We start from the raw sequence: 144,179 nt of genomic DNA, 5'->3' as shown, positions 1-144,179 counted from the left end.
TGAGTATAAAAGGTGAGCCCGAGCGTGGGTAGGCCTCAGTGCGGCAACGGCGGGAACACGAGCGGCAGCGACCTATAAAAGGTGAGCCCGAGCGCGGGTAGGCCTCGCCAATCTCAGAGGGAGAGAAGTAAAAAGTAATCGAGGTGTGACGTCACCACAAAGCAGGTAAGTGATTGGTTGGGAGTATATCTCTCTTTAAAAACTTTAACTCTGTGGTTTATAGTTGTTAAGATCTCTGTGGTGTAGCGGGACAGTTTGTAAACCAGGACCCTTAAATATATCATTTAAAAATAATAAATTTAGTTAATTACATAGAATGGCAGAGCAGGTGATGTGTTGCTGCTGCAATATGTGGGAGCTGGTGGACACCATTGATGTTCACAGTGATTACATTTGCAGTAAGTGTTGGCTGCTCGAGGAACTCCGGCTCTGTGTTGATGAGCTGGAGTCCGAGCTTCAAACACTGCGACACATCAGGGAGGGGGAGAGTTACCTAGACTCTGTTCCAGGAAGTAGTCACACCAATTAGATTAACTAATTCAGATGTAGTCCGTGGTCAGGGACAGGAGGGTGTGACTGAGTGAGGCAGGTACAGGGATCCAGGAGGTAGTGTTGGAGGAGCCGCAGCCCTTGCTCTTGTCCAACAGGTTCGAAGCTCTTACTCCCTGTGGGGACGGGAACAGGGACTGCAGGGAGGATGAGCAACCTGGCCACAGCACCGTGGAACGGGGGGCCATTGAAGTGTGGGGAGTAAAAAGAAATGTTGTAGGGGATAGTATCATTAGGGGGATAGATAGGGTTCTTTGCAGCCGAGAGCGAGAGTCCCGAAGGCTGTGTTGCCTGCCCGGTGCCAGGGTTAAGGACATCTCCTCTGGGCTGGAGAGAAACTTGGAGTGGGAGGGGGAGGCTCCAGTTGTCGTGGTCCATGTTGGTAGTAACAACATAGATAGGACAAGGAAAGAGGTTCTGTTGAGGGAGTATGAGCAGCTAGGGGCCAAATTAAAAAAACAGAACCACTAGGGTAATAATCTACCTGAGCCACGAGCAAATTTGACTTGGGTAAATAAAATCAGTTAAATGCGTGGCTCAAAGACTGGTGTGGGAGACATGGGTTTTGCTTCTTTGGGTACTGGGACAGGAGAGAGCTGTTCCGTTGGGACGGGCTTCACTTGGCCAGTGCTGGGACTAGAATCCTGGCGAATCGAATAACTAGGGCTGTAGAGAGGGCTTTAAACTAATTAGTGGGGGGGAGGTTTCAAGAGAGCAAAAAATAAAAATGTCAGCGGAGAAGGCAATAGAGCAAGGTAGCAGTGGGGTAATTAAAAACCAGAGCGTGTCAGGAAGGGACAGAATGTATAAAGATAAAGGTAAAGTAGTAAAGGGGGTAAAAGCAGGAATAAATTGTCACAAAACATATTTAAAAGTTCTTTATCTGAATGCACGCAGCATTCGTAACAAAATAGACGAGTTGACGGTACAAATAACTACACATGGGTATGATCTGGTGGCCATTACAGAAACATGGCTGTAAGGTGACCATGACTGGGAACTAAACATCCAGGGGTATTTGACAATTGGGAAGGACAGACAGAAAGGAAAGGGAGGTGGGGTGGCTATGTTAATAAAGGATGGAATCACTGCAATAGTGAGAAATGCTATTGGGTCAAAGGATCAGGATAGTGAAACAGTTTGGGTGGAGATAAGGAATAATAAGGGGAAAAAGTCACTAGTGGGCGTAGTCTATAGGCCTCAACAGTTGCAACTCTATTGGTCGGAGTATAAATCAGGAAATAGTTGGGGCTTGTAATAAGGGAACAGCTATAATCATGGGGGATTTTAACTTTCATATTGGCTGGACAAATCAAATTGGGCAGGGCAGCCTTGAGGAAGAGTTCATAGATGCATTAGGGACGGGTTCCTTGAGCAGTATGGTACTGAACCAACCAGGGGGCAGGCAATCTTAGATCTGGTCCTGTGTAATGAGACAGGATTAATAAAAAATGTCCTAGTAAAGGATCCCCTTGGAATGAGTGACCAAACATGGTTGAATTCCAAATTCAGTTGGAGGGTGAGAGAGTTGGATCTCAAACCAGTGTACTAAGCTTAAATAAAGGAGACTATGAAGGTATGAGAGCAGAGTTGACTAAAGTGGACTGGGAAAATAGATTAAAGTGTAAGACGGTACATGAGCAGTGGTGTACATTCAAGGAGATATGTCACAACTTTCAAGAAAAATATATTCCACTGAGGAAAAAGGGGCATAAAAGAAAAGACAGCCATCCATGGCTAAAGTAATTAAGGATAGTATCCGACTGAAAACAATGGCATATAAAGTAGCCAAATCTAGTGGGAGGATCGAAGATTGGGAAGCATTTAAAAGCCAGCAAAGAATTACTAAAAGATTAATTAAGGGAAGATAGATTATGAAAGTAAACTAGCAAAAAATATAAAAACAGATAGCAAGAGTTTCTACAGTTATATGAAAGAAAAAGGGTGGCTAAAGTGAACGTTGGTCCCTTAGAGGACGAGACCGGGAAATTAGTGGTGGGGAACATGGAGATGGCAAAAACGCTGAACAAATATTTTGTATCAGTCTTTACAGTAGAGGACACTAAAAATATCCCAACACTGGACAAACAGGGGGCTATAGGGGGAGAGGAGTTAAAACACAATTAAAATCACTAAGGAGGTAGTACTCGGTAAGATAATGGGACTAAAGGCGGATAAATCCCCTGGACCTGATGGCTTACATCCTAGGGTCTTGAGAGAAGTAGCGGTAGGGATTGTGGATGCATTAGTGTTAATTTTCCAAAACTCCCTGGATTCAGGAAAGGTCCCAGCAGATTGGAAAACTGCTAATGTAACGCCCTTACTTAAAAAGGGAAGTAGACAAAAGGCTGGAAACTATAGACCAGTTAGCCTAACCTCTCTGGTTAGTAAAATGTTGGAGTCCATTATTAAGGAAGCAGTAACAGGACATTTGGATAAACATAATTTAATCGGACAGAGTCAGCATGGTTTTATGAAGGGGAAGTCATGTTTGACAAATTTGCTCGATTTCTTTGAGACGTAACAAACAGGGTGGATAAAGGGGAACCAGTGGATGTGGTGTATTGGACTTCCAAAAGGCATTTGACAAGGTGCCACACAAGATTATTGCACAAGATTAAAAAATCACGGGATTGGGTGTAATATACTGGCATGGGTGGAAGATTGGCTATCTAACAGAAAACAGAGTTGGGATAAATGGTTCATTCTCGGGTTGGCAATCAGTGACTAGTGGTGTTCCGCAGGGGTCAGTGCTGGGACCCCCAACTCTTTACAAACGATATTAACGATTTGGAGGAAGGGACCGAGTGCAACGTATCCAAGTTTGCCGACAATACAAAGACTGGAGGGAAAGCAGTGAGTGAGGAGGACATAAAAAGCCTGCAAAAGGACATAGACAGGCTAAGTGAGTGGGCAGAAATTTGGCAGATGGAATATAATGTTGGAAAGTGTGAGGTTATGCACTTTGGCAGAAAAAATCAAAGAGCAAGTTATTATCTAAATGGAAAGAAACTGCAAAGTGCTACAGTACAAAGGGATCTGGGGGTCCTGGTGCATGAAACACAGAAGGTTAGTATGCAGGTGATCAGGAAGGCCAATGGAATTTTGGCTTTTATTGTAAGGGGGATGGAGTATAAAAGCAGGGAAGTCTTGCTTCAGTTATACAGGGTACTGGTGAGGCCACACCTGGAATACTGCATGCAGTTTTGGTTTCCATATTTAAGAAAAGATATACTTGCTCTCGAGGCGGTTCAGAGAAGGTTCACTCGGTTGATTCCGGAGATGAGGGGGCTGACTTATGAGGAAAGGTTGAGTAGGTTGGGCCTCTACTCATTGGAATTCAGAAGAATGATAGGCGATCTTATTGAAACATATAAGATTGTGAAGGGGTTTGATTGGGTGGATGCGGTGAGGATGTTTCCACTGATAGGCGAGACTAGAACTAGGGGGCATAATCTTAGAATAAGGGGCTGCCCTTTCAAAACTGAGATGAGGAGAAACTTCTTCATTCAGAGGGTAGTAAATCTATGGAATTTGCTACCTCAGCGAGCTGTGGAAGCTGCGACATTAAATAAATTTAAAACGGAGATAGACAGTTTCCTAGCTGATAAGGGAATTAAAGGTTATGGGGAGCGGGCAGGGAAGTGGACGTGAGTCTAGGTTCGGATCAGCCATGATCCTATTGAATGGCGGAGCAGGCCCGAGGGGCCGTATGGCCTGCTCCTGCTCCTACTACTTATGTTCTTATTGTAAAGGAGGGCGGAACGTTCTAGTGCGACGCCATTTTGATTCATTGTGTAATGGTGCATGCGCGGCCATCTTAGTACAGGAACATAGAGTGGGCGGGGCTTCAGTGTCTGCTTCCATCCGGGTCCCAGTGCCCGGGAGAGCCAATCAATGTCTGTTATTTTATCCTCGCTCTCCACACACGGCATTTCTCACCATCTCTCCTGAAGGTGTTGGTAAGTGCCAAGCTTAGAATTTACATGCCACAGAATTGTAAAAGAGGCCCAGAAGGTTTTGGGTTCAAAGCCCACTCCAGAGACTTGAGCACAAAAATCTATACTGACTCTCCAGTGCGGTGCTGAGGGAGTGCTGCACTGTCAGAGGTGCCGGTTTATCAGATGCGACGTTAAACCGAGGCCCTGTCTGCCCTCTCAGGTGGGCGTAAAAGATCCCAGGACATTATTTCAAAGAAGAGCAGGGGCGTTATCCCCGGTATCCTGGCCAATATTTATCCCTCAATCAACATCATTAAAAAACCCAGATTATCTGGTCATTATCACATTGCTGTTTGCAGGAGCTTGCTTTGCACAAACTGGCTGTCACCTGCCCTACACTGAACAGTGACTACACTTCAAAAAGTACTTCATTGGCTATAAATCGCTTTGGGACGACCAAGGTTGTGAAAGGCGCCATAGAAATGCAAATCTTTCATTCGTTCAGAGCTGCGTCCCCATGTACAGACCCAGGGTTGGAATCCCCATCTGCAGTCCCAGGGTCGGAATCCCCATCTGCAGTCCCAGGGTCGGAATCCCCATCTGCAGTCCCAGGGTTGGAATCCCCGTGTACAGTCCCAGGGCCGGAATCCCTGTGTAGAGTCCCGGGGTCGGAATCCGGCACCCGGAAGTGGAATTTCAGCCTCAGTATTACAAGTTTCGTTGGTTACAGGCTGGAGAGAGGAATAATTCAAACTGACCCAGAGCTGTGTGATTGTCTGTATATCACGGGCCCTTTTAAATTTGAGTGGTCAGGTATTTAAATTCCCGGTTATCTAATCCTGGATATAAAAGAGGGGAGAGCTGTGTTTAAATCAGAGTCTCCTTGGAGATTCTCTGAGTGAAGGACCTGGTCAGCTTGAAACAGCTGAAAAATCAGTTAAAAATGTCCAATTAGCAGTTTTTGACCAATGTCGACCCCCACAAGGCTGGGGATTTCTAGAATAAGGAAGGAACCGGTCAGGATTTGAAAGGTCTTTTCAAAGGATTCGAGGGACTCTTACATTTGGGATCTTTCTTTATTGTGTCCATTCGTGGAGTTAGATAACAGACTTCCTCCTGTGAATGTAGCACTGGATTAGTGGGCTGTGATGTGTTTACTTGTTCATCTTTTGTTAAATACATTTGGTGAGGGAATTTAAATTTCAAACCAGGTTTGCAGGCATGATGCTCTATTCACACGTTAAAAGTGAGAGAGATGCTGTGGGACACACACTAAGTCCAGCAGCTGAAAATGATTAACAGCCTGGGTTTTGTGTTTAGTGATCACCATGTACAGTCCCAGGGTTAGAATCCCCACGTGTGAAGGAACGTTGTACAGAAACTAGAATTGTCTGTTCTGAATTTCTATCCTATACTTAGTGATGATTTTTGTAAACTACTTTTACAGGGTATCAGAAGGGGAGGATTTGCAGACGTGAAACTCAAACCAAACATCACATCAAGATCTGACAGTCACTCAATTCATCAGGACCCGAATATCATCGGCCTTTGAATGTGGAAGGAGAAATGTTTGTCTGTTCTGTCCGTGTGAAAAGATTTCAAACATCAGTGTGACTGGAAAAGCACCGAGACACACACACACACGAGTGAGAGTGTTCCAGTGCACTGACTGTGGAAAGAGCTTTAACCAGTTACACAGCCTGAAAAAACATCGCACCATTCACAGTGGAGAGAAATCGTACACGTGTTGTGTGTGGACGAGGCTTCAACTGATCGTCCAACCTGGAGAGACACAAAGGCACCCGCGCCATGGAGAAACCGTGGAAATGTGGGGACTGTGGGAAGGGATTCATTTCCCCGTCCAAGCTGGAAATTCATAAACGCAGTCACACTGGGGAGAGGCCGTTCACCTGCTCAGAGTGTGGGAAGGGATTCACTTGTTCATCCACCCTGCACATACACCAGCAAGTTCACACTGACGAGAGACCTTTTAAATGCTCCGACTGTGCGAACTGCTTTAAAAGCTCTGCAGGACTAATTCAACACCAGCGAATTCACACTGACGAGAGACCTTTTAAATGCTCCGACTGTGCAAAATGCTTTAAAAGCTCTGCGGGACTAATTCAACACCAGCGAATTCACACTGACGAGAGACCTTTTAAATGCTCCGACTGTGCGAACTGCTTTAAAAGCTCTGCGGGACTAATTCAACACCAGCGAATTCACACTGACGATAAACCATTCGGTTGCTCTCACTGTGGGAAGAGGTTCAGGCTGTCATCTGAACTCAAGATACACCAGCGAGTTCACACTAAGGAGAGGCCGTTCACCTGCTCTGTGTGTGGGAAGGGATTCACTCATTTATCCATTCTTCTGACACACCAGCAACTTCACACTGGGGAGAGGCCAGTGATCTGCTCTGTGTGTGGGAAGGGATTCACCAGTTCATCCTACCTACTGATACACCAGCGAGTTCACACTGGGGAGAGGCCGTTTACCTGCTACGTGTGTGGGCAGGGATTCACTCAGTCATCCCACTTGCTGAGACACCAGCGAGTTCACACTGGGGAGAGGCCGTTCACCTGCTCAGAGTGTGGGAAGGGATTCACTTGTTCATCCACCCTGCTGCAACACCAGCGAGTTCACACTGGGGAGAGGCCGTTTAGCTGCTCCGTGTGTGGGAAGCGATTCGCTCTGTCATCTCACGTGCGGAGCCACAAGTCTGTTCACACTGGGGAGAGGCCGTTCACCTGCTCCGTGTGTGGGAAGGGATTCACTCTGTCATTCAACCTGCTGAGACACCAGCGAGCTCACAAGTGACTGCAGAAGTTACATTCTGATGTTATTGCGGCTATTCATCACATCCAGGACTGAAATCATCCTGACAGTTGAGGTTTATTTCTGCTGATGTTAATAAACTCCAGCCCAGTTATAGGGTTATTAATATTCTGGATATATAGCTGATTGACTTGTTGGGGCTGTAGTGTCCCTTTTAAGAACCGCTGTCTGATCTTTCCCCTTTAATTTAGGACTTTCATAAGAAATTATTTGACAATTATGAATTTTATTTTAACCCTAAATTGATCTTTGGTACAAAATCTACAATTTATTGTCTGAAAAGTTCCACTGATTAACATTTCCAATTAAACACCGCTGATTAATCCTCGCTGACCATTCTTACTGACTTGCACATTACACACAGTGGCATCTCCATTATCCACCAGAAAGAAGGGGAATGGGAATTGGTGGAGAATCGAGAGTCCCCAAATGTTGCCCCTCCGGTCTGGTACAGCAATCTCCTCGGCATAGGAACGGAGACAAATCCAATCCAAGTAACGGGTTGAGTTTAATCTTTCTGGGCCTGTAGGGTTGGTTTATATCAGACAGGAGGAGATTGGTGTCAGTGACTGCATCAAACCCGTACTGTACCTGCCCTGGGAGTGTTTGATGGGACAGTGTAGAGGGAGCTTTACTCTGTATCTAACCCGTGCTGTACCTGCTCTGGGAGTGTTTGATGGGACAGTGCAGAGGGAGCTTTAGTATGTATTTAACCCGTGTTGTACCTGCCTTGGGAATGTTAGATGGGCCCGTGTAGAGGGAGCTTTGCTCTGTATCTAACTCGAAGGGGAGGGTGAACAGTCAGGTGTCGTGGTGCATATAGGCACTAACGATATAGGTAAAAAACGGGATGAACATAAGAAATAGGAGCAGGAGTAGGCCAATCGGCCCCTCGAGCCTGCTCCGCCATTCAATAAGATCATGGCTGATCTGATCCTAACTGCCAATCCACTATCACAGAACCATCTCCTGCATCTAACAGAATTAGACACACAAAATAGGAGCAGGATCAGGCTACACAGCCCCTGGGCCCGCTCCGCTACCCACAGGGCCATGTCCGATCCGAACATAGACTCAAGTCCAAATTCCTGCCCGCTCCCCGTAACCCTTAATTCCCTTTACTTCTAGAAAACTGTCTATTTCTGTTTTAAATTTATGTAATGATGTAGCTTCTACAGCTTTTTGGGCAGCATATTCCATGGACCTACCACCCTCTGAAGTAGTTCTTCCTCATCTCAGTTTTGAAAGAGCAGCCCCTTATTCTAAGACTATGCCCCCTAGTTCTAGTTTCACCCATCATCGGGACCATCTTCCCCGCATCCACCCGATCCAACCCCTTCACAATCTTATATGTTTCAATAAGATCGCCTCTCATTCTTCTGAACTCCAATGAGTAGAGTCCCAATCTACTCAACCTCTCCTCATATATCCATCCCCTCATCCCCGGGATTAACCGAGTGAACCTTCTTTGTACTGACTCGAGAGCAAGTATGGACACCAAAACTGTATGCAGTATTCCAGGTGCGGTCTCACCAATACCTTGTACAACTGAAGCAATACCTCCCTATTTTTATATTCTATCCCCCTAGCAATGAAAGCCAACATTCCATTGGCCTTCTTAATCACTTGCTGCACCTGCATACTAACCTTTTGAGTTTCGTGCACCAGGACCCCCAGATCCCTTTGTACTTCAGTACTTTCCAGTTTCTTGCCATTAAGATAATAACTTGCTCTACGATTTTTCCTGCCAAAGTGCATAACCTCACACTTTCCAGTATTGTATTCCATCTGCCAAATCTCTGCCCACTTACTTAGCCTGTCTATGTCCCCTTGAAGGTTTTTTATGTCCTCACTCACTACTTTCCCTCCCATCTTAGTATCATCTGCAAACTTTGATATGTTACACTCGGTCCCCTCCTCCAAATCTTTAATATAGATTGTAAAGAGTTGGGGAACCAGCACTGACCCCTGCGGAACACCACTCGTTACTGATTGCCAGTCTGAGAATGAACCATTTATCCCAACTCTCTGCCTTCTGTTAGATAGCCAATCCTCTATCCATGCCAGAATATTACCCCCAATCCTGTGATTTTTTATCTTAAGCAATAATCTTTTGTGTGGCACCTTGTCAAATGCCTTTTGGAAGTCTAAATACACTACGTCCACTGGTTCCCCTTTATCCACCCTATATGTTACTTCCTCAAAGAACTCCAGCAAATTTGTCAAACATGACTTCCCCTTCATAAAACCATGCTGACTTTGTCCTATTAAATGATGATTATCCAAATGTCCTGTTACTGTCTCCTTTAATAATGGACTCCAAAATTTTACCTACCACAGATGTTCGGCTAACCGGTCTATAGTTTCCAGCCTTCTGTCTACTGCCCTTTTTAAATGAGGGCGTTACATTAGCAGTTTTCCAGTCGGCCGGGACCATTGCCGAGTCCAGGGAGTTTTGGAAAATTATTACCAATGCATCCACAATCCCTACCGCCACTTCCCTCAAGACCCTAGGATGTAAGCCATCAGGTCCAGGTGATTTATCTGCCTTGAGTCCCATTATTTTACCGAGTACCACTTCCTTAGTGATTTTGATCGTGTTTAGCTCCTCCCCCCCCCCCCCCCCCCCCCCCCCCTTTAGCCCCCTGTTTGTCCAATGTTGGGATATTCTTAGTGTCTTCTACTGTAAAGACTGATACAAAATATTCATTCAGTGTTTTTGCCATCTCCATATTTCCCACCATTAATTTCCCGGTCTCATCCTCTAAGGGACCAACATTTACTTTAGCCACCCTTTTTTCTTTTTATATAACTATAAAAACTCTTACTATCTGTTTTTATATTTTTTGCTAATTTACTTTCATAATCTATCTTCCCTTTCTTAATCAATCTTTTTGTTATTTTTTGCTGTCTTTTAAAGTTTTCCCAATCCTCTATCCTTCCACTAGATTTGGCTACCTTATATGCCCTTGTTTTTAGTCGAATACTATCCTTAATTTCTTTACTTAGCCACGGATGGCTGTCTTTTCTTTTACACCCTTTTCTTCTCAGTGGAATATATATTTTTTGGAAGTTGTAAAATAACTCCTTAAATGTACACCACTGATCATGTATCGTCTTACCCTTTAATCTATTTTCCCAATCCACTCTACTCAATTCCGCTCTCATACCTTCATAGTCTCCTTTATTCAAGCTTAGCACGCTTGTTTGAGATCCAACCTTCTCACTCTCTAATTGAATATGGAATTCAACCATGTTATGGTCACTCATTCCAAGGGGATCCTTTACTAGGACATTTTTAATTAATCCTGTCTCGTTACACAGGACCAGATCTAAGGTTGCTTGCCCCCTGGTCGGTTCAGTTACATACTGCTCAAGAAACCCATCCCTAATACACTCAATTAACTCCTCCTCAAGGCAGACCTGCCCAATTTGATTTGTCCAATTAATATGATAGTTAAAATCCCCCACAATTATAGATGTTCCCTTATTACAAGCCTCAACTATTTCCTGATTGATACTCCGTCCAACAGAGTTGCCGCTGTTCGGAGAACTATAGACTACGCCCACTAGTGTTTTTTTCCCCTTATTATTCCTTGCCTCCACCCAAACTGTTTCATTGACCTGATCTTTTGACCCAATATCATTTCTCTGTATTACAGTGAGTCCTTTATTAACATTGCCACCCCACCTCCCCTTCCTTCCTGCCTGTCCTTCCTGATCGTTAAATAACCTGGTATGTTTAATTCCCAGGCATTGTCACCCTGCAGCCATGTTTCTGTAATGGCCACAAGATCATACCCATATGCTGTTATTTGTGCCATTAACTCGTCTATTTTGTTACGAATGCTACGTGCATTCAGATAGAGAACTTTCAAAGATGATTTGTGACACTTCGTTCCTGCTTTTGCCCTTTTTATTACTTTACCTTCTGCCCCTTCCTGACATGCTCTGGTTTTTAATTTTCCCACTGCGACCTAAGTCTATGACCTTCTCTGTTGTCATTTGTATTATTTGCTCTCTAGGAACCTCCCCCCCCCCCCCCCCACCACTATTTACTTTAAAGCCCTCTCCACAGCCCTAGTTATATGATCTGCCAGGACTCTAGTCCCAGCACTGGCTAAGTGAAGCCCGTCCCAACGGAACAGCTCCCTCCTGCCCCAGTACTGGTGTCAGTGTCCCAGGAAGCAAAACCCATTTCTCCCACACCAGTCTTTGAGCCACGCATTTAACTCTCTAATTTTATTTGTCCTAGCCAAATTCGCTCGTGGCTCAGGTAATAATCCAGAAATTATTATCCTTGTGGTCCTGCTTTTTAATTTGGCCCCTAGCTGCTCAAACTCCCTCAGCAGAACCTCCTTCCTTGTCCTATCTATGTCGTTGGTACCAACATGGAGCACGACAACTTGATCCTCCCCCTCCCACTTCAAGTTTCTCTCCAGTCCAGAGGAGATGTCCTTAACCCTGGCACCGGGCAGGCAACACAGCCTTCGGGACTCTCGCTCTCGGCTGCAGAGAACTCTATCTATCCCCCTAACGATACTATCCCCTACTGCTACAACATTTCTTTTAACTCCCCCCACTTGAATGGCCCCCCGCTCCATGGTGCTGTGGCCAGGTTGCTCATCCTCCCCGCAGTCCCTGTTCCCATCCTCACAGGGAGCAAGAGCCTCGAACCTGTTGGACAAGTGCAAGGGCTGCGGCTCCTCCAACACTACCTGCCTCACTTCTAGTCACACCATCCTGACCCTGGCCACGGACTGCATCTGAATTAATTAATCTAATTGGTGTGACTACCTCCTGATACAGAGTCCAGGTAACTCTCCCCCTCCCTGATGTGTCTCAGTGTTTGAAGCTCGGACTCCAGCTCTTCAACACGGAGCCGGAATTCCTCGAGCAGCCAACACTTACTGCAAATGTGATCACCGTGAGCATCGATGGTGTCCACCAGCTCCCACATATTGCAGCAGCAACACATCGCCTGATCTCCCATTCTATGTAATTAATTAAATTTATTAATATTATTCTTAAATACCCTCTGCCTTGATTCTAGATGGTGAATATCACACCTTAGATACTATAAACCAAAGAGATTTAAGCTTAAAAAGGGAGAAATACTTACCAACCAATCACTTACCCGCTTTGTGGTGGCGTCACACCTTGAATACTTTTTACCTCTCTCCTTGCCTGAGATTGGAGATTGGTACACCTACCTGAGTCTCTGGGACCTCTTGTAGTCGCTCTGCCGCTCAGCTCCGCCTCCACCCACTGCCGATGCCGCACTGAGGCCTACCTGAGCCTCTGGGGCGTCTTGTGGTCGCTCTGCCGCTCAGCTCCGCCTCCACCCACTGCCGATGCCGCACTGAGGCCTACCTGAGCCTCTGGGGCGTCTTGTGGTCGCTCTGCCGCTCAGCTCCGCCTCCACCGGCTGCTGCTGCCGGTCCTAAAAGCTGAATATAGGGAGTTAGGAGGTAAATTAAAAATTAGGACCTCCAAAGGTAGTAATCTCAGGATTGCTACCAGTGCCACGTGCTAGTCAGAGTAGAAATAGAAGGATATTTCAGATGAATACGTGGCTAGAGGAATGATGCAGGCGGGAGGGATTCAAATTCCTGGGACATTGGAACCGGTTCTGGGGGAGGTGGGATCAGTTCAAACCGGACGGTTTGCACCTGGGCAGGGCCGGGACCGATGTCCTACGGGGAGTGTTTGCTAGTGTTCTGGAGGAGAGTTTAAACTAAAATGGCAGGGGTTTGGGAACCTGAACAGGGGGACAGAGGAAAGGGAAACAAGGATAAAAGTAAAAGATAGGAAGGAGAAAAACAAAAGTGGCAGTCAGAGAAATCAACGGTTTAAATCAAATATGGCCACAGTAAATAATAATTCTAATAGGTCTAAGAGCGTTAAAAAAACAAGCCTGAAGACTTTGTGTCTTAATGCGAGGAGCATTCGTAATAAGGTGGATGAATTAGCTGCACAAATAGAGGTAAACGAATATGATTTGATTGGGATTACGGAAACGTGGCTCCAGGGTGGCCAAGGCTGGGAACTCAACATCCAGGGGTATTCAATATTCAGGAAAGCTAGCAAAAAGGAAAGGGAGGTGGGGTAGCATTACTGGTTAAAGAAGGGATTAACACAATTGTAAGGAAGGATATCAGCTCTGATGATGTGGAATCTGTATGGGTAGAATTGAGAAATACTAAGGGGCAGAAAATGTTAGTGGGAGTGGTATATAGACTTCCAAACAGTAATGCAGAGGTTGGGGATGGCATTAAAAGGGAAATTAGAGAAGCATGCAATAAGGACATAGCAGTCATCATGGGTGACTTTAATCTACATATAGATTGGGCTAACCAAATTAGTAACAATACTGTGGAGGAGGAATTCCTGGAATGTTTACGGGATGGTTTCCTGGACCAATATGTCGAGGAACCAACCAGAGATCAGGCCATCTTAGACTGGGTATTATGTAATGAGAAAGAATTAATTAGCCATCTTGTTGTACAAAGCCCCTTGTGTCAGAGCGATCATAATATGACAGAATTCTTCATTAAGATGGAGAATGAAGCAGTTGACTCAGAGACTAGGGTCCTGAATTTAAATAAAGGAAACTATGATGGTCTGAGGTACGAGTTGGGTAGGATTGATTGGGGAATGTCACTCAAAGGGTTGACGGTGGATAGGCAATGGCAAGCATTCAAAGACCGCATGGATGATCTACAGAATTTGTTCATCCCAGTTTAGCATAAAAATAAAACAAAAAAGGTGACTCAACCGTGGCTAACAAGGGAAATTAGGGATAGCATAAGATCCAAGGAGAGGACATATAAATTGGCCAGAAAAAGCAGTAAACCTGAGGATTGGGAGCAGTTTAGGATTCAACAAAGGAGGGCAAAGGGATTAATTAAGAAGGGGAAAATAGAATATGAGAGTAAGCTTGCAGGGAACATAAAAACTGACTGTAGAAGCTTTTATGGATATGCGAAGAGAAAAAGATTGGTGAAGTCAAGTGTAGGTCCCTTGCAGTCAGAGTCAGTGGAATTTATAATGGGGAACAAAGAAATGACAGACCAATTAAATACATATTTTGGTCTGTCTTCACAAAGGAGGACACAAATAACCTCCTAGAGATGTCGGCGAACATAGGGTCTGATGAAGGGGAGGAATTGAAAGAAATCAGTATTTCTAAGGAAATGGTGTTAAGGAAATTGATGGGGCTGGAGGCCGATAAATCCCCAGGGCCTGATAATCTACATCCTAGGGTAAATAAGGAAGTGGCCCCAGAAACAGTAGATGCATTGCTGATCATCTTCCAACATTCGATGGAATCTGGAACAGTGCCCATGGATTGGAGGGTAGCTAATGTTGCCCCACTATTCAAAAAAGGTGGTAGCGAGAAAACAGGGAGTTACAGACCGGTAAGTGTGACATCAGTAGTGGGGGAAAATGCTAGCGTCCATTATTATAAAAGATGTAATAGCTGAGCACTTGGAAAACAGTGACAGGATCGGATAAAGTCAACATGCATTTACAAAAGGTAAATCGTGCTTGACTAATCTATTGGAACTTTTTGAGGACGTAACTGGTAAAATAGATAAGGGAGAACTAGTGGATGTGGTACATTTGGACTTTCAGAAGACTTTCGATAAAGTCCCGTATAAGAGATTAGCGTGTAAAGTTAAGGCACATGGGATTGGGGGCAAGGTATTGACTTGGATAGAAAACTGGGTGGCAGACAGAAAGCAAAGAGTTGGAATAAACGGGTCATTTTCCGAGTGGCAGGCAGTGACTAGTGGGGTACCGCAGGGATCAGTCCTTGGACCCCAGCTATTCGCAATATATGGTGGCATAGTGGTTAGCACTGTTGCCTCACAGCGCCAGGGACCCGGGTTCAAATCTGGCCTCGGGCGACTGTCTGTGTGGAGTTTGCACATTCTCCCTGTGTCTGCGTGGGTTTCCTCCGGGTGCTCCGGTTTCCTCCCACAGTCCAAAGATGTGCAGGTTAGGTTGATTTGGCTATGATAAATTGACCCTTAGTGTTAGGGGATTAAATACGTGGGGTTACGGGATAGGGTGGGATATGTGTCGGTGCAGGCTCGATGGGCCGAAATGGCCTCTATCTGCACTGTAGATTTTGTGATTCTGTGATATATTAATGATCTAGACAAGGGAACTAGATGCAATATCTTCAAATTTGCAGACGACACAAAGCTGGGTGGGCGTGTGTGCTGTGAGGAGGATGCCGAGAAACTCCAGGATGATTTAAACAGGTTGGGTGATTGGGCAGAAGCATGGCAGATGCAGTATAACGTGGATAAATGTGAGGTGGCAAAAACAGGAAGGCAGATTATTATCTGAATGGCAATAGATTGGGCGAAGGGGAAGTGCAACGAGACCTGGGTGTCCTTGTGCACCAGTCGCTGAAAGTAAGCATGCAGGTCACAGTCTAAGGATAAAGGGTAAGCAATTTAGGACAGAAATGAGGAGGAATTTCTTCACCCAGAGAGTGGTGAACTTGTGGAATTCTCTGCCACATAGAAACATAGAAGATAGGAGCAGGAGTAGGCCATCCAGCCCTTCGAGCCTGCTCCGCCATTCAATGAGATCATGGCTGATCATCCAAATTCAGTACCCTGTCCCTGCCTTCTCCCCATATCCCTTGATCCCTTTAGCCTTAAGAAATATATCCAACTCTTTCTTGAATATATTTAATGAACTGGCCTCCATCGCCCTCTGTGGCAGAGAATTCCACAAGTTCACCACTCTCTGGGTGAAGAAATTCCTCCTCATTTCAGTCCTAAATGGCTTACCCCTTATCCTTAGACTATGACCCCTGGTTCTGGACTCCCCGGCCATCAGAAACATTCTTCCTGCATCTAGTCTGTCCAGGCCTGACAGAAATTTATAGGTTTCGATGAGATCCCCTCTCAGTCTTCTAAACTCCAGTGAGTATAAGCCTAATTGACACAATCTCTCCCCATATGTCATTCCTGCCATCCCAAGTATCAGCCTGGTGAAGCTTCGCTGCACTCCTTCCATGGCAAGTACGTCCTTCCTCAGGTAAGGCAACCAAAACTGCACACAATACTCAAGGTGCGGTCTCACCAAGGCCCTGTGCAACTGCAGCAAGACATCCTTGTTCTTGTACTCAAACCCTCTTGCTACGAAAGCCAACATACCATTTGTCTTCTTAACCGCCTGCTGCACCTGCATGCTTACCTTCAGCGACTGGTGCACAAGAACACCCAGGCTTCTCTGCACCTCCCCTTCTCCCAATCTATTGCCATTCAAATAATAATCTGCCTTCCTGTTTTTGCCACCAAAGTGGATAACCTCACATTTATACACATTATAGTGCATTTGCCATGTTTCTGCCCATTAGACCTATTAGAATTATTATTTACTGTGGCCATGTTTGATTTAAACCGTTGATTTCTCTGACTGCCACTTTTGTTTTTCTCCTTCCTATCTTTTGCTTTTATCCTGGTTTCCCTGTCCTCTGTCTCCCTGCTCAGGTTCCCAACCCCCTGCCATTTTAGTTTAAACCCTCCCCCACAGCACTAGCAAACACTCCCCCTAGGACATCGGTTCCAGCCCTGCCCAGGTGCTAACCGTCCGGTTTGAACTGGTCCCACCTCCCCCAGAACCGGTTCCAATGTCCCAGGAACTTGAATCCCTCCCCCTGGCACCATTCCTCTAGCCACGTATTCATCTGAAGTATCCTTCTATTTCTACTCTGACTAGCACGTGGCACTGGTAGCAATCCTGAGATTACTACCTTTGAGGTCCTGTTTTTAAATTTATCTCCTAACTCCCTATATTCCACTTTTAGGACCTCATCCCGCTTTTTACCTATATCATTGGTGCCTATATGCGCCACGACAACTGGCTGTTCACCCTCCCCTTCCAAGATATTCTGCAGCCGCTCGGAGACATCCTTGACCCTTGCACCAGGGAGGCAACACACCATCCTGGAGTCTCGTTTGCGGCTGCAGAAATGCCTATCTATTCCCCTTACAATTGAATCCCCTATTACTATAGCTCTACCCCACTTTTTCCTCCCATTCTGTGCAGCAGAGCCACCCCTGGTGCCAGGAAGTTGGCAGCTGCTGCTGCCTTCCTCTGTTAAGCCATCCCCCCCAACAGTACCCTAAGTGGCGTATCTGTCGGAGAGGGGGATGGCCACAGGGGACCCCTGCACTACCTGCCTGCGCCTAGTACTCTGCCTGTTGGTCACCTGTTCGCTTTCTTCCTGTCCAACCTCTACCTGCGGTGTGTCCAACTCCATAAATGTGCTATTCACGATGTCGTGAGCATCGTGAACACTCCAGTATGTATCCAATCGCAGCTCCAGCGCCGCAATGCGGTCTGTCAGTAGCTGCAGCTGGATGCACTTCCTGCACATGTAGTTGTCAGGGACACAGGAAGTGTCCCTGAGTTCCCACATATCGCAGGTGGAGCAGATCACAGGGCCCGGCTGTCCTGCCATGACTTACCCTTTAATTAATTGAATTTAAATTAAATCAATCAATCCCACTAATTACACTACAGTTAACTGGTTTACCAACAGTCCCTGCTACACTAGAGAGACCTTAGAAACTATAAACCAGAGTTAAAGTTTAAAAAAAGAGTGAAATACTCACCAACCAATCACTTACCTGCTTCCTGGTGATGTCACACTTTGATTACTTTTTACCTCTCTCCCCTGCTGTTGAATTGGTCGGGCCTTGCCTCGCCCCTCCTTTTAAAGTTGCCGCGCTGCTTGTACCTCACGCAGGTCCGCTCTGGTCAGGCGTCGCTGCTCACTCCACTCCCAGGTCAGCCGCTGTGGTCGGGCCTCGCCTCGCCCCTCCTTTTAAAGTTGCCGCGCTGCTTGTACCTCACGCAGGTCCGCTCTGGTCAGGCATCGCTTCTCACTCCACTCCCAGGCAGTAGAAGCCAATTCATTAAATATATTCAAAAAGGAGTTGGGTATATTTCTTAAGGCTAAAGGGATCAAGGGGTATGGGGAGAGAGCAGGGACTGGGTACGTAATTTGGATGATCAGCCATGATCACATTGAATGGCGGAGCAGGCTCGAGGGGCCGAATGGCCTACTCCTGCTCCTATCTTCTATGTTTCTATGGGACATTGTAGAGGGTGCTTTGAGCTTTATTCTGTATCTAACACGTGCTGTACCTGCCCTGGGAGTGTTTGATGGGACAGTGTAGAGGGGAGACATGGTGTTCACGTCGATGACAACAATGGTGGTGCATTAACCCAGAATCCCCCACGTGGCGGAAGGTGCCCTATCAATGATGACAGGAGCCGAGTGCGCCAGCGCAGTAAGTATTTGCTCTGGGCATGCGCAGTGCGAGTGGTGGCGTTGATCTGAACAGAACAGGCGGGTCAGTGGCCAGGATCCGGAAGGAGATTGTTGTCGCAGGGAATCGTTTGGACCCACGGGTGGGTTTAAAAGCTTTATAAATACCTGGTGTAGGCCTAAGGCTGCGAATAAGAGCCACAAGCCCCGTGTTTCCCCGGTTACAGGCCCGGTCAGTAACTGCCCGGGTGATCCGGGTCACTGGCCGCCATCTTGGACATGTGGGTCTCACGGCGCATGCGTGGTACTTTGGGCCGGAACAAAGAGTGGGCGGGGCTTCAGGGTCTCTGTCAGTTTGATTGGTCCACATGTTTCTCCCATATTAGTGGCCCCTGAATTAGGCTGATTCTTGTTTTTTTTAAATAATCTTTTTTTAATTTAAGATTGAACATTTTATTTACAGTTAATGACATTACAGAGCTCAGGTCTCGGCTCTTTGTACAAAGTCACAAGCCATCATTCCCTGCAAGGCAGGGGTCCCAGTCTCTTTAAGTTGGTGATGTGATCTCCAAGCTTGTTGATCATCTTCACTTGTTCATCCAGATAGCGGGTCTCCAGGAATTCACACAGATGAGGGTCGGCGCTCCCAGTGGACAGTTTGTGCAGATCCGGCAGACTCTGGTTGACATTCTTCTCCATCCACAGAGCTCTCTGCATCGCCGAGCGGAGCCTCCCGCTCTCCCAGCCGAACACATGTGATCCTGGGCCAACCCAGTCTCACCCTATTGGTCCATCCAAAAAGGCCCAGTGACCCGCAGAGAAAATCAGCAGTTCATTGATTTTATTCTCACTCTGCACACAGCGGGTGTAGAATTGAATCCAACCAGAGTAGAGGGAGGGTGGAAACTGGGAGTGGAGGAAATAAATATTGGAGACGGTGCGATGCGTTTGGATTTCAGCACAGGGAGGAGGGAGAGTGTGAGGGAGGAGGGAGAGTGTGTGGGACGGGGATTTACAGCTTTGGGGGAGCAAGAGAGGAAAGAATGTTCTATAGAAACTAGAATTGTCTGTTCTGAGTTTCTATCCTGTACTTACAGTGATGACTTTTGTAAATTCCTTTTACAGGGTATTAGAAGGGGAAAATATGCAAACGAGAAACTCAAACCAAACATCATGTGAAGAGCTTACAGATTCACTCGATTCATCAAGACCTGAATATCATCGTGCTTTGAATGTGGAAGGAGAAATGTTTGCTCTGTCTGTGGGAAAAGATTTCAAACATCAGTGTGACTGGAAAAGCACCGAGACACACACACCCGAGTGAGAGTGTTCCAGTGCACTGACTGTGGAAAGAGCTTTAACCAGTTACACAGCCTGATAAAACATCGCACCATTCACAGCGGGGAGAAACTGTACACGTGTTCGATGTGTGGACGAGGCTTCAACTGATCGTCCAACCTGGAGAGACACAAGGACACCCGCACCACGGAGAAACCATGGAAATGTGGGGACTGTGGGAAGGGATTCAATTAACTGTCCCAGCTGGAGACTGGGGAGGGTCTGTTCACCTGCTCTCTATCGGAAGGTATTTAATCAATTGTCTAGCATGCTGACACGCCAGCGAGCTCGCAATAGGGAGAGGCCATTCTGCTCCTTGTGTGGGAAGGGATTCATTTGTTCATCCCACCTCACTGCACACCAACTTGATCACGCTGATGAGAGACCTTTTAAATGCTCTGATTGTGGGAACAGCTTTAAAACCTCTGAGGAGCTGATTGAACACCAGCGAGTTCACACTGACGAGAGACTGTTCTGTTGCTCTCACTGAGGGAAGAGGTTCCAGCAGTCATTCCGTCTGGCTGAACACCAGCTCCTCCACACTCTGAGAGTCCACTCAGTTGCTCGCACTGTGGGCAGAGGTTCAGCCAGTCACTGCAACTCGCTGAACACCAGCAAGTTCACACCAAGGAGAGACCGTTCAACTGCTCCGAGTGTGGGAAGGGATTCACTCGTTTAGCCCACCTTAAGTCACATGATGACATTCACACTAGGGAATGGCTGTTCTACTGCTCCGTGTGTGGGAAGTGATTCACTCGCTCAGTCCAACTTTTGACACACAAGCAAGTTCACACAGGGGAGAGGCCATTCATCTGTTCAATGTGTGGGAAGAGATTTACTCGTTCAAGCCACCTTTTGGCGCACAAGCGAGTTCACACCGGGGAGAGGCCGTTCACCTGCTCCGTCTGTGGGAAGAGTTTCCCTCGTTCATCCCACCTTTTGATGCACCAGCGAATTCACACAGGGGAGAGGCCATTTACCTGTTCCGTGTGTGGGAAGAGATTGGCTCAGTCATCAACCCTGATGACACACCAGCAAGTTCACTCTGATAAGAGACCTTTTAAATGTTCTGACTGTGAGAAGAGCTTTAAAATAAGAAATGGTCTGCTGACACACCAACGCACTCACACTGGGGAGAATCTGTTCACCTGCTCCATGTGTTAGAGGGGATTCACTAATTCATTCTACCTGCTGAGACACCAGCGAGTTCACACCGGGGAGAGGCCATTTATCTGCTCCGTGTGTGGGAAGAGATTCACTGAATCATTCCACTGACTGAGACACCAGTGCCCTCACACTGGGGAGAGGCCATTCACCTGCTCCGAGTGCGGGAAGGGATTCACTGAGTCATCCCACCTCACTACGCACCAGCGAGTTCATACTGGGGAGAGGCCATTCACCTGCTCCGAGTGTGGGAAGGGATTCATTTGTTCATCCAACCTCACTACGCACCAGCAAGTTCATACTGGGGAGAGGCCGTTCACCTGCTCAGAGTGTGGGAAGGGATACACTCAGTCATCCGGCCTCACTAAACACCAGCGAGTTCACACTGGGGAGAGGCCGTTCACCTGCAATGTGTGTGGGAAGAGTTTATTTCATTCATCCCAACTTTTGGTACACCAGCAAGTTCACACCGGTGAGAAGCCGTTCACCTGCTCCGTCTGTGGGAAGCGATTCACTTGTTTACCCTACCTTTTGAAACACCAGCGAGTTCACACTGCAGAGAGGCCGTTCACCTGCTCCGTGTGTGGGAAGGGATTCACTTGTTCATTCAACCTCACTATGCACCAGCAAGTTCACACTGGTGAGAGAATGTTCACCTGCTCCGTGTGTGGGAAGAGATTCGCTCTGTCATCAACCCTGCTGAGACACCAGCACGTTCACTCTGATAAGAGACCTTTTAAATGTTCTGACTGTTAGAAGACCTTTAAAAGCAGCAATGATCTGCTGAGACACCAAACCACTCACACGGCGGAGAATCCATTCACCTGCTCCGTGTATCAGAATGGATTCACTTGTTCATCCTACCTACTGAGACACCAGTGAGTTCACACTGGGGCGAGGCCATTCACCTGCTCTGTGTGTCGGAAGAGATTCAGTGATTCATCCAACCTAAAGAGACACCAGCGAGTTCACACTGGGGAGATGCCGTTCACCTGCTCCGTGTGTCGGAAGGGATTCATTCAGGCATCCAACCTGTGGACACACCAGCGAGTTCACACGTTACTGTCAAAATTGGATTCTGCTGTTACTGCTGCTGATAATCACATCCAGGACTGAACCCTGTTCATTCTGACAGTTGGGGTTTATTTCTGTTGATGTAAATGACCCCTATAACTGGGCTGGAGATTAATATTCTGGAACAATGCCAAATAAGTTGGCTTTGTTTCAAACACACAGTGTGTCGAGTATTTGTTTCCTCCAAGATAAGAGATTAATTGATGTCCTGTTACAGACTGCTCCATTTTTCGGCCTTTTCTCCTGTCTAAATAAAGATTATGTCAGTTCTCATACCTTCGGTTACTCTCATGGACAAGTCCCAGCTCCCCATACCTTCCAGAGTGCCTCTCCTAGCCTTGGTATCCAGGGAAGGTATCGGTAACACGCCCGGGATCACTAAACACAAAACCCAGTCTGTTAATCACTTTCAGCTACTGGACTTAGCGTGTGCCCCACAGCATCTCTCTCACCTTCGATGTGTGAATAGAGCATCACGCCTCAGAACCTGGTTTTCAATTTAAATGCACTCAGCAAATGTATTGAACAAGAGATGAACAAGTAAACAGATTACGGCCCAATCCTCCTGCTCTATATTGTAGGCCAATGAGACTCTGTTAAGGTGCCATGTGCTGCTGGACCGCTCTGCATTTTGCCTGTAATGGAAAATAACTGAAGATTTGTCCCAGTGTAACCTTTGCTGTCATGAAATGAGTGTGACATTTAATGAGCCTCACGTCCTTGCTCATGTCGGCTGCAATTGTGTAGAAAGGGGATGTGTAAAGAGATGGTCTGAGTATGGAGATGTGAAAGAAGGAAACGGTGTGTGTGTGTGATAGTGACACAGCCTTGTGGTCACAGTCAGAACAATGACAGATATCCTTGTGGTTATGGTTTGGGCAGGGCCAGGTCAATAATGTAGTAAACAAGTTAAATATAAATATCGCCAGTTTAGTCGCAGCTTGTTAGAACAGACCATGGGAGAAGAGAGCTCTGAATCCACTATATTATCTCTGTTCTCTGGATCGGGTAACTATACTCTGTCTGTATTTTTGCAGTGCTGTTAATAAAGTCAGTAAAACACAATCTGTTGTTGTGAGCTTGATTATCTGGTGTCTGAAATCACAAGACTCAATTTTTAGAGTCAACAAGATGAATAAGTAAACATATCACTGCCCAATACTCCAGCTCTATATTCACAGGAGAAAGTCTGTTATCACTCTCCTCAAGTGGACTGAATAAAGAAAGCCTCTAGAATCATTGTAAATATCTGTCAAATTCTGACATATCAGTTCTCATTGTACGTTCCATTGATGTCAATGGAAGATGAGACAGGGGCTGGAGAGCAGGGGTGAAAGGAGTTGGGGTGAGGGGGTTGGAGAGTAGGGGTGAAAGAGGAGTTGGAATCAGGGAGTTGGAGAGCAGGGGTGAAAGCGGAGTTGGGGCGAGTGGGCTGGAGAGTAGGGGTGAAAGAGGAGTAGTGGTGAGGGGGGTTGGAGAGTAGGGGTGAAAGATGAGTTGGGGTGAGGAGGTTTGGAGAGTAGGGTGAAAGAGGAATTGGGGTGAGGGGATTGGAGAGTAGGTGTGAAAGAGGAGTTGGGATCAGGGGGTTGGAGAGTAGGGGTGAAAGAGGAGTTGGGGTGAGGGGGTTGGAGAGTAGGGGTGAAAGAGGAGTTGGGGTGAGGGGAGTTGGAGAGTAGGGGTGAAAGAGGAGTTGTGGTGAGGGAGTTGGAGAGTGGGGGTGAAAGAGGAGTTGTGGTGAGGGAGTTGGAGAGTAGAAGTGAAAGAGGAGTTGGGGTGAGGGGGTTGGAGAGTAGGGGTGAAAGAGGAGTTGGGGTGAGGGGGTTGGAGAGTAGGGGTGAAAGAGGAGTTGGGGTGAGGGGGTTGGAGAGTAGGGGTGAAAGAGGAGTTGGGATCAGGGGGTTGGAGAATAGGAGTGAAAGAGGAGTTGGTGTGAGGGGGTTGGAGAGTAGGGGTGAAAGAGGAATTGGCGTGAGGGGGTTGGAGAGTAGGGGTGAAAGAGGAGTTGGGGTGAGGGGGGATGGAGAGTAGGGGTGAAAGAGGAGTTGGGGTGAGGGGGTTGGAGAGTAGGGGTGAAAGAGGAGTTGGGATCAGGGGGTTGGAGAATAGGGGTGAAAGAGGAGTTGGTGTGAGGGTGGTTGGAGAGTAGGGGTGAAAGAGGAATTGGCGTGAGGGGGTTGGAGAGTAGGGGTGAAAGAGGAGTTGGGGTGAGGGTGTTGGAGAGTCGGGGTGAAAGAGGAGGTGGGGTGAGGGGGGTTGGAGAGTAGGGGTGAAAGAGGAGTTGGGGTGAGGGGGGTTTGGAGAGTAGGGGTGAAAGAGGAGTTGTGGTGAGGGGAGTTGGAGAGTAGGGGTGCAAAAGGAGTTGGGGGGAGGTGAGTTGGAGAGTAGGGATGAAAGAGGAGTTGGGGTGAGGGAGTTGGAGAGTAGGGGTGAAAGAGGAGTTGGGGTGAGGGGGGTTGGAGAGTAGGGGTGAAAGAGGAGTTGGGGTGAGGGGGTTGGAGAGTAGGGGTGAAAGAGGAGTTGGGGTGAGGGGGTTGGAGAGTAGGGGTGAAATAGGCGTTGGGGTGAGGGGGTTGGAGAGTAGGGGTGAAAGAGGAGTTGGGGTGAGGAGGGTTGGAGAGTAGGGGTGAAAGAGGAATTGGGGTGAGGGAGTTGGAGAGTAGGGGTGAAAGAGGAGTTGTGAGGGAGTTGGAGAGTAGGGGTGAAAGAGGAGTTGGGGTGAAAGAGGAGTTGGGGTGAGGGGGTTGGAGAGTAGGGGTGAAAGAGGAGTTGGGGTGAGGTGAGTTGGAGAGTAGGGTTGAAAGAGGACTTGTGGTGAGGGAGTTGGAGAGTAGGGATGAAAGAGGAGTTGGGGTGAGGGGGGTTGGAGAGTAGGGGTGAAAGAGGAGTTGGGGTGAAGGGGTTGGAGAGTAGGAGTGAAAGAGGAGTTGGGGTGAGGGGGTTGGAGAGTAGGGTGAAAGAGGAGTTGGGGTGAAGGGGGTTGGAGAGTAGAGGTGAAAGAGGAGTTGTGGTGAGGGGGGTTGGAGAGTAGAGGTGAAAGAGGAGTTGGGGTGAAGGGGTTGGAGAGTAGGAGTGAAAGAGGAGTTGGGGCGAGGGGGTTGGAGAGTAGGGGTGAAAGAGGAGTTGGGTTGAAGGGGTTTGGAGAGTAGAGGTGAAAGAGGAGTTGGGGTGAGGGGGGTTGGAGAGTAGGGGTGTGTGGTGATTATTCCTTGATTAGTAAAAGTATTGTGATTCGTTGTTTGTTAACTGCCTTGGGATATGTGTTGTAATCTCATTGGTAGTTGATGATCACATGATGTGTTGTGGCTACCTTAAATTCAGGCCTTTTCTAGCTTTAGTTGGGACTGGATGTAGAAAGATATGCTGCCGATTTTAAAGTTAATAAAGCCTAACTTTGGAAGGCAAATCTATTCTTTATTTCAATTTATTAACTTTATGTTAGAATGGAGTGATATCTTCAACCAGAACGATTCAAGGCTGACCCCAATTCTGCTGGAGTGGATGCTAAATGGAAACATTGGTAGTGTACATTTAAAAACTTTTTGGGCGTGTTGGATCAAGAGGCTCTAAATAAGCTGAATATGCTGATCAACTACATTGACCCGGATGTATATAAATATATTTTGCACTGTAAAACTTATGAAGAGGCTACTTCTACATTGGAAAAGATTTTTGTTAAACCAAAGAATGAGGTATTTGCACGTCATCTTCTATCTGCCCATAGGCAGCAGGTGGGAGAATCTCTGGATACTTATTTACAAGCACTTCGGTGCCTTAGTGTTGACTGTAATTATAAGGCTGTGACGGCTGAAGAATATAAGGACGAATCGGTATGGGATGCTTTTATTAATGGATTACTGTCTAGATCAATTCGTCAGCGGTTGTTAGAAAATAAGACTCTGGATCTTAAAAGTGCTTTTGAGCAAGCTTCTACATTGGATATGGCTCAGAGAAGTTCGGATTCTTATGCTCTTTTTAATCGGCCTGCGACTATGGTTTCGGCAGTTTCGGATGAAAAGGAATTATGTGGACTTAATGGGAGTGGTTTACTAGATTTTGAAACAGTTTCTACTTCAGCAGCCGTTGCCTCTAGGATTCAGAAGTGTTATCTTTGTGGGAATATCCGGCACCCTCGTCTGAAGTGTCCTGCTCGGGAGGCTGTGTGTAGTAAATGCGGCAAGAGAGGTCATTATGCACGTGTGTGCAAATCATCAGGTTCAATTACCTTCCCTTCTCCTGGTGTGGGAGGGTCTTCCTCCACTACCTCTTCTGTGACTATTCAGCCTTTAGATAGGGCGTTTATTGCATCAATTTCTGCTGCATTTGCTCATGGCCTAAACAAAGCTATAGTTACGGCTCAAGTTAATGGGTTGGAAGTGAAGGCCCTTATAGATACGGGCAGTACTGAGAGTTTTATAAGTCTTCAGTTCGCGAAGGAGAAGCATTTGAAAATTTCACCTGTTACGTATCAGGTGTGTATGGCTCAGACAACCCTTACTTCACAAATAGCTGGTTGTTGCTTTGTGAAAATGGTTCTTCTGGGTAATACGTATAATGATATACGCCTATCTGTTTTGCCTAATCTCTGTGCGGATATTTTGATTGGACATGATGTGCTTCAGTTACACGAGTCTCTTAGTCTTTCATTTGGAGGGACTAAGCCACCTTTATCTATTTGTGGATTAACCTCTTTATCTATTCCTCCATTATCACTTTTTTCCAATTTGATGTCGGATTGTAAGCCAATTGCTACCAAGTCAAGAAGATATAGTAGTCAGGATAGAGAATTTATTAATTCTGAAGTTCAAAGTCTCTTATTGGAAGGAATTATTGAACCTAGTTGTTCGCCTTGGCGAGCACAGGTAGTTGTCACGACTAATGAGAGACACAAGAAACGAATGGTGATAGTGAGGAAATCTACATGATATAAGGGGTTAATTTCAAGTGCTTGCTGGGTAAAAGTTTTCAGACTTGACACTGGGCAAGTGTCGATGTGTAACTAGAGCTATTGCACGTACTCGAACTACAGCCAAGAACAGATGTCTGCCCACCTAATGAGAATGTAGAAGTGAAATAATGAGTTCCTTTGATGTACCAATGACCTGATAACTTGTGACCGTAAGCAAAGCTAGCCTCCCAATATATGATTAAAGAGGACCTCCGGTTACACGATTCATGCCCTGTTATAGATTAACAGTTGACTTATGTGTCCAGGATCCTTCTGTCAATATGTTATTTCTACCTGATGATTAATCTAAAATGTATCCTGATAGAGGAACAAAGGAATGTCAATCAAACTTGTTTGTTACACTGTATAAATATGGAACGCTTACGCTGTATCATTGGAATAGTAGCCTCACCCCTTGAGTAGAGGTGCTGATTCCCCTTGCAAGAAGTGAAATAAAAGGCCTGTCCGTCTGACGAATCCAAGTGTGTATTGAGTCATTACCCAGAGCTAAGAAGTAAGGCACTTCTACAATTTGGAGGTTCCACCGAGATGGCTTGCTGCACCAATTGGTGAGTTAACAGACGCCGAGTACGTTGCTCGGTTGGGAAAATCCCATCGGCCGAAGGTGGTGTTTTGCCACATTTTTGGGACTTTCCCTGCCAGAAGCATAGCTGCGCATAGTCTGTTTATTCCATTGGACAGTACTGCCATCGGGTAATTGACTCACAAGGTTCGGAGGTTAAACTGCCGTTGTGACTGCTTCCCTTTCAGAAATGGAACAGAGGACCAGCCATGAGGCGCTGACGCCCCGCGAACAGGATCGTGCAGAAAAGGACTGTATAAAGGTACCAGAGAGAGAAGGTTAAGTCAGGAATTTGATTAACTAAGGAGCTAGCGATTTATTGGAAATTGAACTAGCAAGGTTCCAGCTTGCTGAGAGAGAAGGTTAAGTCAGGAATTTGATTAACTAAGGAGCTAGCGATTTACTGGAAATTGAACTAGCAAGGTTCCAGCTTGAAGTTAGCTGGGACAAATTGAAGGCCCTTTTTGCTAAAGATTTGGCTAAAGGGAGTAGGGTAGAAGGAGAGAAGAGCTTGAAGTTAGCTGGGACAAATTGAAGGCCCTTTTTGCTAAAGATTTGGCTAAAGGGAGTAGGGTAGAAGGAGAGAAGAGCTTGAAGTTAGCTGGGACAAATTGAAGGCCCTTTTTGCTAAAGATTTGGCTAAAGGGAATAGGGTAAAAAAAAAAAGAGAAGAGTGGGCGGTTGTCTGAAACACAGTGTCAATGTTTAATGTTTATGAGAGTGAGTATTTAACTACTTGTTATTATCAATCAACTTTGCAGCTTTGTCCAGTAAGGCTGCATAGGTTGGGGATTTAGTAACACTTTGGTTGTTGTTTAACAAGTGTATTGTTTATTGTTTATTGTTATATGTATTAATGTTTAGTCATGTCTGATCTGTAGAGGCGTCCCACGCAGATCATAGAGTGTTACGGAATTGTTGTATGTTTTAACTAAAATATTTAAGCTGAAAAAAAAACTGCAGAATGGGTTGGAAAAAACCCAAGCCAGGGAAGTGAGTCCCGCGGCGGAATGTATTATTGAGAAAATAGTGATGTCTTTTACATGATCCACTAAGCTATTGTGGATTCAGTATTTTCCCCAGTTAGAAATACCTTCCACGAGGGTTGAGAACCCTCGAGTTTTATACGTATGTATAGTTTATTAATCTGATCTGTAGGGGCGTACAACGCAGATCATGGATTGTCACGGGAGTTTAGATTGTTTTAAGTGAACCATTTAAGCTGCTAAAATGGGTGCTAGCACCAGTAAGCCACCCGAGAAAGGCACGCCAGCAGCCTTTATGTTAAAGAACTGGTCAATCATCCATTGATCACCTACCAAATTGGTCCAAATGGACTGTAAATAAGACTAGACCCTTTCCCTCAGGTAGTCATTTAACATAGAAAGAATTACTTGCCTCGAGGAATGTTTAACGGACAAGAGAGAAATAGAGAACAGCCAGATAAAAAGACTGCCTCTATGTTTGTTGAGTCAGAAGAAAAAAAAAATTACCCCGAAGAAACACCTTTCTCCTCTATTATGGTAGGATAACAAGGTAACTATAGAAGGATGAATAGAGGGGAATATAGAGGAAGACGTGGTAGAATAAGAGGGTATGGACGATCTGGTAATTGTTACAATTGCGGACAACCCGGACATTGGGCAAACCAATGCCCTGCGAAAAATTGTCAGAACCAAACCTCCAATAATGGACCTCCGTTAGAGAATAAAGGTCCTAATTTCACTGTCCATAACCCTTTTTCGGACCAGTCAGGAGGTTACCCTACAAACGGACAGGGATTTAGGAGAAATAGAGATCAGAATTACTGACTGACACCAGCAGCCCCAGGCGCCACAGACCACCAAATGCCGGTTGTTTCTTTAAATTCACGCAGCGAACCTGAAGTTAAAATGCAAATAGCTGGGAGACCTATGTCATTTTAGTAGATACAGGAGCAACCTTTTCGGTGTTAGGGAAAGGATATTCTGAAGGAATGCCTATTAATGGGAAAAAGACCCCGATAGCTGGATTGGCTGGAATACTACAATGCTTGAATCAATCGACTCCCCTCACAGTAAAAGTAGAAGAATTTGAGGAAGAACACTCCTTTCTGTTATCAGGAGATGTCTCTATGAATTTATGTGGAAGAGACTTGCTGTGCAAAATGAATGCTACAATCATTTGCTCCCCATCAGGAGTAACGGTAGAAATCCAAGTAGATAAGGCATATGCGTACCCAGTAACAGAAATAATACACCCTGTTCTTTACGCATGGGAAATTGCCGACCCAAGTTTGAGTCCCAAACTTGTCAGTCTGTTAGGAGCGTGGGGATTTGTTACAAGCTCCATAAAACAATACCAGGAATCCCTGAAACTAGGGAAATGGCATTCAAAATTGCACTGCACGGCCTGCTATGACAAAACAGGACAAGATTATCAGCCGTTTTTAAATTTAAAATACCTCCTAACTATTAGACTGCACAGCCCTATAAAGTTACAATTAATCCAGCTGCACCATTACCCAAAAGGTCACAGTATCCATTGTCAGAGAAAGCAGAAAAAGGAATTGAGCCAGTGATGGAATCATTGTTAAAACAGGGAGTTAACGCCAGATAGAATAAAGGTCGTTTGCAACACATCGTTGCCAAAAACTAAAAGAGAAATGAAGCATTTTCTAGGAATGACTGGCTATTGTAGACAATGGATATTGAACTATTCAGAAATAACCAGACATGAGCATGACAAATTTGGAAAATTCGCGGTTACCTGACTTCCTCGGGAACCCAGATTAAAAATGCACAAGAAGTGCAAAATCTTTTACTAGCTATTCAGAGACGTAAACAGATTGCAATTATTAAGTGCCAAGCGGACAAGGTTGCGCTTGGAAACGCTGCTGCAGATAGCACTGCTAAGTCAGTAGCTATATCAAGTACTGAACGACAAGTTTCAGCCTTCCCTGTTAGGGAAAAGCCAGAGATACCGCAGCCCCCGTCCTTAGATGATGTGCTGATCCATCAAGATAGGGCCAGTTCTGATGAAGTAAAGGAATGGGTTGTTAATCATTGTTTTAAAAAACACTGACGGCTTATGGGTTCATCATGACGGCCGCATGGTGGCACCCAAATCATTACTATCACCAATTGCCCGATGTGTTCATAAATTCACCCATGCGGGCAAAGGGGGGATGGCGGACTATATCGTCAAGACCTGGTATGCACCAGGAATCTCAAAGTTGGCAAAACAAATATGTGAAAATTGTACTATCTGCCAGACCATGAATGCAGGGAAAATAAAGAAGGTACAGCCCGCATCCCACCCAAACCCCATGGGCCCTTTTGTACACTTGCAAATGGATTTTATTGAACTACCTGTATGTATGAGCTTTAAATATGTATTAGTTATTATTGATATGTTTTCAAGATGGATTGAAGCTTTTCCTTGCAGAAAGAATGACGCTACCACTGTTGCTAAATGTTTATTGAAGGACATTGTACCTCGCTTTGGGATACCAGCAAAACTGTGAAGTGACAATGGGTCCCATTTTACGGGAACAGTGATTAAGGAACTATGCAAAGCCTTACAGATTAACCAGCACCTCCATTGCAGTTATCATCCACAGTCGGCTGAACTAGTGGAAAGATGTAACGGGATGCTGAAAAACAAGCTTGCAAAACTGTGTAAAGGAACTGGACTTAAATGGGTTGATCTGTTACCCATAGCTTTAATGACAATGCGGTCTGCTACCAACAGAACTACAGGATTGTCGCCTCACGAGATTGTCATGGGAAGACCACAAAGATTGCCTTTTTCGGCACCTTTAACAGCTAAACAAATGGACATTCACAAAATGGAGGAAGATATGTTGAGTTATTGTATTGCACTAACCAAATGCATTTCTAGTTTCCATCAACAGGTGAAGGAAGCCCAGGTCGATCCCGCTGAAGGAAAGTGCCATACTTTCGAGCCAGGAGATAACGTCTATATAAAAATCTTCAAGCGAAAGAATAGCCTTCAACCCAGATTTGAGGGACCCTTCCAGGTACTCCTGACCACAAACACCGCTGTGAAAGTAAAGGAGCGACCAACATGGATACACGCGTCCCATTGTAAGAAGGCATCAGTTGGAGACAATACGCTGCCAAGATGAACTGGATTTGGACTCTAATAAGACTGTTCTCTTTGTCAACGATAATTGAAACTGCCATATTGATTTACCCAGATCCCCTGAAGGGCAAACCACGCATAGAAGAATGTGTACTTTTAAACAGTGATTTCTTTTATATTATATGCTATAACGAGACTATGAAGGTTCAGCTTCAGGATCACACTATGCAGGTACCCCCGTATCAATCCCTGAGTCTTAGGATTAGGCAGAATAAGATAGTAGAAGATAGTGGACAGAAGCTTGATAAGCTATGGGTCACATGCCCTGATACTGTATTACCAAGTGACAGAACTGCGAACGGAGGGGTTATCTGCCATGGTAATTCAAGAGGAGGACTGGCCCTGATAGCTAAGTCAATGTTTTATGATAATCCTTTTACTCAACCCCTCATTTCAACATCAATTACTCAGAAAAGAAAAATTAATAGGACCGCTAAGAAACAAGGAGGGAGAGGTGGAAGACTGTTAAATAAGCATAACTATCATCATGTTAATACCTTTGTATACATGAGTTATTTGCACCAGATATGGAACAAATTTGAAGCCTGTAATAACACCCATTTCATCTGTGGGCATAGAGCATACCCTTGGTTACCACAAAGTTGGACTGGGCCATGTTATTTGGGATATGTAGTGCCCTATATACATCCTATTTCATCTTTGGATAGCCACCCTGGGACACGAGTAAAACGAGCCATTACAGAAACTGAAAGGTTCTTTGCTATAGCATTTCCCTGGTATGGGACAGGGAAGCTAGCAAGAGAATCTATAAACATGGCAGCAGTGTTGGAACAAATAGCCAATGATACTGCTGATGCTCTTAGTGATGTAAACGCAGAAATGGTGGCTATGCGCACTGTTGCTTTACAAAACCGCATGGCTCTGGACTATTTGTTGGCAAAAGAAGGGGGCACATGTGCAATCATAAAAACCGAATGTTGCACCTATATCCCAGATAGCTCAGAAAATATCACCAATCTGGTAAACCACATAAAGGAGGCTGTAGAGAAACTACGTCAACCTGAACTATGGTCCATGTGGGATTGGATTTCAGGATGGGGAGGAGCACTAGGAAAGCAAATTTTGGAAGCCTTAATCGCAATTGTGATGATAATAATTTTAATTAGTTTATTGATTGGTTGTTTAAAATTATTGTGTACAAAAGTCCTTTCCTTATTAACGTCAACTCCTCCAGTACCAATGATGTCTGAATATGAGGATATTAAGGGTGAGACCTTTGATGTAGAGTTTCTTAAACTTAGCGAAATAGATTGTCCTTAGAAAGGACAAAGGGGGGGAATGAGGAAATCTACATGATATAAGGGGTTAATTTCAAGTGCTTGCTGGGTAAAAGTTTTCAGACTTGACACTGGGCAAGTGTCGATGTGTAACTAGAGCTATTGCACGTACTCGAACTACAGCCAAGAACAGATGTCTGCCCACCTAATGAGAATGTAGAAGTGAAATAATGAGTTCCTTTGATGTACCAATGACCTGATAACTTGTGACCGTAAGCAAAGCTAGCCTCCCAATATATGATTAAAGAGGACCTCCGGTTACACGATTCATGCCCTGTTATAGATTAACGGTTGACTTATGTGTCCAGGATCCTTCTGTCAATATGTTATTTCTACCTGATGATTAATCTAAAATGTATCCTGATAGAGGAACAAAGGAATGTCAATCAAACTTGTTTGTTACACTGTATAAATATGGAACGCTTACGCTGTATCATTGGAATAGTAGCCTCACCCCTTGAGTAGAGGTGCTGATTCCCCTTGCAAGAAGTGAAATAAAAGGCCTGTCCGTCTGACGAATCCAAGTGTGTATTGAGTCATTACCCAGAGCTAAGAAGTAAGGCACTTCTACAATAGACTATTCCCAAACTATTAATAGGTATACTCAATTAGATGCGTACCCTTTGCCTAAGATTGATGAGCTTATCAATAAAGTATCTCAGTATAAAGTTTTTAGCACTATTGATTTAAAGAGTGCTTATCATCAGATTCCTATTGTTAAGAAGGATCAACCATATACGGCCTTTGAGGCTGGTGGAAAGCTGTATCAGTTTTGCCGAATACCATTTGGTGTTACTAATGGTGTTGCTTGTTTTCAACGGGCAATGGATGCTTTTATAAGTGATAACTCCCTCTCTGACACCTTTTCATACTTAGATGACATCACAGTGTGTGGCAAATCAAGGGTGGAGCATGATTCTAATTTAAAAAGATTCCTTCAAGCTGCGGAAAAAGTTGGTTTAACTTTTAACAAAGAGAAATGTGTCTTTTCGACTACTGAGGTAAATCTATTGGGGTATATTATTTCGGGAAATAAGATTAAACCAGATCCAGAACGTCTGCGACCATTGATCGATTTACCTTGTCCTACTAATTCTAAGGCTTTGCAACGAGTTGTTGGACTGTTTTCTTATTATTCTAATTGGATTGCAAATTTTTCACGGAAGATCCGGCCTCTTATTCGGGTTACGACATATCCTCTATCATGGGAGGCCAGGACATGTTTTGAGAATTTTAAAAAGGATATTTTAGGAGCATTTGTGCATTCCATTGATGAGCAGGTTCCCTTTGTGATTGAGACGGATGCTTCGGATTTTGCAATTGGGGCTACTTGAACCAAAATGGAAGACCTGTGGCCTTTTTCTCACGTACTTTGAATAATAGTGAAAAAAGACATTCCTCAATAGAAAAAGAGGCATACGCAATAGTAGAAGCATTGCGTAAATGGAGACATTATTTGTCGGGGCGACATTTCACGTTGGTAACTGACCAAAAATCTGTGTCCTTTATGTTTGATGTTAAACATTTTGGAAAGATTAAAAATGATAAAATAATGAGATGGAGGATTGAGTTGGCATGTTACCATTTTGAGATAGTTTATCGTCCGGGGAAGGATAATGTTGCTGCTGATGCACTGTCGAGGGCTTATTGTTCGGTGATTCACGGAGATACGCTTATTAATCTTCACAATGCCTTATGTCATCCTGGGGTTACGAGGATGATACACTTTGTACGCAGTAAGAACTTGCCTTTTTCAGTTGAAGACGTCAAGCGGATGACTTCATCATGTTCTATCTGTGCTCGGTGTAAACCGAATTTCTTTAAGCCTCAACGAGCTCATCTTATAAAGGCTACTTCTCCTTTTGAACGTTTGAGTGTTGATTTTAAGGGACCTCTTCCTTCAACTACTCAAAACCGATATATATTTACTGTTGTGGATGAGTTTTCAAGGTTCCCTTTTGCTTTTCCTTGTGCAGATGTATCAGCTGCTACAGTTATTAAATGTTTGACTCAACTTTTTGTCATTTTTGGGATGCCTGCGTATATCCATTCGCATCAGGGAAGTTCTTTTATGTCTTCCCAGTTGAAGGAATACCTCCAGAGTCGGGGAATTTCTACTAGTCGAACTACCCCGTATAATCCCCAGGGTAATGGACAGTGCGAACGATACAATGGGGTGATCTGGAAGGCAGTTATGTTGGCATTGACATCCCGGAACCTTAAGAATACACAGTGGGAAATGGTACTGCCTGATGCCCTGCACTCCATTAGATCATTGCTTTCAACGGCTACTAATGTGACCCCCCATGAAAGGCTCTTTAACTATCCGCGGAGATCTACTACGGGATATTCGGTACCTTCATGGCTTACTATGCAGGGACCTGTGTTGCTTCGACGCCATGTTAGATTGTCAAAATATGACCCCTTGGTGGAGGAGGTGGAGCTGTTGGAGGCAAATTCCCAATATGCTCATAATCGATTCCAAGATGGGAAAGAAAGTACTGTTTCAATTAAAGACTTGGCTCCTTGTGGGGGCCAGCTCTCTTCTGAGGATAATAATAATGGTCATGATTCGGATAATGTGGATGCTGTTACAGATACTATGAATATTTCCAATCCGATTGCAGATAATCATACTTCTATTAGTCAGCCTTTGATAGATGTTTATGACCGTCCCAGTTCATCTTCTGATGGGATTTCTAATCCGGAAACCGTTGAGAATTGGGATATGGATAGCCTTCCTGTTGAAGATACTTCTGTGTCTTCTGGCATGGGAGGGCAAGGAATTTCACCAAGGTTAAGAAGGTCGACACGAACAAGATATCCGGTCGACCGATTGAAAATGGACTTTTAAATTGATAGTAATGTTTTAAAAATTGTTGAAATATTATAGTATATTGTTTTAGTTGAGAGATACTTAATACTTATGCGTAATGTTATTATTTGTTGTTCATTTAGTATTGTGTTATGTAAATAGTTTTATTCTCGTGCATAGTTTAGTTGTAAATAATTAATTGTAAATTGTAAAAGTTATTAGGTTGGAGTATATTTTAAAAGTAGGGTTGAATGTGGTGATTATTCCTTGATTAGTAAAAGTATTGTGATTCGTTGTTTGTTAACTGCCTTGGGATATGTGTTGTAATCTCATTGGTAGTTGATGATCACATGATGTGTTGTGGCTACCTTAAATTCAGTCCTTTTCTAGTTTTAGTTGGGACTGGATGTAGAAAGATATGCTGCCGATTTTAAAGTTAATAAAGCCTAACTTTGGAAGGCAAATCTATTCTTTATTTCAGGGTGAAAGAGGAGTTGGGGTGAAGGGGTTGGAGAGTAGGAGTGAAAGAGGAGTTGGGGTGAGGGGGGTTGGAGAGTAGGGGTGAAAGAGGAGTTGGGGTGAGGGGGGTTGGAGAGTAGGGGTGAAAGAGGAGTTGGAGTGAGGGGGGTTGGAGAGTAGGGGTGAAAGAGGAGTTGGAGTGAGGGGGGTTGGAGAGTACGGGTGAAAGAGGAGTTGGGGTGAGGGGGGTTGGAGAGTAGGGGTGAAAGAGGAGTTGGAGTGAGGGGGGTTGGAGAGTAGGGGTGAAAGAGGAGTTGGGGTGAGGGGGTTGGAGAGTCGGGGTGAAAGAGGAGTTGAGGTGAGGGAGTTGGAGAGCAGGGGTGAAAGAGGAGTTGGGGTGAGGGGGTTGGAAAGTAGGGGTGAAATAGGAGTTGAGGTGAGGGAGTTGGAGAGTAGGGGTGAAAGAGGAGTTGGGGTGAGGTGAGTTGGAGAGTAGGGGTGAAAGAGGAGTTGGGGTGAGGGAGGTTGGAGAGTAGGGGTGAAAGAGGAGTTGGGGTGAGGGGGGGTTGGAGAGTAGGGGTGAGGGGGGGTTGGAGAGTAGGGGTGAAAGAGGAGTTGGGGCGAGGGGAGTTGGAGAGTAGGGGTGCAAGAGGAGTTGTGGTGAGGGGGGTTGGAGAGTAGGGGTGAAAGAGGAGTTGGGGTGAGGGGGTTGGAGAGTAGGGGTGAAAGAGGAGTTGAGGTGAGGGGGGTTGGAGAGTAGGGGTGAAAGAGGAGTTGGGGTGAGGGGGGTTGGAGAGTAGGGGTGAAAGAGGAGTTGGGGTGAGGGGGGTTGGAGAGTAGGAGTGAAAGAGGAGTTGGGGTGAGGGGGTTGGAGAGTAGGGGTGAAAGAGGAGGTGTGGTGAGGGGGTTGGAGAGTAGGGGTGAAAGAGGAGTTGGAGTGAGGGGGGTTGGAGTTTAGGGGTGAAAGAGGAGTTGGGGTGAGGGGGTTGGAGAGTAGGAGTGAAAGAGGAGTTGGGGTGAGGGGGTTGGAGAGTAGGGGTGAAAGAGGAGGTGTGGTGAGGGGGTTGGAGAGTAGGGGTGAAAGAGGAGGTTTGGTGAGGGGGTTGGAGAGTAGGGGTGAAAGAGGAGTTGGGGTGAGGGGGGTTGGAGAGTCGGGGTGAAAGAGGAGTTGGAGTGAGGGAGTTGGAAAGTATGGGTGAAAGAGGAGTTGTGGTGAGGGGGGTTGGAGAGTAGGGGTGAAAGAGGAGTTGGGGTGAGGGGGGTTGGAGAGTAGGGGTGAAAGAGGAGTTGGGGTGAGAGGGTTGGAGAGTAGGGGTGAAAGAGGAGTTGGGGTGAGGGGGTTTGGAGAGTAGGGGTGAAAGGGGAGTTGGGGTGAGGGGGGTTGGAGAGTAGGAGTGAAAGAGGAGTTGAGGTGAGGGGGGTTGGAGAGTAGGGGTGAAAGAGGAGTTGGGGTGATGGGGTTGGAGAGTAGGGGTGAAAGCAGTTGGGGTGAGGGTGTTGGAGAGTATCAACAACTTGCATTTAGATAGCGCCTTTAATGCAGTAAGACATCCCAGGGTGCTTCACTGTAACGTTAGCAACCAAATTTGACTCTGAGCCACATGAGGAGATATTAGGGCAGATGACCAAAAGCTTGTTGAAAGAGGTAGGTTTTAAGGAATGTTTTAAAGGTGGAATGAGAGTTCGAGAGTCGGAGAGGTTTAGGGAGGGAATTCCGGAGCTTGGGGCCTCGACAGCTGAAGGCACGGCCGCCAATGGTGGAGTGATTAAAATCGGGGATGTGCAAGAGGCCAGAATTGGAGGAGGGCAGAGATCTCAGAGGTTGTAGGGCTGGAGGAGTTTACAGAGATAAGGAGAGGGGAGGCCATGGAGGATTCCTCTGGTGCTGGAATCAAGAACAAGAGGCCTTAATTTTAAAATTAGAGCTCGGCCATTCAGGGGTGAAATCAGGCAGCACTTTTTCACACACAGGGTAGTAGAAATGTGGAACTCTCTCCCCCAAAAGGCTGTGGATGCTGGGGGTCGATTGGAGCTTTCAAGACTGAGATGATGGATTTTTGTGAGGTAATTGTTCCAAGGGATGTGGTATAAAGGCAGGTAAATGGAGTTAAGATACGGATCAGCCCTGATCTAATTGAATGGTGGAGCAGGCTCGAGGGGCTGAATGGCCTCCTCCTGTTCCTAATGTTCCTGTGACACACTCAGAAATGCCCCGGAGCAGTGAAATCCCACTGGGCCCCAGCACATGCTCAACGGAAAGCCCAGGTCAAGGGCAAACCCAGCGTGCCCACTCTGAACCCAGTTTGCTGCTCCCTCTGTGCCCAGCACTGCCTGCACCCCTGGCACACGGCAGTGGAATTTCAGCCTCAGTGTTACAAGTTTCATCGGTTACAGGCTGGAGAGAGGAATAATTGAATCTGTCACCGAGCTGTGTGATTGGTTCAGTCTCCGCTCATATTGAATGTCAGAAATGCCCACAGGGATGAGGAATTCACAGAGTTACAGAGAGTCTGCAGCACAGAAACAGGCCATTCGGCCCAACTGGTCCGTGCCGGTGTTTCTGCTCCACACGAGCCTCCTCCTGCTCCTCTTCATCCAAACCTATCAGCAGATCCTTCTATTCCTTTCTCCCTCATGTACTTATCGAGCTTCCCCTGAAATGTATCCGTGCTATTCACCTCAACCACACCATGTGGTCGCGAGTCCCACATTCTCACCACTCTCTGGGTAAAGAATTCCACGTTGGATTTATTGGTGACTCTCTTATATTTATGGACCCTAGTTTTGGATTCCCCCACAGAAGGAAACATCTCTACGTCCACCCTATCAAACCTCTTCACAGTTTTAAAGACCTCTATCATAAGAAACATAAGAAATAAAAGCAGGAGTGGGCCATACGGCCCCTCGAGCCTGCACCACCATTCAATAAGATCAGGGCTGATCTTCGACCTCAACACCACTTTCCTGCCCCTTCTCCATATCCCTTGATTCCCCTAGATTCCAAAAATCTATCTATCTCAGCCTTGAATATACTCAAAGACTCAGCATTCACAGCCCTCTGGGGCAGAGAATTCCAAAGAGTGAAGAAATTTCTCCTCATCTCAGTCTTAAATGGCCATCCTCTTATCCTGAGACTGTGACCCCTAGCTCTGGACACTCCAGCCAGGGGAAACAATTTCTCAGCATCTACCCTGTCAATCCCCTTCAGAATGTTTCAATGAGATCACCTCTCATTCTTCTAAACTCCAGTGAGTATCGGCCCATTCTACACAATCTCTCATCATAGGACAGCCCTCTCATCCCAGGAATCAATCTAGTGAACTTTCGTTGCACTGCCTTCAAGGCAAGTATATCCTTCCTTAGATAAGGAGACCAAAACTGTGCACAGTACTCCAGGTGTGGTCTCACCAAGGCCCTGTACAATTGTAGCAAGACTTCCTTACTCTTATACTCCAACCCCCTTGTAATAAAGGCCAACATCCCATTTGCCTTCCTCATTGCTTGCTGTACCTGCATGCTAGCTTTCTGTGTTTCTTGCACGAGGACACCCAAATCTCTTTGAACACCAACATCTGAAAGTTTCTCACCATTTAAAAAGTATTCTGTTTTTCTATTCTTCCTACCAAAGTGAATAACCTCACATTTCCCTACATTATACTCCATCTGCCACCTTACTGCCCACTCACTCAGTCTATCTATATCCCTTTGCAGACTCTGTGTTCTCCTCACAGCTTACTGTCCCACCTAGCTTTGTATCATCAGCAAACTTGGATACATTACACTCGGTCCCTTCATCTAGGTCATTAATATAGATTGTAAATAGCTGAGGCCCCAACACTGATCCTTGCGACACCCCACTAGTTACAGCCTGCCAACCTGAAAAAGATCCGCTTATCCCTACTCTCTGTTTTCTGCCCATTAACCAATCCTCTATCCATGCTACTTAGGTCTCGAGAAAACAGCCCCAGATTGTTCATTTTTTCCTGATAAGTATATCCCCTCAGTTCTGGCATCATCCTTGTGAATCTTTTTTGCAGCCTATCCAGTGCCTCTGTATCCTTTGATAACATGGAGACCAGAATTTATAATGGGAAACAAAGAAATGGCAGACCAACTAAATACATACTTTGGTTCTGTCTTCACAAAGGAGGACACAAATAACCTCCCAGAGATGCCGGGGAACATAGGGCCTGATGAAAGGGTGGAACTGAAAGAAATCAGTATTTGTAGGGAAATGGAGTTAGGAAAATTGATGGGACTGAAGGCCGATAAATCCCCAGGGCCTGATAATCTACATCCCAGGGTACTTAAGGAAGTGGCCCTAGAAATAGTAGATGCCTTGCTGGTCATCTTCCAGAACTTGATGGATTCTGGAACAGTACCCATGGATTGGAGGGTAGCTAATGTTACCCCACTATTCAAAAAAGGTGGCAGAGAAAAAGCAGGGAATTATAGACCGGTAAGCCTGACATCGGTAGTGGGGAAAATGCTAGAATCTATTATAAAAGATGTAATAGCAGAGCACTTGGTAAGCAGTGACAGGATCGGACAAAGTCAACATAGATTTACAAAAGGTAAATCATGCTTGACTAATCTACTGGAATTTTTTGAGGATGTAACTGGTAAAATAGATAAGGGAGAACCAGTGGATGTGGTGTATTTGGACTTTCAGAAGGCTTTCGATAAGGCCCCACATAAGAGATTAGCGTGCAAAATTAAGGCACATGGGATTGGGGGCAAGGTATTGACTTGGATAGAGAACTGGTTGGTGGACAGAAGGCAGAGAGTTGGAATAAACGGGTCGTTTTCTGAGTGGCAGGCAGTGGCTAGTGGGGTACCACAAGGATCGGTCCTAGGACCCCAGCTGTTCACAATATATATTAATGATCTGGACGAGGGAATTGGATGTAATATCTCCAAGTTTGCAGATGACACAAAGCTGGGTGGGAGGGTAAGCTGTGAGGAGGATGTCAAGAAACTCCAGTACGATTTGGACAGATTGGGTGATTGGGCAGAAACATGGCAAATGCACTATAATGTGGGTAAATGTGAGGTTATCCACTTTGGTGGCAAAAACAGGAAGGCAGATTATTATTTGAATGGCAATAGATTGGGAGAAGGGGACGTGCAAAGAGACCTGGGTGTTCTTGTGCACCAGTCGCTGAAGGTAAGCCTGCAGGTGCAGCAGGTGGTTAAGAAGGCAAATGGTATGTTGGCATTCGTAGCAAGAGGGTTTGAGTACAGGAACAAGGATGTCTTGCTACAGCTGTACAGGGCCTTGGTGAGACCGTACCTTGAGTATTGTGTGCAGTTTTGGTCCCCTTACCTGAGGAAGGATGTTCTTGCCATGGAAGGAGTACAGCGAAGCTTCACCAGGCTGATACCTGGGATGGCAGGAATGACGTATGAGGAGAGATTGTGTCGATTGGGCTTATACTCACTGGAGTTTAGAAGATTGAGAGGGGATCTCATCGAAACCTATAAAATTCTGTCAGGCCTGGACAGACTAGATGCAGGAAGGATGGTTATGATGGCCGGGGAGTCCAGAACCAGGGGTCATAGTCTAAGGATAAGGGGTAAGCCATTTAGGACAGAGATGAGGAGGAATTTCATCACCCAGAGAGTGGTGAACCTGTGGAACTCTCTGCCACAGAGGGCGGTGGAGGCCAGTTCATTAAATATATTCAAAAAGGAGTTGGATATATTTCTTAAGGCTAAAGGGATCAAGGGATATGGGGAGAAGGCAGGGACAGGGTACTGAATTTGGATGATCAGCCATGATCTCATTGAATGGCGGAGCAGGCTCGAAGGGCCGAATGGCCTACTCCTGCTCGTATCTTCTATAAGTGTGGTCTAACCAAGGTTCGATACAAGTTTAACAGAACTTCTTCGCTGTTCAATTCTATCCCTCTAGAAATGAAGCCCAGCGCTTGGATTGTTTTTTTAACAGCCTTATCAACCTGCTCAATCAGAAATCTCAGAGTACACCCAGCCTGCCCTCTCTGAACCCGGTTTGCTGCTCCCTCTGTGCCCAGCACTGCCTGCACCCCCGGCGCACGGCAGTGGCATTTCAAAAGAAGGAAGGAATCTGTCAGCATTTGAAAGCTATTTACAAAGAATTCAAGGAGTTTCCAGAGAGTTGGGATCTTTCTCTATTCTTGGGGAGTTAGATATCAGCCTTTCTCCTGTGAATATAGAGCTGCCTTATAGGGCCATGATCATCTTTGAAAGAGCTGCCAATTAATCCCACTCCCCGGCCCTTTCCCCATTGCCCCACAAACTTTTCCTTTAAGTCGATCCAAGTCCCTTTTGAAAGTTACTATTGAATCTGCATCCACCCCTTTCAGACAGTTGCATTCCAGATCACAACAACTCACTGAGCAAAAAATGACTCATCTCCCCTCTGGCTTTTTGTCCATTATTTGATGAGATGTGTTTACTTGTTAAATACATTTGCTGAGTGGATTCAAATTTAAAACCAGGTTGTGAGGCGCGATGCTCTATTCACACATCGAAGGTGAGAGAGATGCTGTGGGGCACACGCTAAGTCTAGTAGCTGAAAGTGATTAACAGACTGGGTTTTGTGTTTAGTGACCCCGGGCGTGTTACCGATACCTTCCCTGGATACCAAGGCTTGGAGAGGCACTCTGGAAGATATGCCGAGCTGGGACTTGTCCATGTGAATAACCAATGGTATGAGAACTGAAATGAGTTAGATAGGAGAAAAGGCCCAAAAATGTAACAGGACATCTATTAGTCTCCTCTTAACTTGGAGAAATCAAGGACTTGATACACTGTGTGTTTGATACAAAGCTGATTTATTTGACATATCAAAATATTAAACTCCAGCCCAGTTATAGGGGTTGTTAAGTCTGTGTGTTATACTGGGAATTAATACACAGACCACAAGAGTAAAAATTAACAGGTCTTTACTAGTCGAGGGTCAGGGCGGAACTGCCCAATAAATCATTACACAGCACTTATATACCGGTGTGGTCACCACCGATATCACAGTACACAGCAGCCAAGATAAAGTAGTGCAACCCTTAAAATAGTTCTCTTAAAGGTGGAACGTTACATACACTACAATCCTCCTTTTTTAGGTTAACAGTATATATTCCCATTAAACATAACATCATAACATATATACACAACTTCATGTAAAAACAGTTCACAGATTCAGTCTCTCTGGAGGCTTCCTGACTCGGTCCGGATAACGCCTCGGTGGTGTAGTAGTTTTCGGTGGTGTAGTAGGTTCTTCTGGCAAGGTCGATTCGGCTTGAATGCCAGTGTCAGGTTCATCTGATTCCAGTATTACCGGACCGGAGGTAGATACTATGGGTATCTCTGCTTCATCATTAGGCGTATAGAGTTGTGGAGTAGGTTGGCCCTTTTCGGATGACTCTATGATCTGGTCAACATGGCGCCTTATTATGCTTTCACCAATGTCCACGGTATACATCAGCGGTCCTAGTCATTTGCAAATAGTTCCAGGCTGCCATTTCTCGGTACGGTAGTCCCGGGCCAAAACTTGTTGACCTATCTGGAAGGTTCTAGTTGGCCTTTCATTCATGCCTTGAAATTGCCAGTTCTCTATGTCCCTTCTGATGTTTGGCTTGATCAAATCCAGCCGGCATCTTAGTCTTCTATTGAAAAACATCATGGCGGGAGTTTGGTTTGTGACCGCATGTGTTGCATTCCTGTACGCCAACAAGAAGTTATCTACCTTATGTTGTAGATTTATGTCTTCATTACCCATGGCCTTTATGGCCTTCTTGAAGGTCTGGACAAACCTTTCAGCTAATCCATTGGTGGCGGGATGGTATGGGGCGGACGTGTAGTGCTTAACCCCATTGTTTTTTAAGAACTTCCTGAATTCTTCGGACACAAATTGCGGTCCATTATCAGAACAGATCTGTTCCGGCAGCCCATTCCTGGCAAATATGGTCCTTAATACTGTGATGGTTTTTTCCGTGGTGGTGGAGGACATCTTTATTACCTCCGGCCACTTGGAGTGTGCATCCACCGCGATTAAGAACATTGAGTCCATAAATGGACCAGCAAAGTCGATATGTACCCTTTGCCATGGAGATGAGGGCCACTCCCATGGATGCAGAGGAGCTTGTGGTGGGGCGTTTTGGACCTTCTGGCATCCTAGACAGCTCTTGGTCATTTCTTCGATGTCTCCATCGATACCTGGCCACCACACAAACGCTCTGGCTAGGTTCTTCATTTTCACTCCACCCAGATGCCCCTCGTGAAGCTCCTTTAGCACTTTATGCTGGAGTTTGGGTGGAATCACCACTCTGGATCCACACATCAAAGTTCCTCGGCACACTGACAGCTGTTCTCTTATTTGCGAAAATGCTGGCAACATTGGTTCGCCATGTGCTGGCCATCCCTTCACCGTTAAATCGTAGACTCGTGAGAGAGTCGGGTCATTTCTTGTTTCCTTTTCGATCATAGAATTTGTTACTGGTAGACATTCCACTATGGTTGAGTGGAACATCTCCACTGGGTCCACTGTAGGCGCCTCTTCTACCGTTGGCAATGGTAGGCGCGATAAACCATCAGCATTCCCATGCTGTTTTGATCCTTTGTATTCTATGTCATATTGGTGTGCCCCTAGGAAAAGGGACCACCTCTGTAGCCTTTGCGCTGTCATAATGAAAACACCCTTTTTAGGGTTGAATATGGATACCAACGGCTGGTGGTCTGTCAGCAGTGTAAACTTCTTGCCCTGTAGGTAATGATTGAATTTCTTTACTCCCCACACAAGGCTGAGAGCCTCCCTATCTATCTGAGCATAGTTGCGCTCAGCGGAGGTCAATGATCTGGATGCAAATGCGACTGGCCTTTCCGAGCCATTTGGCAACTTGTGTGAGAGTACTGCTCCAATACCATAAGGGGAAGCATCACAAGCTAGACGAATAGATAGCGTTGGGTTGAAGTGAGCCAACACTTCCTCTGAGGTGATCAATGCCTTGCTTTTGCGAAAGGCCTTCTTACAGTCCTCGCTCCACTTCCATGGTACTTCTTTCTGCAACAGAGCATTCAGCGGGTGCAGCACCGTGGATAGATTTGGCAGAAACTTATGGTAATAGTTAATCAACCCTAGGAACGACCTCAACTGGGATACATTTTCCGGAGCGGGGGCCTTCACAACAGCTTCGATCTTGTCAGGTGACTTGTGCAGCCCCTCCTGGTCAATGACATGACCACAGTACGAGATCCGTTTCTGAAAGAACTCACATTTCTGGCGATTAACTCGAAGGCCATATTCCTTCAACCTGGTGAGCACCAGTTTCAAATTTGCGAGGTGTTCCTCCTCATCCTCTCCTGTAATCAGGATATCGTCCAAGTAACACTGAGTGCTTGGAATTCCCTGTAAGACCTGCTCCATGGCCCTCTGCCAAATTGCTGGAGCCGAAGCCACTCCAAAAAACAGTCTATTATATCGATACAAGCCTCTGTGCGTGTTGATTGTGAGATACTGGCGCGACTCTTCCTCAACTTCCATCTGTAAGTACGCTTGTGCCAGGTCTATCTTGGTGAAGTGTTTCCCGCCAGACAATGAAGCAAAGATATCCTCAATCCGCGGAAGCGGATATTGCACCGTGTGAAGCACCGGATTAACTGTGATCTTGAAGTCTCCACAGATGCGGACCTTCCCCGGATCCCCTGGCTTGTTACTCGATGAACGCTTCATGACGGGAACAATGGGCATGGCCCACTCACTCCAGTCCACCTTAGACAGTACTCCTGAACGTTCAAGCCCTTCCAGTTCAGCTTCCACAGCAGGTCGTATCGCATAAGGTACCGGTCTGGCTTTGAAAAATTTTGGGTTTGCATGTTCTGCAATCTTGATTTTTGCCTTAATTCCTCTCAGTGTTCCCAGTCCCTGTTGGAACACCTCTTTAGCCTCATCCAATATTCTGGACAATCGTTCAAGTTTGACATCTTTCTGTCCGGAATCTACCGTTATTGCGTTTAGGGAGTGCCAGTCCATATTTATTTTCCTGATCCACTCCTGTCCCAGAAGTGGTGGACCTCCCTCAGGTAGTACATATAAGTCCATTCCTTGGTGTTCTTTGCCCTTGTGTATCACCTTGACTTTTATCTTCCCAATGGGGTATACTTTTTGCCCCGTGTATGTCTGCAACACTATCTCCGTATCCCGTAGGGGAATATGTTTGAATAACTTTTTGTAATCTTGCTTATTCATGACCGTCAACGCCGATCCGGTGTCCAATTCCATCTTCACTTGGACTTCTGCAATCTGTAGTGTGACCCAGATAGTTTGTCGGTCAGCTTCCTTACTCACATTGTGAATTCTCAGACTACCCAGTTCCCTGCTGTTGGAGTCTGAATCCGAATTCTGTTCATCCGAACTCTTCTCAGCCACCTTATGTACCTTTCTGTACTTTTTCTGCGGTGACTTTTTGTTGCTGGTCTTCTTTCCTGACTGGCATACTTTAGCTATGTGACCGAGCTTGCCACATTTTCTACATTCCTGGTTTTTAAACCAGCATTGGTTCTGATCGTGTATTGTCTTCCCACAACGATAACATTTCGTTGTACCCGAAGCCATTTGATCTACGCTGAGTACTGCTGCCTTCAGCTGCATTTCCGCAGTGCCTCTCGCTGTGGCTTCGTGCGATGCTGCAATAGTGACAGCCTTATCAAGTGTAAGATCATTCTCTTCAAGTAGCCGCTTTTGTGTTCCTTCTTTCGACAACCCACACACGAATTTGTCTCTCAGTGCCTCTGTCAGATTTTCCCCAAACTGATAGTATTTCGCTAGCTTACGCAGTTCAATTAAGTACTCCGCGTTGCTTTCCTCTTCCAGTTGCGTTCTCGCATAAAACTTAAATCGTTCCGCTAACATCAGCGGTGTGGGGTTCAAATGATCCTTCAGGACAGCAACAATATTAGCGAAAGTCTGATCCGTCGGTTTAGCTGGTGATAGAAGATGCTTCAATAGCCCGTATGTCTTTGCACCCATTGAGTTTAGTAAGGTTAGTGCTTTATCTTCATTTGATATTTTATTTGCCTTACAATATATCTCTATGCGTTCTACATACGTGGACCAATCTTCAACATCGGGGTCGAAATCTTTGATGTTACCACGCTTAGGCATCTTCGCAATCATCTTGAGAAAACAAAAAGAAATTTTTCTTTAACTTTTTTTTTCAAAACGGCGGCTTCCCGCGCTTGTCTTCTTCCCGCCTACTTTCAAAATGGCGGTTTCCCGAGCTTGTCTTCTTCCCCGCCTCCGAAAATGGCGGCTTCCCGCGTTTGCTCGGTCTCGGTCTCCCTCGCTCGGTCTCCCTCGCTCGGTCTCGTTCTCCCTCGCTCAGGCTCTGTCTCTCCCGCTCGCTCGGGCTCTGTCTCTCCCGCTCGCTCGGGCTCTGTCTCACCCGCTGGCTGTAACGGCGACTGCCGTATTGCTGCGTCCGCCCTCCCCAGCGGTTTTCAACCGTGCCTCCCAGCCCTTCTTGTAGTCCGGTCCTTCCCCCCCCGGCTGCGGCTGAGTTCTCCGCGGTTTTTTTTCCTATTTTTTATTTTTTATTTTCTCCCGCGCAAGCGGTTCTCGGTCACTGGGCCTCGTGGCCTCGGTAGCTGCCCGGCCTTTTTTTTACCGGTCGCAGTCGAGCTTGCTCTCGACGCTGATGCATCTCCCAGCCCGCTTGCAGCCCGGTCTCTCACACTGGCTGCGTTTGCCTTCACCGCGGCTTCCGTGCCTTACGCTGCCCCAGTCTCAGTGCCTCTGGCCCCGACTTCTGTCCGGCTCTTTTCCCCCGGCCGTGGTCGAGTTCTCCGCCCTTATATCCTCCGTTTTTCCCTCCCCTACTTCACAGTCAACGTGACCGACTCGCTGTTCGTCGCTGATCGGCTTACCCACCACCGTGATAGAAGGGATGATCCTGCCTGTTGCTGATGGAAGGCTTCGTGTTAGAATTCTTCCATTGCTCTGCAGACCCGAGCCTTCTCTCAGCAGAATGATGAGGGCGGATGCCTCCTCTCGACGCCCGTTAAACTGCCTTGGATAGTCTCTGCGCAGGGTAAGATCGTACTCATCGTCACTGTTAAGTCTGTGTGTTATACTGGGAATTAATACACAGACCACAAGAGTAAAAATTAACAGGTCTTTACTAGTCGAGGGTCAGGGCGGAACTGCCCAATAAATCATTACACAGCACTTATATACCGGTGTGGTCACCACCGGTATTACAGTATACAGCAGCCAAGATAAAGTAGTACAACCCTTAAAATAGTTCTCTTAAAGGTGGAACGTTACATACACTACAGGGGTTATTAACATCAGCAGAAACAAACCCAAACTGCCAGAATGAACATGGTTCAGTCCTGGATGATATTAACAGCAGCAATAACAGCAGCATCCAACCCCTGCAGTTGATCATGAATTCGCTGGGGTGTCAGCAGGTTGGATGACTGAGGGAATCCCTTCCCAAACATGGAGCAGGTGAACGGCTTCTCTCCAGTGTGAACTTGCTGGTGTCTCAGATGGTGAAATGATTTAATGAATCCCTTCCCACACACAGAGCAGGTGAACGGTCTCTCCCCAGTGTGAACTCGCTTGTGTTCAGTGAGGTGGGATGACTGAGTGAATCCCTTTACACACACAGAGCAGGTGAATGGCCTCTCTCCAGTGTGAACTTGCTGGTGTCTCAGATGTTGGGAAGAACAAATGAATCCCCTCCCACGCACGGAGCAGGTGAATAACCTCTCCCCAGTGTGAACTCGCTGGTGTACAATGAGGTTGCATGAATGCCTGAACCTCTTCCCACAGAGAGAGCAACTGAACGGTCTCTCGTCTGTGTGAGCTCGCTGATGTTTAATTAGTCCCTCAGAACTTTTAAAGCAGTTCCCACAATCAGCGCATTTAAAAGGTCTCTCATCACTGTGAACTCGCTGGTGTGATCAGAGGGCAGATGAGTGAGTGAATCGCTTTTCACACGCGGAGAGGGTGAACAGTCTCTCCCCGGTGTGACTGTGTCGATGAGTTTCCAGCTGGGATGGGTAATTGAATCCCTTCCCACAGTCCCCACATTTCCGCAGTTTCTCTGGTGCGGGTGTCCTTGTGTCTCTCCAGGTTGGATGATCAGTTGAAGCCTCGTCCACACACAGAACACGTGTACAGTTTCTCCCCGCTGTGAACGGTGCGATGTTTTTTCAGGCTGTGTAACTGGTTAAAGCTCTTTCCACAGTCAGTGCACTGGATCACTCTCACTTGTGTGTGTGTGTCTCGATGCTTTTCCAGTCACACTGATGTTTGAAATCTTTTCCCACAGACAGAACAGACAAACATTTCTCTTTCCACATCCAAAGGCCAATGATATTCGGGTCCTGATGAATTGAGTGACTGTCAGATCTTGACATGATGTTTGGTTTGAGTTTCCCATCTGCAAATCCTCCCCTTCTAACACCCTGTAAAAGGAGTTTACAAAAGTCATCACTGTAAGTACAGGATAGAAATAAAGAACAGACAATTCTAGTTTCTATGGAACATTCTTCCCTCTCTTGTTCCCCGAAAGCTGTAAATCCCCGTCCCTCACACTCTCCCTCCTCCCTCTGTTGAAATCCAAACCAATCGCACAATCTCCAAATGTTTTCCTCTGCTCCCAGTTTTCTTCCTCCTCTGAAGGTGCTGACTCTGACTGGTTTCAGTTCTACACTCACTGGTTCCCCTCCCTCTCCTTCGTTGAAGGTGCTGACTCTGGCTGGGTTCAGTTCTACACTCGCTGGTTTCCCTCCCTCTCCTCCCTTAAAGGTGCTGACTCTGACTGGGTTCAGTTCTACACTCACTGGCTCCCCTCTCTCTCCTCCCCTGAAGGTGCTGTCTCTGGCTGGGTTCAGTTCTACACTCACTGGTTCCCCTCCCTCTCCTCCCCTGAAGGTGCTGACTCTGGCCGGGTTCAGTTCTACACTCACTGGTTCCCCTCCCTCTCCTCCCCTGAAGGTGCTGACTCTGGCTGGGTTCAGTTCCACATTCACAGGTTCCCCTACCTCTCCTCCCCTGAAGGTGCTGACTCTGGCTGGGTTCAGTTCTACACTCACTGGTTCCCCTCCCTCTCCTCCCCTGAAGATGCTGACTCTGGCTGTGTTCACTTCTACACTCACTGGTTCCCCTCGCTCTCCTCCCCTGAAGGTACTGACTCTGGCTGGGTTCAGTTCTACACTCACTGGTTCCCCTCTCTCTCCTCCCCTGAAGGTGCTGACTCTGGCTGGGTTCTGTTCTACACTCACTGGTCCCCTCTCTCCCCTCCCCTGAAGGTGCTGACTCTGGCTGGTTTCAATTCTACAATCACTGGTTCCCCTCCCTCTCTCCCCTGAAGGTACAGACTCTGGCTGGGTTCAGTCCTACACTCATTGGTTCCCCTCCCTCTCCTCCCCTGAAGGTGCTAAATCTGAATGGGTTCAGTTCTACACTCACTACTTCGGATAAAATTTGGTTTAAGGGATATAAAGGGGTCCTCAATATTCGACAGGTATAAAACTATCTGAAAGGTACCATTTAGTCTTGTTTGCTGGAAAACAAACGCAAAGCACCATGGGATACTTGGCTATATTAACCCTTTTAGACTAACATAAATAGAAATTAGCTGACCAAAGGCATTCTGAAATGTTGCTTGTAATTACAACCTGGTAACTGTTTACAAAGAGTCTGTTCTTGGAAGAGATAAGAATACAAAGGCACGATTAAGAAGCAGCAGCAAATAAGACCTTGAAGAAGTAGTCAGCCAGCTGCATAATTCAATGTGGTTTTGTATCCAGCTAGCCATGTATCTGCTGGAGAATACTTTCCCATACTGATAAGAAGAGTAAGAGATAACTCATGAATATGAAGCCTCCTACAGTCGACAAGCTTCTTACTGATGTATTCAGGGGGTACTCGAGTTCGAAGGACAGGCTTAATAGTTGATTGATTAACCATGTAAACCAATGAAGTATCAATATTCCCATTGGTAATAAGTGGGTGTTGTCTAATAAACTGTTTAAACTAAGTTGTATTGTCACTTTTCCCCTGAGAACAGAGCCTCCAGCTGGGGTTGGCTGAGGTGGTTCTCCCGTGTGCACTCGTAATAAACTTCTGATCTGGGATTAACACTTGAGTCTGTTAGTTCTGTTTTACCATCCAGATTTTCCTCGCTTACAGTTTGGTGTCAGAAGTGGGATACCACCGGACTGCTGATCGATCTTGCACAATGACCTACACGGAGGGGTGAGTAGCAATATTCACCCTTAACGTGGAAGTCCGCGAGGCGGATCGGGGTAGCGGTGTTACAAAGAACAGCGAGTGAAGGAACAACAGGCTCCAGGTGTGGATCAATAGGATGCGTTTTAGGGTACAAACAGACCCGAGGAGTTTAGAAACTCTAGGGTTGGAAGCGCCGGGAAGAGTGCTAAGGGGAAAAGCGCCAGTTGGGAAAGCGCTGGGTGGGAAAAGCACCGGGGGGTGGGGGAAGCGCTAGGTTAAAAATCGCTGACGGTCAGGAGGGGCCGGGGGAGAAGAGCTTAAAGGGTGTTTCTCTGGGAATAGGGAGTCCTCGCGACACTAAATACCGGGTGATGCTCCGGCGGGATTAAAGGGTAGTTAGAGCATAAGTGTTTGTCTGCTTAGAGCATAAGTGTTTGTCTGTCTAGAGCATAAGTGTTTGTCTGCTTAGAGCATAAGTGTTTGTCTGTCTAGAGCATAAGTGTTTGTCTGCTTAGAGCATAAGTGTTTGTCTGTCTCGAGCATAAGTTTTGTGTCATCATTCCTATAAAACATAAGATTGGATCCTTGAGAGTCACGGGGTGATCGACACGGACAAGGGTGCTGCACTATCTCAAACACCTAGCCTGAGCCTGAATTAAGAGGACGTAGTCCCGTGTGATGGCCAGGATCAAGTAGGTGTAGGGAACTATAAACACCACAGAATCGCGATCCTGTGATGAGTGAGTGTGCACTAAATAGGTGTGTGTGGGTGAATGATAGGGTAACATAAGAACTATTGAGAAGTAAGTCAGAAGTTATATAGAATGCCTAAAAAGAATGCAGAGATAAAGAAGGGAAAAGATCTAATTTGCAGGCTAACCAATTTGAAAACTCGGCAAGAAAAAACCAGATATTTGGAAAGCTAGGCAAAGCTGCTGAGTCACCGATTAAAAAAAAAAAAATTTAGGGTTTTGCCAACATGGAGGTTATTGACGTCTGTGCCGGGGCAAATGAGATACAGGATTTGCTGAGTGAAAGGAACCTTGAGAATATGCTGGAATTCCAGTTTGTGTGAAGGTGTGTGTTGGAGTGTGAACATTTTCCTGGCTGTGAATGTTTAAGAAGTTACAATATTCCTTTGTCTGAAAATCTGTCCTTAAAAAAAAAGAATAATGTCTGTTGTGTGTTTTAGCTCCACCCACTTCTTTGTGTTAAAAGCATTGAACCCTTTTGTCTTGTCTTGGATTTTGGAAGTTTTAAGAATGTGCGAATAAGATTGTGCCCCCAGAATTGAAAAAAAAACTTTGAACTAATTTAAGTTTAGCTGGTGTGTAAAAAACTGAGAAGAACAAAAACAATTTGTTGAACAAAAGATTAAGTTTCAGTCTAAGATTTAACCTTGGAGTTACGGTTGCTATGGTGAATGTGGTAAACCACTTTTACCGTTTACTATCGTTACACTATAGTTATCACTGTTCGATCGTTTCCCTATAGTTATCACTGTTCACATTGTTGTATCACTGTACGAGGTCGCCTCTTGTCACGCTGCTATACCTGGGCTGACCACTGCCGACTCCGCCCATGGCTCCACCTACCTGCCCGGGTATAAAGGTGGTCGACTGGCTGGTATTCCTCCTTCTTGGATCCGATCACCCACGAGGGTGGGCTCTGTTATTTAGTCAATAAAAACCTATAGTTACTTTCTTAACTCGTCGCTTTTCATTGGACGAATTGATAGGTATATCAATTTTATTGACTAAATTTTAAAATGTCGTCACTTGAGCAGCCAAACAACCAGTCAACGGAGCAGCCAAACGACCAGCCAGACGCCCAGCTACAACAGCCACAGCAGCCGGCTTGGCTGCGAGCCCTCAAACCACCGTACCTGGATCTAAACCCACAAGCAACAAACGCAGCCCTCGACTTCAAACACTGGCTGTGCTGCTTCGAATCCTACCTGGAAGAATCTGGCGTCCCTCAGAGATCCAAACTAAGAGTCCTGACCGCCCAAGCGAGTCCTAAAGTATACGCACTCATCCAGGACACTACTACTTACGAGGCCGCTATCAACCTACTGAAACAGCAGTACCGGAGCCCGGTAAATTCCATGTATGCCAGACACCTCCTAAGATCCCGCCCGCAACAGCCAGGAGAGTCTGTAGCTGAATTTTTACGGGCGCTACGAACACTCGGCAGGGACTGTGACTTTAAAGCAGTATCGGCTGCAGAAAACACTGAAGATAACATCCGCGATGCCTTCGTGAAAGGCCTTCGGTCCGACTACTCACGGCAGAGACTGCTGGAATCAAAGGACCTCGACCTGAACTCAGCTGCAGCCTTGGCCTACTCCCTAGAAGTGACCCAGCGGGACCTCGAGGTGTATTCCAGGTACAGTTCGCGACTCTGGGACTCGGGCCTGACCCCGACCGCAATACCCCTCGTAGCGCCACCCCCGGGACCTACCTCAGCGTCGGCGTCCCGGACCCGATCGGGACCGCCACCCCCGGTACCGGCTGCGACATCGGAGCCCCGCGACCGGGCCGCCGGCTGCTTCTTCTGTGGGCAGGCGAAACACCCGAGGTCGCGCTGCCCAGCCAAAAACGCGACGTGCTCCAGCTGCCTGAAGAAAGGCCACTTCGCGAAGGCCTGCAGAGGGAGAGCAGCAGAGGCCAGCAGTGCCTCATGCGAACTGTGGGGGCGGCCATCTTTTATCAAGGCCACAGATGAGCAATGGGGGTGGCCATCTTTGATCCAGGCAACCGACGCCAGCAGTGCCTCATGTGGGTTGTGGGGGCAGCCATCTTCTCCGCCATTTTGCCCCACCTCGTGGGCGCCTCCATTTTACCCACCACGCTCGACCGCCACCTTACCTCCAGACCTGACGACCGCTTCACCTACAGACTACAGCGACCCGCTCAGCCACACACTAGCCTCCGTCACGCTAGACCAAGCTCGCCCGCATCAGCTGTCCAAGTCAATGATGGACATCAAAGTAGACGGCCACGCCACGACCTGCCTGTTCGACAGCGGAAGCACGGAGAGCTTCATACATCCAGACACGGTGAGCCACTACTCCCTCACTGTCCAGCCAACGCGCAACCGGATCTCGATGGCATCGAGGTCCCACGCCACAGACATCAGCGGCTACTGTGTTGTGACCCTGTCTGTTAAGGGCACGGAGTATAAAAACTTTAAACTCCTCGTCCTGCCCCAGCTATGCGCTGCCGTCCTACTAGGGCTGGATTTTCAATCCCACCTCCAAAGCATCACTCTAGCATATGGTGGACCCCTCCCCCCACTCACAGTCGACAACCAGCAGCCTTTAAATCGCCCACCGCGTAACACCTGCGGCCTATCCACCCTCAAGGTCCCGCCACCTTCCCTGTTCGCTAACCTCACCCCCGACTGCAAACCCGTCGCTACCAAGAGCAGGCGGTACAGCGCCGGGGACAGAGCTTTCATTAGCTCTGAGGTGCAGCGTCTCCTGAAGGAGGGCATCATCGAGGGGAGCAGCAGCCCCTGGCGTGCCCAGGTTGTAGTCGTTAAGACCGGCAATAAAAACCGCCTGGTCATCGACTACAGCCAAACCATAAACCGGTACACCCAGCTCGACGCATACCCCCTTCCCCGCATATCTGATATGGTCAATCAGATTGCTCAATACCGGGTATTCTCTACCATCGACCTTAAGTCGGCCTACCACCAACTCCCTATCCGCCCCGAGGACCGCCAGTATATCGCCTTCGAGGCGAATGGCCACCTCTACCACTTCCTTAGGGTCCCCTTCGGCGTCACCAACGGGGTTTCAGTCTTCCAAAGGGAGATGGACCGGATGGTTGACCAGAATGGGCTGCAAGCCACGTTCCCCTATCTAGATAACGTCACCATCTGCGGCCGCGACTGGCAAGACCATGACGCTAATCTGGAAAGATTCCTCCGTACGGCCCAATGGCTGAACCTCACCTACAATAAGGAGAAATGTGCTGCGTAGTAGAGAACGGAATCATCGGCCCTGATCCTGAAAGAATGCATCCCCTCATGGAGCTACCCCTTCCCCACTGTCCAAAGGCGCTGAAGAGAACCCTGGGGCTCTTTGCCTACTATGCCCAATGGGTGCCGAATTATGCGGACAAAGCCAGACCCCTCATGAAGTCCACCTCCTACCCCCTTACGGAAGCGCGCGCGGCCTTCTCCCTCATCAGGGGAGACATTGCTAAGGCCACTATGCACGCAGTGGATGAGTCCATCCCCTTCCAAGTGGAGAGCGATGCATCCGACTTCGCCCTAGCCGCTACCCTCAACCAGGAGGGGAGACCGGTGGCCTTCTTCTCAAGGACCCTACAGGGCCCCGAGATCCGACACTCTTCGGTCGAGAAGGAGGCCCAGGCGATTGTGGAGGCGGTACGCCACTGGAGGCATTACCTCGCAGGCAAGCGATTTACCCTCCTCACCGACCAGCGTTCGGTCGCTTTTATGTTTAATAACAAGCTGAGGGGTAAAATCAAGAACGACAAGATCTTGAGGTGGAGAATCGAGCTATCCACCTACGATTATGATATCTTGTACCGGCCTGGTAAGCTGAACGAACCCCCTGACGCTCTATCGCGAATTACATGCGCCAACGCGCAAATTGATAGACTTCAGACCCTCCACAACGACCTCTGCCACCCCGGGGTCACCAGGCTTTACCACTTCATTAAGGCCCGCAACCTGACCTACTCCATCGAGGAGGTCAGGACCATGACCAGGAACTGCCAGACCTGTGCCGAGTGCAAACCGCACTTCTTTAGGCCGGACAGAGCAAGCCTGATCAAGGCCACCCGCCCCTTCGAACGCTTGAGCATCGATTTTAAGGGGCCCCTCCCGTCCTCTGACCGTAATGTGTACTTCCTCAACATTGTTGATGAGTACTCCCGTTTCCCCTTTGCCTTCCCCTGCCCAGACATGACCAGCACCACGGTCGTTAAATGCCTGAACGACCTCTTTGCCTTGTTCGGGTTCCCAAACTATATACATAGTGACCGGGGCGCCTCCTTCATGAGCGAGGAACTCCGTCAGTTCCTACTAGCGAGAGGCATCGCCACTAGCAGGACCACCAGCTACAACCCCCGAGGGAACGGCCAGGTGGAAAGAGAGAACGCAACGGTATGGAAGGCCGTCCTCTTAGCCTTAAAGTCTAAGGGCCTCCCAACCTCTCGCTGGCAGGAGGTCCTCCCGGCGGCGCTGCATTCCACCCGGTCACTACTTTGCACTGCCATTAACGCCACCCCCCATGAACGAATGTTTGTTTTCCCCAGGAAGTCGACTACGGGAACCACGCTACCAACCTGGCTGACCTCTCCGGGGCCTGTCTTGCTGCGAAAGCACGTGAGGGCCCATAAAATGGACCCCCTGGTCGAGAGGGTGAACCTCCTGCACGCCAACCCCCAGTACGCCTACGTGGCATACCCAGATGGGCGGGAGGACACAGTCTCCTTACGAGACCTCACACCCTCGGGCACTCCGGAGACACCACCTTTACCCCCCCCCACCACCCCCCCAATTCCAGCCCAGGTAGACGGTACGCCGGAACCCCAAGAGCCTTCGCCTACCTCGCAGACGCCAGCATTAACACCGGAGAACGCAACACCGCCGCTGTGACGATCAGACAGGCTTACGAGGCCTCCGGACAGACTGACATACCAGAACTGGTAGTACACTTCACCCCGCCGGACTCAAATCTAAACAAGGGGTGAATGTGGTAAACCACTTTTACCGTTTACTATCGTTACACTATAGTTATCACTGTTAGATCGTTTCCCTATAGTTATCACTGTTCACATTGTGGTATCACTGTACGAGGTCGCCTCTTGTCACGCTGCTATACCTGGGCTGACCACTGCCGACTCCGCCCATGGCTCCACCTACCTGCCCGGGTATAAAGGTGGTCGACTGGCTGGTATTCCTCCTTCTTGGATCCGATCACCCACGAGGGTGGGCTCTGTTATTTAGTCAATAAAAACCTATAGTTACTTTCTTAACTCGTCGCTTTTCATTGGACGAATTGATAGGTATATCAGTGAAATCTTCCAAAGCAGTTTGATTTGATTTGTGTAAATGTTGAAAAACGAATTTTTCTCCAGTTATATTCAATGTTTTTACAGTATTTTGGAAAGACATCTGAAGAAAGGACAATAAGAAATATGACATAATTTACTGTTTTCTGCAAGAATGTGCTATTTTGTTTTGTTTTGCCTGTTCATTGTTGATGCAGAGGATGGGCTTCGGCCTTGACGTTACATTTGCCGGTGTGCCTGGAAGAAAATGAATTTGAATGTGAATGCTTGCAGGGCATGAGTGATTGTTTCTTTGTTGAAATGGCTTCCTTCTTTCTTTTCCAAGTGAAACTGATTGGTTGAAAGGGGGATTGGTTTGGATTGAATTGGAGTTGTGAGGTGGGTTAACCTATTGAAGCCAGACTTTCATTGTGGCCATGGGATGTGGATTGGTGTAGTCCAAATTGAATAAGATAACTCCGCTCCGTGAGAACATCCAATAGTGGCAGGTCTGTCTACAATATTTGATTGACTATGGTACTGGGAGCCCTACAAAACGCGGGGCTAAAGTTAAACCCTAGAAAGGTACATGTAGGGAAGGGCGAAGAAATCTACCTAGTATACATAATAACACAAGGGAAGAGACAAATGCCCGAAGACAGATGGGAGGGGCACTAGGACCAAGGGGAAAGCTAGCTGATCAAAGTGGGGGAACCATCCCAGGAGCTGGTGGACTGGGGCCCTGACCATGAATTAAAGCAATCCAAGAACCAGGGCAATGCATGGGCAGACGAGGCAGCCAAGCGGGCAGCTGAGAAAGGGAATCTGACCAATGAAGCCCAAGTGTTGGTGTTTAGTTAAAGTGTGAAAACAGAACTGTCTTTTTCGATTGGGAATGTTTTTTTTTATTTACGTGAAGTGACGCAATTGCGTAAGGCTGATGATGTTTTGCTCCACCTTCAAAAGCCTGCAAAGGAGTTAACCCTTTCCACTGACAGCTGTTTACGTTCACCAAGCAACAACTTTAGTATGAAATTTGAAGATATTGGACATTATTAAATTTAAGTTTCTTAATGTTAAGTTAATATTACCCCACTCCTGGTACCACTCAGGATATTAATTGTACTATGGAAGCCCTAGAGGCGGATTTAAAACCCACTCAAGTGGCATGCGCCGGAAAGGGTGAATATTGTGTTACAACTAATTTGAAAATGTTTAAATATGCCAATCTAACTTGTGATATTCCAAGTTCAGAGTTCTGCTTCACTCCTGAAATCCCGGTATGGATTGGAGATGAGGAATTGGTGGAGATACACCAGCATAACCTCACCACCTTACAAGTTTCTGAAGATATCAAGAAAGACTTAAAAGACTATCAGAACACATTTGGGTATCCGATACCCCCGTTGCCTGAACACTTGAAAGTATTGCGAATGGAGAGACGCCTCTCCCAGAAGGTTTATTATAACCTGCAACAGAACAATAAAAACATTAAGCATGACATTGATTAAATTAAAGTCACCACTTGGTGGGATGACCTTTGGAGTTGGGGATTGAATATACAGATCCATTCTTGGATTAGATTAATTTCAAATGTATTAGTAGTAGTGCAGTTTGTTGTAATGTGCTTCTTGATTTTCATGGCCTGTAATAAATGTCGTAGGCAGAGGATGAAAAGGTTGGCCAAGGCAGTAAAGCAGAGATTGGGTGAGAATGTCCCCAATGTCTCTTTGACCTCAACAAAGGACATGTCTGAGTGGTACCAGGAGTAGTATCTACTGGGGTAAGGTGCATATAAAAGGGGAGACAATCATAGTTTGATAGGACTATCAGATGTTCTGCCTCTCTTCCCCCCAGACTGGTGGCCACCATGAAGGGAACCTGGTTAAGATGAGATACAGCATCCTGCATATAGGTGACGGATATGGCTTAGCCAAGAGCCAAAAGGGGGGATTGTTAGGATAAAATTTGGTTTAAGGGACATAAAGGGGTACTCAATATTCAACAGGTATAAAACTATCTGAAAGGTACCATTTAGTCTTGTTAGCTGGAAAACAAACACAAAGCACCATGGGATACTTGGCTATATTAACCCTTTTAAACTAACATAAATAGAAATTAGCTGACCAAAGGCATTCTGAAATGTTGCTTGTAATGACAACCTGGTAACTGTTTAGAAAGAGCCTGTTCTTGGAAGAGATAAGAATACAAATGCACAATTAAGAAGCAGCAGCAAATAAGGCCTTGAAGAAGTAGTCAGCCAGCTGCATAATTCAATGTGGTTTTGTATCCAGCTAGCCATGTCTCTGCTGGAAAATACTTTCCCATACCGATAACAAGAGTAAGAGATAGCTCATGAATATGAAGCCTCCTACAGTCGACAAGCTTTTTACTGACGTATTCAGGGGGTACTCGAGTTCGAAGGACAGGCTTAGTAGTTGATTGATTAACCATGTAAACCAATGAAGTATCAATATTCCCATTAGTAATAAGTGGGTGTTGTCTAATAAACTGTATAAACTAAGCTGCATTGTCACTTTTCCTCTGAGAACGGTGCCTCCAGCTGGGGTTGGCTGAGGTGGTTCTCCTGTGTGCACTCGTAATAAACTATTGATCTGGGATTAATACCTGAGTCTGTTAGTTCTGTTTTACCATCCAGATTTTCCTCGCTTACACTCACTGGTTCCCCACCTTATGAACTGCTTTGGGCACTTTATTAAACACACACACAGCTGACACAGATTAATCTGATGGGAGATCACTGACACACGAGCAGCCAGTGGTGTGGACCCTCCTGAGAGTCTGGCCCCTTTCCAGCCAGTATTTACAGGAGCTAGGACACGGAAAAGAGTCTAATTGAAACTAGTGATATATTTATTCACACAAACCAAGCCCCAAAATAAGGAATAATTTCTCCTTTATTTACAGATGCTCCCTGACCTGTCTCCATTTCTCCTCCATTTACAGACACTCCCTGACTTGTCACCATTTCTCCTCCATTTACAGATGCTCCCTAACCAGTCACCATTGCTCCTCCATTTCCAGACGCTCTCTGACTTGTCACCATTTCTCCTCCATTTACTAATGCTCCCTGACCAGTCACCACTTCTCTTCCATTTACAGATGCTCCCTGACCAGTCAGCATTTCTTCTGCATTTACAGACGCTCCCTGACCAATTACCATTTCTCCTCCATTTACAGACGCTCTCTGAATCGCTGGGGATTTCCCAGCACTTCCTGGTTGTCCCGGAGTTTGTGTCTTAAGCTGGCGGGTAGTTGTTGGGAGGTGGATAATGTTGAGTGTTTTAATAATGGGGCCTGGGGCCGCACTCGGGGTGTGAGCAGCCCGTGCCCCCTGGGTTTTTTTTTGAGTCAAACATATTTATTTAAATATTGTAGTACTTGTTACAACTCATCAATTACATAATAAATCCATTACATTCATTGACCACATAAAAAACCTCAAAAACAGCTTTATGGTCAACAATATAAATACAATAATAAATTTTACAGGTAAATCAATGATGTTTACAGTACAAACTGCCACTATTTAACAAACCAAGAAAAGAAAGAACCCGTACACGCCAGTCCTACTGGCATCGTTCAATCATTCAGTCATTCATTCCTCCGTTCGTTCGCTCAAGTGTAAATTCCATTGTGCATGTCTGCGTGCGTGCATATCATTTGTCTACCTGCGTGCATGCGTGCGTTCATTCATCCATCCTGGCAGGCCTCACGCTCACCAAGCCGGCCTTCATCCTGGGGAGCGAGGGCACGTCATTCGATCGAACATAAGATCCATTGTGTATGCGTGTGTGCGTGCGTATTATTTGTGTCCGCATGCGTGCGTTCACTTGGCGTTCGTTCGTTCGTACATTGTGGAAGGCTTTAACACTAAATAACACCACAATACACAAAGTCCCATAACCATATCAGAAATCAATTAAAACTTCAAGTAAATACTTTTAACCAGAACCCGAAAGTTCTTCAACAAAACAAGTAAATATCAATTCTACGCCAGTCCTATTGGCCCTCTAATAACTCCTCGTCTTCACTTGATGTTATCTAACCATATAATGTCATGATCCTTATCCACAGTCTTCAACTTTTCCACAGAAAAGAAGCCGACCACTTTCTCAAATCCCGTAAAAGAAGAAAACGACTACTCAAATTTCCTTCTTCTTGCTGTTATCACTCACAGGACCCAGCCATCAAGACATTCGTTATTCCTTGCCGATATTACTTTGTTTTGCCTTTTATCATCCTTTTATTTTCCTTTTTTCATTTTTCACTTTTATTCCATTCTCTTTTCCCATCTTATGGCCGCTCAAGCACCATACTATAGATGGGAACAGTTTGTCTTTCCTCCACCAAAATGGCAGCGCACAAACCGGCCCCCGTCACCGAGAAAAAGCCTCACAGCTGCCACCAAACGGAGCACAGACGGGGCCGCTAGAACTCATTCAGGCTGGAGACCGTTCTTCAACTTTAGAAACCGTGCAGCATGCTCACCCACAGCATCTCCCGACTCCGCTTCTGTCGACCAGCCGCTCTGTCCTAGGCCCCCTGCCTGGGGTCCTCCGTGCTGGGCCTCCCACCTAGGACACTCTCCTCTGGGTCTTCTACCCTGGACCTTCGGCACTGGGCCCTCCGCACTGGCATTCCCCGTGAGCAGCCGGGGTGTGGAGCAGCCCGTTCACACAGCACCGAGCAGAGCTGAGCTGCTGAGAATCTCGCAGCCTCCCCCGGGGTTCATGAACCCGCTCCCTGAGCTCTCTCACCTGATGTGTCACCGGCTGCTGCCAAGGTCCTTGCATGCTCAGCTCATCATCTGTCCGGATGATTGGTGGGAGCTCCGGACCAATAGGAAGAGCGGGGTGGGGCTGGAGCAGCGAGCAGGCGGCGGGTCCTCCAACCAATCAGAGTGTGTGAGGGGCAGGGCCTGACCTTTAACAATGGAAGGTGAGCTGAGCATGCGCGGACCTGGGCAGCATCCCGGTTTTTACCTATATCGTTGGTACCTATATGCATCACGACAACTGGTTGTACACCCTCCCCTTCCAAAATGTTCTGCAGCCGCTCTGAGACATCCTTGACCCTTGTACCAGGGAGGCAACATACCATCCTGGAGTCTCATTTGTGGCCGCAGAAATGCCTATCTATTCCCTGCTTGGGGCGCTATCGCTGAATTTAATGCGCAGGGGCGCTAACTTATTTGGGGCGCTAAAATTAGCCCGGCAATGTTAGCAACCCAAAGGGGGCATCACCAAAATTTTGCCCCTGAGTCCAAATGGGCTGGAGGAGCAGAGGGATCCCGGGATACAGATACACAAATCACTAAAAGTAGCGACACACATTAATAAGGCCATTAAAAAAAAGCACTGGGGTACATTACTAAAGGAGCCTTCTGTTCCGTACCTAGGACCTCTGAACCATGGCAGAGAGTGGCTGGGACATGTTTCTCACACGCCTCGATATTAACCCACACGGCGACTTTGCTGTCAGTGAAGAGAGATGAGAAAGACCAAAGTGCCGTTTGCCCCTCTCAGTGTGGCCTTGAAGGACTGTGTCCAGGCTGAAGTTCTGTTCCCGCTGTACGATCCTCCCCCAGATTGTCCTTTCTGAGCTCCAGCCAGGTGATGCTAAACACTCAGGTGGGAAAGACATAAATCTACAACAATGTGTTTAAAGCAAAGCTGGTTTATTTGACATCTATCCAGAATATTAAACTCCAGCCCAGTTACAGGAGTTATTAACATCAGCAGAAACAAACCCCAACTGTCAGAATGAACATGGTTCAGTCCTAGATGTGATTAACAGCAGCAATAACAGCAGAATCCAACCCCTGCAGTCACTTGTGAACTCGCTGGTGTTTCAGCAGGTGGGATGACTGAGTGAATCCCTTCCCACACATGGAGCAGGTGAACGGCCTCTCCCCAGTGTGAACTCGCTGGTGTACAGTGAGTTCAGATGATTGCCTGAACCCAGTTCCGCAGTGAGAGCATCTGAACCGTCTCTCATCAGTGTGAACACGTTGATGGCATGTCAGTTCCCCAGAACTTTTATCGCACTTCTAACAGTCCGAGCATTTAAAAGGTCTCTCATCAGTGTGAACTCGCTGGTGATTCAGCAGGGTGGATGACTGAGTGAATCTCTTCCCACACACAGGGCAGGAGAACGATCTCTCCCCAGTCTGAACTTGCTGGTGTCTCAGCAGATGCGTTTTGCTTTTAAATCTCTTCTCACAGTCAGAACATTTAAAAGGTCTCTTATCAGTGTGAACAAGTTGATGGGTCAGCAGGTTGGATGAACGACTGAATCCAATCCCACACTCAGAGCAGGTGAACGGCCTCTCCCCAGTGTGAACTCGCTGGTGTGTCTGAAGGTCGGATGACTGAGTGAATCCCTTACCAAGCTCAGAGCAGGTGAATGGCCTCTCCACAGTGTGAACTCACTGGTGTTTCAGCAGGGTGGATGACTGAGTGAATCCCTTCCCACACACGATCAGGTGAACTGCCTCTCTCCAGTGTGAACTCGCTAGTGTTTCAGTAGGTGAGATGAATTAGCGAAACCCTTCCCACACTCAGAGCAGGTGAACGGCCTCTCCCCGGTGTGACTGTGCTTGTGTCTCGATAGGCCAGAGGATCGGCTGAAGCCTCGTCCACACACAGAACATGTATACGGTTTCTCTCTGCTGCGAATGGTGCTTTTTGCTTCCATGTTCTGAGGTCTGGTGATATTCAGATCCGATGAGTCGAGTGACTCTGTCAGATCTTGATGTGATGTTTGGTTTGAGCTTACAGTCTGTAAATCCTCCCCTTCTAATGCCTTGTAAAATTAATTTAAAATAGGTAGCATGAGAGAGAACCCACAAGAAAACAAAGGGAGGTTGTGAAATTGAGCTCAATGAATTTGGTCATTTGTGGGGCTGGCACTAGAAAAAAGTGACCATGAAAATCCAACTGGTTCACTAATGTCCCTCAGGGAAGGGAATTCACCACCTGGTCTGGGCCTACACACGACTCTGGCCTCAATGGGAGGAGTGAGAGAGAGGTGGGAGTGGGAGGGGTCGAAGGAAAGGAACTTTATACATCTGCAACTCGACCAGAACTTTGACAGAACCTCCAAAACTCGCAACCTCCACCACCTAGAAGGACAAGGGCAGAAGGTGCATGGGAGCACCATCATCTCCAAGTTCCCCTCCAAGTCACACACCATCCTGACTGAGACATATTCATTGTTGCTGGGTCAAAATCCTGGAACACCTTACCGAACAACATTGTGGCAGTACCTTCACCACACGGACTGCAGCAGTTCAAGAAGGTGACTCACCACCCCCTTCTCAACAGGAAACTGGGGATTGGCAATATATGGTGCTCTTGCGAACGAGGCCCACATCCCAAGGTTTAAACTGAGCTCTGAGAGCGGGAGAGGCGGACCTGCAAGAGGAGAGGTGGGAGAGGCTGAATTAAACTGAGCTCCGAGAGCGGGAGAGGTGGACCTGCGAGAGGAGAGAGAGAAGTAAAAAGTAAACTAAGTGTGACATCACCAGAAAGCAGGTAAGTGATTGGTTGGTGAGTATTTCTCTCTTTCTTCCAAACTTAAATTTTGTGGTTTATAGTTTCTAAGGTCTCTGGTGTGTAGCTGGGACTGCTGGTAAACAAGGGCCCTTGAGTATATCATTTAATTATAGAGTAATTGGTGGGATTGATTTGATTTAATTTAATTTGAATTAATTAAAGGGTAAGTCATGGCAGTACAGCTCGGCGCCATGGTATGCTCCTCCTACACTATGTGGGAAATCAGGGACACTTCATGTGTCCCTGATGACCATGTGTGCGGGAAGTGTATCCAGCTGCAGCTACTGGCAAACTGCATTGCGGTGCTGGAGCTGCGAATGGATACATACTGGAGCATTCGCGATGCTGAGGACATCGTGGAAAGCACGTTTAATGAGTTGGTCACACCGCAAGTAAAGGCTGCACATAGAAACATAGAAGATAGGAGCAGGAGTAGGCCATTCGGCTCCTTGAGCCTGCACCGCCATTCAATGAGATCATAGCTGATCATCCAAATTCAGTACCCTGTTCCTGCCTTCTCTCCATATCCCTTGATCCCTTTAGCCTTAAGAAATATATTCAACTCCTTCTTGAATATATTTAATGAATTGGCCTCAACTGCCTTCTTTGGTAGAGAATTCCACAGGTTCACCACTCTCTGGGTGAAGAAATTCCTCCTCATCTCTGTCCTAAATGGCTTACCCCTTATCCTTAGACTGTAACCCCTGGTTCTGGACTCCCCAACCATCGGGACCATCCTTCCAGCATCTAGTGTGTCTAGTCATGTTAGAATTTTATAAGTTTCGATGAGATCCCCTCTCATTCTTCTGAACTCCAGCGAGTACAAGCCCAATTGACCCAACCTCTCCTCATACATCATTCCCGCTATCCCAGGTATCAGCCTGGTGAATCTTCGCTGCACTCTTTCCATGGCAAGAACATCCTTCCTCAGATAAGGTGACCAAAACTGCACACAATAATCAAGATGTGGTCTCACCAAGGCCCTGTACAACTGCAGCAAGACATCCTTGTTCCTGTACTCACATCCTCTCGCTATGAAGGCCAACATACCATTTGCCATCTTAACCACCTGCTGCAACTGCATGCTTACTGTCAGTGACTGGTGCACAAGGACACCCAGGTCTCGTTGCACTTCCCCTTCGCCCAATCTACTGCCATTCAGATAACAATCTGCCTTCCTGTTTTTGACACTAAAGTGGATAACCTCGCATTTATCCACATTATAATGCATCTGCCATGCTTCTGCCCAATCACCCAACCTGTCCAAATCATTCTGGAGTTTCTCGGCATTCTCCTCACAGCACACACATCCACCCAGCTTTGTGTCGTCTGAAAGCTTGGAGATATTACATCTAGTTCCCTCGTCCAGATCATTAATATATATTGTGAGTAGCTGGGGCCCAAGGACTGATCCCTGTGGTACCCCACTAGTCACTGCCTGCCACTCAGAAAAAGAGCCGTTTATTCCAACTCTTTGCTTTGTGTCTGCCAACCAGTTCTCTATCCAAGTCAATACCTTGCCCCCAATCCTATGTGCCTTAATTTTACACACTAATCTCTTATGCGGGACCTTATCGAAAGCCTTTTGAAAGTCCAAATACATCACACCCACTGGTTCTCCCTTCTTTATTCTATCAGTTACATCCTCAAAAAATTCCAGTAGATTAGTAAAGCACGATTTACCTTTTGTAAATCCATGTTGACTTTGTCCAATCCGGTCACATTTTTCCAAGTGCCCTGCTATTGCATCCTTTATAATGGACTCTAGCATTTTCCCCACTATCGATGTCAGGCTTACCAATGTCTGTAATTCCCCGTTTTCTCTCTACCACCCTTTTTGAACAGTGGGGTAACATTAGCTACCCGCCAATCCATGGGTACTGTTCCAGAGTCTATCGAATTTTGGAAGATGACCAGCAATGCATCTACTATTTCTAGGGCCACTTCCTTAAGTACCCTAGGATGTAGATTATCAGGCCCTGGGGATTTATCGGCCCTCAATCCCATCAATTTCCCTAACACAATTTCCCTACAAATATTGATTTCTATCAGTTCCTCCCTTTCATTAGACCCTATGTTCCCCGACATCTTTGGGAGGTTATTTGTGTCCTCATTTGTGAAGGCAGAACCAAAGTATGTATTTAATTGGTCTGCCATTTCTTTGTTCCCCATTATAAATTCCCCTGATTCTGACTGCAAGGGACCTATGCTTGACTTCACCAATCTTTTTCCCTTCACATATCTAGAAAAGCTTTTAGAATCAGTTTTTATGTTCCCTGCAAGGTTAATCTCACTCAATTTTCCCCCTCTTAATTAATCCCTTTGTCCTCCTTTGTTGAATCCTAAACTGCTCCCAATCCTCAGGTTTATTGCTTTTTCTGGCCAATTTATATGTCCTCTCCTGGGATCTTATGCTATCCCTAATTCCACGGTTGAGTCACTTTTTTGTTTCACTTTTATGCCAAACTGGGATGAACAAATTCTGTAGTTCATCCATACGATCTTTGAATGTTTGCCATTGCCCATCCACCGTCAACCCTTTGAGTGACATTCCCCAATCAATCCTACCCAACTCGTGCCTCAGATCATCGTAGTTTCCTTTATTGAAATTGAGGACCCTAGTCTCTGAGTCAACCACTTAATTCTCCATGTTAATGCAGAATTTGATCATATTATGATCGCTCCGACCCAAGGGGCCTCATACAACAAGGTTGCTAATTAATCCTTTCTCATTACATAATACCCAGTCTAAGATGGCCTGATCTCTGGTTGGTTCCTCGACATATTGGTCCAGGAAACCATCCCGTTAACACTCCAGGAATTCCTCCTCCACAGTATTGTTACTAATTTGGTTAGCCCAATGTATATGTAGATTAAAGTCATCCATGAAGACTGCTGTGCCCTTATTGCACACTTCTCTAATTTCCCTTTTATTGCCATCCCCAACCTCCGCATTACTGTTTGGAGGTCTATATACCACTCCCACAAACGTTTTCTGCCCCTTGGTTTTTCTCGGTTCTACCCATACAGATTCCACATCATCAGAGCTAATATCCTTCCTTGCAATTGTGTTAGTCCCTTCTTTAACCAGCAATGCTACCCCACCTCCCTTTCCTTTTTGCCTATCTTTCCTGAATATTGAATACCCCTGGATGTTGAGTTCCCAGCCTTGGCCACCCTGGAGCAATGTTTCCGTAATCCCAATCGAATCATATTCGTTTAGCTCTATTTGTGGAGCTAATTCATCCACCTTATTACAAATGCTCCTCGCATTAAGACACAAGGCCTTCAGGCTTGTTTTTTTAATGCTCTTCGACCTAGTAGAATTATTATTTACTGTGGCCATGTTTGATTTAAATCGTTGAATTCTCTGACTCCCACTTTTGTTTTTCTCCTTCCTATCTTTTGCTTTTATACTTGTTTCCCTTTCCTCTGTCTCCCTGCTCAGGTTCCCAACCCCCTGCCATTTTAGTTTAAACCCTCCCCCAGAGCACTAGCAAACACTCCCCCTAGGACATCGGTCCCGGCCCTGCTCAGATGTAAACCGTCCGGTTTGAACTTGTCCCACCTCCCCCAGAACCGGTTCCAATGTCCCAGGAATTGGAATCCCTCCCCCTCGCACCATTCGTCTAGCCACGTATTCATCTGAAAAATCCTTCTATTTCTACTCTGACTAGCACGTGGCACTGGTAGTAATCCTGAGATTACTACCTTTGAGGTCCTATTTTTTAATTTATCTCCTAACTCCCTATATCCAGCTTTTAGGACCTCATCCCGTTTTTTACCTATATCGTTGGTACCTATATGCACCATGACAACTGGCTGTTCACCCTCCCCTTCCAAGTTTTAAGTCATTTTCAAATTCAGAAATCCCTCTTGCTGTTCCTTAGTGAGGGTGATAGATTCTTTAGATGTACGTTTCCCCTTTAAAACATCATTCAATGACTGAGCAAGCTGTGTAAAGGAGTCAATCCAATTTCTGTTAAAGTTACACAATCCCAAAAAGGACCTTAGTTCCTGGATAGTGGTGGGTTCTTTAGCAGCCCGAATGGCTGCAATTCTATCCTGGGTAAGTTCTCTTTTTGCTTGTGAAATCTTTTGTACCAGGTATACAACCTCTTCTTGGGATATTTGTGCTTTGTTGATGTTGGCTTTATGTCCTTTCAGACTAAGGTGGTCCAGCAGAACTCGTAAATCCTGTTCATGCTGTTCTTCCATGTGTGAGGCTAGCAGAATATCATCTACATATTGGATGACTGTAGAGGACAGGGGAGGCAATTCTCGCAAATGACTTTGTAAGGCCATGTGGAATACGATAGGGCTGTTGTGAAAACCCTGTGGTAACCGGGTCCAGGTATACTGTTGTCCTTGGACAGTGAAAGCAAACCAGTGTTGCACCTCCGGTGCCAGGGGCACTGACCAAAATCCATTGGCCATATCTATAACCGAGAAGTATTTGTGTTCCGGTGTGAGAGCATTCAAAATAGTGGAGGGATCAGCGACCAAAGGAGCTTTTTGATCAATACACTGATTGGCTTTCCTGTAATCGACAGTCAGATGCCAATTTTCGTTATCTTTCTGCAGCGGCTACACGGGGCTATTGGAAGAACTATGAGTTTTAACAAGCACACCTTGTTCTTCTAGTTGTTGATTAACAGGCAGTATTCCAGCAATGGAGGTTGGACTGATGGGGTACTGTTTAGTGCATGGGGGCTTGGTCCCGGTGAATGATGCAGGTTCCATTTGGAGCAAGCCACAATCATTCTTATCTTTGGCCCATATTGAATGTTTTTTCAATTCCTCTTTCTTTAATGATCTGATTGACCATGTCACCTGACCATCCTCGAAATGCAACGAGGAATTCAGTTGATTCAGAACATCCCAACCCAAAAGGGCTTGATCCACTGGTCCTATCCAGATCTTCATAGTTAACTCGTATGGGCCAAATCCTATAAGCACGGGCTCAGTTCTTTTAATCTTTAGACCATGTCCCCCAGCCCCATGGACTGTCCGTGTCCTTCCATCCAGGGATATAAATTTTCCATAACGTAGGGGTAAACATGTTAATTCTGCTCCCGTATCCAGTAGACAGTCTATGTCCTGATTGCCCACCTTCATATTTACATATATTCCATCTGATCTTTGTTGTATCAGTGCCTGGAGAGGTACTGATAGGGCGAGGGTGGGCTCTATGAGTTTTTTGCTGCTGCGAGTAACTCCCCCTGCTGTTTCAGTGTGAGTTGCTTGAATCTTTGCAGGAAGTTGCTGGCTTGAGACTCATCCGAGGAGGGTTCTGGTGTATTGGTCGGGTAATATGTTTGATCAGAGTAGTATCCCTGACCTCTTCCTCTGCCTCGACCACGTCCTTGTATTCTTGCCTTACACGTCCTGGCCCAATGACCTTCTTTTCCACAATAGAAACATAGAAACATAGAGATAGGAACAGGAGTAGGCCATTCGGCCCTTCGAGCCTGCTCCGCCATTCAATGAGATCATGGCTGATCTTCGTCTGAGATCTTAGCTGATCTTACCAGTTCAGTACCCCGTCCCCGCCTTTTCTCCGTAACCCTTAATCCCCTTAGCCTTCAGAAATATATCCAATTCTCTCTTGAAAATATTTATTGAATTAGCCTTCACAGCCCTCTGTGGCAGGGAATTCCACAGGCTCACCACTCTTTGAGTGAAGAAATTCTTCCTCATCTCTGTTTTAAATGATTTGCCCGCTATTTTTAGACTGTGGCCCCTGGTTCTGTGCTCCCCTGCCATTGGAAACATTCTCTCTGAATTCAGCCTGTCCAGGCCTGCCATAATTTTATATGTTTCGATGAGATCCCCTCTCAATCTTCTAAACTCCAGTGAGTACAAGCCCAAACTATTCAATCTCTCCTCGTAGGTCATTCCTGCCATTCCAGGTATCAGCCTGGTGAATCGCCGCTGCACTCTTTCCATGGCAAGAACATCCTTCCGCAGATGGGGCGACCAAAACTGTACACAATACTCCAGATGCGGTCTCACCAGCACCTTGTACAGCTGTAGTAAGGTATCCCTATTCCTATACTCGAACCCCCTTGATATGAAGGCCAACATACCATTTGCCTTCTTAATCGCCTGTTGCACCTGCATGCTCTCCTTCAGTGACTGGTGCACAAGAACACCCAGGTCCCTCTGCACTTCCCCATCTCCCAATCTATTGCCATTTAGATAATAATCTACCCTCCTGTTTTTACCCCCAAAGTGGATAACCTCGCATTTATCCACATTATAGTGCATCTGCCACGTATCCGCCCATTCCCCCAACCTGTCCAAATCGCACTGTAGCCTCCTGACATCCTCATCAGAGCCCACCCCTCCTCCTAGTTTAGTGTCGTCAGCGAATTTGGAAATATTGCATCCAATTCCCTGATCCAGGTCATTTATATATATTGTGAACAGCTGGGGTCCCAGGACAGATCCTTGCGGCACCCCGCTGGTCACTGCCTGCCACTCCGAAAACGAGCCGTTTATTCCAACTCTCTGTTTTCTATCCGCCAGCCAGTTCTCTATCCACGTTAATACATTGCCCCCAATCCCATGAGCCTTAATTTTGCATGATAATCTTTTGTGTGGAACCTTATCGAAGGCTTTCTGGAAGTCAAGGTACACCACATCCACTGGCTCTCCCCCATCTATTTTACCAGTTACTTCCTCAAAAAATTCCAGCAGATTAGTCAAACACGATTTACCCTTTGTAAATCCATGTTGACTCTGTCCGATCCTTTCCCCATTTGTCAAGTGCTCCGCTATTTTATCCTTAATAATGGACTCTAGCATTTTGCCCACAACCGATGTAAGGCTTACTGGTCTATAATTCCCTGCTTTCTCTCTACCCCCCTTTTTAAATATTGGGGTAACATTAGCTACCCTCCAATCCACGGGTACTGTTCCCGAGTCAATGGAGTTCCGGAAGATGATCCTTAGAGCATCTGCTATCTCCAGGGCCACCTCCTTAAGTACCCTAGGATGTAGTTTATCAGGCCCCGGGGATTTGTCGGCCTTCAGTCCCCTCAACTTACCCAACACCATATCCCTAGAGATACTAATTTCTGTCAGCTCCTCCCTCTCATTAGTCCCTATGTTTGCCGATATTCCTGGGAGGTTATTTGTGTCCTCCTTTGTGAATACAGAACCAAAGTATGAGTTTAATTGGTCTGCCATTTCCTTATTCTCCATTATATATTCTCCCGAATCGGACTGCAAGGGACCGACTTGGGATTTTACCAGTCTTTTCCTCCTGATATACCGATAAAAGCTTTTGCAGTCTGTCTTTATGTTTGCTGCAAGTTTACTTTCGTATTCTATTTTCCCCTTCCTGATTAATCCCTTTGTCCTCTTTTGCTGTATCCTGTACTGCCCCCAATCTTCCGGTCTGGTGCTTTTTTTTGCCAGTTGATATGCCCTTTTTTTTAATTTTATGCTGTCCCTAATTTCCCTCGTTATCCACGGTTGAGCCACCTTTTTAGGTTTATTTTTATGCCAAACCGGTATAAACATGTTCTGGAATTCTTCCATTCTATCTTTGAATGCTTGCCATTGTCTATCCACTGTCAATCCCCCCAGAAACACCACCCAATCAATCTTACCCAATTCCCGTCTCATACCCTCGTAATTCCCTTTATTTAAGTTCTGGACCTTAGTCTCTGATTCAATTTCCTCACTCTCCATCTCGACTGAGAGCTCGATCATATTATGATCGCTCTGACCCAAGGGGCCTCGTACAAGAAGATTGTTGATAAGTCCCTTCTCATTGCACAATACCCAGTCTAAAATGGCCTGATCTCGAGTCGGCTCCTCGACATATTGGTCCAGATAACCGTCCCGAAAACATTCCAGGAATTCCTCCTCCTCAGAATTTTTACTAATTTGGGTAGTCCAATCAATATGTAAATTAAAGTCACCCATGATGACAGCTGTGCTCTTATCGCACGCTTCTCTAATTTCCCTTTTTATGCCTTCCCTCACCTCCATATTACTATTTGGAGGCCTATATATCACACCCACTAACGTTTTCCTCCCCTTGCTATTTCTCATTTCTACCCATACAGATTCCGTTTCATCCGAGTTAATATCCTTCCTTTCCATTGCATTAATCCCCTCCTTTACCAGCAATGCTACCCCACCTCCCCTACCTTTTTGCCGATCCTTCCTAAATATTGTATATCCCTGGATGTTAAGTTCCCAGCCTTGCCCACCCTGCAGCCACGTTTCTGTAATCCCAATCAAATCATACTTGTTTACCTCTATTTCCACAACTAATTCATCCACCTTGTTCCTAATGCTTCTAGCATTAAGATACAAAGCCTTCAGGCTTGCTTTTTTCACACTCTCATTATGAATTAGTTTGGCCCTTTGTGTTTCTCTCCTTTGCTTATTGCTTCTCACCTTTCTACCATCTATTTCTGACTTCATATGACTTCCCTCCTTTCCACTATCTAGGTTCCCATCCCCCTGCCAAATTAGTTTAAATCCTCCCGAACCGCCCTAGAAAATATTACCCCGAGGACATCGGCTCCCTCACAGTTCAGGTGTAGACCGTCCCCTTGGTACAGGTCACTCCTCCCCAAGAACTGGTTCCAATGCCTCAAGAATTTAAATCCCTCTCCCTTGCACCACTGCTCAAGCCACGTATTTAGCTTATCTATCTTACTCTCTCTAAACTTATTAGCTCGTGGCACTGGTAGCAATCCAGAGATTACTACCTTTGAGGTCCTACTTTTCAATTTAGCTCCTAACTCCCTAAATTCAGCTTGTAGGACCTCCTCCCTCTTTTTACCTACATCGTTGGTACCTATATGTACCACGACAACTGGCTGATCCCCCTCCCCCTTCAGAATGCTCTGCACCCGCTCCGAGACATCCTTGACCCTTGCACCAGGGAGGCAACATACCATCTTGGAGTCTCGGTCTCGGCCACAGAAACTCCTATCTATCCCCCTTACAATTGAATCCCCTATCACTATAGCCCTATCCCTCTTTTTCCCGCCCTTCTGTGCAGCAGAGCCAGTCATGGTGCCCTGAACCTGGCTGCTGGTGCCTTCCCCTGATAAGTCATCTCCCCCAACAGTACCCAAAACGGTAAACCTGTTTTGGAGGGAGATGACCGCAGGTGACTCCTGCACTACCTTCCTGCCTTTACCCTGCCTTTTGGTCACCCATTTACTGTCTGAGCTAGCCTTTACCTGCGGTGTGACCAACTCACTGAATGTGCTATCCACAACATCCTCAGCATCGCGTATGCTCCAGAGTGAGTCCATTCGCAGCTCCAGCGCCGCCATGCGGTCCGCTAGGAGCTGCAGCTGGACACACTTCCTGCACACATAGTTGTCAGGGACAGTGTCCCTGATTTCCCACATGGCACAGGAGGAGCATGACACGGGTCTGAGCTGCCCTTCCATGACTTAACCCTTACAAGACCTTTTTATTTACTACGATTTAGCTTAATTATTGAATTCTACTTAGAATAAGTTTGTGAAAGTACTCACCAACCAGTCACCTACCTGTTTTCTGGTGTTGTATTTTCACTGCCGCCTCCTGTCCTGGAACCTTCTCCACCTAGGTTAGGCTCCTGAAATAAAATAAATTGAACCTACCTTTTCAACTTCCACTAACCCCTAAAAGGTTAGAGGAGGTGGAAGGGTGGGAGACACTACACTGTAGTGTTTCGGGTTTAGCAACAGCTCCACCTATATAAGAGTTACTGGCCTCCTGCTCTCCCGACTGCACCAGCTGTGAAAGAAAAAGTAGTAGCATTTTTTTTCTGATGATGGCTTATCGGGATCCTCGTCTTTCCATTCTTTAGCCTGCAGTGCTCGGACCTTAGCTCCCATTTCCCTGTCTAATTGATTACACTTATCCACCATTGCTGAATAAGTTATTGTTGCTCCCTCCCAATTGGGTAGGACTAATTTCAATGTTTTTGATAGTTCTGGCTTTAGACCGGCAACAAAGGCAGCTTTCAGGGTTCCTAGAGTACTCTCATCTATCCCCTCATGTCTGTCTCCTGTGTTCAGCCCGAATATTCCAACCAGTTAGTTTTAAATCGTTCATCGTACTCTAACACTTCCTCCGTTCCTTTCTGCTGACGGGCTGTAATCTTTCCCCAAACCATTTTTGCAGGGCTGAATGCTTGCAGCCACAATTTGATCGCATCCCATCCGTCATCTAATTCTTGCTCATCATCACCCAGGCTAATTTTTACCTGGCCACGTAACTTCCTTGTCTCTCTACTGGGTACCATTACACTCAGAATTTGGACCCCGTCCCATGGATGGAGTTGGTAAATACTCCTCAGACGTTCCAGCTGTTCCCAGGTTTTCATTCCCCCCCTTTTTGGGTGAGGCAATTATTTAGACCATTTATCTATCTTTTCTGGATCTGCTGGATCATGCTGCTGGAAGTACTTGTATTTGTACTTTGTCTTTTCTTCCCCATCTTCATTCGTCTCACACTCCTTTTCTACTCTTTTCCTTTTCCGTCTCAACGGGGCCAAATGGGGTCGTAGGGGTCGTATTTTCTTTTCTTTGCTTTCATGAAAATCACTAGGGGATTCTGAGTCGGTCTCAAGGCCTGCTTCCTGTCTCCTACAACCATCCTCCTTTATTTCATTTATAATTGGATATCCCTTCCAGGTCCCGACACATTTTCCTTTTTCTTGAACTACCGGTTGTTTATCCAGTTGTTTTTTGTATTCCTTAACTTTATCTTTAAATTTTTTAACTTCCACTTCTGACTTTTCAAGCTCATTTGTTTTCTTTTTCAATTGTTCATAAATCGCATCTTTTTGCTGTTTTGCATTGGTCAAATCGTGATTATGTTGGGATTGTGTCTTAATCTCATTTCGCTGTCGGATCTGACTCATAAGTGCCAATGACCATCTGATCCGTCTTTTAACTTTCATACGGGTCGTTTTTCCCCAGGCCCTTTTTATGTCATCCAAAGACCACTGTCCGGAGGAGGTACTCTACTTTTGTTCGATTTCGAACCAGGTTTCAGGTAAGTCAAACTGTAATTCTATATAGTCTTTCAACTGCTGGAGGATTTCGTCCTCCGAGATTTCAGGTGGAGCCCACCCTCGCTTAACAGTCGTAGGTTCATCAAGTGATGATAAAGGAATGAGTGATGTATCTGAGATCCAATCAGTGCGATGTAGCTGAACCAACCATAGCTCTGTATGCATGTTGCTGAGCCAATGGGAATAAAGGGGGCGGGTACATCTACTGCTGTATAAAGCCAGCCATTTTGAACATGCTAGTCAGTTTAAGCATAATCAGATTTCATTAAGTCATTAGATTTTAATCATATTAATCATATTAAAATCTATGTTTATAGAATATATATATATATATATATATATATATATATATATATTCCCTAACAACCTGTTCCCTGCTTTCTCCCCATACTCCTTGATCCCTTTAGCCTTAAGAAATATATCCAACTCCTTCTTAAATATATTTAATGAATTGGCCTCCACCGCCTGTGGTAGAGAATTCCACAGGTTCACCAATCTCTGTGTGAAGAAATTCCTCCTCAACTCTGTCCTAAATGGCCTACCCCTTATCCTTAGACTGTGACCATCGGGAACATCCTTCCTGCATCTAGTCTGTCCAGTCCTGTCAGAATTTTATAAGTTTCAATAAGATCCCCTCTCATATTTCTAAACTCCAGCGAGTACAAGCCCAATCGTCCCAATCTCTCCTCGTACATCATTCCTGCCATCCCAGGTATCAGCCTGGTGAATCTTCGCTGAACTCTATCCATGGCAAGAACATCCTTCCTCAGATAAGGCGAACAAAACTGCACACAATACTCAAGGTGTGGTCTCACCAAGGCCCTGTACAACTGCAGCAAGACATCCGTGTTCCTGTACTCAAACCCTCTCGCTACGAAGGCCAACATACCATTTGCCTTCTTAATCGCCTGCTGCACCTGCATGCTTACCTTCAGCGACTGGTGCACAAGGACACCCAGATCTCGTTGCACTTCCCCTTCTCCCAATCTATTGCCATTCAGATAATAATCTGCCTTCCTGTTTTTGCCACCTAAGTGGATAACCTCACATTTATCCACATTATATTGCATCTGCCATGCTTTTGCCCAATCACCCAACCTATCCAAATCATCCTGGAGTTTCTCAGCATCCTCCTCACAGCACACACGCCCACACAGCTTTGTGTTTTCTGCAAATTTGGAGATATTACATCTAGTTCCGTTGTCTAGATCATTAATATATATTGTGAATAGCTGGGGTCCAAGGACCGATCCCTGCGGAACCCCACTAATCACTGCCTGCCACTCGGAAAAAGACCCGTTTATTCCAACTCTTTGCTTTCTGTCTGCCAACCAGTTCTCTATCCAAGTCAATACCTTGCCCCCAATCCCATGTGCCTTAACTTTACATGCTAATCTCTTATGCGGGACCTTATTAAAAGCCTTCTGAAAGTCCAAATACACCACATCCACTGGTTCTCCCTTATCTATTTTACCAGTTACATCCTCGAAAAATTCCAGTAGATTAGTCAAGCACAATATACCTTTTGTAAATCTATGTTGACTTTGTCCGATGTTGTCACTGTTTTCCAAGTGCTCTGCTATTACATCTTTTATAATGGACTCTAGCATTTTCCCCACTACCGGTGTCAGGCTTACCGGCCTGTAATTCTCTGTTTTCTCTTTACCACTTTTTTTGAATAATGGGGTAACATTAACTACCCTCCAATCCATGGGTACTGTTCCAGATTCTATCGAATGTTGGAAGATGATCAGCAATGCATCTATTATTTCTAGGGCCACTTCCTTAAGTACCCTAGGATGTAGATTATCAGGCCCTGGGGATTTTTCGGCATGCAATCCCATCAATTTCTCTAACAATATTTCCCTACAAATACTGATTTCTTTCAGTTCCCCCCTTTCATCAGACCCTATGTTCCCCAACATCTTTGGGAGTTTATTTGTGTCCTCCTTTGTGAAGACAGAACCAAAATATGTATTTAATTGGTCTGCCATTTCTTTGTTCCCCATTATAAATTCCCCTGATTCTGACTGCAAGGGACCTACGCTTGACTTCACCAATCTTTTTCTCTTCACATATCTATAAAAGCTTTTACAGTCAGTTTTTATGCTCCCTGCAAGCTCACTCTCACATTCAATTTTCCCCTTCTTAATTAATCCCTTTGTCCTCCTTTGTTGAATCCTAAACTGCTCCCAATCCTCAGGTTTACTGCTTTTTCTGACCAATATATATGTCCTCTCCTGGGAACTTATGCTATCCCTAATTTCCCTTGTTATCCACGGTTGAGTCACCTTTTTTGTTTTATTTTTATGCCAAACTGGGATGAACAAATTCTGTAGTTCATCCATGCGGTCTTTAAATGTTTGCCATTGCCTATCCACCGTCAACCCTTTGAGTGACATTCCCCAATCAATCCTACCCAACTCGTGCCTCAGACCATCGTGGTTTCCTTTATTTAAATTGAGGGCCCTAGTCTCTGAGTCAACCACTTAATTCTCCATCTTAATGCAGAATTCGATCATATTATGATCGCTCCGACCCAAGGGGCCTCGTACAACAAGGTTGCTAATTAATCCTTTCTCGTTACATAATACCCAGTCTAAGATGTCCTGATCTCTGGTTGGTTCCTCGACATATTGGTCCAGGAAACCATCCCGTTAACACTCCAGGAATTCCTCCTCCACAGTATTGTTACTAATTTGGTTAGCCCAATGTATATGTAGATTAAAGTCACCCATATTGACTGCTGTGCCCTTATTGCATGCTTCTCTAATTTCCCTTTTATTGCCATCCCCAACCTCCGCATTACTGTTTGGAGGTCTATATACCACTCCCACAAACGTTTTCTGCCCCTTGGCATTTCTCGGTTCTACCCATACAGATTCCACATCATCAGAGCTAATATCCTTCCTTGCAATTGTGTTAGTCCCTTCTTTAACCAGCAATGCTACCCCACCTCCCTTTCCTTTTTGCCTATCTTTCCTGAATATTGAATACCCCTGGATGTTGAGTTCCCAGCCTTGGCCACCCTGGAGCAATGTTTCCGTAAGCCCAATCAAATCATATTCGTTTAGCTCTATTTGTGGAGCTAATTCATCCACCTTATTACAAATGCTCCTCGCATTAAGACACAAGGGCCTAGAAATTCACTTTGTGCCCGCCAGCTGGCGTGCGCCCAATCATTAGCGCTGAGCGCAGAGCCAGTTGCGCGCGTCAGATATTCAGTTTTTGCTCCCCAAGTCAGAACCGGGCACTATTCCAGGGTGTGCCCGCCCCCGCTTGGGGCGCTGAAACTGAATTTCAGCGCTCTAGGCACTGCTGCGCCACCCGCTGCGGAGCGGCAGGCTGCAGTACTGCAGGCCTCCTCCTTCTCTTAAGGGGGAGGTGCCTGCAATGGGGAGATCGCCGCTGGATAGTGCCGGCAACTGAGCCCGGCACCACGGAGAAGTGCCGGGTTCGCGGAAAGCTGCCAGCAATGCCGCGGGGGGGCGGGGGAGGAGGCCGGGGAAGGAGGTGCGGGCAGGCGGCCGCCGAAAAAGCGGCCAGCCGCACCTCCACCTTAAAGCGCCCCACTAAGGCTACAGTACGGCCCCGTTTTCTGATCGCTGTTTGCGGCCGCTGCGGAAGAGGCGGCCGCAACTAAATATGGGGGTCGGGCCGGTTTCGGGGCAGAACCGGGGCACTGCGCACACCGATGACGTCATTGGTGCCGGCGCAGCGATAACGGCTACCGCCGCCATTACCGCTGCGCTGAATATCAGCGCAAACTCCTCTATTGGCGCAGAAGCCCTCTTTGGGCGGTAACTGGCTGCAAAGCTGGCAGCGCCTTACTGAATTTCTAGGCCAAGGCCTTCAGGCTTGTTTTTTTAACGCTCTTAGACCTAGTAGAATTATTATTTACTGTGGCCATGTTTGATTTAAATCGTTGATTTCTCTGACTGCCACTTTTGTTTTTCTCCTTCCTATCTTTTGCTTTTATACTTGTTTCCCTTTCCTCTGTCTCCCTGCTCAGGTTCCCAACCCCCTGCCATTTTAGTTTAAACCCTCCCCCAGAGCACTAGTAAACACTCCCCCTAGGACATCGGTCCCGGCCCTGCTCAGGTGTAAACCGTCCGGTTTGAACTGGTCCCACCTCCCCCAGAACCGGTTCCAGTGTCCCAGGAATTGGAATCCCTCCCCCTCGCACCATTCGTCTAGCCACGTATTCATCTGAAATATCCTTCTATTTCTACTCTGACTAGCACGTGGCACTGGTAGCAATCCTGAGATTACTAGCTTTGAGGTCCTATTTTTTAATTTATCTCCTAACTCCCTATATCCAGCTTTTAGGACCTCATCCCGTTTTTTACCTATATCGTTGGTACCTATATGCACCACGACAACTGGCTGTTCACCCTCCCCTTACAAAATGTTCTGCAGCCGCTCTGAGACATCCTTGACCCTTGCACCAGGGAGGCAACATACCATCCTGGAGTCTCGTTTGCAGCTGCAGAAACTCCTATCTATTCCCCTTCCAATAGAACCTCCCATTACTATAGCTCTACCCCTCTTTTTCCTCCCGTCCTGTGCAGCAGAGCCACCCCTGGTGCCAGGAAGCTGGCTGCTGCTGCCTTCCTCTGATAAGCCATCACCCCCAGCAGTACTCAGTGGTGTATCTGTTTGAGAGGGGAATGTCCACAGGGGACCCCTGCACTACCTGTGTGCGCCTAGTACTCTGTCTGTTGGTCACCCCTTCCCTTTCTGCCTGTCCACCCTTTGCCTGCAGTGTGACCAACTGCTTAAACGTGTTATCCACGACTTCCTCAGCATCGCGAATGGTCCAGTATGTATCCAATTGCAGCTCTAGCACCGCAATGCGGTCTGCCAGTAGTTGCAACTGGGCACACCTCCTGCACACATAGTTGTCAGGAACACAGGAAGTGTCCCTGAGTTCCCACATAGCACAGGAGGAGCATGCCACAGGGCCGGGCTCTCCTGTCATGACTTACCCTTTAATTAATTGAAATTAAATTAAATCAAATCAATCCCACCAATTACACTACAGTTAAATGTTATATTTAAGGGCCCTGGTTTACAAACAGTTCTCGCTACACCACAGAGACTTTATAAACTTTAACTCTGTGGTTTATAGTTTCTAAAGAGAGAAATACTCACCAACCAATCACTTACCTGCTTTCTGGTGACGTCACACTTCGATTACTTTTTTCTTCTCTCCCTCTCTGAATTCAGAGATTCGTATGCTCTGGGGCCTACCTGGTCTCTGGGGCCTCTTTATATCACCGCTACTCCGAGATTCCCGCCACCGCTCTGAGGCCTACCTGGTCTCTGGGGCCTCTTTATATCAACACTCCTCCGAGATTCCCGCCGCCGCTCTGAGGCCTACCTGGTCTCTTGTCTCTTCTTTCTGTGTATTGGGAGCCGTGGATGAGACTCTGAATGTGATTGTTCCATTAAAACATGGTGTTCTTCATCATGTACTTGTCGTGTAATGTGGGATGTCCCTTCGCTTATTTCGTGTCCCAGCAGTAATCCCACCTTCATGGTGAAGTTTCCCTGTAAATTAAGCAGAAGCCTGGTCGTCACCAGAGGTTAGTTTATCTCCGGTGTTTATTCCATTTTTCCTGTGGGATTTAAGATCAGATGGGTTATTGCTTTATCGTTTAATTGGGTCCAATGTTTCTATCTACCCTTTCCCCTCATATCTATACATGCGCGCGTATCACTGGTCATGATAACCTCAAATGGTCTGGTCCATCTAGGTGAGAATTTTTAAATTTTTTTAATTCATTGATGGGATGTGGGCGTCGCTGGCTGGCTAGACCTGCATTTACTGCCCATCACTAATTGCCCTCGAGAAGATGGTGGTGAGCCGCCTTCTTGAACCGCTGCAGTCCATATGGTGTAGGTACACACACAATGCTGTTAGGAAGGGAGTTCCAGGATTTTGGCCCAGCGACAGTGAAGGAACGGCAATACAGGTCCAAGTCAGGATGGTGTGTGGCTTGGAAGGGAACTTGTAGGTGGTGATGTTCCCATGCGTCTGCTGCCCTTGTCCTTCTAAGTGGTAGAGGTCGCGGGTTTGGAAGGTGCTGTTGAAGGAGCTTTGGCGAGTTGCTGCAGTGCATCTTGTAGATGGTACACACTGCAGCCACAGTGCGCCAGTGGTGGACGGAGTGAATGTTGAAGGTGGTGGATGGAGTGCCAATCAAGCGGGCTGCTTTATCCTGAATGGTGTCGAGCTTCTTGAGTGTTGTTGGAGCTGCACTCATCCAGGCAAGTGGAGAGTATTCCATCACACTACTTACTTGTGCCTTGTAGATGGTGGAAAGGCTTTGGGGAGACAGGAGGTGAGACACTAGCCGCAGAATTCCCAGCCTCTGGCCTGCTGTTGTAGCCACATTATTTATATAATAATAATAATAATTCAACTTTATTGTCATTGCACAAGTACATGAACAACGAAATGTGATCTTGCAAGCTCCCATGACTGGGAGAAGCAAAGCCGCTGCGTCGGTGCACGCCGCCATTCCATTTTCACCATTCCTCCTGTCCGACAATCTTCAGCCCACCGCCCAGGCCTGCTCACCAGCCGCTCCTCCCGTGGCTCTTTCCGTGACCTTCTCACCAACCGCCCCTCCTCAAGGCTCCTTCCACGACCTTGTCTTCCCTGATGGTCACCCCTCCAGGTACTAACCAGGCCTGGCTTTGCTTAGTTTCCAAGCCTTGGCCAGTGACCCTGTCCCTAGTCCCAGGAATATCGCTGGTCCAGTTTAGTTTCTGATCAATGGTAACCCCCAGGATGTTGATAGTGGGGGATTCAGCGATGGTAATGCCATTGAATGTCAAGGGGAGATGGTTAGAGTCTCGCTTGTTGGAGATAGTCATTGCCTGGCACTTGTGTGGTGCGAATGTTACTTGCCACTTCTCAGCCCAAGTCTGAATGTTGTCCAGGTCTTGCTGCATATGGACACGGACTGCGTCAGTATCTGACGAGTCTCGAATGGTGCTGAACAGTGTGCAATCATCAGCGAACATCTCCACTTCTGACCTTATGATGGAGCGAAGGTCATTGATGAAACAGCTGAAGATGGTTGTGCCTAGGACACTGCCCTGAGGAACTCCTGCAGTGATGTCATGTGATTGAGATGAATGACCTCCAACAACCACAGCCAGGTTCCTTTGTGCTAGGTATGATTCCAACCAATGGAGAGTTTTCCCCTTGATTCCCATTGACTTCAGTTTTGCTAGGGCTCCTTGATGCCACACTCGATCAAATGCTGCCTTGATGTCAAGGGCAGTCACTCTCACCTCACCTCTTGAGTTCAGCTCTTTTGTCCATGTTTGGACCAAGGCTGTAATGAGGTCAGGAGCTGAGTGGCCCTGGCGGGACCCAAACTGGGCGTCAGTTCGCAGGTTATTGCTGAGTAAGTGCCGCTTGATAGCACTGTCGACGACACCTTCCATCACTTTGCTGATGATTGAGAGTAGACTGATGGGACGGTAATTGGCCAGGTCGGATTTGTCCTGCTTTTTGTAGACGGGATATACTTGGGTAATTTTCCACATTGCCGGGTAAATCTCTCTGTCAATATTTTAACAAATACCTGCTCGCCCACCTTGGGTAGGGGCTCTGCGGCCCCCTGCTTTTGTGTATTTTTGTCTCTGATGTCTTGTTGTTCTTTAACTTCTTGTTTGAGCCCCTTCAATTGGTTATCCAATGTTTGTACGTAGTTCCTAATTTTATCTTTTAAGGGTCCTAGTCCCTCGCTACCAGATGCTACTCCTTCCAGCAGACACACTGCTCGTCCAGTCCTGAGTTCATATGGTGTCAGTCCGGTCACCCTGTGATCCTTTTTCCATATTCCATCTCTACCTTTGGCTGTGCCTCTCTTTGTCCACTGCTCCTGCTCCTCCATTTCGGTCTCCTCTTGGATTCTTTTATGTTCACTTCCTCTGCTGTTATTCTACCTGCTGCTCTTGCTGCCTGATCAGCTAGCATATTTCCTTTTTGTTGCTCGCTCACTATCTTGCGGTGTGCCTTTTTTTTAATCACTGCTACCTCTTCTGCTCCTTTTACCGCTTCTACTAGGTCTCTACCTCCTCATGCTGTATTTGTCCTCCTCTGGAGGTTACATATCCTCTCCTATTCCACGCTATCATATAATCATGCGCTACCCCAAATGCATACCTACTGTCTGTGTATATATTTACTCGTTTTCCTTTCCTTTGCCAATTTCAATGCTTCCGTGAGAGCCACTGGTTCTGCTACCTGCGCTGAGGTTCCTCCTTCAAGCCCTCCCTTTGCGACTGTTTCTCTGTTCTCAGATACTACTGCCCAACCGTGTGTGGCTCCCCATTTATATATCGGCAAGATCCGTCTACATAAAAAGGTGTGTTCGGGATTTTCAAGGGGTGATTCTGATACAGTTCCTCTGACCTCCACGATTACTAACTGACACTCGTGTGCCTCACCCTCTGTTAGCATTCCCTCTGCGGGGTTGACTCTATGTTCCCTTATAATCTAGACTGATCTGTCCTTGGGTATCAATACTGCTTCCCAAGCCGCCCTCCTTCTGTCTGACACAACCTTCATTTGCCTGCTCCGATTCCCATTCTATCTTATCAGTGGCGGGTCTCCCCCTTTAACTAACCGTTGAATCGGCTCTGCTTTCCCTGCAAAGTCTGATATAAAATCCCTGCAGTAGTTAAATAGTCCCAACACTTTCCTCACTCCCCAGACGGTCACTGGCCTTGGCATGTCTTTTATGGCTGCCTTTCGTTCCTGCGGGAGTGCCTTATACCCCTGGCTAATTTCTTGTCCTAGATACTTTACTTTGGACAGTCCAACCTGTGCCTTTTTGGGGTTCAATTTACAGCCAGCTTTCTTAAGTGTCTGGAGGGTGGCTAGTACTGCTCCCATGTGTCCTTTGGCATCCTCTGATGCAATCATTATGTCATCGACATTTTGGAGTAGGGCGCTCTGGTATTTTGATGGGTCTAACCCGTCTAAGGCTTGACTCAGTACACGGTGGAATATATTTGGACTATTGTGGAACCCCTGCGGGACCCTGGTCCATGTATACTGTCTATTCCTGCACAGGTTCGAATGCTCTTTGTGACGCCAATTGTTGTGGAGTATTTTAAACCAACACTCGACACAAGGTTTTAGATCGATAGTCAAGTTGTCTTATTACACCGGTGGGGAAACAGTCTGCTCTGTCTTAGCCAGACCTTTCCAAATTGTTACAGCAAACACTACATTTTTATACATTACAACACACATGGCCATCTCATGCACAATTCATTGCTGCCACCCGATTGGACCTTGGCCCGCATGTATCTTCACTGATTGGTTGCCTATGCCGCGTTACATTAAAGTACCGCCTTTATTATCGGCCGTTATTCCACAAGCTGTTGTTGCACCTCTGACCTCTGTTTATGCCAAATGGGTCTCATCAACATTGTACTTCTGACTCATTGTCCTCCTTTCCTGCCTCTCTAGGCCTCTTTTACTTCCAACTCATTGTTTTACTTTCCTGCCAGAACAGAACTTACATCCTCTCGGCCTCTTATGGTTCCATGTCCGGCTATGTTATCTCCACTGCCAATTCAGCAACTTAGAAAAAGCTTACTACTGCAAAGTATGGTCTTTATTACACCATTCAGTGAAACTGACAGCGATGTCAGTTTAACTCTTTCCCTACTGCAACACTCCTCCTCCCTGATTGCAATGTCTGCATCGTCCCTCTCTTTTGTGAAAACAGGCGCAAAGTATTCATTAAGAACCATATTCATGTCTTCCGCTTTCACGCACAGGTTACTTTTATAGTCCCTAATAGGCTCCACTTGTTTTCTTTGCCAATATTTTTTCATGCCCTCTCTTTGCTTTTCTTCTTCGAAATAGTGCCGTAGGATCTTTGACATCCACCTGAGAGAGCAGACTGGGCCTCGGTTTAACGCCTGCTCCAAAAATCGGCACCTCCAACAGTGCTGCACTCCCTCAGCACTGCACTGGAGTGTCAGCGTAGATTTTTGTGCTCAAGTCTCTGGAGTGGGACTTGAACCCACAACTTTCTGACTCAGAGGCAAGAGTTCCACCAACTGAGCCAATGGCTGACATTAAAGAACAGGCAGTTCTGATGAAGGGCCATCGACCTGAAACGTTAACTCTGTTTCTCTCTCTACAGATGCTGCCTGACCTGCTGAGTATTTCCAGCATTTTCTGTTTTTATTAAAGAAACGAGGGAGTGATTGCTGACAGGAAGAATGTTGGGTCGTCCTGCGCATGTGCATCTCCCTGGCGGCTGAGGCGAAACACCGACTCGCTCCCACCTGAGCCGCGCACGCGTACCAGATGTTGCGGCTCCGCATGCGTGCCCGAGTTCCAACCGTGGGGTTTTGTGTGCTGAGCATGCCCGATCGGGACGGGCGATTGTGGAGCAGGAGGGAGAGCGTGGGGGCCATGAGCACATGCGCGGGACTCAGAGTCAACAGAGCACTTTCTGCAGTGCGGGGGCTTGTGGGTATTACAGCTGCCATTACTGCTGATCCTTTCAACCAACCAGAGCAGCAGCTGGAGCCTGAAAATCAGCTTCACTGCCCCTAGGGTCGGAAAGGGGAATATTAAACAACAGTTTCCCTCTGATCCTTTTCTGATCTCAATTTACAGGGTTATAGAAGTGGAGCAGTTACAGGTGGGAAGCTCAGACCAAACATCACGTCACACTCTGACAAAGTCATTCGATTCATCAGGACCTGAATTTCATCGGCCTTTGCACATGGAAGGAGAAAGCAGCAATCGCAGCGATGACAAACCGTACACGTGTTCAGTGTGTGGACGCGGATTCAGCCGATCGCCTGACCTGGCGAGACACATGCACCGTCACACCAGGGAGAAACCGGGTAAAGGTGGGGATGGCGGGAAGGGATTCAGTTCCCCCTCTGCATTGGAAGTTCAACGGCGCAGTCGCACCAGGGATAGTCCTTTCACCTGCTCCGTGTGTGCAAAGGGATTTGTTTGTTCATCCCACCTGCAAACACACCAGTGAGTTCACACTGATGAGCGACCATTTCACTGATCTGACTGTGGGAAGAGCTTCAAAAGCCCCGGGGATCTGAAGGGACACCAGCTTGTTCACACTGATGAGAGGCCATTTAACTGTCCTGACTGTGGGAAGAGCTTTAAATGTCCCGGGGAACTGAAGGGACACCAGCGAGTTCACACTGATGAGAGACCCTTTAAATGTTCTGACTGTGGGAAGAGTTTTAAAAGCCTTGGGCATCTGAAGGGACACCAGCTTGTTCATACTGATGAGAGGCCATTTAACTGTCCTGACTGTGGGAAGAGCTTTAACAGCTCCGGGAATCTGAAGGGACACCAGCTTGTTCACACTGATGAGAGGCCATTTAACTGTTCTCACTGTGGAAAGAGCTTTAAAAGCCCGTGGGAACTCAAGCAACATCAGCAAGTTCACACTGGGGAGAGGCCGTTCACCTGCTTCGTGTGTGGGAAGGGATTCGCTCGGCCCTCCAAACTGCTGACACATCAGCGCCTCCACAATGGGGAGAGGATATTCATCTGCTCCATGTGTGGGAAGGGATTCACTGATTCATTCACCCTGCAGACACATCAGTGAGTTCACACTGACGAGAGACCCTTTAAATGCTCTGACTGTGGGAAGAGTTTTAAAAGCTCCGGGGATCTGAAGAAACACTGGCTCCTCCACACTGGGGAGAGATGGTTCACCTGCTCCGTGTGTGGGAAGGGATTCACTCAGTCATCCCACCTGCTGACACATCAGCGAGTTCACACTGACGAGAGAACCCCTTTAAATGTTCTGACTGGGAAGAGATTAAAAGCTCCGGGGAGCTGAAGAGACACCGGCTCCTCCACACTGGTGAGAGGGCGTTCACCCGCTCCATTTGTGGGAAGGGATTCACTGAGTCATCCACCGTCCTGTCACACCAGCTTGTTCACACTGACGAGAGACGCTTTCAGTGTTATGACTGTGGGAAGAGCTTTAAAAGCTCTAAGAACCTTAAGAGTCACGAGCGTGTTAACACTGATCATCGAATCTAACAGCACAGAAGGAGTTGTTTCGGCCCATCGTGTCTGTGCCGGCTCTTTGAAAGAGCTGTCCAATTTAGTCCCAAACCCCAGCTTTATCCCCAGAACTCTGCAAACTAGCCCTCTTCAAGTACATGTCCAATTACTGTTTGAAAGATCCTGTGGAACCTGATTTCAGCATCCTTTCAGATGATGCGTTCCAGATCTTAACAACCCTCTGTGTGAAAACAATTCTCCTCATTTCCCTCTAGTTCTTTTAGCAGCTATTTTAAATCTGTGACCTTTGGTTACCGACCCACTTGCCAGAGTGAACAGTTTCTCCCTACTTGCTCGATCAAAACCCCTCATCATTTTGAACGCCTCTATTAGGTCTCCTCTTAACCTTCTCTGCTCTAAGGGGAACAATCCCAGCTTCTCCAATCTCTCCACATAACTGAAGTCCCTCATCCCTGGTACCATCCTGGCCAACCTCCTCTGTACCCTCTCCAAGGCCTTGACATCCTTCCTAAAGTGTGGTGCCCAGAACTGTACACAAGACTCCAGCTGAGGCCAAAACCCTGCAGCTGTACAAAACCCTGGTTAGACCACACCTGGAGTACTGTGAGCAGTTCTGGGCACCACACCTTAGGAAGGATATATTGGCCTTGGAGGGAGTGCAGCGTAGGTTTACCAGAATGATACCTGGACTTCAAGGGTTAAGTTACGGGGAGAGATTACACAAATTAGTGTTGTATTCCCTGGAATTTAGAAGGTTAAGGTGTGATCTGATCGAAGTTTTCAGGATATTAAGGGGAACAGATAGGGTAGATAGAGAGAAACTATTTCTGCTGGTTGGGGATTCTAGGACTGGGGACATAGTCTAAAAATTAGAGCCAGACCTTTCAGGAGTGAAATTAGGAAACACTTCTACACACAAAGGGTGGTAGAAGTTTGGAACTCTCTTCCGCAAACGGCAATTGATGCGAGATCAATTGTTAATTTTAAATCTGAGATTGATAGGTTTTTGTTACCCAAAGGTATTAAGGGGTATGGGCCAAAGGCGGGTGTATGGAGTTAGGTCGCAGATCAGCCATGATCTCATTGAATGGTGGAACAGGCTCGAGGGGCTGAATGGCCTCCTCCTGTCCTATGTTCCTAACTGTTGATTTGTAAAGGTTTAGTGTAACTTCCTTGTTTTTGTATTCAATGGCCCTATTTACAAAGCCATGTATCCCATATGCTTTCTGAACCACCTCACCAACTTGCCGTGGCACTTTCAAAGATTTGTGAATATGGACCCCCAGGTCCCTCTGCTCTTGCACCCCCTCAAAATAGTCCCATTTAGATTATACAGCCTCTCACTGTTGTTTCTCCCAAAGTGTATCACTTCACACTTATCCTCATTTAATTTCATCTGTCTTGTGTCTGCTCATTTCACAGTCTGTCTCTGTCCTCCTGAAGTCTGCTACTACTATTTCTTATGGACTTTCGTGGCTTTTTTTTCACCAGTCAGGCTCTGCAAGGTCTCACAGAAGCTGTTGCTAAGCTACAGAGACGCTTGCAAGGTACGGCCGAATGTTTAGAAGCTGTTGTTAAGCAACATGGTTTGTTGATTCACACAGAGCTGAAAAGCCCCCTATGTTTCAACATTAGCTCTGGTTTGTCCGGCAGTTTTGATGGGACGGCAACAGCTCGGTCCCGTCGGTGCCGGATATCACAAAGTTTCCTGTACAACATTGCCAAGTTTTGTATCATCTGTAAACTGCAAAATTGTACACCTATGCCCAAGTCCAGGTCAGTTAAATATAACAAGAAAAGCAATGGTCCTAATCCCGACCCCTGGGGAACCCACTGCATACTTCCCTCCAGTCAGAAAAACATCCCTCAGCACTGCTCACTGCCTCCTCTCCCTTAGCCAATTATACCCAAATTACCATCAGCATTTTAATTCCTTTTGCTTCTATTTTCTGAGTAAATCTCTTATGTGGTACTTTATCAAATGCCTTTTGAAAGTCCATAAGAAATAAGAGCAGGAGTGGGCCACACAGCCCCTCGAGCCTGCTCCACCATTCAATAAGATCAGGGCTGATCATCGACCTCAACTCCCCTAGAGCCCAAAAATCTATCTGTCTCAGCCTTGCATATACTCAAAGACACATCATTCACAGCCCTCTAGGGCAGAGAATTCCAAAGATTCACAACCCTCTGAGTGAAGAAATTTCTCCTCATCTTAGTCTTAAATGGCTGACCCCTTATCCTCAGACTATGACTCCTAGTTCTGGACACTCCAGTCAGGGGAAACAGCCTCTCAGCATCTACCCTGTCAATCCCCTTCAGAATCTTGTATGTTTCAATGAGATCACCACTCATTCTTCTAAATTCCAGAGAGTATAGGCCCATTCTACACAATCTCTCATCATAGGACAGCCCTCTCATCCCAGGAATCAATCTAGTGAACCTTCGTTGCACCTCCTCCAAGGCAAGTATATCCTTCCTAGATAATGTAATGATATCAGCAAATAGTGATGGTATTTGCCTGTTTGATTATGATGCCTTACCAGCATGTTTGCCTGATTGATTACTTATGCCTGACCAGCAGAGGGCATGTGACAGAGGCAGAGTTTTGTTTAGTTTTGCTTTCACTTTAGATGGATCACTAGCATGGTGTCCCCTGTAATGCTGTATAAAGAGTTGAACAGACTTTAGATTAAAAGACATTGGCCTAGAAATTCAGTTGGCGCCGCGCCAGGGCTTTAGCGCCGGAAAGTTAGCGCCGGTGCTAAGTCCCCCTGCGCGCGCCAAAAATTCAGTAGCGCCGCGCCCAAACGGCTGCCGGCGCTACTGAAGGGTGTTTGCGCCTGAAAATGGGCGCTACCTGCCGCATTGCGGCGCTATTCCGGCGCTGCGGCGCCCGATGCGGTGCGGCAGGCTCGGGAAGTGCAGGCCTCCTCCTTCAGTTAAGGAGGAGCTGCCTGCACCCGCCCGCTGGCCGGTAAAATCTTCACAAAAATTAGCCCGGCACCTCGGGGAAGTGCCGGGCTCGCAGCCCAGAAACATCTGTTCCGCGGGGGGGGGGGGTGGAGGAGTCCGGGGAGGGAGGTGCGGGCAGGCGGCCGGCGGGAAAGCGGCCGGCCGCCGCGCGACCTTAATGCGCCGGCGCAAACTCCTGTAAGACTCGGTTGCCAGAGTCTTAGTTGCGGCTGCCACGGGCGAGGCGGCCGCAACTCAATTTCGGCGCTGGGGCCCGTCACCACGGCAACCGGGATGCTGCGCACACCGATGACGTCATCGGTGCCGGCGCAGCGCAACCGGTCTACCGCCGATGGTAGGGCCCCAGGGAATTTCTGAACCGGCTGTAAGTCCAGCGCAATGACCTCTAGCGCCGCAAAATGGGCGCAAAGCCCACTCAATTTCTAGGCCATTCTCTTTCATAAATGTCTCGTCATTGAACCCACAAAGAAATCAATACATGGTGTCAGAAGTGATTGAAAGGGATGAAGAGGAAAAATCTGAAGTTAAATCAGCTCTCCACATATTAGCAAGCCAAAAGAGAACATTGCTACTTACCGTTGGAGAATAGCTAACGAAGTGAAAAATGGAAGGTTTACAACCACCGGCGAAGCTTCAGTTGACAGGTAATGTGGCTGAAAATTGGAGGAGGTTCAAACAACGTTTGGAGTTGTATTTAGCAGCAATCAGAGCTGATGAGAAAAGTGATTAACTGAAAGCATCACTGTTCTTACATGTCGTGGGTGATGAAGCGCTGGAGGTGTATAATAACTTCACATTCGCTGCTGATGGAGACAAAATGAAGCTAGATAAAATAATGGAACAGTTTGAGGCCTACTGCATACCTAAATGTAACGTGACGTTTGAGAGGCACAGATTTTTCACATGTGTACAGAAAACGGGTGAGACTATTGATCAGTATGTGACTGAACTGAGAAACCGAAGCAAAACATGTGAATTTGGGGGACTGACAGACTCGCTGATAAAAGACAGACTGGTGTGTGGGATTCCAGATAATGGTCTAAGGGAAAGACTGCTAAGAGAGCAAGATCTAGACCTGGGAAAAGCCATAGCACTGTGTAGGGCTACAGAGACTGTGAAGTTGCAGGCAAAGGAGCTGTTCAGTGACAGTAGCTGCAACGTGGATGCAGTGAGAAAGAATGGACACAAACCGTTTAACAAAAAGAGCGCCAATGTGAAAAAAGAGGCGTGGCCAGCGAGCGAAAATGAAAGGGACAATCGAAAGTCATGTAGTCGATGCGGTACACAGCATCCACCAAGAAAGTGTCCAGCATATGGTAAAACATGCAATAGTTGCAACAAAAACAATTATGCCCGTTGCTGCAAGAACCAAGCGCAACAAAGCAAGGTCCATGCAGTAGATGAAAGCGAGATAGAGGAGTTCAATGTAGATGTTGTGTCTGAAAACAAAGAAGAAAAAAAAGACTGGATGTTGACACTAAAAGTGAATTACATACACATTCCATTTAAATTGGATACTGGAGCAGAAGTTAATGTGATATCAGAGACTGATTTTAAGAAAATTAGACCCAGACCAAAGATACATGGAATAAAAGTGAAAGTGACAGGATACTCAGGTACTGATATACCAGTGAAAGGAAGATGCATTGTCAAAGTGACACACAAGGACAGAGAGCACATGCTAGCATTAATCGTGGTGCCAAAGGATGTGCAGGCCATGCTAGGTTTAAAAGCCTGTGAGAGACTGAACCTGGTAAAGAGAGTCCTCATTGTGGAAAGCGAAGGAGAGACAGTCTGTGATGAACTCATGAAAGAGTGCAACGACCTATTTAAGGGTCTAGGCTGCCTGCCAGGAGAACACACGATCAGAGTAGATAAAAGTATGCCAACGGTCATACATCCATGCAGAAAAGTCCCGTTTGCTCTTCAAAAGCAACTGAAGGCAGAGTTGGACAGGATGGAAAGCCTGAACGTGATTCAGAAGATAGATGAGCCAACTGAGTGGGTGAGTTCCCTCGTCGTTGTGGACAAAAAGAATGGAAAGCTCAGAATTTGCCTGGATCCAAGAGATCTAAACAGAGCAATAAAGAGAGAGCACTTCAAGCTTCCTACACGTGAGGAAATCAAGGCACAGTTTGCAAATGCAAAGTATTTCAGCAAGTTAGATGCATCATCAGGATTTTGGCAGATGAAATTGGACGAGGCAAGTTCAAGACTGCACGTTCAACAGTCCATTTGGCAGATACAGATTCCTAAGGTTACCATTTGGCATTGCCTCAGCTCCTGAAGTGTATCACAAAACTATCCATATGATCTATGAGCACCTGGAGGGAGTTGATACATCAATGGATGACTTCATAGTATGGGGAACCACGAGAACTGAGCATGACGAGAGACTGAAAAAAGTGCTGGAAGCAACAAGGAAAGCAAACCTGAAGCTGAATAGAGAGAAATGCCAGCTCGGGGTGACAGAACTGACATTCGTGCGAGATATCCTTAGCAGTGAGGGCATCAGACCAGACCCCAGAAAGGTGTCCGCCATTGAGAATATGCCAAAGCCACAATGCAAAAAGGATGTGCAGAGGTTTAATGGAATGATCAATTACATGGGTAAATTCATATCCAACCTCTCAGAAAAGATGGCGCCACTGAGAAGACTAACTGAAAAGAACATAGAATGGGAATGGAATCATGAGCATGAGAAGTCATGGAGCGATCTAAAGAAACTGCTCACAGAGGAACCAGTTCTGAGGTTTTATGACCCAGCGAGACCCATCAAGATATCATCAGATGCATCACAGAGTGGGCTCGGTGCCGTTCTTCTGCAAAAATATGACTACTGGCAACCTATTGCATATGCATCGTGCTCAATGACAGACGCGGAGACGCGATATGCTCAAATAGAAAAGGAGCTGCTCAGCATCACATATGCCTGTGAAAGATTTCACCAGTTTGTGGCAGGACAAGCAATCAGTGTAGAGACTGACCATAAGCCCTTGATTGCATTGTTCCAAAAGCCACTAAATAGCTGTCCGCTTAGAATAAAAAGAATGATGATCAGGCTGCAATGCTATACACTGAATGTTACGTACACACCGGGTAAGCTGATGTATACAGCAGACACGTTGTCTAGAGCTGTTGACCCAAGTGAGCCCGCAAACACCAAAATGGATGAAAAAGTGAACGCCTACGTGGACATGATCACAAGTGCACTGCCCATAGCAGATGCAAAAATGGAGCTCATAAAGACTGAGACAAAAAAACGGTGAAACACAGACGACTGAGGAAAAGCATCTTGGATGGATGGCCCAACATGAAGCAAGACTGCTCACCTGACATGGCAGAGTACTGGAACTGCAGGGTGGAACTATCACTGGTCGAAGATATCATCTACAAAGGAAGTAAAATAGTTATCCCAAAGAGTCTGAGAAAAGAGATGCTAAAAAGGATCCATGGAGGACATCTGGGAATCGAAAAGTGTAAGAGGTGATGTACTGGCCACGAATCAACCAAGATGTGACAAATGAGGTGTCAAACTGCACAATATGCCTGAAATATCGAGCAAGCAATCCGGTAGAACCACTAAAGCCACACCCAGCGCCAGACAGACCTTACCAGAAGGTAGGCGCTGACCTATTTGTATGTCAAGGGAAGGACTATCTTGTAGTCACAGACTATTACTCCCTGTATCCAGAGGTTTGTAGACTGTGCACCACCACTGCAGATGCTGTGATAACATGTATGAAAGCCATATTCTCCAGACATGGCGTGGCAAGCGAGGTCTTCACAGACAACGGACCCCAGTTTTACAATGCAAGTTTCCGACACTTTGCCAAAGAGTGGGACTTTGTCCACACAACGTCAAGTCCTCACTATCCACAGTCCAATGGACTAGTGGAAAAATCGGTCCAGACAGTGAAAAGACTGATGTACAAGGCAAAAGACAGTGGAACTGACTTCTACCAGAGCATGCTTGTATACCGCACAACGCCGCTCGAGTGCGGTAAGTCACCAGCCCAACTCCTTATGGGACTAAGGTCAAACCTACCCATCCTGGAGAACCTCCTGAAAACAAAAGAGGGGGAGAAAGTGAGGAAGTTCAAAGAACAACAGAAAGAAAAGCAAAAGTACTACTATGACAGAGGAACACAAAACCTACCTGAACTCCACACTGGTGACCAAGTAAGATTCAAAGACAAAACAAACACATGGACTCAGAAGGGAACTGTCCTGAGTGAAGTCCAACCAAGATCATACACCATTCAGACCGATGAGGGTGCTGTTCTGAGAAGAAATCGTCGGGATCTTCTCATGGGACCAGCCACAGCAGGTCAAAAGACTGATACTGTTGAACAACCTGATCACACAGCAGGTCGAAAGACTGATACTGTTGAACAACCTGATCACACAGCAGGCCAAGAGACTGATACTGTTGAACAACCTGATCACACAGCTGAGAACACATCATCTGAGGCAACAACTCAGATTCAAGGACAATCAATCAGAAAATCCTCAAGACACATGAAGCCTCCTAAATTGAGCAAATTTAAGGACTATTGTTATAGAAGGAAGTAATGTTATCTTATTCTTTCTTCAAGTTCTAGTGTATTTACATATTTCATGTGAACACACAAAGCAAGGTTAAAAAACCGTGATCATGATAATGATAATGTAAGTTCATTAAGTGTTACAGTTAAAATGCAGATTAATACAAAGAAAACATGTTGTTAGTTAAAAGTAAAATACTTTTGTTTTAAGAAAGGGAGATGTAATGATATCAGCAAATAGTGATGGTATTTGCCTGTTTGATTATGATGCCTTACCAGCATGTTTGCCTGATTGATTACTTATGCCTGACCAGCAGAGGGCATGTGGCAGAGGCAGAGTTTAGTTTAGTTTTGCATTCGCTTTAGATGGATCACTAGCATGGTGTCTCCTGTAATGCTGTATAAAGAGTTGAACAGACTTTAGTTTAAAAGACATCCTCTTTCATAAATGTCTCGTCATTGAACCCACAAAGAAATCAATACAGATAAGGAGACCAAAACTGTGCACAATACTCCAGGTGTGGTCTCACCAAGGCCCTGTACAATTATAGCAAGACTTCCTTACTCTTATACTCCAACACCCTTGCAATAAACGCAAACATGCCATTTACTTTCCTTATTGCTTGCTGTACCTGCATGCTAGCTTTCTGTGTTTCTTGCACAAGGACACTCAAATGTCACTTAAAACCAACATCTGAAAGTTTCTCACCATTTAAAAAATATTCTGTTTTTCTATTCCTCCTACCAAAGTGAATAACCTCACATTTCCCTACATTATACTCCACCTACCACCTTACTGCCCACTCACTAGTCTATCTATATCCCTTTGCAGACTCTTTGTGTTCTCCTCACAGCTTACTGTCCCACCTAGCTTTGTATCATCAGCAAACTTGGATACATTACACTCGGTCCCTTCATCTAGGTCATTAATATAGATTGTAAATAACTGAGGCCCCAACACTGATCCTTGCAGCACCCCACTAGTTACAGCCTGCCAACCTGAAAAAGATCTGTTTATCCATAATCTCTGTTTTCTGCCCGTTAACCAATCCTCTATCCATGCTACTATATTACCCCCAGCCCCCTTGAGCCCTAATCTTGTGTAATAATCTTTTATGTGGCACCTTATTGGATGCCTTTTGGAAATCCAAATACACTACATCCACTGGTTCCCCTTTATCTACCCTGCCAGTTACATCCTCAAAAAACTCTAATAACTTTGTCAAACATGATTTCCCTTTCATAACATGATTAGGCTGAGTCAACATGGTTTTATGATTTTCTAAGTGCCCTGATACAATTTCCGTAACAAGGGATTCCAGCATTTTCCCAACGACTAATGTCAGGCTAACTGGCCTGTCATTCCCTGTTTTCTCTCTCCCTCCTTTCTTTAATAGCAATGTTACATTTGCAACCTTCCAATCCGCTGGGACCGTTCTAGAATCTAGGGAATTTTGGAAGATCACAACCAATGCATCCACTATCTCTTCAGCCACCTCTTTTAGAACCCTAGGATGTAGGCTGTCAGGTCCAGGGGATTTGTCAGCTTTTAGTGCCATTATTTTCTCTAATACTGTAGTATTTATATTAATTACATTAAGTTCCTCACCCTCATTAGACCCTCGGTTTCCCACCATCTTTGGTATGCTTTTGTGTCTTCTACTGTGAGACAGATACAAAATATTTGTTTAATGTTTCTACCATTTCCTTATTCCCCACAATAATTTCTCCTGTCTCAGCCTCTAAGGGACCAACGTTGTCAGCTGTGGCTCAGTTGGTGGCACACTCGCCTCTGGGTCAAAGGGTGGTGGGTTCAAGTCCCACTCCAGGGACTTGAGCACATAAACCTAGGCTGACCCTCCAGTGCAGTGCTGAGGGAATGCTGCACTGTCAGAGGTGCTGTCTTTCTGATGAGAAGTTAAACCAAGGCCCCGTCTTCCCTCTCAGGTGGATGTATAAGATCCCATGGCACTATTTCAAAGAGTAGGGGAGTTATCCCCGGTGTCCTGGCCAATATTTATCCCACAACCAACATAACAAAAACAGATGATCTGGTGATTATCACATTGCTGTTTGTGGGAGCTTGCTGAGTGCAAATTGACTGCCGTGTTTCCCACATTACAACAGTAACTCCACTTCAAAAAGTACTTCATTGACTGTAAAGCGCTTTGAGACGTCCGGTGGTCGTGAATGACGCTATATAAATGCAAGTCTTTCTTTACTTTTGCTGCTCTCATCCTTTTTGATGCATTTGATTCAATGATTAAACATTTCAGATTTTTGTAATGACCAAGGCTGTCTGTGAAACTGCAGGAAATTTGTCTTTAAATAATCTTCTTTAGTGAAGCTGCTGTGGATCTGGCCATTTGCCAGGCCCGCTGACTGTGGCCCCTCTCCCAGATTCCAGCCCCAGCTCTGTGCTGACTGGGGCCCCTCTCCCAGATTCCAGCCCCAGCTCTGTGCTGACTGTGGCCCCTCTCCCAGATTCCAGCCCCAGCTCTGTGCTGACTGTGGCCCCTCTCCCAGATTCCAGCCCCAGCTCTGTGCTGACTGTGGCCCCTCTCCCAGATTCCAGCCCCAGCTCTGTGCTGACTGTGACCCCTCTCCCAGATTCCAGCCCCAGCTCTGTGCTGACTGGGGCCCCTCTCCCAGATTCCAGCCCCAGCTCTGTGCTGACTGTGGCCCCTCTCCCAGATTCCAGCCCCAGCTCTGTGCTGACTGCGGCCCCTCTCCCAGATTCCAGCCCCAGCTCTGTGCTGACTGCGACCCCTCTCCCAGATTCCAGCCCCAGCTCTGTGCTGACTGTGGCCCCTCTCCCAGATTCCAGCCCCAGCTCTGTGCTGACTGTGGCCCCTCTCCCAGATTCCAGCCCCAGCTCTGTGCTGACTGTGGCCCCTCTCCCAGATTCCAGCCCCAGCTCTGTGCTGACTGTGGCCCCTCTCCCAGATTCCAGCCCCAGCTCTGTGCTGACTGTGGCCCCTCTCCCAGATTCCAGCCCCAGCTCTGTGCTGATTGCGGTCCCTCTCCCAGATTCCAGCCCCAGCTCTGTGCTGACTGCGGCCCCTCTCCCAGATTCCAGCCCCAGCTCTGTGCTGACTGTGGCCCCTCTCCCAGATTCTAGCCCCAGCTCTGTGCTGACTGTGGCCCCTCTCCCAGATTCCAGCCCCAGCTCTGTGCTGACTGTGGCCCCTCTCCCAGATTCCAGCCCCAGCTCTGTGCTGACTGTGGCCCCTCTCCCAGATTCCAGCCCCAGCTCTGTGCTGACTGGGGCCCCTCTCCCAGATTCCAGCCCCAGCTCTGTGCTGACTGTGGCCCCTCTCCCAGATTCCAGCCCCAGCTCTGTGCTGATTGCGGCCCCTCTCCCAGATTCCAGCCCCAGCTCTGTGCTGACTGCGGCCCCTCTCCCAGATTCCAGCCCCAGCTCTGTGCTGACTGTGGCCCCTCTCCCAGATTCCAGCCCCAGCCCTGTGCTGACTGAGGCCCCTCTCCCAGATTCCAGCCCCAGCTCTGTGCTGACTGAGGCCCCTCTCCCAGATTCCAGCCCCAGCTCTGTGCTGACTGTGGCCCCTCTCCCAGATTCCAGCCCCAGCTCTGTGCTGACTGTGGCCCCTCTCCCAGATTCCAGCCCCAGCTCTGTGCTGACTGTGGCCCCTCTCCCAGATTCCAGCCCCAGCTCTGTGCTGACTGTGGCCCCTCTCCCAGATTCCAGCCCCACCTCTGTGCTGATTGCGGTCCCTCTCCCAGATTCCAGCCCCAGCTCTGTGCTGACTGTGGCCCCTCTCCCAGATTCCAGCCCCAGCTCTGTGCTGACTGCGGTCCCTCTCCCAGATTCCAGCCCCAGCTCTGTGCTGACTGTGGCCCCTCTCCCAGATTCCAGCCCCAGCTCTGTGCTGACTGAGGCCCCTCTCCCAGATTCCAGCCCCAGCTCTGTGCTGACTGTGGCCCCTCTCCCAGATTCCAGCCCCAGCTCTGTGCTGACTGCGGCCCCTCTCCCAGATTCCAGCCCCAGCTCTGTGCTGACTGTGGCCCCTCTCACAGATTCCAGCCCCAGCTCTGTGCTGACTGGGGCCCCTCTCCCAGATTCCAGCCCCAGCTCTGTGCTGACTGTGGCCCCTCTCCCAGATTCCAGCCCCAGCTCTGTGCTGATTGCGGTCCCTCTCCCAGATTCCAGCCCCAGCTCTGTGCTGATTGCGGTCCCTCTCCCAGATTCCAGCCCCAGCTCTGTGCTGATTGCGGTCCCTCTCCCAGATTCCAGCCCCAGCTCTGTGCTGACTGCGGCCCCTCTCCCAGATTCCAGCCCCAGCTCTGTGCTGACTGTGGCCCCTCTCCCAGATTCCAGCCCCAGCTCTGTGCTGACTGCGGCCCCTCTCCCAGATTCCAGCCCCAGCTCTGTGCTGACTGTGGCCCCTCTCCCAGATTCCAGCCCCAGCTCTGTGCTGACTGTGGCCCCTCTCCCAGATTCCAGTCCCAGCTCTGTGCTGATTGCGGTCCCTCTCCCAGATTCCAGCCCCAGCTCTGTGCTGATTGCGGTCCCTCTCCCAGATTCCAGCCCCAGCTCTGTGCTGATTGCGGTCCCTCTCCCAGATTCCAGCCCCAGCTCTGTGCTGACTGTGGCCCCTCTCCCAGATTCCAGCCCCAGCTCTGTGCTGACTGTGGCCCCTCTCCCAGATTCCAGCCCCAGCTCTGTGCTGACTGAGCAGCTCTCACCTGGGGACAGCGCGCCACAATTGACCCCAGTGCACCTGAGCTGCTCACCAGGCCCCGTCCCCTTGCTGCACTGCCATTGGTTGGAGGACCCGCCGCCCACTCGGTCCTCCAGCCCCGCCACGCTCTTCCTATTGGTTCGCGCTCCCGTCAATCACCCGGGCAGTGTGAGCTGAGCATGCGCAGACCTTGGCAGCAGCCGCTGACACATCAGGTGCGAGAGCTCAGGGAACGTGTTCATGATCCCCGGGGGAGGCTGCAAGATTCTCAGCAGCTCAGCTCTGCTCGGTGCTGTGTGAACGGGCTACTCCACACCCCGGCTGCTCACGGGGAATGCCAGTGCGGAAGGCCCAATGCAGAAGGCCCAGGGTGGAAGACCCAGAGGAGAGTGTCCCAGGCGGGAGGCCCAGCACGGAGGACCCCAGGCGGGGGGCCAAGGGCGGAGCGGCTGGTCGACAGAAGCGGAGTCAGGAGATGCTGTGGGTGAGCATGCTGCACGGTTTCTAAAGTTGAAGAACGGTCTCGGACCCGAATGAGTTCCAGCAGCCCCGTCTGTGCTCCATTTGGTGGCAGCTGTGAGACTTTTTCTCGGTGACGGGGGTCGGTTTGTGCGCTGCCATTTTCTGGAGGAAAGACAGACTGTTTCCATCTATAGTATGGTGCTTGAGTGGCCATAAGATGGGAACAGAGAATGGAATAAAAGTGAATAAGGAAAATAAAAGGAAGATAAATGTAATGTATGTAACTTTAAGGGGGAGAAATACTTTTTACAGCTCCTGTATCCGGTAGTACCGGCAGTGACCACACCTGTATATAAACCCTGAGTAGTGATCTGTACAGTCAGTTGCAGTTTGAACCCTCATTCAGTAAACACCTGTTGATCGTTCCCTGCAGTCTGTTGTCTGATTATTGAAGGACACAACATTAAGATACACGGATATAACATTGGCGACGACGCAGATTCGAACCTGCCTGCAACTCTGCATCACCTCCCAGGGATTCACTCCTGGAGAACAGTGGAAGGAGGTCGAGTCCAGAAGCATGGCCGTCGACCACGGGCAACCGCCCAGTCATCCAGCGGAGATTTGAGCATCGCAGGGGAGGCTGTCGAGAGCCAGGCTTGGCTTTCCAGTCATGGTGGTCCAGCGAAATGGGCTGGCAACAGGTACTGCGCAGACCCTTCCCGGACAGCGGTGGCTAGAGCTGACCGAGCAGCACAGAAAACAGGCCGAGCAGCATCGACGGGGGGAGAGAGAGAGGGCAGAGTGCACAGGGTGCAGCTGGTGTTCAGGACTGAGCGGTGTCAGTGGGGAGAGAGATGAGAGAGAGCAGAGTGCAGCTGGTATTCAAGGGCCGAGCAGCGTCAACGGGGGAAGAGAGGCGCGCAGGAAAACGTGAGGCACTGCCATTGCCACGAGGACCGCAGAGAGTGGCATTGGCAGCAGCGCAGGAGCAGTGCATGAAACCCACAGGGCATCGCCATTTGCCACGAGGACCGCCGAGAGCGGCGTTGGCAGCAGCGCAGAAGACGCCATTTTAAGCCGCAGCGGGGAAGAAAGGAGAGCGGGAGACACCATTTTAAGCTGCAGCGGGGAAGAAAGGAAAGCGCGGGAGATGCCATTTTAAGCCAGTCCAACCACACCCAAAAGTGCCGAAGAGTGGCAGTACCACAGCGTTTGACAATGAAGTTGCAGATTGGACGACATATGTCGAACGCATAGAAGTATACTGCAAGGCGAATTAAGTGCCAGATGACAAGAAAGCGCTGATATTGTTGAATTCAATGGGTGCAAAAACGTATGGCTTACTACGAAACCTAGTAACCCCAGAGAAGCCAGTAGAAAACGATTTTGAAAACATAGTGTCAATCCTACAGGACCACTTAAACCCCACACCGCTGCTGATAGCAGAAAGATTTAAGCTTCACAAAAGGAACCAGCATAAAGATGAAAGTAATGCTGAGTATTTAACGGAACTGCCCAAGCTATCGAAACACTGCCAGTTTGGAACGGGACTAGCAGATACTTTAAGGGGGAGAGTGCTCAATGAGCTTCACGAAGGTCATCTTGGAGGGGTGAAAATGAAAAGCCTTGCTAGGGCTTATGTGTGGTGGCTGGGGATCGATCAGCAAATAGAGGACCTGACAAAGAGCTGCTCAGGAGGCCAGAAGGTCCAAAATGCACGACCACATGCCCCTCTACACCCATGGGAATGGCCCTCATCTCCATGGCAACGGGTGCATATTGATTTTGCTGGTCCATTCATGGACTCAATGTTTTTAATAGCCGTGGATGCGCACTCAAAATGGCCTGAGGTGATCAAAATGTCCTCCACCACCACGGAGAAAACTATTGCAGTCCTACGGACCATTTTTGCCAGGAACGGCTTGCCAGAGCAGATTTGCTCTGATAACAGACCACAGTTTGTGTCCGAAGAGTTTCGAAGATTTATGAAAAGGAATGGGGTAAGGCATTACACATCCGCCCCGTATCATCCAGCCACAAATGGATTGGCTGAGAGGTTCGTACAAACCTTTAAAAAAGCAGTAAAGGCCATGTGCGATGATGACATTCCACTGCAGCATAAGGTGGACAATATCCTGTTAGCCTAAAGAAATGCGACACATGCAGTCACCAACCAGGCCCCGGCCATAATGTTCTTTAACCGAAGGTTGAGATCTCGTCTGGATTTGCTCAGACCAAATGTACGAAGAGATGTTGAGAGTAAGCAATTCCAGCACATCAATGAGAAGCCGACAAGGAGCTTCAATGTAGGGCAACCAGTCTTGGCCCGTGACTACCGAACAGAGAAATGGCAAACAGGAACGATATGCACACGGCAGGTGCCACTAATGTACACAGTGGATGTTGGGGAGAACATTGTGAGATGCTATGCTGACCAGATCCTAGAGTCACAGAAACGAGTCAACCCCATGTCTCGGCCATACGTACCTGGTGAGGAACCCGACGTACAGGTTGCATCTACCTCAGAAACAATAGCATTGGAAGCTGATGAATCAACTGACGACAGGGTGTTAGAATCGCCTCCGTACCAAGAGCGAGACACTCGGGAAAGGCATTATCCGGAAAGAATCAGGAAGCCTCCCCAAAGACTGAATTTATAAATAGACTATTTTCAGTTAATGTTGCATGTTAAAAGTGTTAATTGTAATTAGTTTGATATTTAATTGTTAAATGAGTGTTATGGTACTGTTAATCTAAAAGGGGAGGAATTGTAATGTATGTACCTTTACGGGGGAGAACTACTTTTTACAGCTCCTGTATCCTGTAGTACCGGCAGTGACCACAACTGTAGATAAACACTGAGTAGTGATCTGTATAGTCAGTTGCAGTTTGAACCCTCATTCGGTAAACACCTGTTGATCGTTCCCTGCAGCCTGTTGCCTGATTATTGAAGGACACAACATTAAGATACACGGATATAACAATAAAAGGCAAAACAAAGTAATATCGGCAAGGAATAATGAATGTCTTGATGGTTGGGTCCTGTGAGTGATAACAGCAAGAAGGAGGAAATTTGAGTCGTCGTTTTTCTTTTACGGAATTTGAGAAAGTGGTCGGCTTCTTTTCTGTGGAAAAGTTGAAGACTGGACAAGGATCATGACATTATATAGTTAGATAGCATCAAGTGAAAACGAGGAGTTATTACAGTGCCAATAGGACTGGCGTAGAACTTGTTTTGTTGAAGAAGTTTCGGGTTCTGGTTAAAAGTATTTTACTTGAAGCTTTAACTGATTTCTGATATGGTTATGGGACTTTGTACATTGTGGTGTTAATAAGTGTTAAAGCCTTCCTCAATATACGGACGAAAGAACGAATGAACGCTCAAGTGAACGCACGCATGCGGAAACAAATAATGTGCACGCACACACAATGGAACTTACGTTCGACCAAAAGAAGGGCCCTGGCACCCCAGGATGAAAGTGGGCATCCTATTGGGTGAGCATGAAGCCAGCCGGATGGATGAACGAGTGCACGCATGCGCGTAGGTAGACAAATGACACGCACGCACGCAGACATGCACAATGGAACTTACGCTTGAACGAACGAACGAACGGAGGAATGAATGACTGAATGATTGAGCGATGCCAGTAGGACTGGCGTGTACGGGTTCTTTTCTTGGTTTATTAAATAGTGGCAGTTTGTACTGTAAACATTGATTTACCTGTAAAAATGTATTATTGTATTTATATTGTTGATAATAAAGCTGTTTTTGAGGCTTTTTTATGTGGTCAATGAATGTAATGGATTTACTATGTAATTGATGAGTTGTATAAGTACTGTTGTACTTGAATGTTTAAAAAAAAGGACAACAGGTAATGCCAAGCAAAAATGAAGAGTTACTAGATTGCCAAATAGGACTGGTGTAAAATTGTTTTTCACTATGGCTACCTGTACTGTTAATATTATTGGTTTATCTGTAAAATTTACCGCTGCATTTATACTGTTAATCCTAAAGCTGTTTTTAAGGCTTTGTTTTATGGCGGCGAATGAATGTAATGGATTTATTATGTAATTGATGAGTTGTAACAAGTACTACCATATTTAAATAAATATGTTTGACTCAAAATAAAAATAAACTGCGTGGGGGCACGGGCTGCACACACCCCGAGTGCGGCCCCAGGCCCCATTATTAAATCACTCAACATTATCTGCTTCACACACACCCGGGGTGGGCCTCAGGCCCCGAACAAGAGCCTCCGGGCCAGGCGTTTGCCCCGAGGGGGGCGGCAGCTGCGGGGATTTCTCCCGGTGACAGGCCCGGGTTAACGGCCACTCTCTTGAGAGGCTCGGGGCAGCAGGGCGCATGCGGGGCCCCCTTGGCCAGGAACCAGGAGGAGAGAATCTTGTCAATTTCTATCCTGGACTCACAGTGATGGCTTTTGTAAACTCCTTTTACAGGCTGTGAGAAGGGCAGCATTTACACACCGCAAACTCAAACCAAACATCACATCAAGATCTGACAGAGTCACTCCATTCATCAGGACCCGAATATCTCCTTTGAATGTGGAAGGACAAATATTTGTTCTGTCAGTGGGAAAAGATTTCAAACATCAGTTTGATGGGAAAAGCACCGAGAAACACACACCCGAGTGAGAGTGTTCCAGTGCACTGACTGTGGAAAGAACTTTAACCAGTTACACAGCCTGAAAAAACATCGCTCCATTGACGTGTTCTGTGTGTGGACGAGGCTTCAACTGATCGTCCAAACTGGAGAGGCACAAGCACACCCACGCCACGGAGAAATCATGGAAATGTGAGGACTGTGGGAAGCGACTCTATTACCCGTACCAGCTGGAAACTCATCGACACAGTCACACCGGGGAGAGGCCGTTCACCTGGTCCGTATGTGGGAAGGGATTCACTCAGTCATCCCGCTTGCTGACACACCAGCGAGTTCACACTGGGGAGAGACCGTTCACCTGCCCCGTGTGTGGGAAGGGATTCACTCACTCATCCCCGCTCCAAACACACCAGCTCATTCACACTGGGGGAGACCTTTTAAATACTCTGACTGTGGGGGACAGCTTTAAAAGTTCTGCAGAGCTGGTGAGACACCAGCGAGTTCACACTGGGGAGAGACCATTCACCTGCTCCGTGTGTGGGAAGAGATTCACTCAGTCATCCGACCTTTTGACACACCACCGAGTTCACACTGGGGAGAGGCTGGTCACTTGCTCTGTATGTGAGAAGGGATTCACTCTGGTAGGCAACCTGCTGAGACATCACCGAGTTCACACTGGGGAGAGGCCATTCATCTGCTCCGTGTGTGGGAAGGGATGCACTCAGCACTCCAGTCTGCTGACACACCAGCGACTTCACACTGGGGAGCAGTCATTTACCTGCTCTGAGTGTGGGAAGGGATTCATTCAGTCATCCAACCTGCTGAGACACCAGTGAGTTCACAAGTGACTGCAGGGATTGGATTCTGCTAGTTTTGCTGCTGTTAATCACATCCAGGACTGAACCATGTTCATTCTGACAGTTGGGGTTTGTTTCTGTTGATGTTAATAACTCCTGTAACTGGGCTGGAGTTTAATATTCTGGATAGATGTCAACTAAATCAGCTTTGTTTTAAACACATTGTTGTAGATTTTTGTCTTTCCCACCTGAGTGTTCAGCATCACCTGGCTGGAGCTCAGAAAGGACAATCTGGGGGAGGATCGTATGGCAGGAACAGAACTCCAGCCTGGACACAGTCCTTCAGGGCCACACTGAGAGGGGAAAATGGTACTTTGGTCTCTATCGTCTTCTCGGGCGAATTTCTCACGTGTTTAGAATAATTTTCTGCAACAATATGTCCTAGAACCTACAAGGGGGCAGGCCATATTAGATTTAGTAATGAGCCAGATTTAGTCAACAGCCTCACGGTGCATGAACATTTATCTAACAGCAATCACAACATGATCGAGTTCCACATTATATTTGAAAGGGAGAAACGCAAAACAGCTACTAAGATTCTAGTGTTAGATAAGGGCAACTTCAACGGGATGAGACAGAGACTGTCCACAGTAAACTGGGAAAATCTGTTAATGGGTAAAACGACAGAAGATCAGTGGGAGGTGTTCAAAAAAGAATTTACAGAGATACAGAACATAAGGGGCAAGAGCTCTACTTGACATAACAACACAGCCATGGACGACTAAAGAGGTAAGAGACAACATAAAACTAAAAGAAAAAGCATACAAAAATGCAATAAATAGCACAAATCCTGGTGAATAGGAGAAATACAAAGAACGACAAAGGGTGACAAACAGATAGTAAGAGCTACAAAAAGAGTGTATGAAAAGAAACTTGTAAGGATTATCAAAATCAACACAATTTTTATCATAATTATATTAGGAAAAAGAGGGTGGTCAGGAGCAATGTGGGCCCCTTGAAAACTGATAATGGTGACATTGTAAATGAAAATAAGGAAAAGGCGGACATGTTGAATAATTATTTTGCATCAGTATTTACAGTAGAGGAAGAGGATAGCAGGCCGGACATCCCAAGGAAACTAATATTGAATCAGGGATGGGGACTCACCAAAATAATAGTAATGAAGAAAATAATGGCACTAAAGATTAACAAATCCCCAGGACCAGATGGTTTCCAAGCCAAGGTTTTAAAGGAAGTAGGTGAGAACATTGCAGATTCCTTAACTATAATCTTCCAAAGTTCTCTCGATTTGGTAACCATTTCATCAGATTTGAAAATTACACATGTCACTCCGCTATTTGAGAAAGGTGAGAGAGGGAAACCAGGGAATTAGAGACCAGTTAGCCTAACATCTGTTGTCGGAAAATGACTGGAGTCTGTAATTAAAGATAGGGTGACTGAACACCTTGAAAATTTTCAGCTGATCAGAGAGAGCCAGCATGGATTTGTGAAAGGTTGGTCTTGCCTGCTGAACCTGATTGAATTTTTTGAAGAGGTGACTGAAGTAGACACCAAATCCAGTGACCACTTACACTGAGGCTATAAATGGGAATCAGAGAGCCTCAGTATGGGGAATGGTCATGGTGGTGAAACCAGCTCCAGTGAGGGCGAAAGGCGGGTAATAGATGAAGATGTGACAGTGGAATCAGATGGTGACAGGTTATTTTCAGAAGCCATTTTCAGGCAGGCTGATGATTGGATGTAATCTGCACAATACCTGGATCCACCTGTTCTTATCATAAAGTCTAATGTCCCTGATGTATTTTTCTGTGGGAAGTGTCGAGATGTGAAAGAAGGGAGGAAATCAGGCTCAGTCCAGAAAGAAGGTTCCTTGAATGAACAATTCATGAGGCTGTTTTGTGACTTGTCTGCATGAGTTTAAAAACATGAAATGAAACAGGACACGTCTAGTGACACTGGCGTTGTCAATAGTGGGTTCTAACCTTCATCACTATCTCCTAAGCCTAATATCCTATCGACTAACCCCAAGCACTGACCCCAATCCTGACCAATAACCACAATCCTAACCAATAACCACTAACCGCAACCACCAACCCCAATCCTAACCAATAACCACTAACCGCAACCACCAACCCCAATCCTAACCAATAACCACTAACCGCAACCACCAACCCCAATCCTAACCAATAACCACTAACCGCAACCACCAACCCCAATCCTAACCAATAACCACTAGCCCCAACCACTAACTCCAATCCTAACCAATAACCACTAGCCATAACCACTAAACCCAATCCTAACCAATAACCACTGGCCCCAATCACTAACCCCAATCCTAACCAATAACCACTAGCCCCAAACACTAACCCAATCCTAACCAATAACCACGAGCCCCAAACACTAACCCCAATCCTAACCAATAACCACTAGCCCCAACCACTAACCCCAATCCTAACCAATAACCACTAGCCCCAACCACTAACCCCAATCCTAACCAATAACCACGAGCCCAAACCACTAACCCCAATCCTAACCAATAACCACGAGCCCAAACCACTAACCCCAACCCTAACCAATAACCACTAGCCCCAAACACTAACCCAATCCTAACCAATAACCACGAGCCCCAACCACTAACTCCAATCATAACCAATAACCACTAGCCCCAACCACTAACCCAATCCTAACCAATAACCACTAACCCCGACCACTAACCCCAATCCTAACCAATAACCACTAGCCCCAACCACTAACCCCCATCCTAACCAATAACCACTAGCACCAACCACTAACCCCAATCCTAACCATTAACCACTAGCCCCAACCACTAACCCCAATCCTAACCAATGACCACTAGCCCCAACCACTAACCCCTAAACCTACACCCTAACCCCAGCCGCTAACCAAAGATTATCGACAGGGATCAATGGAGGAGCTAAAGATCTGATAAAGGAAGTATTTGAAACAATGATCTCGATTAAAGAAATAGTGCAAAGTATGTTAGTAACAAGAGATTAAATCAACGAGACCATCAAAATCAGCAATGACAATTACAAAGATCAGAACATTTCAAAGGCTGTCACATGCAATATGTGTGGAGGAGTTTTACTAAATTGAATTCAAAAATTGTCAAATGATACAGAAAATAACAGATTTCAAATCTTACGCAAGGTAGTTCTGTAAAGGGGTGGTTCAAAGGAATTTCAGATGAGTGTAAAGTGAGACACTACAGTTCAGTCTATGACACCCACAAGCCGTGTACTCAAACGGAGAAAGTTTGGGGTTTGATGTGGTAGATGGGGATCTAGAGGAGAACTGAAATAATCTAAAATGTGAAAAGGCTCAAAAATGGAACAGTCGGTAACAGAGCATCAATTAGTCTCCTCTTATCATGGAGAAATCAAATATTTCACACTGTTTGAAACAAAGCTGAGTTATTCAATATTTATACGGAATATTAATCTCCTGCCCAGTAATAGGGGTTGTTAAGATCAGCAGAAACAGGCTACAACTGTCAGCGTGAACAAGGTTCAGTCCTGGATCTGATCAACAGCAGCAATAACAGCAGAATCAAACTTCGACAGGCACGTGTGTCAGCTGAAGTGTCACAGTAAATAATAATTCCAAAAGGAGTATGAGTGTTAAAAAAACAAGCCTGAAGGTTTTGTGTCTTAATGCGAGGAGCATTTGTTAGAAGGTGGATGAATTAGATGTGCAAATAGATGTAAATGGATATGATATAATTGGGATTACGGGGATATGGCTCCAGGGTGACCAAGGTTGGGAATTCAACATCCAGGGATATTCAATATTCAGGAAAGAAAGGCAAAAACGAAAAGGAGGTGGGGTAGCATTGCTGGTTACAGAGGAGATTAACACAATTGAAAGGAAGGATATTAGCTCTGATGATGTGGAATCTGTATGGGTAGAGCTGAGACATACCATGGGGCAGAAAACGTTAGTGGGAGTTCTATACAGAACCCCAAACAGTAATACTGAGGTTGGGGATGGCATGAAACAGGAAATTAGAGATGCGTGCAATAAGGGCACAGCAGTTATCATGGGTGACTTTAATCTACAAATAGATTGGGCTAACCAAATTAGTAACAATACTGTGGAGGAGGAATTCCTGGCGAATATACGGGATGGTTTCCTGGACCAATATGTCGAGGAACCAACGAGAGATCAGGCCATCTTAAACTGGGTATTATGTAATGAGAAAGGATTAATTAGCAATCTTGTTGTGCGAAGCCCCTTGGGGCAGAGCCATCATAAGATGATAGAATTCTTCATTAAGATGGAGAGTGAAGTTGTTGACTCAGAGACCAGGGTCCTGAATGTAAATAAAGGAAACTACAATGGTATGAGGCGTGAGTTGGCTAGGATGGATTGGGGAACGTTACTTAAAGGGTTGATGGTGGATAGGCAATGGCAAACATTCAAAGATTGCATGGATGAACTACAGAATTTGTTCATCCCTGTTTGGCATAAAAATAAAACAAACAAGGTGACTCAACCGTGGCTAACAAGGGAAATTAGGGATAGCATAAGATCCAAGGAGAGGACATATAAATTGGCTAGAAAAAGCAGCAAACCTGAGGATTGGGAGCAGTTTAGGATTCAACAAAGGAGGACAAAGGGATTAATTAGAGTATGAGAGTAAACTTGCAGGGAACATAAAGACTGACTGTAAAAGCTTCTTTACATATGTGAAGAGAAAAAGATTGGTGAAGTCAAGAGTAGGTCCCTTGCAGTCAGAATCAGTGGAATTTATAATGGGGAACAAAGAAATGGCAGACCAATTAAAGACATACTTTGGTTCTGTCTTCACAAAGGAGGACACAAATAACCTGCCAGAAATGTCAGGGAATATAGGATCTAATGAGAGGGAGGAAATGAATAAAATCAGTGTCGATTGGGCTTATACTCACTGGAGTTTAGAAGATTGAGAGGGGATCTAATCGAAACCTATAAAATTCTGTCAGGCCTGGACAGACTAGATGCAGGAAGGATGTTCCTGCTGGCCGGGGAGGCCAGAACCACGGGTCATAGTCTAAGGATAAGGGGTAAGCCATTTAGGACTGAAATGAGGAGGAATTCCTTCACCCAGAGAGTGGTGAACCTGTGGAATTCTCTGCCACAGAGGGCGGTGGAGGCCAGTTCACTAAATATATTCAAGAAAGAGTTGGATATATTTCTTAAGGCTAAAGGGATCAAGGGATATGGGGAGAAGGCAGGGACAGGGTACTGAATTTGGATGATCATCCATGATCTCATTGAATGGCGGAGCAGGCTCGAAGGGTCAAATGGCCTACTCCTGCTCCTATCTTCCATGTTTCTATGTTTCTATGTTTGTAGGGAAATGGTGTTGGGGACATTGACGGGATTGAAGGCCGATAAATCCCCAGGGCCTGATAATCTACATCCTAGGGTACTTAAGGAAGTGGCCCTAGAAATAGTAGATGCATTGCTGGTCACCTTCCAAAATTCTAGGCTCTGGAACAGTTCCAATGGATTGGAGGGTAGCTAATGTAACCCCACTATTCAAAAAAGTTTGGTAGAGAGAAAACGGGGAATTGTAAGCTTTACATCAGTAGTGGGGAAAATGTTAGAGTCTATTATAAAAGATGTAATAGCACAGCACTTGGAAAACAGTGACAGGATCGGACAAAGTCAACATGGATTTACAAAAGGTAAGTCATGCTTGACTAATCTACTGCAATTTTTTGAGGATGTAACTGGTAAAATAGATAAGGGAGAACCAGTGGATGTGGTGTATTGGGACTTTCAGAAGGCTTTCGATAAGGTCCCACAAAAGCGATGAGTGTGTAAAGTTAAAGCATATGGGATTGGGGGCAAGGTACTGACTTGGATAGAGAACTGGTTGGCAGACAGGAAGCAAAGAGTTGGAATAAACGTGTATTTTTCCGAGTGGCAGGCAGTGACTAGTGGGGTACCGCAGTGATCGGTGCTAGGATCCCAGCTATTCACAATATATATTCATGATCTAGATGAGGGAACTAGATGTAATATCTCCAAGTTTGCTGATGACACAAAGCTGGGTGGGCGTGTGCTGCAAGGAGGATGATTTGGACAGGTTGGGTGATTGGGCAGATGCATAGCAGATGCAGTATAATGTGGATAAATGCGAGGTTATCCACTTTGGTGGCAAAAACAGGAAGGCAGATTATTATCTGAACGGCAATAGATTGGGAGAAGGGGAAGTGCAACGAGACCTGGGTGTCCTTGTGCACCAGTCGCTGAAGGTAAGCATGCAGGTGCAGCAGGCGGTTAAGAAGGCAAATGGTATGTTGGCCTTCGTAGCAAGAGGGTTCGAGTACAGGAACAAGGATGTCCTGCTACAGTTGTACAGGGCCTTGGTGAGACCACACCTTGAGTATTGTGTGCAGTTTTGTTCGCCTTATCTGAGGAAGGATGTTCTTGTCATGGAGGGATTGCAGTGAAGATTCACCAGATTGATACCTGGGATGGCAGGAATGACATATGAGGAGAGATTGGGTTGATTGGGCTTATATTCACTGGAGTTTAGAAGACTGAGAGGGGATCTCATTGAAACTTATAAAATACTAACAGACTAGATGCAGGAAGGATGTTCACGATGGCGGGGGAGTCCAGAACCAGTGGTCACAGTCTAAAGATAAGGGCCTAGAAATTCACTGGCCTTAGCGCCGCTTTTGAGGCGCTAGAGGGCCTAGCGGCGAAGTTATGGCCAGTTTTGAAATTGACAGGGGCCCTAAATCGGCGTTAGGCCGGTAGCGCTGCGCCGGCACCGATGACGTCATCGGTGTGCGCAGCGTCCCGGTTGCCATGGTAACCCGCCCGAACTCGGAAATTGAGTTGCGGCCGCCTCGCCCGTGGCAGCCGCAAGCAACGTTCTGGCAGAGGTGCCTTACAGAACGTTGCGCCGGCGCATTAAAGGCCCCGCGGCGGCCGGCCGCTTTCCCGCCGCCCGCCTGGCCGCAGCTCCCTCCCCGGACTTCCCCCCCCCCCGGAACAGAAGCAAGCCCGGCACTTGTCCGAGGTGCCGGGCTCATTTTTACAAAGATTATCGCGGGCCGCGGCCGGGTGCAGGCAGCTCCTCCTTAAGGGAAGGAGGAGGCCTGCACTTCCCAAACCTGCCGCACCGCAGCGGGCGCCGCAGCGCCGGAATAGCGCCGAAATTCAGCGCATAGCGCCAGTTTTCAGGCGCTAACAGCTTTCAGCAGCGCCGGCAGCCGTTTGGGCGCAGAAGTAGTGAATTTTTGGCCCGCCCAGCGCGACTTAGCTCCGGCACTAACTTCCGGCGCTAAAGCCGTCGCTGCGCCAAAACCCAATTTCTAGGCCAAGGGGTAAGCCATTTAGGACTGGGATGAGGAGGAATTTCTTCACCCAGAGAGTGGTGAAACTGTGGAATTCTCTACCACACAAGGCAGTTGAGGCCAGTTCATTAAATATATTCAAGAATGAGTTAGATATATTTCTTAAAGCTAAAGGGATCAAGGGATATGGGGAGAAAGCAGGGACAGGGTACTGAATTTGGATCGTCAGCCATGATCTCATTAAATGGTGGAGCCGGCTCGAGGGGCCGAATGGGCCACTCCTGCTCCTATCTTTTATGTTTCTATGTTTCTTCAGTCAGTGCACTCGAGCACTCTCACTCGGGTGTGTGTGTCTCGGTGCTTTTCCAGTCACACTGATGTTTGAAATCTTTTCCCGCAGATAAATATTTCTCCTTCCACATTCAGAGACCGATGATATTTGGGTCCAGATGAATGGAGTGACTCTGTCAGATCTTGATGTTGGTTTGAGTCTGTGGTGTGTAAATGCTGCCCTTCTCACAGCCTGTAAAAGGAGTTTACAAAAGCCATCACTGGGAGTCCAGGATAGAAATTGGCAAGATTCTCTGCTCCTGGTTCCTGGCCAAGGGGGCCACGCATGCACCCTGCTGCCCCCTGAGCCTCTCAAGATGGCGGCCGTTACCCCGGGCCTGTCACCGGGAGAAAGCCCCGCAGCTGCCGCCCCGCTCGGGGCAAACGCCCGGCCCGGAGGCTCTTGTTCGGGGCCTGAGGCCCACCCCGGGTGTTTGTGAAGCAGATAATGTTGAGTGTTTTAATAATGGGGCCTGGGGCCGCACTCGGGGTGTGTGCAGCCCGCGTCCCCCCGGGGTTTATTTTTACTTTTTTGGAACATATTTATTTAAATATGGTAGTACTTGTTACAACTCATCAATTACATAATAAATCCATTACATTCATTAGCCGCAATAAAACAAAGCCTTAAAAACAGCTTTAGGGTTAACCGTATAAATGCAGTGATAAATTTTACAGATGAACCAACAATATTAACAGTACAGGTACCAATAGTGAAAAACAATTTTAAGCCATTCCTAGTGGCAATCTCGTGACTCTTCGTTTTTGCTTGGTATTACCTGTTGTCCTTTTATTTTAGCATTTAAGTACAACAGTACTTATACAACTCATCAATTACATAGTAAATCCATTACATTCATTGACCACAATAAAAAGGATAAAGCCTCAAAAAAACAGCTATATGGTCAACAATATAAATAAAATAATACATTTTTACAGGTAAATCAATAATGTTTACAGTACAAACTGCTGCTAATTAATAAACCAAGAAAAGAAAGAGCCCCTATACACCAGTCCGACTGGCCTTGCTCAATCATTCGGTCATTCATTCCTCCGTTCGTTCGTTCGCTCGCTGAAGCGTAAATTCCATTGTGCATGTCTGCGTGCATGTGGGCCATTTGTCTACTTGTGTGCATGCATGCATTCGTTCATCCGTCCAGACATGCCTCACGCTCACCCAGTAGGAGGCCAAATTCTCCTGGGGAGTGAAGCCCTTCATTCGGTCGAAGGTAAGTTCCATTGTGTATGCGTGTGTGCGTATTATTTGTGTCCACATGCGTGCATTCACTTGAGCGTTCGTTCGAACGTTCATTCAATTAAGGAAGGCTTTAAACACTAAATAACACCACAATATACAAAGTCCCATAACCATATCAGAAATCAATTAAAACATCAAGTAAACTACTTTTAACCAGAACCCGAAACTTCTTCAACAAAACAAGTAAATACCAGTTCTACGCCAGTCCTATTGGCACTCTAATAACTCCTCATTTTCACTTGATGTTATCTAACCATATAATGTCATGATCCTTGTCCACAGTCTTCAACTTTTCCACAGAAAAGAAGCCGACCACTTACTCAAATCCCGTAAAAGAAAACGACTACACAAATTTCCTTCTTCTTGCTGTTATCACTCACAGGACCCAGCCATCAAGACATTCATTATTTCTTGCCGATATTACTTTGTTTTGCCTTTTATCTTCCTCTTATTTTCCTTTTTTCCTTTTTCACTTTTATTCCGTTCTCTTTTCCCAAGCACCATACTATAGATGGAAACAATCTGTCTTTCCTCCACCAAAATGGCGGTGCACAAACCGGCCCCCATCACCGAGAAAAAGCCTCACAGCTGCCACCAAACGGAGCACAGACGGGGCTGCTGGAAATCATTCGGGCCCGAGACCATTCTTCACCTTTAGAAACCATGCAGCATGCTCACCCACAGCATCTCCTGACTCTGCTTCTGTCGACCAGCCACTCCGACCTGGATCCCCGCCTGGGGTCCTCCGTACTGGGCCTCCCGCCTAGGACACTCTCCTCTGGGCCTTCTGCACTGGCATTCCCCGTGAGCAACCGGGGTGTGCAGCAGCCCATTCACACAGCGCTGAGCTGGTGAGAATCTCGCAGCCTCCCCGGGGTTCATGAATCCACTCCCTAAGCTCTCTCACCTGATGTGTCAGCGGCTGCTGCCAAGGCCCGCGCATGCTCAGCTCACACTGCCTGGGTGATTGACGGGAGCTCCGGACCAATAGGAAGAGCGGGACGGGGCTGGAGGACCGAGCGGGCGGCGAGTCCTCCAACCAATCGGGGTGTATAAGGGGCGGGGCTTGTGGCACCCAGTGGGCGGGGCTCAGCGCGGAGCTCCCTCATTGGCTGAAACTCTGCATCATTTTCAAACCTGATTTCTCTCAAACTCCCGGAGAAAGCTGAGCCTTTCTGTTGTGGCTTTAAACAGATGAAACCCTGTGTGGTGGAGCAAACATTGCAACATTTGGTGGTGAAATGGATTCATTCAGGACAGACAGCAGGGATTATTTCAGGAAATAACACAGTGTAGTGAGAAAGAAAATGCAGTGGATGTTGTGGAGATAGATTGTCAAAAAGGTGTTTGATAAGGTGCGGGACAGGAGGCTTGTTGATCAAATTATGGCTCACGGTATTAAAGGGAGTGGGGCAGCGTGGATAGGAAGTTGGGTAAAGAGCAGAAAACAGAGAGTAGTGGTTAATGGGTGTTCTTCAGACTGGAGGGTATCCCCCAGGGTCAGTGTTGGGACCATTGCTCTTAATATAAAGAAATGATCTATAGAGCAGTCAGCTTAACATCAGTGACAGGAAAAATAATGGAATCCCTACTAAAGTAGAAAATAGAAGAACATCTCGAATCCAAAAATACAGTAATGAATAGTCAACATGGATTTCGAAAGGGAAAGTCTTGCTTGACCAACCTTATTGAATTTTTGAAGAGGTAACAGAGAGAGTAGACAATGGTGATGCAGTAGATGTAATTTATCTGCATTTTCAAAAGGCCTTCGATAAGGTACCCCATAATAGACTGATGAAAAAGGTCAGAGAATGAGGAGTCAGGGGACAAATAGCAGAATGGATTGCTGGCTGGATTCAGGACAGAAAGCAGAGAGTCGGGGTAAAGGGGTAGCTATTCACAGTGGCTGAAGGTGGGTGGTGGTGTTCCACAAGGATCAGTGCTGGGATCACTGCTGTTCACAATTTACATTAACGATTTAGACTTTGGAATCAAAAACTCAATTACTAAATTTGCGGATGACACCAAATTGCGGTGGGGGGGCTAATCAATACTGAGGAGGACTGCAACAAATTAGAGGTGGATATTAATAAACTTGCAGAATGGGCATATCATTGGCAAATGAAGTTCAACACAGATAAGTGTGAGGTATTACATTTTGGTCGGAAGAATAGGGAGGTCACTTATCACTTGGAGGGTGCGAGTCTAGGTGGCGAAGAGGAACAAAGGGATCTCGGAGTACAAATACACAAATTACTAAAAGTTGCGACACAGGTTAGCGTGGCCATAAAAAAGCAAACCAAGCACTAGGGTTTATTTCTAGAGGGATAGAATTGAAAAGTAGAGAAGTTATGCTAAACCTGCATCGAACCTTGGCCAGACCACACTTGGAGTACTGCGTACAGTTCTGGTCGTCATATTATAAAAAGGATACAGCAGCACATGGAAAGGGTGCAGAGAAGATTTACAAGGATGATACCAGGAATGCGAGGGTATACAGATCAGGGAAGGATGAACAGGCTGGGTCTCTTTTCTCCTGAAAAAAGAAGGCTGAGGGGGTGATCTAATAGAGGTCTTTAAAATTATGAAAGGTTTTGATAGAGTGGATACAGAGAGAATGTTTCCACTTGTGGGGAAGAGCATAACTAGAGGCCATCAATATAAGATAGTCACCAAGAAATCCAACAGCGAATTCAGAAGAAACTTCTTTACCCAGAGAGTGGTGAGAATGTGGAACTCGCTACCACAGGGAGTGGTTGAAGTGAATAGTATCGATGCATTTAAAGGGAGGCTGGACAAGCATTTGAGGGAGAAGGAAATAGAGGGTTATGGTGATAGATTTAGATGAGGAAAGATGGGAGGAGGCTCGAGTGGAGCAGAAACACCGGCATGGACTGGTTGGGCCGAATGGCCTGTTTCTGTGCCGTATATCCTGTGTAATCCTATGTAATCCTATGATCTGGGCTTGGCTATATGGAGCTCAAGATCAAAATCTCCAGATGAGACCAAAATAGGGATTGTGGGGAGCTGTGAAGAGGACTGTAAGCGACTTCAGTGTGAATACACAGGTTAGTAAATGGGGCCGGTAGATGTCAGATTAAATTTAACGCAGAGAATTATAAGGTGATGCATTTTGGGTGGAAGAAAAAAAGTAGGAAATCTACATTAAATGGTAAAATTTTAAAAGGTGTAGAGGAGCAGAGAGACTTTGGGGTGTAAGATTCTAGCTAATGCCTTGTCTTATTAATCAGCAGAATTGAGAGTCTCGTGTCACCAACTTTAATACCTTATTCGGAAATATAAGATGAGCAGATTTTCTGTCCTTTCCCGTACACGAGGTCTGCCCGCTGGATGGAACCTCGGGCACCCTGAGCTTGATCTCCGGTGTCTCCAGTCCCGACTGCCCCCTTACATCAGGATCCCCTCACTTTTATACCCTGCAGTGATCCATCTCTGGCACCTGACTCTTCTTTGTCTTCTCTGCTGGGTTTTGGCAGGAAGCGAGGAAAAGACAGCTGGAAGTTCGCTAATCTGTGATTTACAAGGACACATTCCCTGGTTCCCAGCAGTTACTTTGCTTCAGTAATGTTCTCATTATCCCTAAACTATTTAGCCTGCTGTTAATTATGTTATTTCTTATAGTCTCACAAGTATAGGTATGAACAGCACACATTATAATTTAATCAATTCTATTACCCACTCTGGTTTAAGCTTATATTGAGGTTAATAACAGACACACCCTGTTCTTTCTCCTGATCTGATTACAGTTTCCAACCAGTCGATTCAGTGAATGGAATGTATTTTCAGTGTTGCCATAGCGACCTGTCTGCAGTGAAACGCCTGTTTGAGTTTCTAACTCAGACTAAACTTCTCTTTCCCATAATGCATATTACATAAGATATTTGATGTCAATGAATTTTAGCCTTGTTATGTTAATATCTCTCAAACCTACAAGAAAGAAAGACTTGCATTTATATAGCACCTTTCACCACCTCAGGACGTCGCAATGTGCTTCACAGCCAATGAAGTACTTTTGAAGTGTCGTCACTGACAGTGCTGTATTGTAGGAAACAAGCGGCTCAGATACACAAACCTTTAAAAGTGGGAGGACAAGTTAAGGCTCACGATATTAAAGGGAGTGGGGCAGCGTGGATAGGAAGCTTTGTAAAGGGCAGAGAGTGGTGGTTAATGGATGTTCAGACTGGAGGGATGTAAACAGTGGTGTCCCCCAGGGTCAGTGTTGGGACCATTGCTCTTCTCAATATAGACAAATGATCTGGGCTTGGATTTATTGGGCACAAGATCAAAATATCTAGATGAGACTACAATAGGAAGTGTGGGGAACTGTGAAGAGGAGTGTAAGTGATTTCAATGTTATATACACGGGTTAGTAGATTCAACAGGTAGAGGTCTGATGAAATTTAGTGTAGAGAAATGTGAAGTGATACATCTTTCGAGGAAGAATGAGGGGAAATGTACACTAAGTTGAAACATAAAAGATTTTGAGGGGTATTGACAGGGCAGATGCTGAGAGGTTGTTTCCCCTGGCTGGAGAGTCTAGAACTAGGGGGCATTGTCTCAGGATAAGGGGTCGGCCATTTAAGGCTGAGATGAGGAGGAATTTCTTCACTCAGAGGGTTGTGAATCTTTGGAATTCTCTGCCCCAAAGGGCTTTGGATGCTGAGTCTTTGAGTATATTCAAGGCTGAGATCGATAGATATTTGGACTCTAGGGAAATCGAGGGATATGGAGATTGGGTGGGAAAGTGGTGTTGAGGTCGAAGATCAGTCATAATCTAATTGAATGGTGGAGCAGGCTCGAGGGGCCGTGTGGCCCACTCCTGCTCCTAATTCTTATGTAAAACTTTAAAAGGAGTAGAGGAGCAGAGTGATTCAGGAGTTCAGGTACAGAAATCTTTAAAAGTGTAAAAGTGAGAGGACAAGTTGATGAAGCTGTTTTAGAAATTGTATAGTGGGCTTTAATAAATAGGGGTGGAGAGTACAAAAGGGCAGAGGTCATGTAAACCTGTACAAATCATTGGTTGGGCTGCAGTTAGAATATTGTGTCAGGTTTTGGGGCATCTTACACTAGGAAGGATGTCAAGGCCGTGGAGAGGGTGCAGAGATTCACTGAGATGATACCAGGGAAGAGAGCCTTTAGTTATCAGGAGAGATTAGAGAAACTGGGGCTCTTTTCATTCGAACAAGGAAGGGTGAGAAGAGATCTGAGGAAGGTGTTTAAAATCTGATCAGGAAGATCAGGAAAAGTATTTCACTGGTCGGTGAGTCAGTAACTAGAGGGAATCAATTTCAGATTATCCCCGGAAGAACGAAGGGGGTTTGGAGGATTTGTTTCAGCAGAGGATTCGGACGTGGAATATCCGACCAGAAACAGTGGGGGGAGATGGAAGAGAAAAATCTCAAAGTGCCGGGAATGTGATAAAGGGGATAGCTCTTTCAGGGATCAAACCAAAAATGCTGGAAATACCCTGCAGGTCAGTCAGTGTCTGTGAGGAGAACAGACAAGCTCTGATGTTTCAGGTCTGTGCTCTTCATCTTTCAGAGATCCAGTACAGGCACGATGGGCTGCATGGCCTCATACTGTCCTGTGAAATTCCATGATTGTAGGAGAAAGATGATGGACGAGCTTCCATGTTCTAGCGATCAGAATTGAGAGATAGTAAAATATCTATTTGTATTAAGCTCCTATGTTTACATTAACCTCCATCGTTGAAACCCTGAACCTGGAACTCTGCAGACGGTTAACAGTACAATTTCTGTCCAGAGGCCGTGAGCAGCCAGGCTACACGTTGTTTACATGTCGAGCTTCAGTTGTCTGTAACTAACCAGAATAATACATTCTGGGTCTTGTGAACCCTCAACACCAGCCTGTTGGTCTCGGGACCGCGGACATCAGGTAAGAGATAAATGTTTCAAACTTCTTGATAATGGGAGGTGAAAACTGGTGCAAATTTCAAAAAGACCATGTAAAATAATTAAAGACAGAGAAATGGTGAGGTTGTACGGTGAGGCTGGGAGATGAAGAAGGGAGTCAACTTCCTATCCATGCTGCCCCACACCTTTTAATACTGTGAGCCTTAATTTGATCAACAAGCCTCCTGTCCGGCACCTTATCAAACACCTTTTGACAATCCATCTCCACAACATCCACTGCATTTCCTTGCTCACTACACAGTGTTATTTCCTGAAATAATCCCTGCTGTCTGTCCTGAATGAATCCATTTCACTACCAAATGTTGCGATGTTTGCTCCACACCACAGGGTTTCATCTGTTTAAAGCCACAACAGAAAGGTCCAGTTTTCTCCGGGAGTTTGAGAGAAATCAGGTTTGAAAATGATGCAGAGTTTCAGCCAATGAGGGAGCTCCAGGCTGAGCCCCGCCCACTGGGTGCCGCAAGCCCCGCCCCTCACACACTCCGATTGGTTGGAGGACCCGCCGCCCACTCGGTCCTCCAGCCCCACGCCGCTCTTCCTATTGGTCCGGAGCTTCCGTCAATCACCCGGGCAGTGTGAGCTGAGCATGCGCGGACCTTGGCAGCAGCCGCTGACACATCAGGTGAGAGAGCTCAGGGAGCGGGCTCATGAACCCCGGGGGGACGCGGGCCGCTCACACCCCGAGCTCAGGGAGCGGGTTCATGAACCCCGGGGGGACGCGGGCCGCTCACACCCTGAGCTCAGGGAGCGGGTTCATGAACCCCGGGGGGACGCGGGCCGCTCACACCCCGAGCTCAGGGAGCGGTTTCATGAACACTGGGGGGACGCGGGCCGCTCACACCCCGAGCTCAGGGAGCGGGTTCATGAACCCCGGGGGGACGCGGGCCGCTCACACCCCGAGCTCAGGGAGCAGGTTCATGAACCCCGGGGGGACGCGGGCTGCTCACACCCCGAGTGCAGCCCCAGGCCCTATTATTAAAACACTCAACATTATCCGCTTCACACACATGGGGTGGGCCTCAGGCCCCGAACAAGAGCCTCCGGGCCGGGCGTTTGCCCCGAGCGGGGCGGCAGCTGCGGGGCTCTCTCCTGGTGACAGGCCCGGGGTAACGGCCGCCATCTTGAAAGGCTCAGGGGGCAGCTGGGTGCATGCGCGGCCCCCTTGACCAGGAACCAGGAGGAGAGAATCTTGTCAATTTCTATCCTGGACTCTCAGTGATGGCTTTTGTAAACTCTTTTTACAGGCTGCGAGAAGGGCAGCATTTACACACCGCAAACTCAGACCAGCAACAACAACTTACTTTATACAGCGCCTTTAAAACGTCACAGTATTGCAGTCAGACGATAATCGACACACGTACTTTGTTTGTGGTCCAGTGCACTGACACAAAGTTCCTTCACAACTGTAACAATTTTATTATGGTTGCTGTGAAGGCTGCGCTCACTCTGCTCTTACAGCTGGTCTCTAAAGGAGGCAAAACAGGACTAATGCTGCCGAGCTCAGCTCTCCATGTCTTTCAGTGGCTGAAGGGTATGTAACCCTGTCAGGGGCACCCCTGCCACAGGACTCAATATCCACCCCCTCCACCACTGGTGCACTGTGTCTGCAGTATGTACGGTCTACAAGATGACCACGGCCAGGCCGTGTGGAGTCGAGGGCCAGGTAACAGAATGGATGGAAAGATTGCAACAAACTTCCCTTAACTCCAACCCTCTGATTTCTGTTTCGTAGCCATCTTTCCATCCATTCTGCTGCCTGGCCCTTCACTCCACACAGCGTGACCTTGGTCATCTTGTCGATCTTACAGACTGTTTATGGGTCGCATGCTGGTTACAAAACAGAAAACAGAGATTAGGGGTTGGAAGTAGCTACTCAGACTGGCAAAAGGTGGGAAGTGGTGTTCCACAGGGATCAGTGCTGGGACCACTGTTGTTCACCATTTACATAAACGATTTGGACTCGGGAATCAGAAGTACAACTTCAAAGTTTGTCGATAACACCAAAAAAGGTAGAGTTAATACTGAGGAAGACAAAATGCAAGAAGACATTAATAAATTTCAGAATGGGCGTGTAATTGGCAAATTAATTTCACTATAGATCAGTGTGAGGTGGTGTGTTTTGGTGGGATGAATAAGGAGGCCACACACTACTTGGACAAGGGGGTGAAATTGGTTTGCTTTCTGCCTCCCACAATGTTCAGCGGGAGGTTAGTGGCGGCGGTAACCGGTAGCACCCCGCTGCTCTGCACCGCCGGCAAGGATGTAATCACCATGCGCAGCACCCCGGCTGCAACATTGGGTTGCGACCCCTGACCTGTCGCCGGACAATATGTCCGACAGGGTCAGGGGTCGTTCCTGCGGCCGCGGCGGCGCCACTTAAAGGGCAGGTGTCGGGCGGCAACTTTTTATTTTGGCCGACTGCCAGCACCTGCCCCCTTCCCCTTTCTTCTTCTGGGTGTCGGCCTCGATCGCTCAGCCCGGTGCTCCTCTTGATCCGACACCCCGCTCCCCGGTGTTCCGGCAGGGCCCCGGTGTGCGCAGTGCTAGACCCCTTCCCTTTAATCAGGGAGGGAGGTCTGCTATGACGCATTGCTATGTGTCGACGGGCGTGGCGCTGTTACACGAAGCACCGCGAAATTCACTGGTAGCTCCTCAAGAGGGAGGGGGGCACTTCCAGTAGCACCCCAGCTCCTGCTTGGGGCACTACCGCTGATTTTAATGCACGGGGGCGCTAACTTTTTCGGGGCGCTAAAATTAGCCCCGGCAACGTTAGCGACCCAAAGGGGGCGCCACCGAATTGTTCCCCCTAAGAGTCTAAATGGGCTGGAGGAGCAGAGGGATCCAGGGATACAGATACAGAAATCATTAAAATTAGTGACACAGATTAATAAGGCCATTAAAAAAAAGCACTGGGGTACATTCCTAAAGGATCCTTCTGTTCCGTGTCTAGGAGCTCTGAACCATGGCAGAGGGTGGCTGGGACACATTTCTCACAGGCCTCGAGATTAACCCGCACGGAGCCTTTGGTGTCAATGAAGAGAGACGAGAAAGACCAAAGTGACGTTTGCCCCTCTCAGTATGTCCCTGAAGGACTGTGTCCAGGCTGAAGTTCTGTTCCCGCCGTACGATCCTCCCCCAGATTGTCCTTTCTGAGCTCCAGCCAGGTGCTGCTAAACACTCAGGTGGGAAAGAAGAAAATCTACAACAATGTGTTTAAAGCAAAGCTGGTTTATTTGACATCTATCCAGAATATTAAACTCCAGCCCAGTTACAGGAGTTAATAACATCGGTAGAAATAAACCCCAAATATCAGAATGAACATGGTTCAGTCCTGGATGTGATTAACAGCAGCAATAACAGCAGAATCCAAGCCCTGCAGTCACTTGTGAACTCGCTGGTGTGCCAGCAGGTTGTATGAATGAGTGAATCCCTCCCCGCACACGGAGCAGGTGTACCGCCTCTCCCCAGTGTGAATTCGCTGGTGTCTCAGCAGGTTGGATGACCGATTGAATCCCTTCCCACACTCAGAGCAGGTGAATGTAATGTATGTACCTTTAAGAGAGGGAGTATCCTTTACAGCCCCTGTATACTGCAGTACCAGTAGTGAACACACCTGTATATAACACCATGTCGTAATTTGTACAGTTAGCTCCAGCATACCCTCTGTTCAGTAAACACCTGTTATTACCGTTCTCCTGCAGTCCGTGTGTTATTTATACGCGGACACTACAGTGGCGACGAGCAGGTTCAAACTCACCTGCAGTACGGCATCACCTCACGGGGATCCATCCCTGAAAAGAAGCTTCTTGGAGGTCGAAGCCAGAGAAACAGGCGTCGACCGCGGGCAACCGCCCAGTGATCCATCGGAGTTCAGAGAATCGCAGGGGAGGCTGTGGAGAGCTGGGCTTGGCTCTCCAGTCAAGGTGTTCCAGCAAATCTGGCTGGTAGCAGGTAGTGCGCTGACCCTTCCTGGACTGCGGCAGGCTAGAGCTCGATCGAGCGGCTCTGCAAGGGGGCCGAGCAGCATCGTCGGGAAGGAAAAGAGAGAGAGAGGGTGGAGCGCACAGGGCGCGGCCGGTGCTCAAGAGCCGGGCAGCGTTAAAGAAAATTAAAAAGGGGGAATGAAAAGAGACGTGCAGTGGACAGCATCGAAGAAGAATAAAACTAAGAAAATTAATTAACAAAAGAGAGACATGCAGAAAGCCGCGGGGCGCCGCCATTACTATTTAGAACGCTAGGAGCAGCATTGGCAGCAGCGGGGGAAGACGGAAAAGCGCGGGAGGCGCCATTTTAATCCATTGGGGAAGAAGGAAAAGCGCGGGAAGTGCAATTTTTATCCATTGGGGAAGAAGGAAAAGTGCGTGAGGCACCATTTTAAACCACCCAAGATGCCGAAGAGTGGCAGCATCATTGCTTTCGACAACGAAATAGAAGACTGGACCACGTATGTGCAAAGAATTTAAGTGTGCTGCAAGGCAAATGAGGTGGCCGATGAAAAGAATGCGTCGGTATTATTGAATTTAATGGGCACGAGAAAATACGGCCTATTGCGGAATTTAATTACCCCAGCTATACCAATGGAGAAAAGCTTTGAAGAGATTGTCAATATCTTACAGGAACATCTAAATCCTACACCGCTGCTGATAGCAGAAAGATTCAAGTTCCATAAACAAATCAGCACAAAGACGAAAGTAATGCTGACTATCTTATGGAACTACGCAAGTTATCGAAACGCTGCCAGTTTGGAGCAGGACTGGCAGATACCTTAAGGGACAAGTTTGTCTGCGGGCTCCAGAGTGAAGGAACCCAGAAACGACTACTTTCAGAAAAGGACCTTACGCTAGAAAAGGCTTTCAGCGTTGCAGTATCCTACGAAGCAGCAGCACGGGGAGCTGTGGAAATACAACAGAAACCGCAAGAATATAGCACCAATGAAATGGCATATGGAGCAGAAAAGTGCTATTGCTGCGGCAGAACAACCCATGACCAGAAGGATTGCTGGTTTAAGGACAAAGTATGCAGGCAATGTGGAAAAGTGGGACACATAGCACGAGTCTGCAGGTCGCGAAAGAAAACCAACACTAAAAGAACTACTAAGGAAAAGTACAAGAAAGTACAAAAGATGACGGACAGTAATTCAGAAGATCAGAAGAGTGATAATCACTCCGGGAGCAGGAGACTAAGTTGTCTAAAGTTACACAACATGATCGCAAAGGAGGATCACCAAACCATTTGGGTCACCCTCATGATAGCAGGGTCCCAATAAAGATGGAAATGGACACAGGATCAGCCCTAACAGTCATGAATCGACGAGACCACGGGCGGCTATTCTCACACATGCCCTTGAAGGACACGTCCATTGTCTTGAAGACATATATGGGGCAAAAAGACTACCCCAGAGGAAAAATAAGGGTGCCCATTAAATACAACAGCAAGGAAACACAGAAACTGTATTTATATACACTACAAGATGGAGGACCACCATTATTGGGACGTGAATGGTTCCGAAAAATACGATTGGATTGGCATTCCATTCAGGCGCTAACTGTGGCTGACAAAAAGGATGACGACGTCACACCTGGGCGACTGTCAAAAAATTCTAACTGATGCGAAAGAGGTGTTCTAGCAAAGACTTGGGACTCTAAAAGGCATAACGGGAACAATAAAAATTGAAGATAACGCAAACCCAAAAATTTTTAAGGCCAAACCGGTACCGTAGGTGATCCGCCCAGCCATCGAAGCAGAGCTGGAGAGTCTGGAGCATGCGGGTGTGCTGTCCAAGGTGGACTGGAGCGAGTGGGCCACACCCATCATTCCTGTAATGAAGAAATCATTGAGCAGCACGCCTGGGGAGCTGAAGAAGGTTCGCATCTGTGGGGACTTTAAGGTAACTGTGAACCCAGTCCTTCACACAGTACAATATCCACTTCCGCGGATAGAAGATATGTTCACCTCACTATCTGGAGGGAAACGCTTTACGAAGATTGATCTGGTCCAAGCGTATCTACAAATGGAGGTAGAAGAAGCATCTAGAAAATACCTCATGATAAACACTCACAAAGCTCTTTACCAGTACAACCGACTGGTTTTCGGGGTAGCATCAGCTCCGGCTATTTGGCAGAGGGCGATGGAACATGTCCTGCAAGGGATCCTGGGGACCCAGTGTTATTTGGACGACATCCTGGTTACGGGCGAAAATGACAGTGAACACCTTGCCAACCTGGAGCAGGTGCTCACTAGATTACAAGAACATGGGCTACGAGCCATCCGCCCCAAATGCGAGTTTTTCAGGAAACAAATCTCATATTGTGCCCACGTGATTGATGAAGAGGGGTTACATAAGTCCCCAGACAAAATTTGAGGCAGTACTCAAGGCTCCAGCACCGGAAAATGTGTCGCAACTGAGGTCGTTCCTCGGGTTGGTGAACTACTATCATAAGTTCTTGCCAAATTTGTCTACAATTCTGCACCCACTGAACGCCCTGCTGCAAACTGGAGTAGCATGGAAATGGAGTGATGAGTGTAAGCGTGCCTTTCAGAAATGTAATTGCCTAACCTCTTCAAAAGAAGTATTGGCTCACTACAATCCAACACTACCGATTCGGTTGATATGTGATGCGTCTCCCTACGGCATTGGAGTGGTGCTGTTGCACAAATTCCTTGACGGTTCAGAGAGCCCAATAGCCTTTGCGTCATGCTTGATAACCTCAGCTGAGCGTAACTATGCCCAGATTGACTGGGAGGCCCTCAGCCTGGTGTGGGGGTGAAGAAGTTCAATCACTATCTGCACAGGCAGAAATTCACCTTACTGACTGATCACCAGCCTCTTGTCTCCATTTTTAACCCAAAGTAGGGTGTTCCGGTGATGACGGCGCAACGGCTGCAAAGATGGTCCCTTTTTCTAGGGGCACATCAATACGAAATAGAGTATAAGGGCACGAAACAGCATGGAAACGCTGATGGGCTGTCGTGCCTGCCGCTGCCTATGGTTGAGGAAGCACCTGCAGTGGACCCTGTTGAGATATTCCATTCGACCATAGTCGAATGTCTACCTGTTACAAACTCAAGTATAGAGAAGGAAACCCGAAATGACCCGACACTCTCTCTGGTCTATGATTTGATGGCAAAGGGATGGCCAGCACATGGCGACTCACTGTTGCCAGCATTCTCACCAAGGAGAGAACAGCTGTCAGTGTGCCGGGGGACCTTGATGTGTGGATCCCGAGTGGTAATTCCACCCAAGTTGAGAGATAGAGTGCCCAATGAGCTTCATGAGGGTCATCTGGGAGGGGTAAAAATGAAGAGCCTAGCCAGGGCATTTGTGTGGTGGCCGGGAATCGATAAAGAAATCGAGGAAATGACCAAGAGCTGCACAGGATGCCAGAAAGTCCAAAACGCTCCACCACAGGCCCCGCTACACCCATGGGAGTGGCCCTCATCTCCATGGCAACGGGTACACATTGATCTTGCTGGTCCATTTATGGACTCAATGATTTTAATCGCCGTGGATGCACATTTGAAATGGCCAGAGGTTATCAAAATGTCCTCCACCACCACGGAGAAAACTATTGCAGTCCTACGGACCATCTTCGCCAGGAATGGTTTGCCAGAACAGATTTGCTCCGACAATGGACCACAGTTTGTGTCTGAGGATTTCCGGAGGTTTTTGAGGAATAATGGGGTAAAGCATTACACATCTGCCCCACATCATCCAGCCACAAATGGATTGGCTGAGAGGTTTGTTCAAACCTTTAAAAAAGCAATAAATGCGATGTATAACGACAACATACCACAGCAACACAAGGTGGATAATTTCTTGTTTGCTTACCGGAATGCGACACATGCATTCACCAACCAAGCTCCAGCCATGATGTTCTTTAACCGAAGGTTAAGATGTCGCCTGGATTTGCTCAAACCAAACATAAGGCGAGATGTTGAGGATAAGCAATTCCAGCACATCAATGAGAAGCCAACAAGGAGCTTCAATGTAGGGCAACCAGTCTTGGCCCGCGACTACCAAACAGAAAAATGGCAGCCAGGAACGATATGCACACGGCAGGGACCACTAATGTACACAGTGGACGTTGGAGAGAGCATCGTGAGACGCCATGCTGACCAGATTCTAGAGTCACAGCAACAAGTCAAACCCATGCCACGATCATAAGCACCTGGTGATGAACCCGAAGTACAGATTGCGGCTACCTCAGAATCAGTGGTATTGGAAGCTGACGAACCAACCAATGACAATGAGCCAGAATCGACTCTGCCGCAAGAACAGGATACTCAAGAAAGGTGCTATCCAGAGAGGATCAGGAAGCCTCCTCAAAGACTGAATTTATAAATGATTACTTTGAGCTGATGTATATTGTACAAAGAAAATTGTAATTGTAATTAGTTCTTATTTAATTGTTAAATGAATGTTATGTACTGTTTATCTAAAAGGGGAGGAATTGTAATGTATGTACCTTTAAGAGAGGAACTATCTTTTACAGCCCCTGTATACTGCAGTACCAGTAGTGACCACACCTGTATATAACACCGTGTAGTAATTTGTAGTTAGTTCCAGCATACCCTCTGTTCAGTAAACACCTGTTATTACCGTTCTCCTGCAGTCCGTGTGTTATTTATACGCGGACACTACAGTGAACGGTCTCTCCCCAGTGTGAACTCGCTGGTGTGCCAGCAGGTTGGATGAATGAGTGAATCCCTCCCCACACACAGAGCAGGTTTACGGCCTCTTCCCAGTGTGAACTCGCTGGTGTCTCAGCAGATGCTTTTTGCTTTTAAATTTCTTCTCACAGCACAGTCAGAACATTTAAAAGGTCTCTTATCAGTGTGAACAAGTTGGTGTGTCAGCAGGTGTGATGAACGAGTGAAACACGTCCCACACTCGGAGCAGGTGAACGCCTTCTCCCCGGTGTGCACTCGCTGGTGTGTCTGAAGGTCGGATGGCTGAATGAATCCCGTCCCACACTCAAAGAAGGTGAATGGCCTCTCTACAGTGTGAACTTGCTTGTGTTTCAGCAGGGTGGATGACTGAGTGAATCCCTTCCCACACACGGAGCAGGTGAACGGCCTCTCCCCAGTGTGAGTGCGCTGGTGTCTCAGCAGGTTAGATGACCGAGTGAATCCATTTCCACACACGGAGCAGGTGAACGACCTCTCCCCAGGGTGAGTGCACTGGTGTACAGTAAGTTCAGGTGATCACCTGAACCCAGTACTGCAGTGAGAGCACCTCAACGGTCTCTTCCCAGCATGAACACGTTGCTGGCATGTCAGTTCCCCGGAACTTTTATAGCACTTCCCGCAGTCCGAGCATTTAAAGGGTCTCTCATCAGTGTGAACTCGCTGGTGATTCAGCAGGATGGATGACTGAGTGAATCCTTTCCCACACACGGAGCAAGTAAATGACCTCTCCCCAGTGTGAACTCGCTGGTGTATCAGTAGGTGAGATGAATTAGTGAAACCCTTCCCACACTCAGAGCTGGTGAACAGCCTCTCCCCGGTGTGACTGCGCTTGTGTGTCGACAGGCCAGATGATCGGCTGAAGCCTCGTCCACACACAGAACACATGTATGGTTTCTCCCCGGTGTGAACGGTGCATTTTGTTTCCATGTTCAGAGGCTGATGATACTCAGATCCGATGAGTCGAGTGACTCTGTCAGATCTTGACGTGATGTGTGGTTTGAGTTTCCTGTCTGTAAATCCTCCCCTTCTAATGCCCAGTAAAATTAATATAAAACAGGGAGCGTGAGAGAGAACCCACAAGAAAACAAAGGCAGGTTGTGAAATTGAGCTCAATGAATCTGGTCATTTGTGGGGCCGGCACTAGAAAAAAGTGACCATGAAAGCTGCTGGATTGTCAAAAAACCCAACTGGTTCACTAATGTCCTTCAGGGAAGGGAATGCGCCATCTGGTCTGGGCCTACACACGACTCTGGCCTCTATGGGAGGAGAGAGAGAGGTGGGAGTGGGAGGGGGAGGGGGAGGGGGCGAAGGTAAGGAACTTTATACATCTGCAGCTCGACCAGAACTTTGACAGAACATCCCAAACCCACAACCTGCACCACCTAGAAGGACATGGGCAGTTGTTGCATGGGAGCACCATCACCTCTAAGTTCCCCTCCAAGACACACACCATCCTGACTTAGACATATTCATTGTTGCTGGGTCAAAATCCTGGAACTCCTTACCGAACAACATTGTGGGAGTACCTTCACCACACAGACTGCAGCAGTTCAAAAAGGCGACTCACCACAACTTTCTCAACAGGCAACTAGGGATTGGCAATATTTGCTGCTCTTGCTAGTGATGTTCTCATCCCAAGAATGAATTAAAACAAATCTGTATATGTAAACTGGTTTAAAAGCCTCGACAGAAATACTTGTTCCTAAAACAATACTCTTTTACACTAGAGTCATAGAGTCATAGAGTAATACAGCATGGATAGAGGTCCTTCGGCCCATCGTGTCCACGCCGGCCATCAAGCCCTGTCTAATCTAATCCCATATTCCAGCATTTGGTCCGTAGCCTTGTATGCTATGGCATTTCAAGTGCTCATCCAAATGCTTCTTAAATGTTGTGAGGGTTTCTGCCTCCACAACCCTTTCAGGCAGTGAGTTCCAGACTCCAACCACCCTCTGGGTGAAAAAGTTCTTTCTCAAATCCCCTCTAAACCTCCCGCCCTTTACCTTGAATCTATGCCCCCTAGTTATTGACCCCTCTACTAAGGGAAAAAGCTCCTCAGCATCCATCCTATCTATGCCCCTCATAATTTTGTACACCTCAATCATGTCCCCCCTCAGCCTCCTCTGCTCCAAGGAAAACAAACCCAATCTGCCCAGTCTCTCTTCATAGCTGAAGCGCTCCAGCCCTGGTAACACCCTGGTGAGCCTCCTCTGCACCCTCTCTAACGCAATCACATCCTTCCTGTAGTGTGGCGACCAGAACTGCACACAGTATTCCAGCTGTGGCCTAACCAGTGTTTTATACAGCTCCATCATAACCTCCTTGCTCTTATATTCAATGCCTTGGCTAATGAAGGCAAGTATCCCATATGCCTTTTTTACCACCTTATCCACCTGTTCCGCCGCCTTCAGGGATCTGTGTACTTGCACACCCAGATCCCTCTGACCCTCCGTCTTGCCTAGGATCTTTCCATTCATTGTGTATTCCCTTGCCTTGTTAGTCCCCCCAAAGTGCATCACCTCGCACTTTTCCGGGTTAAATTCCATTTGCCACTGTTCTGCCCATCTGACCAAACCATCTATATCGTCCTGCAGACTGAGGCTACCCTCCTCGCTATTTACCACCCTACCAATTTTTGTATCATCCGCGAACTTACTGATCATACCTTTTACATTCATATCCAAGTCATTAATGTAGACCACAAACAGCAAGGGACCCAGCACCGATCCCTGTGGTACCCCACTGGCCACAGGCTTCCAGTCACAAAAACAACCTTTGACCATCACCCTCTGCCTTCTGCCACTAAGCCAGTTTTGTATCCAATGTGCCAAGGCACCCTGGATTCCATGGGCTCTTACCTTCTTGACCAGTCTCCTGTGCGGGACTTTATCGAAGGCCTTACTGAAATCCATGTATACCACATCCACTGCGTTACCCTCATCCACACACCTAGTCACCCCCTCAAAAAATGCAATCAAATTAGTCAGACATGATCTTCCCTTGACAAAGCCATGTTGACTATCCCTGATTAATCCTTGCCTCTCCAAGTGGAGACAAATTTTGTCCCTCAGAATTTTTTCCAATAATTTTCCTACCACTGATGTTAGGCTCACTGGCCTGTAGTTCCCCGGTTTTTCCCTACTACCCTTCTTGAATAATGGTACTACATTAGCGGTTCTCCAGTCCTCTGGCACATCCCCTGTGGCCAGAGAGGTCCTGAATATATGTGTTAGAGCCCCCGCAATCTCTTCCTTTGCCTCACACAGCAGCCTGGGATACATTTCATCCGGGCCTGGGGATTTATCCATTTTTAGGCCAGCTAAAACCGCCAATACCTCCTCCCTCTCGATGTTAATATGTTCGAGCATATCACAGTCCCCCCGCCCTATTTCTATGTCTACATCGTCCTTCTCCATAGTGAAAACAGATGCAAAAAATTCATTTAGAACCCCTCCTACATCTTCTGGCTCCACACACAGATTGCCACTTTTGTCCCTAATGGGCCCTATTTTTTCCCTAGTTATCCTCTTACCCTTAATATACTTATAAAACATCTTAGGATTTTCCTTTATTTTGCTCGCCAGTGTTATTTCATGGCCCCTCTTTGATCTCCTAATTTCTTTTTTAAGTATCCCCCTGCACTTCTTGTACTCCTCTAGGGCTTCCTCCGTCTTTAGCCTTTTCTTTCTACCAAAAGCCCTCCTTTTTTTCCTAATCCATTCTCCTATATCCCCTGACATCCAAGGTTCCCTGTGGTTTTTGGAGCCACTCTTGACCTTTACGGGAACATGTTGCCATTGTATGATCTCAATCTCCCTTCTGAAAGCCTCCCATTGCTCCGATGCGGATTTTCCTACAAGTAGCTGATCCCAGTCCATTTTGGCCAGATCCTGCCTTATCCTATTAAAATCGGCCTTCCCCCAATTTAGAACCTTTATTTCCGGCCCATCCCTGTCCTTTTCCATGACCACCTTAAATCTTACCATATTATGGTCACTATCACCAAAGTGCTCACCTACTAGCACTTTTTCCACTTGGCCGGCCACATTCCCTAGAATTAGGTCCAGTACCGCCCCCTCTCTTGTAGGACTTTCTACATGCTGGCTCAAAAAGCTCTCCTGGATGCACTTTAAGAATTCTACACCCTCTGAGCCTTTCACACTCTGACTATCCCAGTTAATATTGGGGAAGTTGAAATCCCCCATTATTATTAACATTATTATTACCATTATTATTACCCTATTATTTGCACATTTCTCTGAGATTTGCCTACATATCTGTTCCTCTATCTCCCCCTGACTGTTTGGAGTCCTATAGTACACTCCCAGCAAAGTGCTTGCCCCCTTTTTGTTTTTAAGCTCCACCCATATGGCCTCATTAGAGGAACCTGCTAATATACCATCCCTCCTTACTGCAGTAATTGACTCCTTAATTAATATTGCGACACCCCCTCCTCTTATACCTCCCCCTCTGTCTCGTCGGGACAGTATCTGTTTAACAACCTAATCTCCCCTAGAATCCACCTCCCTTGAGAGTCTCACATTGGAAATTGTTGGGTCCTCCTGGGCTCAGAAGTACTGGGGGTTAAACCCAGTAGCTTCTCCTCCATCTCCACTCCAGCTCAAACTGAAGCAACATAAAGACCTACACAGGTGGCCAGGGACCAACCTTCCATCAGCCTGCAATAAAACTCTTCCCCACAGACGCTGGCTAATGGGGGCCGCAGCACCCAAAATTCTGCACGCCCCAGAAGCCGCTCTATCCAACGTGCTGATTTCCCCGCTGAGAGTGCACCTGCTCCCCGGGGCCGCGGGCCATTCTGGGAGCCTGGCTCCTGTCCTTTTCCCGAGTCGGACTCTGTGGAACCGGCTGAAGAAACCGGGAAGCGGTGGCTCGGATGGGGGATGCGCTACACCCTGGGTTTCCTGGTGCCGGGGCCCTGGCCCCACGACCGCCGGGCCCGGCCACTCTGATTCTGATTGAGGTTTTTGATCAGGTAACAGGGAGGGTTGATGAGGGTAATGCAGTTGATGTGGTGTACATGGATTTCCAAAAGGCGTTCGGCAAAGTGCCACATAATAGACTTGCCAGCAAAGTTGAAGCCCATGGAATAATAGGGACAGTGGCAGCATGGATACGAAATTGGCGAAGTGATAGGAAACAGAGAGCAGTGGTGAACGGTTGTGTTTCAGACTGGAGGAAGGTACACAGTGGTGTTCCCCAGGGGTCGGTGCTAGGATCACTGCTTTTCTTGATATATATTAATTACTCAGACTTTGGTGTACAGGGCACAGTTTCAAAATATCCAGATGACACAAAACTTGGAAGTATAGTGAACAGTGAGGAGAATAGTGATAGACTTCAAGAAGACATAGACAGGCTGGTGGAATGGGCGGACACGTGGCAGATAAAATTTAACGCAGAAAAGTGCGAAGTGATACATTTTGGTAGGAAGAACGAGGAGAGGCAATATAAACTAAAGGGTACAATTCTAAAGTGGGTGCATGAACAGAGAGACCTGGGGGTATGTGTGCACAAATCGTTGAAGGTGGCAGGGCAGGTTGAGAAAGGCTTACAGGATCCTGGGCTTTATAAATAGAGGCATAGAGTACAAAAGCAAGGAAGTTATGATGAATCTTTATAAAACACTGGTTCGACCCCAACTGGAGCATTGTGTCCAATTCTGGGCACCGCACTTTATGAAGGATGTGAAGGCCTTAGAGAGGGTGCAAGAAACGATTTACAAGAATGGTTCCAGGGATAAGGGATGAGGGACTTCAGTTACGTGGATAGACTGGAGAAGCTGGGGTGGTTCTCCTTAGAGCAGAGGTTGAGAGGAGATTTGATGGAGGTGTTCAAAATCATGAGGGGTCTAGACAGAGTAGATAGAGAGAAACTGTTCCCATTGGCGGAAGGGTCGAGAACCAGAGGACACAGATTTAAGGTGATTGGCAGAAGAACCAAAGGCGACATGAGGAAAAACTTTTTTACGCAGCGAGTGGTTAGGATCTGGAATGCACGGCCTGAAAGGGTGGTGGAGGCAGATTCAATCAGGGCTTTCAAAAGGGAATTGGATAAGTACCTGAAGTAAAGAAACTTGCAGGGTTACGGGGAAAGGGCGGGGCAGTGGGACTCGCTGAAGTGATCTTGCAGAGAGCCGGCACGGGCTCAACGGGCCGAATGGCCTCCTTCTGTGCTGTAACCATTCTATTATTCTATAAAATATTAGAATGTTTGTTCCACAGAAGCACGGATTTTATCTGCTTTTATGAATGAATTTTAAAAGTCTCTACTAAAACCTGAGCCAGTGTGTTGTGAGACAAAGAGCCTTGTGTCCAATGCGGGGAATAAAGGCCCACAGCCTCCCCTGGCCCTGGGCCCTGAACAAGGGACTGGAGAAACTCGCTGCCCTGCGGATCAGACAATCAGCCGGCGCTAGTCCCGCCCCTCGGGCTCCCCGATTGGTTGGAGGACCCGCCGCCGGCACGCTTCTCCAGCCCCACCCCACTCACTCCCTATTGGTCGGAAGCTCCCATCAATCAGGCCGTGAGCCCGGGTCACGTGTCCCTGAGGAGATCACGTTGACCGCCCAACGGACGCCGCTCGGTCCGGGGCCTCGCGGACTCTCAGGTTTTTCTATTTCTCGTTATTCTCTCCCGATCCGCCCCTCCTCCCACCCTGCGCTATTCTCCACCCAATCGGAGCAGAGAAAACTCACTTTGCGTCACCGATCGCGACTCTGGAACCGACACCAAGGCCTTTCCCGGAATGTCCCGTGCCGACTCCGAGCGACAGGATCCAAGTGTGCAGGCGCAGCTCCGAATGGGGGAGGGGGGTTGGTGTCCTCTAGGCATGCGCGGTTATTACCCTTGGTGACCGGTAGGGGTCGCTGTGCTGGGCTCGACCCAAACCACCGTCCCGCCTGCACATGCACGGACTCTCGGCTGTCAACCAGCCAGAAGCAGTCGCTGGTGCATTTCTATAGCGCCTTTCATGACCACCAGACGTCTTGAAGTGCTTTGCAGCCAATAAAGTACTTTTGAAGTGTAGTCACTGTTGTAATGTAGGAAATGCGGCAGTCAATTAGCGCACAGCAAGCTCCCACAAACAGCAATGTGATAATGACCAGATAATCTATCATTTTGTTAACTTTGTTTTTCTCTGGATGCTGCCTGGCCTGCTGACTTTTTCCAGCATTTCCTGTTGTTATTTCAGATTTCCAGCATCCGCAGTATTTTGCGATTATCCTTTTGTTATGTTGATTGAGGGATAAACATTGGCTAGGACACCAGGGATAATTCCCCTGCTCTTTCCCACATTATAACAGCGACTACACCTCAAAATTACTTCATTGTCTGTAAAGCACTTCAAGACGTCTGGTGGTCATGAAAGCACTCTATCAATGCAAGTCTTTCTTTCTCGAAATAGTGTCATGGGATCTTTTACATCCAGCTGAGAGAGCAGATAGTGTTGTGTCCATCAGTAATAAGACACAAGACTGCAGGAGAATGGTACAACAGGTGTTTACTCAACGTGGCTCACTCTGGAACTGAACTGTACAGATTACGACTCAGTGCTATAGACAGGTGTGGTCACTGCCGGTACTGCAGTATACATGAGCTGTAAAAGTAGTTCCCCCCATAAAGGTATATACATTCTATATAAACATTACAATTCCTCCCCTTTTAGATTAACAGTGCCATAACACTAATTTAACAATTAAATATCAAACTAATTACAATTAACACTTTTAACATACAACATTATCTGAAAATAGTCCATTTATATATTCAGTCTTTGGGGAGGCTTCCTGATCCTTTCTGGATAACGCCTTTCCCGAGTGTCTCGCTCTTGGTGCGGAGTTGATTCTGGCACCCTGTCGTCGGTTGGGTCATCAGCTTCCGATGCTACTGTTTCTGAGGTAGATGCGACCTGTACGTCGGGTTCCTCACCAGGTATGTATGGGCGAGACATGGGGTTGACTTGTTCCTGTGACTCTAGGATTTGGTCAGCATGGCGTCTCACGATGCTCTCCCCAATGTCCACTGTGTACATTAGTGGGCCCTGCCGTGTGCATATCATTCCTGGCTGCCATTTTTCTGTTCGGTAGTCGCGGGCCAAGACTGGTTGCCCTACATTGAAGCTCCTTGTTGGCTTCTCATGGATGTGCTGGAATTGCTTACTCTCAACATCTCTTCGTACATTTGGTCTGAGCAAATCCAGGCGAGATCTTAACCTTCGGTTAAAGAACATCATGGCCGGGGCCTGGTTGGTGACTGCATGTATCGCATTCCGGTAGGCAAACAGGAAATTGTCCACGTTATGCTGCAGCAGAATGTTGTCATTGTACATAGCCTTTATTGCCTTCTTAAAGGTTTGTACGAACCTCTCAGCCAATCCATTTGTGGCTGGATGATACGGGGCGGATGTGTAATGCCTTGCCCCATTCTTCTTCATAAATCCCTGGAACTCTTCGGACATAAACTGTGGTCCGTTATCGGAGCAAATCTGTTCTGACAAGCCGTTCCTGGCAAAAATGGTCTGTAGGACTGCAATAGTTTTCTCCGTGGTGGTGGAGGACATTTTGATGACCTCAGGCCATTTTGAGTGTGCATCCACGGCTGTTAAAAACATTGAGTCCATGAATGGACCAGCAAAATCAATATGCACCCGTTGCCATGGAGATGAGGGCCACTCCCATGGGTGTAGAGGGGCCTGTGGTGGTGCATTTTGGACTTTCTGGCATCCTGAGCAGCTCTTGGTCAGGTCCTCAATTTGTTTATCGATTCCCGGCCAGCACACATAAGCCCTGGCAAGGCTGTTCATTTTTACCCCTCCCAGATGACCCTCATGAAGCTCATTGAGCAATCTATCCCTTAACTTGGGTGGAATTACCACTCGGGATCCACACATCAAGGTCCCCCAGCACACTGACAGCTGTTCTCTTCTTGATGAGAATGCTGGCAACAGTGAGTCGCCATGTGCTGGCCATCCCTTCAACGTCAAATCATATACCGGAGACAGTGTTGGGTCATTTCAGATCTCCTTTTCTATATGAGCGTTAGTTACCGGTAGGTATTCAACTATAGTCGAATGAAATATTTCGACAGGATCCACTGCTGGTGCTTCCTCCGCAGTAGGCAGTGGCAGGTGTGATAGCCCATCAGCATTTCCATGCTGTTTTGTGCCCTTATATTCAATCTCATGGTGGTGCGCCCCTCGAAAGAGTGACCATCTTTGTAGTTGTTGCGCAGTCATCACCGGAACACCCTTCTTTGGATTAAAAATGGAAACAAGGGGCTGGTGGTCAGTCAGCAAGGTGAAATTCTGCCCGTGCAGATAGTGATTGAACTTTTTCACTCCCCACACTAGACGGAGGGCCTCCCTGTCAATCTGGGCGTAGTTACGCTCGCCTGAGGTTAGTGATCGTGACACAAAGGCTATTGGCCTCTCTGAGCCGTCCGAGAATTTGTGCGAGAGCACCGCTCCAATGCCGTAGGGTGACACATCACACGCCAACCGAATTGGAAGTGCTGGGTTGAAATGGGTCAATACCTCTTTTGATGTGATTAGTGTTATGCTCTTCTGGAAACCTCGTTTACATTCGTCACTCCATTTCCATGGCACCCCAGTTTGCAGTAGGGTGTTCAGTGGGTGTAGTATTGTAGACAAATTTGGCAAGAACTTATGGTAGTAGTTTACCAGCCTGAGGAACGACCTCAGTTGTGACACGTTTTCCGGTGCTGGAGCCTTGACTACTGCCTCAATCTTTTCTGGGGACTTATGTAACCCCTCTTTATTGATAACGTGGCCACAGTATGAGAGCTGTTTTTTAAAAAACTCACATTTGTGGCGGTTAGCTCGGAGCCCATATTCCTTCAATCTAGTGAGCACCTGCTCCAGGTTGGCGAGGTGATCACTCTCATTTTCACCCGTGACCAGGATGTCATCCAAATAACACTGGGTCCCTGGGATCCCTTGCAGGACTTGTTCCATTGCCCTCTGCCAAATAGCCGGAGCTGATGCTACCCCGAATACCAGCCGGTTGTATTGGTAGAGACCTTTATGGGTGTTGATTGTGAGGTATTTTTTTGATGCTTCTTCTACCTCCATTTGCAGATACGCCTGGGCCAGATCAATCTTAGTGAAGCGTTTCCCTCCAGATAGCGAGGCGAAAATATCTTCAATCCACGGAAGTGGATATTGTACGGTGTGAAGGACTGGGTTCACTGTTACTTTAACGTCTCCACAGCTGCGAACCTTCCTTGGTTCCCCAGGCGTGCTACTCAACTACTTTTTCATCGCAGGGACGATGGGCGTAGCCCACTCGCTCCAGGCTACCTTGGATAGTACTCCTGAACGTTCCAAACTCTCCAACTCTGCTTCGACGGCTGGGCAGATCGCATAAGGTACCGGTCTGGCCTTAAAAAATTTTGGGCTTGCGTTTTCTTCTATTTTAATTGTTGCTGTCATGCCTTTTAGTGTTCCGAGTCCTTGCTGGAACACTTCTTGCGCATTGGTTAGGATCTTTGACAGTCGCCCAGGTGTGACTTCATCATCCTTTTTGGCAGCCACAGTCAGTGCTTGTATGGAATGCCAATCTAGCTGTATTTTACGGATCCATTCACGTCCCGGTAATGGTGGTCCTCCATCTTGCAATACATACAGGTCTAGTTTTGGTGTTTCCTTACTGTTATATATAACGGTCACCCTTATTTTTCGTTTGAGGTAGACTTTTTGCCCCGTGTACATCTTCAAAATAATTTTTGTGTCTCTCAAGGGTATGTGTGAGAATAGCCGCTCGTAGTCCCGTCGGTTTATGACTGTTAGGGCTGATCCTGCATCCAATTCCATTTTTACCTGGACTTCTGCTATCTTGAGAGTGACCCAAATGGTTCGGTGATCCTCCGTTTTGATCACATTATGTAGTTTCAGACAACCCAGCTCCCTGCTTTCGGAGCTGGTATCACTCTTTTGTTCGTCTGAACTATTCTCCATCGCCTTATGTACCTTCTTGTACTTTTCTTTTGGAGATTTCTTATTGCTGGTTTTCTTTCCCGACCTGCAGAGTCATGCTATGTGTCCTACTTTTCCACACTGTCTGCACACTTTGTCTTTGAACCAGCAATCATTCTGGTCATGTGTTGTTCTGCCGCAGCGATAGCACTACTCTGTTCTGTATGACATTTTGTTTGTGCCATATTCTTGTGGTCTCTGTTGTATCTCTGCAGTGCCCTGTGCTGCTGCTTCATATGATACCGCAAAGCTGAAAGCCTTGTCCAGCGTAAGGTCCTTTTCAGATAAAAGCCGTTTCTGGGTTCCTTCACTTCCAAACTGGCAGTGTTTGGATAGTTTGCGCAGTTCTGTTAAATATTCAGCATTGCTTTCATCCTTATGCTGGCTCCGTTTGTGAAACTTGAATCTTACTGCTATCAGCAGCAGTGTGGGGTTTAAATGTTCCTGTAGTATCGTCACTATGTCTCCAAAACTCTTTTCCACTGGCTTCGCTGGGGTTACTAGAATTCGTAATAAGCCATACGTCTTTACACACATTAAGTTTAACAATACCAGCGCTTTCTTGTCATCTGGCATCTCATTTGCCTTGCAGTATACCTCTATTCGTTCGAAATATGTAGTCCAATCTTCGACTTCATTGTCAAATGCGGTGATACTGCCACTCTTCGGCATTTTGGGTGTGGTTTAAAATGGCTTAAATGGCATCTCCCGCGCTTTCCTTCCTCCCCCGCTGCTGCCAATGAGTTTTCCGCGGGCCTTCCTACGCTGCTGCCAACGCCGCTCTCGGCAGTCCTCGTGGCAATGGCGGCGCCTCGCGGGTTTCTGCGCGTCTCTCTCTCTCTCCTCGACGCTGCTCAGCTCGTAAACACCGGCTGCATCCTGTGCGCTCTGCCCTCTCTCTCTCTCCCCCGTCGATGCTGCGCAGCTCCTTTCTGTGCCGCTCAGTCGGGCTCTAGCCCGCCGCTGTCCGGGAAGGGTCTGTGCACTACCTGTTGCCAGCTCGTTTCACTGGACCAGTGCGACTGGATAGACAAGCCTGGCTCTCAACAGCCTCCCCCGCAATTCTCGAGTCTCTGATGCTCTGATGGATGACTGGGCGGTTGCCCATGGTCGACGCCTGTGTCTCTGGCCTTGACCTCCAATCTTCTGGTCTCCAGGATCGAATCCCTGGGAGGTGATGCAGAGTTGCAGGTAGGATCGAAATTTTCTCGTCGCCAATGTTGTGTCCATCAGTAATAAGACACAAGACTGCAGGAGAATGGTACAACAGGTGTTTACTCAACGTGGCTCACTCTGGAACTGAACTGTACAGATTACTACTCAGTGCTATATGCAGGTGTGGTCACTGCCGGTACTGCAGTATACATGAGCTGTAAAAGTATTTCCCCCCTTAAAGGTATATACATTCTATCTATACATTACAGACAGGGCCTCAGTTTAATGTCTCATCCGAAAGACGCCACCTCTGACAGTGCCTCAGTACTGCACTGAAGTGTCAGCCTGGATTTTTGTGCTCAAGTCTCTGGAGTGGGACTTGAACCCACAACCTTATGCCTCGGAGGCGAGAATGCTACCAACTGTCATCTTCCAAAATTCTATAAATTATGGAACAGTTCCTGCAGATTGGAGGGTGGCAAATGTAACCCCACTATTTAAAAAAGGTGGTAGAGAGAAAACAGGGAACTACAGAATGGTTAGCCTAACATCAGTAGTAGGGAAAATGCTAGTGTCTATTATAAAGGATGTGATAACAGGACACTTAGAAAATATCAACGGATTAGACAAAGTCAACATGGATTTATGAAAGGGAAATCGTGTTTGACAAACCTACTGGAGATTTTTGAGGAGGTAACTGGTAGAATTGATGAGGGAGAACCAGAGGATGTGGTGTATTTGGATTTTCAGAAGGCCTTTGATAAAGTCCCAAATAAGAGGTTAGTGTGCAAAATTAAAGCACGTGGGATTGGGGGTAATATACTGGCCTGGATTGAAAATTGATTAACAGACAGGAAACAGAGAGTAGGAATAAATGGGTCTTTTTCAGGGTGGCAGGTGGTGACTAGTGGGGTACCACAGAGATCAGTGCTTGGGCCCCAGCTATTCACAATATATTTCAATGATTTGGATGACGGAACCAAATGTAATATTTCCAAGTTTGCTGATGACACAAAACTAGGTGGGATTGTGAGTTGTGAGGAGGATGCAAAGAGGCTTCAAGGCGATTTAGACAACATAGAAACATAGAAGATAGGAGCAGGAGTAGGCCATTCATCCCCTCGAGCCTGCTCGGCCATTCAATGTGATCATGGCTGATCATGCAAATTCAGTACCCCGGTCCCTGCTTTCTCCCCATACCTCTTGATCCCTTTAGCCTTAAGAAATATATCCAACTCCTTGAATCTATATATATAAACGGATACATCTGTCTGTCTGTCTATCTGTCTGTCTGTCTATCTGTCTGTCTGTCTGTCCTTTGGTGTGCGTCTGTCCGACTATACACTCGAAAGTTATAGAGCGTACCTACACGTGCGTTACATCAAAAGAAAGCTTACCATTCCAAAACGATCATAAGTGCATTTACGCTTCGGCCGGACAAAAATTGCGCCCGCGGTATCCAAAAAACCTTCAAAATTCCGCTCATTAGCATCTCATTATCTGCTCATTAGCAATAGAGTGACCTCGAGGCTGAGCAATCGTACACCAGGTTCCTGGCGCGTGCGGGCGGGCCCTCCTACAGTCGAGTGACGGGACGATTGACCAATCCTACGCTTCGGTGACCTGACGGTCGACCAATCGGTGCGTGTGTGGGCGGACCTTATCGTTCTGAACCGAGCTGAGTCACCGCCATCTTGATTCTAAACTTTTCATTTCTTTTTCCTGCTTTCTGCGTGTTTCTTTTCAAATCTACATTTCCAGCAACAAAAAAGTTGCTTTTAAAACACAAATTGTTTTTTAAAAAAGTTAATTAATTTGTAAATCTTTTCTCTAACCTCTATAATTCTCCTAACTTTCACCGTTTTTCCAGGCCCGGGGCCTAGGCTTCTCCAACTGCCAGCAGTGCAACTCTAGACCCAGGCTCC

At 46.9% G+C, this 144,179-nt stretch overlaps 1 protein-coding gene and 3 pseudogenes across 1 annotated transcript; 3 read left to right on the top strand and 1 right to left on the bottom strand.

Annotated features, from left to right (window-relative positions):
* Positions 1 to 6,044: 6,044 nt before the first annotated feature.
* On the top strand, positions 6,045 to 7,653 carry LOC147118651 (uncharacterized). Its single transcript, XM_085984525.1, has one exon. It carries the CDS (start codon positions 6,300 to 6,302, stop codon positions 7,308 to 7,310), a length of 1,011 nt encoding a protein of 336 aa, XP_085840651.1. The 5' UTR covers positions 6,045 to 6,299; the 3' UTR covers positions 7,311 to 7,653.
* Positions 7,654 to 20,790: 13,137 nt separating this feature from the next.
* On the top strand, positions 20,791 to 22,251 carry LOC147118650 (uncharacterized; annotated as a pseudogene).
* Positions 22,252 to 63,497: 41,246 nt separating this feature from the next.
* Positions 63,498 to 131,010, bottom strand: LOC147118648 (uncharacterized; annotated as a pseudogene).
* On the top strand, positions 86,698 to 88,216 carry LOC147118649 (uncharacterized; annotated as a pseudogene).
* Positions 131,011 to 144,179: the final 13,169 nt, after the last annotated feature.

Source organism: Somniosus microcephalus, chromosome 4 (assembly GCF_052327205.1).
Source record: "Somniosus microcephalus isolate GS21.2 chromosome 4, FLI_Smic_1.0, whole genome shotgun sequence".
Classification (NCBI taxonomy): Eukaryota; Metazoa; Chordata; class Chondrichthyes; order Squaliformes; family Somniosidae; genus Somniosus; species Somniosus microcephalus.
Note: the sequence above shows the minus strand (reverse complement) of the source record. Positions and strands in the feature narration are given on the sequence as shown.

What these genes read in the sequence shown, in the direction of transcription:
- LOC147118651 (XM_085984525.1), top strand. Translation starts at nt 6,300, where the DNA reads ATGGAGAAACCGTGGAAATGTGGGGACTGTGGGAAGGGATTCATTTCC.